General features: G+C 38.6%; 2 protein-coding genes across 5 annotated transcripts; both read left to right on the top strand.

Annotated features, from left to right (window-relative positions):
- The first annotated feature begins 1,541 nt into the window (after positions 1 to 1,541).
- PI4K2B (phosphatidylinositol 4-kinase type 2 beta) lies at positions 1,542 to 38,162 on the top strand. The gene is made up of 10 exons (XM_040237959.1): positions 1,542 to 2,004; positions 18,307 to 18,443; positions 20,155 to 20,355; positions 21,133 to 21,264; positions 23,435 to 23,588; positions 25,440 to 25,501; positions 29,571 to 29,670; positions 33,285 to 33,418; positions 33,981 to 34,040; positions 35,784 to 38,162. The coding sequence occupies exons 1-10, from the start codon at positions 1,695 to 1,697 to the stop codon at positions 35,955 to 35,957; spliced, it is 1,464 nt and encodes a 487-aa protein (XP_040093893.1). The 5' UTR covers positions 1,542 to 1,694; the 3' UTR covers positions 35,958 to 38,162.
- Positions 38,163 to 60,883: 22,721 nt separating this feature from the next.
- ZCCHC4 (zinc finger CCHC-type containing 4) lies at positions 60,884 to 120,154 on the top strand. Of its 4 annotated transcripts, XM_040237960.1 has the most exons (13): positions 60,884 to 61,046; positions 61,809 to 61,927; positions 62,639 to 62,721; positions 85,534 to 85,809; positions 86,208 to 86,288; positions 94,177 to 94,249; positions 99,593 to 99,743; positions 101,639 to 101,739; positions 110,219 to 110,340; positions 110,597 to 110,672; positions 113,452 to 113,503; positions 113,996 to 114,140; positions 119,447 to 120,154. In XM_040237960.1, exons 1-13 carry the CDS (start codon positions 60,920 to 60,922, stop codon positions 119,580 to 119,582), a joined length of 1,542 nt encoding a protein of 513 aa, XP_040093894.1. In that variant the 5' UTR covers positions 60,884 to 60,919; the 3' UTR covers positions 119,583 to 120,154. The 4 variants fall into 4 exon arrangements, with proteins under 4 accessions (XP_040093894.1, XP_040093895.1, XP_040093896.1 ...); XM_040237961.1 differs by lacking the exon at positions 86,208 to 86,288; XM_040237962.1 differs by lacking the exons at positions 85,534 to 85,809; positions 86,208 to 86,288.
- Positions 120,155 to 126,248: the final 6,094 nt, after the last annotated feature.

The following is a 126,248-nucleotide window of genomic DNA, read 5'->3' on the forward strand; positions in this document are numbered from 1 at the left end:
TTTTTTTGATTCCACATATAAATGATATATATTTCTCTTTCTCTGTCTGACTTACTCCACCTAGGATGATAAATTCTAGGTCCATCTGTGTTGCTGTAAATGACATTATTTCATTCTTTTTATGGCTGAGTAATTCTCCACTCTGTGTGTGTGTGTGGGTTTGTGTGTGTGTATCTTCTTTAACCATTTCATCTGTCAGTGGACATTTAGGTTGCTTTCATGTTTTGTCTATTGTAAATAGGGCTGCTATGAACATTGGGGTCCATGTATCTTTTTGAATTAGAGTGTTCTGTGGATACATGCCCAGGAGTGGGATTGCTAGATCATACGGAAACTCTATTTTTGGTTTCTTAAGGAATCTCTATATTGTTCTCCATAGTGGCTAGCAAAGAGTTTTAAACAGTTATTATACATTAGGCAGGAGGAGAAGGGGACAATAGAGGGAAAGATGGCTGGATGGCATCACCAACTCAATGGACATGAGTTTGAACAAGCTCTAGGAGTTGGTGATGGACAGGGAAGCCTGGTGTGCTGCAGTCCATGGGACTGCAAAGAGTCGGAGACGACTGAGCAACTGAACTGAACTGAACTGATACACCATACAAGGACATGAAAAAGTATATGGTCATAATAACGAGTTAGCAGAAAAACTCAGCAGAGATACAGAAACTCTAAAAAGAGAAGAGAGGAATGGAAAGTCTAGAACTGAAAAGTACAAATTTTGAAATAAAAAATTGACTGGGTGGGTCTAGCAGCTGATTAGAAATGGCTGAAGGATTGGCAAACTTAAAAACAGATTAAGAGAAATTATTCCAGCTGAAAAACAGAGATAGAAACTATTGGAAAAAATAGATAGAGCTATACTAATCTTTAAGACGATATTGAAGAGCTTAAGGTACCTGTAATAGGAATCACCGAAAGGGAAGAGAGTGGAGTAGAAATTTTTTTGAAAAAATAATGGCTGAGATTTCCCCAAATTTGGTAGACTTACAAATTTGGTAAACTTACAAATTAAGAAACCGAGCAAAACCCAAACAAGGTACATATATTTAAAAAGAAAAAGGAAGAAAATTACTAAAAAGTCAATGAACTAGAGAACAGGTAATCAATGGACCCATAGATGGCTTTTTGAAAAAACTAAAAATTTATATAAACTTCTAGCTAGATTAACCAGTGTTTAAAAAGAGAAAGTGCAAACTACGATATCAAGAATGTTTGGGGAGAATGACGAGGCCCTGGCTCTCCGGGACTTCTAAGTGGGGGAAACATGTTAGTCATACAAAGAAATAAATACACAGGTATACATTGTGGGAAACATGAGCGAATTCTGCAGGGGAGGGAGAGGCCGATTTGGGTTAGAGAAGGGCACCTCTGCAAAGGTAGATTAACATCCACCCCCGCGCTCCACAAGAAGTAACTTTAGACCCGCAGGGCGTCTTCCCCAGTTTCTGGAGACAGGTGGCGGCCGGGCCCCCGCACAACGCCCCCGCACTTCCGCGCAGGCGCGGGGGAGGCGCGAGGTGGGGCTCGGCGGGCGGGCGGGGCAACCGCCTGGCGGGCGCCGAGCTGGACAGTGCACTGGCTAGGTTTCTTCGGTCTGACCCAGAGGCTCCGGTTCCCCGCGATGCCGAGACCAGACCCGAACGCCTCGCCTCTCTGAGTCGGTTTCAGCGCGGAAGGCTCAGAGGGAGGCCATGGCGGAGGCCTCCGAGCCCGGGAGGCCAGAGTCCGCCGGCAGCGGGAGCCTGGAGGAGGACGAGAACGACGAGGAGCGGGAGCCGCTGCTGCCGCGGATCGCCTGGGCCCAGCGGCGGAAGGTCGCTCCGGGGGGCGCCGTGAGGCTGGAGACGGCTGCCGGGGAGGAAGGTGCGGCCTCCCCTAGCCAGGCCAGCGACCGGGAACTGCCGCTTCTGCCCCGGGATGCGTCTTTCTCCTCCTCCCCGGGCTTGGGGCGCCAGCGGAGCTCGCCCACCAATCTGGACCGGAACCGCCCCGTGGGTTCAGGTGCGACCCGGCTCTTCCCTACTCCCGCGCCGTGCCAGAGTGCCCCTCTCCGCTGCGCTCAGCATTCAAGCCCCTCCTCGGGTCGCTGCCCCCGGCTTCTTTCTCTGTCGCCCGCTAGCCCCTTCCTAGTAGGAAAAGCTGTTCGCCAGGCATCTCGTCCTGAGCACCGGCCGAGGGTTCAGCTGTCTCTCACACCTTGGTCACCTCGCCTTTTTCTCCCCCATCCCCGCTCCCCCGTCTCCACGCACCTTCTCCAGGGGCAGTATAGGCTGCTTCTCCTGACGCAGGAGGTTGTTATTAAACTCCGATCCTTGGGGGCCGCCCCTAAGAGTGATCCTAAACTTTTGGAATCAGACAGGAAATCTTAACACTGTAAAATGACCTAAGTTGTTTGCTCAAGTTTGGCTTTAAAGTTTTGGCTTAAGAACCCTGAACTACCAAGAAAGTTTGTGAATTTGCAAGGTGGATGACAGTCAAGAGATAGCAAGAATATCCGGTTGCCACTGGGACACGTTTCAAAAACTTCTAAAATATTGTTATTGTGACATTAGCCAGAGGGGGCAGAAGCATTTGAACTATGTACCTGCTTTCTCTCTTGCAAAGTTTTCTTTCTCGAGACTTTTTTATTTTTGTATAGAAAAAGGAAAAACCTTTTTCACTATTAAGCAGACAGCCTCAGATGAAAGAGAGGGTTATTGAAATGTTGAAAGGTAGTAAAATTTAGGCAGGAAGCTGCAGGCATGGGTGTTTGTTGCTAAATGGAACTTTTTGGCATAGATGGGTTGAATTAGGCTAATTTAAAAAATAGACTTGTAAAGGTCCTAGGTAGCACTGGGACAGGCTTGTTTTGTAAAATGATCCTGATAACACTTGCTCGGTGGTGGTAAGGATGGTTTAAATGAGGTAATGTTTGCATTCTGCCTGGAATATCGCTCTGTACATGACAGCTTAAAGAAAAGTTACAGAAAATGTCGTTTGCATTATGCTGCTGAAGTTTTTGTGGTGTAGTTAGATTTTACATATTCTGCTACTGGTACACTAATGGGGCTTCTTGCGCTTGATAGAGTAGGTTACTCTAGTTGTAACTATGGTCAAATGGTAGAGTAAATGAATCAAAGAGGCCCGAGGGAAGCAGAGTTTAATGAAGAAAGCTTTAACAAACTGGTCTGACTTACAGGTCAGCTGTTGCCGCTGCTGCTGCTAAGTCGCTTCAGTCGTGTCCGACTCTGCGACCCCATAGACGGCAGCCCACCAGGCTCCCCCGTCCCTGGGATTCTCCAGGCAAGAACACTGGAGTGGGTTGCCATTTCCTTCTCCAATGCATAAAAGTGAAAAGTGAAAGAGAAGTCGCTCAGTTGTGTCTGACTCTTAGTGACCCCATGGACTGCAGCCTATCAGGCTCCTCCATCCATGGGATTTTCCAGGCAAGAGTAGAGTGGGGTGCCATTGCCTTCTCCGACAGGTCAGCTAGCTACCATTATAATGTTAACTTTTGGATGCATCGACAGTACAACATTTAACAGATCAATCAAACATGGATTTGGAACCAGATCACAAATGGATCCACATTCACCCAGCTACATTGATTATAATGGTATATATTACCTAGAAACCTGTCTGTGAAGTCACTGAGGTTTGTGTGGCAAACTTGCCTTTTTCTACCCAAAGTTACCTGTGTAGCTAGATTTTAAAAGAACCTTGAAAATACATTTATTCTGTGAAGGTAAGATTTTGCAAACAAGTGATATTTAAGCTGCTGCTGCTGCTGCTAAGTCGCTTCAGTCGTGTCCAACTCTGTGAGACCCCATAGATGGCAGCCCATCAGGCTCCCCCGTCCCTGGGATTCTCCAGGCAAGAACACTGGAGTGGGTTGCCATTTCCTTCTCCAGTGCATGAAAGTAAATGGTGAAAGTGAAGTCGCTCAGTTGTGTCCGACTCTTAGCAACCCCACGGACTGCAGCCTACCAGGCTCCTCTGTCCGTGGAATTTTCCAGGCAAGAGTAGGGTGCCATTGCCTTCTGATATTAAAGCTAGAAAAAGTAAAAGTCAGGATAGAGTGTAATATTGGAATACAAATGGATTATTAAAGAGAATTTTAACTTTTTTAAATGGCAATAACATTTATATCTCAATTGATGGTTTTCTGAGATCTTCAAGGCTTCTTCTTACCATCTTCAAGCCTGGTGGCTCAGATGGTAAAGAGTCTGCCTGCAATGCAGGAGACCTGGTTTTGATCCCTGGGTCAGGAAGATCTTCTGGAAAAGGGAATGGCTATCCACTCCAGTATTCTTGCCTGGAGAATTCCATGGACAGAGGAGCCTGGCGGACTACATCCGTGGAGTTGCAAAGAGTTGGACATGACTGAGCAACTATCACTTTTTAAAAAAATATTTCATTAATTCTTACAATAGCACAGCAAGTTAGTTGGGTTAAGTCATCCTGGATATGAGCATGGGAAATGAATGAAAACTGTGATGACTAGTGGTTGATAGAAACTTCAGCTGTAAGCCAAAATCAAGGTCCAGAAAGTGGAAAAGCCAGACTGAACCTAGTTCTTTCATATCCTGCATTTTCCTATAGATCCCCAACTGTTATAAAATAATTGTTACCTTTATTTACTTATTACCAAGGTCTTATTTTTAATGGATTTTAAAATAGTTTTGAACTACAAAAGCTATTTTTAAAATTTCAAACCATTCTCCTAAAAAGTTTGATTAATTTAACTAGATAATTAAGTCATTTTTTGAATTCATTAACTTCCTTTGTCCTTTACCATCCAATTTCCATGAAGCCATGTCTCTAGTTCCAAGATATTCTTGTCTTTAGATTGATATTAGCATCATTTATCAAGCTTAACTATTTTGTGTATGTAAATGGGAGCTTTATGTACACCAGTAGAAGAATGGCCTAGCTCTGTTATCTTTACTTGAACAAGGAGTGTTGCAAAGTCTAGAACCAGTGTAAACATTGGGTTGTTGGATCAGTGTCAAAGTAGGAGAATTAGTGGTGTTGCTTTTGCTAGTTGTCATTTTAATCAATGAGTTAGAGAGTAGTAAAGATAATAATAGTTAATACCCACAAAACAATATGTGCAGGGCATAGTGCATGTGTTTCATATATATTAATTTATAACCAACCCTATGATAAGAGCACTTTTTTAAAAATTCTCATTTTAAAGAAGCACAGAGGTGAATTGAAGGGTCCAGTTAATATAAACCAAAAGCACTTATCAGTTTTTGTTGGAGAGCCTAGTGATTAGAGAATGGTGTTAGAATTTACAAGCTACCAAAGTAAAAGAAAGTGTGTGTTTATAAGCCATTTAATGATACATGGTGGCTTTATAAATGTTTGAACAAAATAAAGTCATTTAAAAGTAAGGAAGAATTATGAGAACGGGAAGTAAGGGTAATGAAATAAATAAGATGGAGGCCAGAACAAGACTACACAAAACTAACATCACACACTTGATGCAGGCAGTGCATGAATTTGGTTTTTAAGATTACTGACCTGGCAGCTTGAGAGAAACACAATCACTGTGCTCATCAAGTTAAAACAGACTAGTTATCTGAAACAAAACAAAACTGGCAAAGGATAAACTGTTAGGTATTCTCCTGGAGAAGAGACTATATGCTGAGTAATATCTTGGTAATAAAAGTGATGACTTTTATGAGTGTTTCATACAACTTCCCTGAAGTTCATTTCAGTGGAAGTAATTCTAGTGGGTGATGTTATCAGTATTGCTGGATCTAGATTCAAGATGCTGATAGTCTGGCTTAACTTAGAGGAAGGTATTAGAAGAACAGATAATCTCATGGGTCTTGACAATCTTCTAAAACTGAGCTTCTGAAAAGTAGTGAGCATCAGTGTGTTGGAGAGTTTTCCTCAAACCACTAATTAGAATGCACTTGTTGCAGAGATTCATCAATCAGTCAGCAAATGTTTCAGTGCCTTGGGCACCAGTGGAAATCCAGCCCTTAGGGAAACAGTGGTGACCAGATACCAAATGGATGTCCAGTCACCAGCCCTGTCCTCATGTAACCTTATAACTTAATGGAGGAAACAGTCAATTAAAACAGACAGTTCTAACAGGATATATGTGCATCATGGGGAAAGCTGACAGTTCCTTGGAGCCCTGCCTTGGATATAGGGGCCAGGGAAGACTTAGCAAAGGAAACAGCGTCTAGTTGGAGGCTTGAATAGCACTGGCACCCCCGAGGGTTCCAGTTTAGTTCGGATCATCAAACTTGTGAACCAGCTACTTTACATGTTAGAAGATATTCTGGCCAGTGGGTAAGATATATTCCCAGCCCTTAGGTGAGGAAGAGTTCATCTAGATTTACTTATTTAAAATGAGAACTTGTTAAGTTGCTATGCATACTTATATAAAAGTAATTATTAACAGGTTATACAATGGGTTCTCTTAATCCATTTTCATTTCTACTTTCCAGAGGATCAACTGTAGCCCTTAAGTGTGGTTAAGGATTTGTTGATAAATACTTCTCACATTATTGAGGGTCTGCCATGTGTCAGGCACAGGTTTAAGCATTTGGCATATGTCACAGAACAGAACAAAGATTTCTGCCCTCCTGGAACCAAGATCATTTTGTTAAAGCGTTACAAGTGGTCAGATGGAGCTGAAAGATGGATAAAAATTAGCCATAGGAAAGAAACTTGCCATGTACATCAGAACAGCATGGACAAAAGTTCAGAGGGTTGGCTGGACACCTTGTGAAAAGTGAGGAATTTGAATAGGACTGGAGCTTGACTGGAAGGAAGGCCATCGCTCCTTAGGTCAGTCCCAACGGGAGTATACAGAGGTAGAACTGACAGTCTCCTCAGAAAATCTGAATATTTTCTAGTACAGAGACAAAGTTTCACAGTTTATTCCTTAGAAGGAGTAAAAGTAATATTAACTGAACAAAATTTAAAGAATACAGCTATTTAAGCCCCTCAGCTATTAACAATCAAACCAATGACAATAAACCTTCAAACCAAATATCCATAGCACATATATCTTGAAGTGGTATAACTTAGAGTGTATTCTCCAAGTTAAACTCATGGCTAAATATACATTTAAGTAACTAAAATGAAAGTTGTAAGATGTAATTGTGAATTATGAATCAGAAAAATCTACTGAAAAATAATTACTTTGATTTTTAGAAGAGTTGATATGTATTCGTGTTGCTTTTTTTTCTTTTCTGGCAGTAATTAGACAGGACCAGTTGTCTTCCAAGTGCCTTTCTGGACTGTGATGGTATACCCAGACCATCTTCAAAGAACACCAGTTTTCATGTAGGGAGATAGTCTCATTTATCCAAAAGAATTGCTCAGTGAACAGACAAGCTAAATAGAAAGGGATTGAAAACCTGCTGGCTGACCATATAGGAATGGTTCAGGTTTGGGTTGAAGCTGAATTATTAAGTGTCCAGAGTATGATCCTGGGCTCCATGAGAGTAACAAAGGCAGGTTCTATGATGAACTCATAAAGCTTAACCCATAAAGCAATCTGAAACATGTAATAGTAATGTCAAAGTCTGCACATAGTTTCCAAAAGAACTGCTTTAGTAAAGGATGGGAGAGACCAAAAGTGGTCCAAGAGTTTAGCCAGTTCAACGTGAATTAGTATGACAGGACTCCTAAACAACGATTGTAATACTAGAGTACTTCTTATTTTGGTATAGTGTCAAGACTGAGAGCTGTCTCTGTTCTCCGCAATGGGTTGCTCGATTCTGGAGACCATATTTTTAAAAGGCACATTGGAAAACTGAAGCATGAAGCCAGAGGGCAACTCGGATGCTGAAAAACCTGAGAACACTTCCATGTGGAAGGAGGCAGAGAATAGAGGAATCTTAGGGGAGCATGAAATGGTCTGCAGCTATGTGAACGCCTCTCCCTGGGAAGAGAGGAGTAAGTAGACTTTTGTTTTGCTCCAGGTGGCAAGTCTAGGACATTGGGTGAAGCTACAAGGAGCCCTGTTTCTGAAAAAGAAAAGTTTTATATTTATTAAAAAAAAAAACACACAAAAAGTATCAACAACAACAAAAAAATGAGTATCTCTCTTTGGAAGTGTTTAAACATTGGTCCAGAGACCACCTGCTGGAGATGTATTATAGAAAATATACCAGTACTGGGAACAAAGTTGAGATAAATAACTTTCCGACTTATTTCTTGTTACCTAGAAGAAGTATCATTTGATTAATGTAGTAATTATTAGCATATTCTGCCATATAAGTAATACTTTATTCATTTAAGTGTTTATTAAGAGCCCACTAAATGCTGATCCTTCTTCCAGGTGCTAGGGCACACAGTGAATGAGAAAGACAAAGTTTCTCCCTTCATTCTTTTTTTAAATATAAATTTATTTTAATTGGGGGCTAATTACTTTATAATATTGTATTCGTTTTGCCATACATTGACTTGAATCCGCCACGGGTGTACATGTGTTCCCCATCCTGAACCCCCCTCCCACTTCCCTCCCCATACCATCCCTCTGGGTCATCCCAGTGCACCAGCCCTGAGCATCCTGTATCATGCATCGAATCTGGACTGGTGATTCGTTTCATATATGATAATTTACATGTTTCAATGCCATTCTCCCAAATCATCCCACCCTCTCCCTCTCCCACAGAGTCCAAAAGACTGTTCTATACAACTGTGTCTCTTTTGCTGTCTCGCATACAGGGTTATCATTACCATCTTTCTAAATTCCATGTATATGTGTTAGTATACTGTATTGGTGTTTTTCTTTCTGGCTTACTTCACTCTGTATAATAGGCTCCAGTTTCATCCACCTCATTAGAACTGATTCAAATGCATTCTTTTTAATGGCTGAGTAATACTCTATTATGTATATGTACCACAGCTTTCTTATCCATTCATCTGCTGATGGACATCTAGGTTGCTTCCATGTCCTGGCTATTATAAACAGTGCTGAGATGAACCTTGGGGTACGCGTGTCTCTTTCAATTCTGGTTTCCTCAGTGTGTATGCCCAGAAGTGGGCTTGCTGGGTCATATGGCAGTTCTGTTTCCAGATTTTTAAGGAATCTCCACACTGTTCTCCATAGTGGCTGTACTAGTTTGCATTCCCACCAACAGTGTAAGAGGGTTCCCTTTTCTCTACACCCTCTCCAGCATTTATTGCTTGTAGACTTTTGGATTGCAGCCATTCTGACTGGTGTGAAATGGTACCTCATTGTGGTTTTGATTTGCATTTCTCTGATAAGGAGTGATGTTGAGTATCTTCTCATGTGTTTGTTAGCCATCTGTATGTCTTCTTTGGAGAAATGTCTGTTTAGTTCTTTGGCCCATTTTTTGATTGGGTCATTTATTTTTCTGGACTTGAGCTGAAGGAGTTGCTTGTATATTTTTGAGATTAGTTGTTTGTCAGTTGCTTCATTTGCTACTATTTTCTCCCATTCTGAAGGCTGCCTTTTCACCTTGCTTATAGTTTCCTTTGTTGTGCAGAAACTTTTAATTTTAATTAGGTCCCATTTGTGTATTTTTGCTTTTATTTCCAATATTCTGGGAGGTGGGTCATAGAGGATCCTGCTGTGATTTATGTCAGAGAGTGTTTTGCCTATGTTCTTCTCTAGGAGTTTTATAGTTTCTGGCCTTACATTTAGATCTTTAATTCATTTTGAGTTTATTTTTGTGTATGGTGTTAGAAAGTGTTCTAGTTTCATTCTTTTACAAGTGGTTGACCGGTTTTCCCAGCACCACTTATTAAAGAGATTGTCTTTTCTCCATTGTATATTCTTGCCTCCTTTGTTGAAGATAAGGTGTCCATAGGTATGTGGATTTATCTCTAGGCTTTCTATTTTGTTCCATTGATCTATATTTCTGTCTTTGTGCCAGTACCATACTGTCTTGATGACTGTGGCTTTGTAGTAGAGCCTGAAGTCAGGCAGGTTGGTTCCTCCAGTTCCATTTTTCTTTCTTAAGATTGCTTTGGCTATTTGAGGTTTTTTGTATTTCCATACAAATTGTGAAATTATTTGTTCTAGCTCTGTGAAAAATACCATTGGTAGCTTGATAGGGATTGCATTGAATCTATAGATTGCTTTGGGTAGTATACTCGTTTTCACTATATTTATTCTTCTGATCCATGAACACAGTATATTTCTCCATTTATTAGTGTCCTCTTTGATTTCTTTCACCAGTGTTTTATAGTTTTCTATATATAGGTCTTTAGTTTCTTTGCTGCTACTGCTACTGCTGCTAAGTTGCTTCAGCCAACTCTCTGCAACCCCATAGACGGCAGCCCACCAGGCTTCGCCGTCCCTGGGATTCTCCAGGCAAGAACACTGGAGTGGGTTGCCATTTCCTTCTCCAGTGCATGAAAGTAAAAAAGTGAAAGTGAAGTCGCTCAGTCGTGTCTGACTCTTAGCGACCCCATGGACTGCAGCCTACCAGACTCCTCCATCCATGGATTTTTCAGGCAAGACTGCTAGAGTGGGGTGCCATTTACTAGACACCAATTCACTCCATAGATATTTACTGAGCACCTATTAGGAGCTGTCACTCTGCTGACTCTGTAGAGAGGGCTGCAAAGAAGACAGACACAGTCTCCCCACTCGTGCTTAGTTTCTTTAGGTAGATATATTCCTAAGTATTTTATTCTTTTCGTTGCAATGGTGAATGGAATTGTTTCCTTAATTTCTCTTTCTATTTTCTCATTGTTAGTGTATAGGAATGCAAGGGATTTCTGTGTGTTGATTTTATATCCTGCAACTTTACTATATTCACTGATTAGCTCTAGTAATTTTCGGGTGGAGTGTTTAGGGTTTTCTATGTGGAGGATCATGTCATCTGCAAACAGTGAGAGTTTTACTTCTTTTCCAATTTGGATTCCTTTTATTTCTTTTTCTGCTCTGATTGCTGTGGCCAAAACTTCCAAAACTATGTTGAATAGTAGTGGTGAAAGTGGGCACCCTTGTCTTGTTCCTGACTTTAGGGAAAATGCTTTCAATTTTTCACCATTGAAGATAATGTTTGCTGTGGGTTTGTCATATATAGCTTTAATTATGTTGAGGTATGTTCCTTCTATTCCTGCTTTCTGAAGGGTTTTTTTTTTTTATCATAAATGCATGTTGGATTTTGTCAAAAGCTTTCTCTGCATCTATTGAGCTAATCATATGGCTTTTATTTTTCAATTTGTTAATGTGATGAATTACATTGATTGATTTGAAAATATTGAAGAATCTTTTCATTCCTGGGATAAAGCCCACTTGGTGATGATGTATGATCTTTTTAATGTGTTGTTGGATTCTGATTGCTAGAATTTTGTTAAGGATTTTTGCACCTATGTTTATCAGTGATATTGCCCTGTAGTTTTCTTTTTTTGTGGCATCTTTGTCAGGTTTTGGTATCATAGAATGAGTTTGGAAGTTTACCTTCCTCTGCAATTTTCTGGAAGAGTTTGAGTAGGATAGGTGTTAGCTCTTCTCTAAATTTTTGGTAGAATTCAGCTGTGAAGCCGTCTGGACCTGGGCTTTTGTTTGCTGGAGGATTTCTGATTACAGTTTCAATTTCCATGCTTGTGATGGGTCTGTTAAGATTTTCTATTTCTTCCTGGTTCAGTTTTGGAAAGTTGTAGTTTTCTAAGAATTTGTCCATTTCTTCCAAGGGGTCCATTTTATTGGCATAAAATTGCTGATGGTAGTCTCTTATGATCCTTTGTATTTCTGTGTTGTCTGTTGTGATCTCTCCATTTTTATTTCTAATTTTATTGATTTAATTTTTCTCCCTTTGTTTCTTGATGAGTCTGGCTAATTGTTTGTCAATTTAATTTATCCTTTCAAAGAACCAGCTTTTGACTTTGTTGATTTTTGCTATGGTCTCTTGTTTCTTTTGCATTTATTTCTGCCCTAATTTTTAAGATTTCTTTCCTTTTACTAACCCTGGGGTTCTTCATTTCTTCCTTTTCTAGTTGCTTTAGATGTAGAGTTAGGTTATTTATTTGACTTTTTTCTTGTTTCTTGAGGTATGCCTGTATTGCTATGAACCTTCCCCATAACACTGCTTTTACAGTGTCCCACAGGTTTTCAGTTGTTGTGTTTTCATTTTCATTCGTTTCTATTGCATATTTTGCTTTCTTTTTTGATTTCTTACGTGATTTGTTGAGTATTCAGCAGTGTGTTGTTCAGCCTCCATATGTTGGAATTTTTAATAGTTTTTCTGCTGTAATTGAGATCTAATCTTACTGCATTGTGGTCAGAAACGATGCTTTGAATAATTTCAATTTTTTTGAATTTACCAAGGCTATATTTATGGCCCAGGATGTGATCTATCCTGGAGAAGTTTCCATGTGCACTTGAGAAAAAGGTTTTGGGGTGAAATGTCCTATAGATATCAATTAGGTCTAACTGGTCTATTGTATCATTTAAAGTTTGTGTTTCCTTGTTAATTTTCTGTTTAGTTGATCTGTCCATAGGTGTGAGTGGGGTATTAAAGTCTCCCACTATTATTGTGTTATTGTTAATTTCCCCTTTCATACTTGTTAGCATTTGCCTTACATATTGCAGTACTCCTATGTTGGGTGCATATATATTTATAATTGTTATATCTTCTTCTTGGATTGATCCTTTGATCATTATGTAGTGTCCTTCTTTGTCTCTTTTTACAGCCTTTGTTTTAAAGTCTATTTTATCTGATATGAGTATTGCTACTCCTGCTTTCTTTTGGTCTCTATTTGCATGGAATATCTTTTTCCAGCCCTTCACTTTCAATCTGTATGTGTTCCCTGTTTTGAGGTGGGTCTCTTGTAGACAACATATATAGGGGTCTTGTTTTTGTATCCATTCAGCCAGTCTTTGTCTTTTGGTTGGGGCATTCAACCTATTTCAGTTCAGTTCAGTTCAGTCGCTCAGTTGTGTCCGACTCTGCAACCCCATGAATTGCAGCACACCAGGCCTCCCTGTCCATCACCATCTCCCGGAGCTCACTCAAACTCACGTCCATCAAGTCGGTGATGCCATCCAGCCATCTCATCCCGTGTCGTCCCCTTCTCCTGCTCCTGCTCCCAATCCCTCCCAGCATCAGTCTTTTCCAATGAGTCAGCTCTTCGCATGAGGTGGCCAAAGTACTGGAGTTTCAGCTCTAGCATCATTCCTTCCAAAGAACACCCAGGGCTGATCTCCTTTAGAATGGACTGGTTGGATCTCCTTGTAGTCCAAGGGACTCTCAAGAGTCTTCTCCAACACCACAGTTCAAAAGCATCAATTCTCCGGCGCTCAGCTTTCTTCTCAGTCCAACTCTCACATCCATACATGACCGCTGGAAAAACCATAGCCTTGACTAGATGGACCTTTGTTGGCATTTAAGGTAATTATTGATACGTATGATCCCATTGCCATTTATTTTATTGTTTTGGGTTCAAGTTTATACACCCTTTTTGTGTTTCCTGTCTAGAGAAGATCCTTTAGCATTTGTTGGAGAGCTGGTTTGGTGGTGCCAAATTCTCTCAGCTTTTGCTTGTCTGTAAAGCTTTTGATTTTTCATTCATATTTGAATGAGATCCTTGCTGGGTACAGTAATCTGGGCTGTAGGTTATTTTCTTTCATCACTTTAAGTATGTCCTGCCATTCCCTCCTGCCCTGAAGAGTTTCTATTGAAAGATCAGTTGTGTCCGATCAGTTGTTATCCTTATGGGAATCCCCTTGTGTGTTATTTGTTGTTTTTCCCTTGCTGCTTTTAATATTTGTTCTTTGTGTTTGATCTTCATTGATTTGATTAATATGTGTCTTGGGGTGTTTTGCCTTGGGTTTATTCTGTTTGGGACTCTCTGGGTTTCTTGGACTTGGGTGATTATTTCCTTCCCCATTTTAGGGAAGTTTTCAACTGTTATCTCCTCAAGTATTTTCTCATGGTCTTTCTTTTTGTCTTCTTCTTCTGGGACTCCTATGATTCGAATGTTGGGGCGTTTAACACTGTCCCAGAGGTCTCTGAGATTGTTTGTCCTCATTTCTTTTAATTCTTTTTTCTTTTTTCCTCTCTGCTTCATTTATTTCCACCATTCTATCTTCCACCTTACTGATCTTATCTTCTGCCTCAGTATTCTACTGTTGTTGCCCTCCAGAGTGTTTTTGATCTCATGCCCTGATGGTTCAGAGGTTAAAACATCTGCCTGCAATGTGGGAGACCTGGGTTCGATCCCTGGGTCTGGAAGATCCCCTGGAGAAGGAAATGGCAACCCACTCCAGTATTCTTGCCTGGAGAATCCTATGGACGGAGGAGCCTGGAGGGCCACAGTCCAGGGGGTCGCAAAGAGTCGGACCCGACTGAGCGACTTCACTTTCACTTTCATTGCATTATTCATTATATAGCGACTGTTTTTTATTTCTTCTAGATCCTTGTTAAACCTTTCTTGCATCTTCTCAATCCTTGTCTCCAGGCTATTTGTCTGTAACTCCATTTTGTTTTCAAGATTTTGGATCATTTTCACTATCATTATTTGGAATTCTTTATCAGGTAGACTACCTATCTCTTCCTCTTTTGTTTGGTTTGGTGGACATTTATCCTGTTCCTTTACCTGTTGGGTATTTCTCTGCCTCTTCATCTTGTTTATATTGCTATGTTTGGGGTGGCCTTTCCATATTCTGGCAGTTTGTAGAGTTCTCTTTATTTTGGAGTTTCCTCGCTGTGGGTGGGCTTGGATGGGTGGCTTGTCAAGGTTTCCTGGTTAAGGAAGCTTGTGTTGGTGTTCTGGTGGGTGGAGCTGGATTTCTTCTCTCTGGAGTGCAGTGAAGTATCCAGTAATGAGTTATGAGATGTCAGTGGGTTTGGAGTGACTTTGGGCAGCCTGTATATCAAAGCTCAGGGCTATGTTCCTGTGTTGCTGAAGAATTTGTGTGGTATGTCTTGCTCTGGAACTTGTTGGTCCTTGGGTGGTGCTTGGTTTCAGTGTAGGTATGGAGGCGTTTGATGAGCTCCTGTCAATTAATGTTCCCTGGAGTCAGGAGTGCTCTGGTGTTCTCAGGATTTGGACTTAAGCCTCCTGCTTCTGGTTTTCAGTCTTATTTTTACAGTAGCCTCAAGACTTCTCCATCTCCTTTTGAAGACAATGGGCTGCTTCTTTGGGTGCCTGATGTCCTTTGCCGCATTCAGAAGTTGTTTTGTGAAATTTACTCAGCATTCAAATGTTCTTTTGATGAATTTGTGGGGGAGAAAGTGGTCTCCCCGTCCTATTCCTCCACCATCTTAGGACCACCTCCTCTCCCTTCATTCTTAAGAATTTTCATGGAGTAGATCTGAAAATAATATATCAATTTTATGAACATGACTAAATACTTGGATTATTTATTGTTTTAAGTAGTTTAAATATGCCCAAGGGCCCTTTTTGCAATATCTTTTTCAGTATAAGCTTTTTAAAATTAGTAAATAATAGTTGTATGTCTGAATTAAGGCAAGTTTTAAATTAAGGAAAGTTTATAGTTTGAATTTTCATAAGATTTACATGTAATAACATTTATATGGCTTTCAAAGAAAAATGTGAGTATTTAACTTGTCTACCATTTTAAATGATTAATTATTAATTCTGCAAATATATATTGAGTGCCTCTTATGTTCCAGGAACTATAAAAAGTTGGGTATGTAGCAGTGAAAGAAATACTTGTCTTCTTGGAGCTCACAAAATAGCTAAGTTATATGATAGGTTAGGTGATCAGTGCTAAGCCGAAAAATAAAGTGGAGGTTAGAGGATATTGTGTAGAGTCTTGGGGGCCAATATTAGAACATAGATTTTTTTCTTTTGAATGAGATGGAGAATCACTGGGCTGCCCCATGAGTGAAAGTGCTGGCTCCTCACCACTAGACCGCCTGGCAATTAACTGACTTAGGTTTTAGAAAGATTCTATAGCTTCCTTGTTGAGTATAGAGAGGAGACCCATTAAGAGACTCTTGTGACAATCTAGGCTAGAGATGATAGTGATTTGAATCACATGGAAGGAATGGAGATTGTAAGAAGTGGTTAGATTCTGGATGTTCATTTAAGGTGGAGTGACACAACCTGCTGATGGGTTGGATGTGGAGGATGGGAGTGAGGTCATGGATGATTCCACAGTTTTTCACAAGAGCACCTAGAAGATTTGGAATTGCCAGTAATACAGGGAATACTGAGAGTGAGGCAGTCAAGAGAAAATGAATTGAGTTTGAGGCAGTAAAGTTTGCGCTGTCTGCTAAACATACAAGTGGAGGACCTGGGTATAGTAAGTAGTCTGGGGTTCAGGGCAGAAGTCCAGGCTTGAGATATTAATCTGGAAGTCATCAATGCTAATGAAGAGGACCATGAACTGAACCTGGGCTTTCCAAAGTTAAGCTGCTAGGGTAATGAAAATGAGCCCACAAGAGACTGAAAAAGAGGAGCCGATAAAATCGAAGGACAGCCTGGAGAAATGGCATCTTGGCAGTCAAGTGAAGTGAACTCAAGTTTTATGTGTTTGTGGAAATGATCCAATAGCGAGGGAAATACTGATTCAGGAAAGAACTGCTGAAGACATGTCCTGGGGTAGGACTTCCCTGGTAGGGGTCAGATGGTAAAGAATCCACCTGCAATGTGGGAGACCTGGGTTCAATCCCTGGATCAGAAAGATCCCCTGAAGGAGGGCATGGCAACCCACTCCAGTATTCTTGCCTGGAGAATCCTCATGGACAGAGGAGCCTGGCAGGCTACAGTCCATGGGGTCACAAAGTTGGGCACAACTGAGCAACTAAGCACACAGTCAGAGAGATAGGTCTAGTATACAAAGTGGAAGAGTCAACCTTAGACTTTGAATCATTTCTGTATAGTAATAAGCAGAAGGCAGAGAATGTGAAGGGGTAAATATGATGCTGAGCGTGGATGATTGTTTTTCCTGCCTGCTTCTGTTTTCTTCTTGAGATAGGAAACTAGATCATCTGCTGAGATGAAACAGTTGTCGGGAATATGAGGAGAGGAGAGGGTATGAGATAGTTGTCCAGAAGAGTGGGAGAGTCTGTGTATCAGGGAAGTTGTCCTAGTTTAGGATGTTATGACAAAATACCCAAGCCTATGTGGCTTTTGAACAACAGACTTTATTGCTCAGTTCTGGAGGCTGGGAAGTCCAAAATCAGGGTGTCAGCATGATCAGGTTCTTGGCAAGGACTCACTTCTTGGCTTGCAGATGGCAGCCTTCTCCCTGGGTCCTCACATGGCCTAACTCTATCATGGGATCCCCACCCTCATGGCCTCATCTAAGCCTAATTACTTCCCCCCAAGTCTCCCTCCATATATGATTACATTGGGGAATAAGGCCCCAATGTATTTCAGAGGAACACAAGCATTCAGTCTTTAACAGGAATGTAGTATGCTCCCCTGACAACATGAAGAGTCCAGCTGAAGTTTGTGGGTTTTTTTTTAAAGGGGAGACACCAGGCATTTAAGGGAAGACAACAGGCATTGTGTTTGGCAAGTTCAGCTGTCCAGGCACAGGCATAGTCAGTAGACAGTTGGATTTAACCAGGATTGAGATCTTACAGGTAACTATGATGAGGAGTGGGAAGAAGAGAGTGATTTTAGTGATGATTAACCATAATTTATGCTAGCCAAGGAGGGACACAAAGCAGGTGAAGACCCTTGAACAGTATTTGGTAGATCAGTGCTTTAAAGGTCCTAGTGGGATGGAAGAATTTTTGGACTCAGGATGCCAGAGGCAGTGAACTAGGAAAATAGAAGATGACTGAAATGCTAAGTGTGATGCGGTTGCAGGTATTGGTGATCATATATCTGAGGAATGACTGCTAATGCAGGCGAGGCTGGATGAAGAACAAAATCACTGGGAGGGAGGAGTTCAAGTTAACACAAGGAATTTGTGTGATTTTTTTCAGCGTAGGAAATATTGTTTTCCTTGTGTCTTAACTTGATATTTAAAGTGGGGTTAAAAAAGAAAAAAAAAAAGACATTGAAATACTCCATGGAAAAAAAAGTGAAAGTGTTAGTAGCTCAGTCGTGTCCAGCTCTTTGTGACCCTATGGACTGTAGCCCTCCAGGCTCCTCTGTCCTGGCCAGAATACTGGAGTGGGTAGCCATTCTCTTCTTCAGGGGATCTTCCCATCCCAAGGATTGAACCCAGGTCTCCCACATTGCAGGTAGATTCTTTCCCATCTGAGCCACCAGGGAAGTCTACATTTTTCTGTGCCTAAATGTCTTAACACTAGTAACCTAATCTAGTATTACAGGTCCATGTTGTGAGCTCATATGTTGTCAGCTATTCTCATAGCTGGTCTTTCTTCTTTTTTGCATTCTGTAGTAATGTTTTTCTTAATGTAATAATTGTTGATTCTTCAGAGTTGAACACATTTTTGGATGATCCAGAATTTGCCGATGTTATATTGAAAGCAGAGCAAGCAATAGAATTTGAAGTTTATCCAGAAAGAATCTCTCAAGGTTCAAGTGGAAGTTACTTTGTGAAGGATCCTAAGAGGGTGAGAATTTCATAGACCTACTGTATATAACAGACCTTTTGGAAAACACTAATTTTAATGTGAAGTCATTGTGAGTTTTTGAAGATATTTTCCTAATAAATCTGGTTGCACCCTCTGTTCAGAAATAAAGGTCAGTTTATTTTTAACTAAAGCACTCTACTGTTTAAAACTAGAGCTGTTTGTATAATTTCTGTTTTATTATTTTAATACTTGGCTTCAAGTATTTATTGAATATTCAACATTCAGATGTGGATTTGTGGGGTTTATATTCACAAGTCTTTGTTGTTGTTTAGTTGCTAAGTTGTGTCTGACTCTTTGTGAGTCCATGGACTGCAGCACTCCAGGCTCATCTTTCCTCCACTATCTCCCAGAGTTTGCTCAATTCATGTCCATTGAGTCGAGTGCTATCTAACCATCTTGTCCTCTGCAGTAACTAAGCGGAGTTTTCTTTTACCCTTAGAATATTTTTTCCAGCATTATTATACCAGAGAAGGATCCTGGGCAGTTTGAAGTTTGAAGGCACTGGAATGTGACAAAATGAAACGAACCAAAGAATAATCCTAAGGCAGAAAAGAGAACCTGATATGGACTTTGTTTCACTCAGTTTAGAATTTTTCCACAAATCTGTATTATCATTTCTAAAAGCTTTCTGAATGATGCATAGCCAGCAGTTCTTTTTTCAGGAGGCAAAACAGATTATAATTCTACCCAAATATTTTTTTCAAAGACTGAAGTTATATTTTTCAAAACAGTGTTTTTGAGATTTATATATATATATATATGTAGGTAGTGTCAATGTCTCAATCTTTATTCCAAGCTTGATTTCTTGATTTGTTCTTGTTGACTTCTTTATTACTGACTCAGACTTTACTGCATTATAAAACAATTATATACTTATAATCAGATTTTTTATTTCTTATCTAAGGATAATTCAGCTTCTAAATTTAATATGAATATATTTTATCAGACCAATAATAAAGACAGTTCTAACAGGATATATATGCTTGATGGGGAACAACTTTTAGACATCCATAAGCAGTTTTTTTAAGAGGAGAGAATTTATTTAAAATTGGTTCATAAAAAAATTGAAAAAAGTAGGAGAATCTGGCAGCATAGATGTCACTATAGCCTATCATTTCCTTTGTATCTTAGAGATGGCCTTTTGTCATTGGATTTATTCATTTAACAAATGCTTGAATGCCTACTGTATGCCAGGTACTGTTCTGAGTACTGGTGATACAGCCCTCACAGAGAAAGTCCCTGCCCTTTTAGAATGCACATCTGCTGGGAAAGTAGATAATGAATAATAAGCATATAATTTGAATATTTAATAGATATTGAATAATAACACTGTTTGACCTAGGTCACCAATTTTCAAACATTTTAAAATCAGCAGAAATCTTTTTTAACTAGGATGTCCGTTATGTAAAATGGGTGAAACCAGAGGATGGGGTCTCAGAGCCCTCTCCTCTCACCTTCTCTAGGGTTTCTCAGACCACAGTTTGAAAACCACTAGCTCAAAAGATTATTGATTTTAGATTGTTGAATGAGAATGAGTGTAAAACTGTGACTGGAATTAAAACTCTTTAATTTTTAAGGGTTATGCCCAAATCTGTGGTGGGAAGAGTAGAAAAAGACCAGAATGCATTTTATGGATTATCATCTCCCTATGTTAAAAATCTAACAAAGTGTTTACTTTTTTCCTATATAGAAAATTATTGGTGTGTTTAAACCCAAATCAGAAGAGCCTTATGGTCACCTGAATCCGAAATGGACCAAATACGTTCACAAGGTCTGCTGCCCTTGCTGCTTTGGCAGGGGCTGCCTGCTTCCTAACCAGGGATACCTTTCTGAAGCTGGTGCCTGCCTTGTGGACGAAAAGCTTCATCTGGGCATTGTACCAAAAACAAGGGTAAAGGAGGCGTTCTTTCTATCGTGTCCTTCTAGTATACAGAATCTAAAGTCGCGGTTGATGATCCAGAGTCACAAATGACTAGTAAATTGATTCTAGTGTCAATCAGTTGGTTCAGTCACTCAGTTGTGTCTGACTCTTTGTGACTCCATGGACTCCAGCACGCCAGGCCTCCCTGTCCATCACTGACTTCTGGAGCTTGCTCAAACTCATGTCCATCGAGTCAATGATGCCATCCAACTATCTTATCCTCTGTTGTCGCCTTCTTCTACTGCCCTCAATCTTTCCCAGCATCAGAATCTTTTCCAATGAGTGTAGACACACAGAATATCCAAGGGAATATCTCTTTCTCATGTGAGCTGAGATGATGCTGACAAAAAGAAGAGAAAGAACCAGCATTTAGAAAGCAGAAAAAAAAAATCAGTGATCTAGAAATTCTGTTGAAGGTAGAGATAACATACTCCGAAGATTCCTGTCTTTTTCTTTTTGGCCTTTATACATTTTTACTTAAAGTTCTCTAAATCTTCCTTCCTAATTTTACATACTTCTTTCTTCCACTGGCCAATTTTAGGCTGCCTCTCTCAGAAAGAAATAACATGTGTGCCATTTAACTAACTTTGCAGTCTCTTAGCTTTTCTGTTTTAGATTCTCAGGGGCATTTAGTATAGCATTAAACTTCACTGACTTGCAGCATTAGTGTGAGTTCCATGGTGTATGTGAATAGACATACTATAATGCAAATTCTAATAGCTATTTCTCTAAACTGTACATTTCTAGGTGGTTTGGCTTGTCAGTGAGACGTTTAACTACAGTGCAATTGACCGTGCAAAATCTAGAGGCAAAAAGTATGCTTTAGAAAAAGTGCCAAAAGTAGGTAGAAAATTTCATCGGATAGGACTTCCTCCTAAGGTAAGTTACTGTGATGAGCTTTGGGTGGCGAAGGGGGGGCGGGGGGTGTGGCGTGGCAGAGGGTGGGCAATTCATCACATATTGGGCTTCCCAGATGGCACAGTGGTAAAGAATCTGCCTGCCAGTGCAGGAAGTGCAAGAGATACAGGTTCAGTCCCTGGGTTGGGAAGATCCCCTGGAGAAGGAAATGGCAGCCCACTCCAGTATTCTTGCCTGGATAATCCCATGGACAGAGGAGCCTGGCAGACTACAGTCCATGGGGTCACAAAGAGTCAGATACAATGAAGCACACACAAACTTCAACAGACTTCATCACATATTACCAGACGTCTATAGGCTTTGCTGTGGGCTGTGGATATATTAGTAAAAACGGTTTTCTCATCTTCAAGAGCTTGTAGTAACAAGCAGTCTCAACACAATATGATAAAGCTGTTTATGATGATTAAGTTCGGAGAGCTTAGATTGGGTATAGGAGGGATATTTAACCCAGTTTGGAGAGCTAGGGAATTTCCAAGCGGAGATTGCACCTAAGGCTTTATAAAGTTACAGCTGAAGGTATATGCTGAGAATTAGACCTAGACTGTACTCCAAGCCTCTTTACCAGTTAGCTCTGAGGCCTTGGGCGAGTCTCTTATTCTCCAAGCTCCAGTTTCTATAAATCAAGGATAACAGAAACTACTAGGGTTGTGAGAATAAAATGATAAAGTTTATGTCAGGTACTTGGTATAGTCCCTGGCACATAGTAAATGGTAGTAACCAGGTTTACTCACTACATATTAGATTTTGTTTTTTCCTTATCATAGGTTTTACATAAGCCTAAGGGATGATTAGCAACTAGCTCAGCAAGGGTAGTGAAGGTTAATGGGAAAAGCATTCTAAAAAAAAGCACTAGACTTTTTATTATTTTTTTAAATATATTTAACCTGCAATTTTTTGTCTTGTTGTTGCTATGCATTTATCTATATAAAAGAATTAGAGTAAGAACTACATAACTTGTCTTTAATATTACTCCAAGTAAGCAGGAAATTTTGAAAACATTGACCAGGCTTGTTACTCCTTGCATACGCTGAAATAATTTTCCTATTTATCACTACTAGGACCTCATTATGAGTGCTTTAGAGAAAACATTTAGGAAATCATTAAAATTTCATGCCAGCAACAAGTCACATAAAGTGTTGAGATGTTTATTTTTGGTATCGCCATCCAGCTTGTAGGATTTTAATTCCCCAACCAGGAATCGAACCCCCTAGTCCCTCAGCAGTGAAAGCATGTAGTCCTAACCACTGGACTGCCAGGGAATTCCTGAGATAGATTTTCTTTGTAGTGATTTGTTTGTATTTATGAAGCCAGCTTCCCTGATGGCTCAGACAGTAAAGAACCTGCCTGCAAGGTGGGAGGCCTGGGTTCAGTCCCTCAGTAGGGAAGATTCCCTGGAGGAAGAGATGACAACCCACTCCAGTATTCTTGCCTGGAGAATCCCATGGACAAAGGAGGCCAGCTAGGTTACCATTATCTATGTATTCTGTGCTGTTTAAATTTGTATTTTCTTCTTAAAAAAATTGTTAATGTTAACAGCTCGTAATTTTAGTGATAGGAAACCTTATCATATAGACATATCTTCAAGGAAAGGACTTTTTTAAAAACCACTGTAGAGGTTATGATTAATTCTTTAAAATTTATTACAGGATCTTTAAACTGCATAGTCAAATAATTCATTCATTTAAAAAAATAAAGTTATTTTCTGTTGTAAAAAAGAATCTTAATGTATTTTTCCAGTAAGATAAAATTACACTATTATTAAATAGCCAAGAGAGGTACAGGTTTTGTTCTTCATAATTGAATTCATTTTAATAAATATTTTTAGAAAATAGCATTCTCATTGAGAATATTACCTTGAGGACATGTGTGTATTTTCTTTTTCAGTTATCCTAAAATAGCTTCTATGCTCCTTAAAAGTCTAGGATTGATCATTTTTTGCTATGTATTCTTTATGTGATTATTTTAAATTAATGTGTGAAAATAGTTTTTTTGATATGTAAATTAGTGTTAATTTCAGTTTTTCTTAATTGTGTTTATATAAAGTATTTTATGACAGTACTGCTGAGAAATTTTAAAAGTAATTCCTTTGTTCTTGTATTTTCTTTTCTAACTATAATTCTTAAAATTATAGATTGGTTCCTTTCAGTTATTTGTTGAAGGTTACAAGGAGGCTGAATGTTGGCTTAGGAAATTTGAAGCTGACCCTTTGCCTGAGAATATTAGAAAACAGTTTCAGTCACAGTTTGAAAGATTAGTTGTTTTGGATTATATCATCAGAAATACAGGTATGGAAGTTCTCTCATTTGTTTACTCACATCTTCTTAACTTTCAAACTGTATTCCACTCTTGTTTATCCAAATGAAAGATGTAAAGTTTTGCTGCAGTAGTCTTAAGGCTACTTTTTGAAAAAGGCAAAGTCTTTTTATTTGCCTGCCTTGGAAAGCAGAGATGTAGTGCTGACTCTCCCAGGCAGAATTAACCTCATACTGGAGATTCTGACTCAGGGCGGGCTCCTGCCCCAGTGATAATGATGAGTACCTGTCCCTCAGGTAGAGTTTCTTGGCAGCAGTACAAAGCCTGCTGGAAACTGGAGATGTTATCTGCATAATATGAATAATTAAAACTTGATTGTGTAAGTTATTTTAGATGCTTATTTTGACATTAGATGACTGTTAGTACAGTCTGTAAATACAACAAACTCTTAATTTTTTCTGTGCTGGCAGGGAGCAGTGACATTGTTGATAACTTGAAGCAGTGATTCCCAAATGTGGTTCCCTGGTCTCTTTTAGGGTCAGTGTTATGTGGGCCCAAATGCATCTTCTGGGAACCCATCCCAGTCTACTGAACATGGGTCCAGCAGTTAGTGTTTTAACAGGTCCAGTGGGGCTTCCCTGGTAGCTCAGTCAGTGAAGAATCTGCCCACAGTGCAGGAGACCCGGGTTCAGTCCCAGGGTCAGGAAGATCCCCTGGAGAAGGAAATGGCAACCCACTCCAGTATTCTTGCCTGGGAGATCCTATGGACAGAGGAGCCTGGCAGGCTACAGTTCATAGGGTCACAAAGAGTTGGACATGGCTGAAGCGACTAAACTACCACCCACCAGGTAATTCTAATGTACTCTGAGGCTTGAAAACTCTAGTTCAGAATTTTTGCTCATTTATATTAGTTTCAGAGAAAAGATTATGTACCTTTTTAGATTTACCTTTTTAAATCATACAGTCTTAAATTAATGGTAAAATTAGTGTAGAGTCCAATGGAATATAGTACTCAGTCATAAAAAAGAATGAAATGTTGCCATTTGCAGCAATGTGGATGGACCTAGAAAATGTTATACTTAGAGAAGTAAATCAGACTGAGAAAGATGAAAATTATATGGTCAATTATATGTGGAATCTAAAAAAAGTAATACCAATGAATCTGCATACAAAACAGAAGCAGACTTGCAGACGTAGGAAACAAACTTATGATCACCCAAGGGGAGAAGGAAGGAAAGAGGGACAAATTAGGAGTATGGGATTAACAGGTACCAACTGCTATACATAAAATAAATAAGCAACAAGGAGATGGTATGGCACAGGAAATTATATTCAATATCTTATAATAACTATAATGGAAAATAGTCTGATACATTGTGTATTTACCTGAATCACTTTGCTGTACACCTGAAACTAACACAATGTTGTATTCAATAAATCAACTCTATTCCAGTTTTTTAAAAAATTTGTGTCTAGAGTACTCTTGTCTTGACATTAGGTAAGAGCCCATCCAAAAATTTGCTTGTTAATGGGGGTATAGTTTTTCTCCCTAAGGTGAAGAGAAATTATCCTTTCTAATAATGCTGATTTAAAAGTTCTTGACAGTAATTGTACCTACTTCACACAGTTTTTGTAAGAATTTGATGAGTTAATACATGTTAAGCACTTAACAATGTCTGGCACAGAGTAAACAATAAATGTTAACTAACATTTATGAGTATTTTTGGTTTGTATGTATTAAATTAAAGCCTTTAATGTGTTAATATGATACAGATAACAAACACAAGTCTCAAAATCGAAGAGGTGACTAGATTTTTCTGCTTGATATTAAGCTATGATATCTATAAAAAATGAAGTAATAGATTTTTCGTTTGTTTTGAAAGACAGGGGAAATGATAACTGGTTAATCAGATGTGAAAAGCAGACACATGAAGATGAAATTACGGTGAGGGAATTTTAATATATATGCATATATAAACACACTATCAGTGTCTATTAAAATTCCTTGAAGTTATTCTTCATCACATCCTCATTTCCTTCACCTTGATCCTTGATTTTTGTTTCCTTTTCCTGTTTTTATCATCTTTTTTCTTTCCTTCGCCTGCTTATATTGCATTTTTTATTTTATTTTTGAAATCTCTGGGCAATTTTATTTCGTATGTGGTATTAGTATAGAAGGATAATATCAGCTCAGTACTGATATTCTTTTTACTGGAAAAGGTCAGTATTCATTCCAGTCCCAAAGAAAGGCAATGCCAAAGAATGATCAAACTACCACCCAATTGCACTCATCTCACATGCTAGTAAAGTAATGCTCAAAATTCCCCAAGCCAGGCCTCAGCAGTATGTGAACCTTGAACTTCCAGATGTTCAAGCTGGATTTAGAAAAGGCAGAGGAACCAGAGACCAAATTGCCAACATCCACTGGATCATCAAAAAAGCAAGAGAGTTCCAGAAAAATATCTACTTCTGCTTTATTGACTATGCCAAAGCCTTTGACTGTGTGGATCACAGCAAACTGTGGAAAATTCTGAGAGAGATGAGAATACCAGACCACCTGACCTGCCTCCTGAGAAATCTATATGCAGGTTAGGAAGCAGCAGTTAGAACTGGACATGGAACAACAGACTGGTTCCAAATAGGAAAAGGAGGACGTCAAGGCTGTATATTGTCACCCTGCTTATTTAACTTCTATGCAGAGTACATCATGAGAAACACTGGGGTGGAAGAAGCACAAGCTGGAATCAAGATTGCTGGGAGAAATATCAATACCCTCAGATATGCAGATGACACCACCCTTATGGCAGAAAGTGAAGAAGAACTAAAGAGCCTCTTGATGAAAGTGAAAGAGGATAGTGAAAATGTTGGCTTAAAGCTCAACATTCAGAAAACAAAGATCATGGCATCCGGTCCCATCACTTCATGGCAAATAGATGGGGAAACAAGGGAAACAGTGACAGACTTTATTTTTGGGGGGCTCCAAAATCACTGCAGATGGTGACTGCAACCATGAAATTAAAAGATACTTGCTCCTTGGAAGAAAAGTTATGACCGACCTAAACAGCATATTAAAAAGCAGAGACATTACTTTGCCAACAAAGGTCCATCTAGTCAAAGCTTTTTTTTTTTTCCAGTAGTCATGTATGGATGTGAGAGTTGGAGTATAAAGAAAGCTGAGCACTGAAGAATTGATGCTTTTGAACTGTGGTGTTGGAGAAGACTCTTGAGAGTCCCTTGGACTGCAAGGAGATCCAACCAGTCCATCCTAAAGGAAATCAGTCCTGAATATTCATTGGAAGGACTGATGCTGAAGCTGAAACTCCAATCCTTTGGCCACCTGATGTGAAGAGCTGACTCATTTGAAAAGACCCTGATGCTAGGAAAGATTGAAGGTGGGAGGAGAAGGGGATGACCGAAGATGAGAAGGTTGGATGGCATCACCAACTCAACGGACATGAGTTTTAGTAAACTCCAGGAGTTGGTGATGGACAGGGAGGCCTGGCATGCTGCAGTCCATGGGATCCCAGAGAGTCGGACACAACTGAATGATTGAACTGAACTGAACTGATTCTCATCATTTAAAGCTGTTACATCACTTTAAAAAGTTTGTAGTTTTCATAGTTCATCAAAGAATTTTGAAATTACATAGTCAAAGTACTCAGCAATAAATATAGAACACACGTGATACACGCAATAATGTGGATGAATCTCAAAACCCTGCTGAGTGAAAGAAGCTAAACAAAAGGGAAGATACTGTCTGATTCCTTTTATATAAAAATCTAGAAAGTGCAAACTAATCCCTAGGGACAGAAAACAGACAATGCTTGCCTGGGGTGGGATAGAGGGAGGGAGGAGACTGCTAAAGGACACAGGGAAACATCTGGGTGGTTTCATATCTTTCAGTGCTTATTGACTTGTACACTTTCATGTGTAAAGTTTATTGTGTGTAAGTTATACCTCAATGAAGTTGTAAATAGAAAAAAATGATAGAAATAAAAACAAATGACACTTATAGCAGAAATGGGTTTAAAAATACACATAAAAATATACATGCTTATAATAGTTTCTAAATATATTTTATTGGTATATCTAAAGCAACTGGATTTTACTGAAAACCTTATTCTTTTGCTCTGAACTATTTTGTGCATTCTCATTGAGATAAGATATTTGATATAAACTAACAGAAATATCTCTGGCATGTATCACCTGTACCTTCACTCTAATACTTTTAATTTAAAAATTATCTTTTTCACCTTTTTAAAGTCTAGACCACTTAATAATGACAATGTCTATTTTTAGATAATAAGAAGTACTCTTCAACATGAAAACTGTCTTGCTGCTGAGGCTTGCATTTCCATTACAGGAGAATAGAGAAGTTAGAAATGGCCTACATTCTGTAATCAAGAGTATCTTGAGGTTCCTTCTATTGGACCTTATTACATTTAGCCATGGTTGTTGGAAAGTTTTATTTAGAAACATTTTGTATTTGAACTAATTATTTCTATAAGACCCTAGGAAAGACTTTATTTTAGTAAGGTAACTTCATCATTATCTTAAAAATATCAGTATTTTGCAAATACCATACATTTAAGCCCTGGTGGCTCAGTCAGTAAAGAATCAGCCTGCCAGTGTGGGAGACCCAGGTTTGATCCCTGGGTCAGGAAGATCCCCTAGAGAAGGAAATGGCAACCCCACTCCTGTATTCTTGCCTGGAGAATCCCATGGACAAAGGAACCGGGCAGGTTACAGTCCATTGGGGTCACAGAGTCAGACACGACTGAGAAACTCACACACACACACATCCATTTAAGCAACACATCTAACAGTAAATTATACAGAACTACATATTTTATTTATTTTTCTCCCCAACTTTATTGAGATATTATTGACATGCATGCAGTTTTAAGGTATGCAATATGATGATTTGATACAAGTGTGTATCGTGAAATGACTATCACAGTATGGTTAGCTAACACCTCCATCCCATCACATAATTAACATTTTTTGGTATACATGGTCATAATATTTATTTTCAAAAGATTTTTTAATTGGAGGACCATTGCTTTACAATGTTGTGTTGGTTTCTGCAATGCAACAACGCAAATCAATCATAATTATACGTATATCCTCTCCCTCTTGAGGCTCGCTGCCCTCCCCCGCATCTCACCCTTCCCTCTAGGTCATTACAGAGCACCAGGCTGGACTTCCTGTGTTATATAGCAACTTCCCTCTAGTTTTCTATTTTACGCATAATAGTGTATACATGTTAATGCTACTTTCTCAGTTCATCCCACCCTTTCCTTACCCAGCTGTGTCCGTAAGTCCTTTCTCTACATCTGCATCTCCCTTCCTTCACTGCAAATAGGTTCATCAGTACCATTTTTCTAGATTTCATATATATGCGTTAATATATAATATTTGTTTTTCTCTTTCTGACTTACCTCACTCTATACAAAACTACCATGTAACCCAGCCATCCCACTACTGGACATATACCCTGAGAAAAACCACAATTCTAAAAGACACATGTTCCCCAGGGTTCATTGCAACACTATGTGGCAATAGCCAGGACGTGGAAGCAACCTAGATGTCCATCAACAGGTGAATGGATAAAGAAGATGTGGTACAGATATATATATAATACAATGGAATATTACTTAGTATAAAAAGGAACGAATTTGAGTCGGTTGCAGTGAGGTGGATGAACCTAGAGCCTGTTATACAAAACTACACATTTTGAAGTCTTAATAATGTCAAATCTTCTTCCCCAAAGATGAAAAGAATGAAACTATTACTGTATAACTTTGTAATAGCAAATTAAAAAGTAGTGATTATGAAGTTTTACTGGTTCTTAAGACCCTGTTTTCCCTTAAATGGTAAATTGGTACTTTTGGGTAACTTTATTTTTATAGACTCTTCAGGTAAAATGTCTTTAAAGCTCAATAATTATTATACATTTTTTCTTTTGGAAATATGCATATAAATTGTTTTATCAACTATTTTCTCCCTTTTAGGATACAAAATGGACTGATGATAAAGAAACACTTATTAAAATAGCTGCAATTGATAATGGTCTAGCGTTTCCTTTTAAACATCCTGATGAGTGGAGAGCATGTGAGTATTTAGAAATTTTTATAGAATCTCTAGTGACCCCTTTTTCAGAATAGGATAGGAGTGAAATTTATGGATATCAAAATAGTAGAGGAAAAGCTGGGTATATTACAGTTATTCGGGCTCAGTTCTAGGCACTTGGGATGCAAAGATGTGTAATACACTCTGTGAGCCTTGCCATGTTTCGTTCTTATTTTTGGGTGACTATGTCTGATTTTGATTTCTTGGCTTGTGTTAGCCTTGTAAAATAAATTTGATAGCTTTCTAAATTTGAAATTTGTTAAGTCATTCTTTGCTAACTTGATCTATGGCCAATTTAAAGGACTATATTTGGGAAGAATGTGGTTGAGCACCAAGTCTGTCTTCTGATGAAAACTTGTTAGTTAGTCAAATCATATTCTTGACCCATTTTTTAACCACTTAATCTGCTAATTTTTGAGACAGAGTTCACCGTGATTACGATTTTGTCAATTTCTTCTTGTATTTCTACATACTTTTTGCTTTGTATTTCACACTCAAAGTCCTAGTGTTTTATCTTGCTGGGGTGACTTGTTATTTTTGTTAGTGTAAAATACATCCCTCTTTATCCCTCACAGTGTTTTTCGCATTTCTTATTTTGTCTGTTGTAACATTGCTATGCCTCGTTTCTTTTTACTAGTATTTACCTTTATTATTCTATACTTTTATTTTCAACTTCCATCATTTTGTTTTAAGTATATGACATATAAATAGCTCCTAGCTGAAGATTTTTTGCCCAATCTGAGATCCTTTTAATAGCTACACTTAACTCTGTCACAATAAACTCCTGATGTGTTTGAACTTTTCCTACCATTTTTTTTCCTATTTACCATGAATTTCAATTTTTTTCTTTTTTTCCTTTACTATCTTTGGTTGAACTGACTTGAGATGTCTTTGTTCTTTTTTTTTAAACCTCTAATGGTTTGGAATCTAGATACAAATTGTCTTTTAAAGGTGTCAAGTTTAAGATGCCTACAATACACCTGGAAAATTTTACCAAACACAAACACCAAAAAATAAGGATCTAGAACTTGAAAGAGTAATTGGTACTGAGGATGTAATTTTTAAACTGTTACTTTGGTAAACGGAAGCCGTGGCGGTGTTGCTATCACCTGGGAAAACCGCAGTGAACAAATGCCATCACTAGGGCAATGTGAGATACATAGCTACTCAATAAATGTTTCATGAATGTTCGGTGGGGCTTCTCTGGGAGCTCAGCTGGTGAAGAATCTGCCTGCAGTGCAGGAGACTCCGGTCCTATTCCTGGGTCAGGAAGATCGCCTAGAGAAGGGATAGGCTACCCACTCCAGTATTCTTGGGCTTCCCTGGCAGCTCAGTCAGTAAAGAATCTGCCTGCAATGCGGGAGATCTGGATTCAGTCCCTAGGTTGGAAAATTGGTATTGAAGATGTCATTTTTAAACTATCACCTCGGTAAGTGGAAGCCATGGTGGTGTTGCACCTGGGAAAATCATGGTGAACAAATGCCATCACTAGGGTAATGTGAGATACATAGGTACTCAATAGACATTTCATGAATGTTTAGTAAGTGAAGGAGAGAAAAGATGAAGTGTAGCGTCTGGCAATGGTGGTGTTGAAACTGGGAGAAAAAGCCAGCAAAAGAGAAATGGCTTAAAAGACAGGGTAAAGTTTGAGACAGTGGTAGCACCAAAACCCACATAGGGGAGCATTTCACAGAGGGAGACGATAGAGAGCAGTGCTGCTTGCTGCAAAGACACGTGAAGTAGCATGAGGACCGCACACGGACTTTTGGAAAGAGCCTTATGAGGTGACTGGGGGCCTTAGGGGAGAGTGTGAACCATGATAGAAGAAGCTGAGGGGCAGGGATTGGAGTTAGAGACAGGCAGAAAATCAAAGCTTTTCTTTTTTTTTTTTTTCCAAAGCTTTTCTTTTATATAATTGGTCAGGGGAAGGCTTTCTTTGGAATGGACTGTGTTTTCCATAGTATTCAAGAGATAGGTAAAGGAGAATTCAGAAGAAATGACTCTAAAGGCAAAGTTTTTTTCCTTGGGGCTTTCTGAGTGGTAAGAGCCAGAGATTCTCCTTGAATGAACAGTAATTCTATAGGTATCATACTGTCATAAACCTTACATTTTCTTGCAAGAATCTGAATATGCACCCTATATCTAGATTATCTTTCTAGCCCTGGCACTGTGTATCTTTAATGGTCTTCTTGGGCGAGAACTAGAGTTAGCCCAAAATCATGAATCTTTTCTCTCTCAAAGCAGCTTACCTAATGACCTGAAAGTGAAAGTTGCTCAGTTGTGTCCGACTCTTTCCCACCCTATGGACTATACAGTCCATGGAATTCTCCAGGCCAGAATACTAGAGTGGGTGTAGCCTTTCCCTCTTCCAAGGGATCTTCCCAACCCAAGGATCGAACCCAGGTCTCCCTCATTGCAGGCAGATTCTTTACCAGCTGAGCCACAAGGGAAGCCCAAGAATACTGGAGTGGGTAGCCTATGCCTTCTACAGCAGACCTTCCCAACCCAGGAATTGAGTCGGGGTCTCCTGCATTGCAGGAGGATTCTTTACCAACTGAGCTATCAGGGAAGCCCACCTATTGACCTACTAATGACTTAAAATTTTAGAACATTTTACCTATTGACCTGCTGCTGCTGCTGCTGCTGCTAAGTCGCTTCAGTCGTGTCCTACTCTGTGCGAACCCACAGACGGCAGCCCACCCAGGCTCCCCCGTCCCTGGGATTCTCCAGGCAAGAACACTGGAGGGGGTTGCCATTTCCTTCTCCAATGCATGAAAGTGAAAAGTGAAAGTGAAGTCGCTCAGTCCTGTCTGACTCTTCGTGACCCCATGGACTGCAGCCTACCAGGTTCTTCTATCCATGGGGTTTTCCAGGCAAGAGTACTGGAGTGGGGTGCCATCGCCTTCTCTGACCTATTGACATACTAATGATTTAAAATTTTAAGCACAGACACATACACACACACCAATGAGTCATCAATTCCTGACCATTTGTGGCTGAAACTGCAGGGAGATCTCAGCCATGATATCTGGGGCTGTGAACAAATTACAGGTACTGCTCAATTTCCAAACACAGCAGCCAGACATTCAGATATGATATAGAGCTGTTGGAGATATACTCATTATCAAAACTTACTATTTTCCTGTTTAACACTCAGAAACCTAACCAGCTCAGGTAAATACCTTACTGTGCTTTACCATCTGAAAGTGAAAGTGTTAGTTGCTCAGTCCTCTGCAGCTTTTTGCGACTGCATGGACTAGAGCCTGCCAGGCTCCTCTGTCCATGGAATTCTCCAGGCAAGAATACTGGAGTAGGTTGCCGTTCCCTTCTCCAGGGGATCTTCTCGACCCAGGGATCAAATCTGGGTCTCCCAAATAGCAGGTAGATTCTTTACCTTCTGAGCCACCAAGGAAGCCATCTGAATTAACCATCTAAACTTAGAAATTTAAATAACTTAGATGGCGAAGAGTAAATGTTCCGATAACTTCTCCTGTCTTTTTGTTAACCCAGGAATTATAGAGAAAAATACAGAATAAATGTGAGTCTAAATAAACTATTTCCCTTCACTGATAAGAATACTTTTTTTTTTTTTTTAGATCCATTTCACTGGGCTTGGCTTCCTCAAGCAAAAGTTCCTTTTTCTGAAGAAATAAAAAACTTGGTTCTGCCATATATTTCAGACATGAACTTTGTGCAAGATTTATGTGAAGATCTTTATGAACTTTTTAAGGTAAATAGATTTTTAGTTTTAACTATTTCAGAAAATGAAATAAATCTTAAAAGGGTTTTTCCTAATAGAGCTAATTTGCAGTTTACTGCTTCTGATAGCACTGCTTGCAATAGAACCTGGCATAACAGAAAGGAGTTAGCATTTTTCTTCATAGGAGCATAAATTTGTGAAGTTAAACTTTGAGTATTCTTTGAAGTGAGACTACATTGTAATTTGGGAAGTTGTTTTCTTCAAAAGTTGAACTTTTACAAAATTACTCTGTGAATTATAAGAAATGTTTGGTGATCTGTTATTATTTAATTCTCTTAAAAAGAGCCTAAAGGTGTTGGCTGGAAAGTAATTTTAAATCCTTTCTGGAACAAGTTGGAGTATAAGTATTTATTGTCATTCTAAGAGGTACACAAAAATGCTTCAAGTAAAAATAATCTTTTTGTGTAACTTTTTCTGTTAGGAATGCTTTGTAATGATCTCATGTACTAAGTTGAGTTCATTTGTTTTCAAGTGTTTTTTTTTCCAAAGAGCTTGATTTTTATAATAATGTTTCCTTTTCTGTTTGTGATAGATTGACAGAAATTTTGACAAAGCCACTTTTGAAAAGCAGATGTCTGTGATGAGGGGTCAGGTAGGTTACTTTTTTTAAGATCTTGTTCATTGAAAAGAGCTCTCTCTGAAATAGTAGTCAACTTTTTTCCTCCATTGTGATGCAGAGACAACTCTCATTACTGTCCTTTATTCTGAACCAAAATAGCTCAGATGATTAGAAATAAAGTTGATTTCATTACTCTTTTTTTTCCCCGTATTGTTTCCATATTAGATTTTTTTTTACTTTGTTGTGTATTATTTGGTTAATCAGTTTCCTGCTACTGCTAATTATTGTCCTCACTTTAATATCTGTTTTCTTGAGTGTTAGTATCTTTCTCCTTCTCAAATCCACTTGCTTGAATGTTTCAATACCAAGTTCTGTTCCCTGTGGATGATTTTCCTCAGAGAACATGTTTGGCTAGAGCAGTCAGTAAATAGTCGTGTCAGCAAGGACGAGCACTACTTGGGACATAAAAGTACTAGTTGTAGCTCAGTCCTCTCACTCTTTTTCACCTTCTTTAATTAGAAACACAGGGTATTAATTACATCTGCTAGTGTGGACCTGAAGGCTAGGCTAACCTTCAGGTGACTCTGCTTCTTCTACTCTACTACTAGTACTTAGATTCCAAAAGAAAGATTTGAAATAAAAATAAACTATAGTGTGAACATGGTCATTCAGTGACTTACTAATTAATTTTTTCTTTCTAAAAGCTGCATTTCATTTAAGATAGCTGCTACAGACCTGTGACCAAGAAGACAAGTCTAGTTTTTGCACTATTTATTATGTAACATTAACAAATGGATATAATTAAATAACTATTGTATTTATTCATTAATTGCTTATTGACAGAACCAGTGCCAGAAACTGTCCTAGTGATTGAGAGAAAGCAGTGAGTAAAACCAAGTTCCTCCTGTCCTGGAGCCCTTGCTCTGATGAGGCCCGGGGCTAGGGAAGAGAACGGATTATTAGCTTGCATACCCCTTGGTGTTCTGTTGTACTTACACAGGGCTTTGCTGGCGTCATAAGTTTTGAATAGTAAATGAAATGGTTGGAGAAGCAGGCTAGAGAGTCAGATTTTGGAGGGCCTTAGATTCCACATGGAAGGGATTGGAGTAGTTATTCATCATTTCTGCCATTTTTTTCAGATAATGTATAAAAATATATTTCAAGTAAATTAGTATTTCTGAGGTCCAGTGTTCCAAATAGGCACAGGTAGAATAGGAAATGAATGCTCTTTTTGAGATTGATCATGACCCTACTGCTATTTAATGTAAAATTCAAAAGTTTTAACTTAATAAACATTATTAGTCAAATTTTAAAAGAAATGTCTTCATACTAGGTCCTATTAATAATTCCAGTGAACATGCAATAAATTTATTGAGTGAGTGGGTAAGGCAAGTGTTTAGTAAAAACGAGACTATTTAGACCAGTATCTGTTTAGGACCAGTATCAATGGAGTATGTATGTGGAACCATTCACTTTATTCTATCTCTGATTCAGTTCTTCTGGATGTAGATGCATTCTGGAATATTTCAGAGTTGTCAATTGGCAAAAATTATTTAATTCTAATCTTGTGCATTTGTTTGTGTATATGGATGTGTAGGTACAAGCGTACATACCTCCACATATTTGTATTGATAGCAGGTACTCCTCATCACCGTCTCTGTTGGGCATAAATGGATGAAATAAAAGCTGTAGTTATGAATAGATAGTTAAAATAGTATCAGTGCACTGAGGCCTTTACCTTTTTTGAGCTGATGAAAACCTCTCTTCCTTCCGCAGATCTTAAACCTCACTCAGGCACTGAGAGACAGGAAGACTCCTGTCCAGCTGGTGCAGATGCCTTGTGTGGTTGTGGAGCGCAGTCAGGGTGGAGGGCAGGGTCGGATCGTCCAGCTCAGCAATTCATTCACCCAGACTGTCCACTGCAGGAAGCCATTTTTTTCCTCCTGGTAGCAGCTGTGAGAGAAACAACTGCTTGGCCTTGTGTGGTTAAAACATACTGTCACGTAAATCTGCTGGTAAGAGCTCCAGCTGCCAGAGCCTGAAATAATATAAGTTTCTAAAAGGCTATCTTTTGAATGTAATCAGAGTTTACAGTTTTTTGTCCAAATATTAAATTTCTATTTCAGGGAAGAAGTGATGTATCTCTTATATCATATTTTTGTAGAAAAATTGTATTTTATGTTGTTGATGTTAGCTTAAGGTAATTTCATAGTTTACACATTCTAAAATGACTATAATTACTCTTGAATTCCAAACAGAAAAATAAGGTGTTTGATGACTTTGAATACAGTAACTTTTTATATACTTTTTAAACATTGACAAGAATGGTCACGTTAATTCTTCTTACATTATAAAAGGCTTTTGAGGATAAAAGTGCTCTTATGAGCTATAATAGAGTAGTTAATAAAAAACAGGTAAGAGTAAAGCAATGTTGCCTTAATTTAAAAAGCTGCTATTTTAGAACTTGAATAAATACTCCTAACGTGACCATTATTAGGGACCAGAAAATTATATTTTGTTTAAGTAACTGATGACCATTTTTTTTCATACTTCAGAATATTTTTGTCAATTATTTTGTTTACAGTGAGGAAAAAAAATCTAATGATGTCTCCCACCTTTAAAAAAAAAATGGAAACACTCAATTGAGACTTGAGGGAAATAATATGAAATGAAGATGGATCCCCAGTATTCTGAAATTCCAAAATAGCGTTAAAAAATCCCTTCTGTTTCTTGCATGGGGTCAGTACTTAATCAATTAGTACTTTCGAGTACTGATCTGGTTCAATTTAGTACTTCAATTAGTATTAAACTTCACTGAAAAGTAAAACATAATTCAAACTGTATATTGGATGGCATTTTGAGGACCTAGGACATAACGTCTTAAAAATAATAGTTTTGTAGAGTACTTGAATTACTGATGTTATAATTACAGTCAACTTTAGAATATCAGCCCCCATTAAAGGGGAACATGACAGAGATAACCATAAAATCATTTTTATTTTAAACACCAATATTCTGACATGCTGGGAATTTGTAGTACTTTTAACTCACTGAGTAATTTAAATTGAGATGAGCTCCATATGAAGATTTGATCCCAGAGAAGCAAGCAGAAGCTTCTTTCTCTTCTTAGGCTCCAAACAAGTAACATCACCACTCAGACTAAACTGGGCAGTTTGTGGTCTTGGCCTTGTGTTTTTCAAGCTTTCTGTCCTGTAATCTTTTAAACTAAGTTATTTTTATGTAAAAAGTATTTCCTGAAGGTTGAATTAGAACAGAAGTCCTCCCTTCCTCTACATCTTTCTCTTGGTCTTTGTGGATGTGACGAGTAAGAATGCTGCTGTCCTGGTGATGTCCATTGGAAACCTGTGTTTTCTTACCTTCTCCAACCCTCCATGATCTTCATATTGAGATAATGAAAAACTGACTGGAAATTCAAAACTCAAGCTACTCTCTTCAGATAAACACCAGTAATTAAAATGTGCCTTTTGAAGGTGTTTTCTTAATGAAATAAGTTTTTATGATCTGGATACTGCTCTCATAAGACAGTTTTTTCAGTATTTTGATAATTGTTATATTAATTTTTATAACATAAACTTAGTAAGTTGCTACTGTTTTATATCCTAAAATTAAATAGTGTGAAAATATTTTTAAATGATCTGACCAGGTCAGAAAAATAAACCTGAAATATTTAAGATATGATTACAAGTCAGAATACATTGGTTGTATTTTGTAAATTTTCATGAACTTTGGTTTTTTTAAAAAATATCATTAATTTTTTCAATGAGTATATTTGTAGTGTTAAACCTGTAGACTAAAGATAATAAAAAGGATTGATTTCTAGATTTCTCCTGAAGTATGTATACTGAATATTTAGAATGTTTGTGAATATGTTTATGTTTATGAATGATGCCAAACCACCATTTTCTTACTTTATATGTTAGTTCAGTTTAATACGTTATCATTCCAAAAGACATGTAACTGGAATCTTTATAATTAGAGGCATTTTAATTTTTATTTAAATGTAAGCTGCCTTATTCTCCAAATTTGTCAGCGCACATGGAGACATGTTTTATTGTAGGCTTGAAAACGACTTGATTTACAAATGTTTTTTAAGTTTTGTACTAATGGAATTAAAACCTTATTAAAAACAGTGGTGACCAGTTCTTTGATTAGATTACATCTTAAATTGTTTTACGGATATACAAAGAGACGGGTACCGTTTTATAGTTCACTTTCTTTCCTGAAATTGCTTGGGCAGCTGTACAGAGTTGAGGAAGAGGTTCTCGGTGAGGTTTTGTTTCCAGTCCTTTCTTGTGGTTAGTTTGGAGTCATGTGACGGAGTCCGGCCAAGGATGTTACGTGACCTCCATATCTGGCAATAAAACTCACTGCATCACAACCAGTGGTCACCGTTGACCACTCTCCCGTCTTCTAATTTGGCTATAAACAAAGAATTTGCAAAGTGGAAGTACTCAGGGCATGTGAGTCACTGCTTCGAAACCTACCAGTAGAGCATGCCATCTGCCCTGGACTGTGACATGTGCAAGAAATAAGGGCTTGAGTCACCAAGATTTTGCATTTATTTGGTAAAACTTACCATAGTCTGTCCTATCCTAGGTGTTACAGTATAAATAGAAAAATATAAAACATTTAAAAATTAAAAACCAATTATAGAAGGCTAGATGGCAGCCACAGTGAGTATTTAATGTCAGATCCTCATAGAGCAACTGGGATAGCAAAAGAAAAGTCACAGTGACACCATCTTCACTAAATTTAGGTGGAAGAATATCCCTCTGGACCCAAGAAACTAATAGGATCAAATGGGAACAACAGCATTGGAGGAGTGAGCAGAGAGAAAGGGAGGGGGTCTTGTGATGGTCCTAAGAGCCAAAGATCCCAGAACCTGCCCACATGTCCTCAGCCCCAGAAGGAGGAGCCGCAGTCATCATGGCAGTATCAACTGTTGCATTCAAAACCACAATCAGAATTGGAAGAGGGCTGTCAGCATTCAAGTGGCAGCTGTAAAAGGAGCCTGCAGGGAGGTAATGAGGGTTCTCAGAAGTATCTGTTGAGGGCACAGAGGCCTATGCTGAGAGAAACTACTAGGAACAAAACAGACATCAATAAGGAAAGGACCCTGGGGATAAAGGAGAGAAAGGTCCTGATACATTTGGAACAGGGGACCAGATAAGACAATTCAGACGATACTAAGAAGGTACATAAAAAGCCATGTCATCTGGGAATATACCTAGTGCCACTGTACAGTTAAATATGGTTAAAATAGTATGTTTTATATTATGTGGCTTTTACCACAATAAAAAACAGCCAAAAAAAAACCCCACATCATCTGGAAATTCCCTGGTCCAGTGGCTAGGACTTGGTGCTTTCATTCCCAGGACCTGGGCTCAATCCCTAGGTGGAACTAAAATCCCACAAGCTGTGAAGCACTGTCAAAAAGATAAAAATAAAAATAATAATTTAAAAATAAGTTTTTTTTTAATGTTATCTAATGATTTGTAGTAACTGCAGAAGAGGGAAACCTAGAACCACAAAACCAGGAAATTCCAGGCCCACCTCACCACCTACACTGAAATCTTCTGAAAATAAAGGAGCAAAGTATGACAAAGTTCATCTCATTTTAAACATGACCACATGGTGAGGCATACTTTAAAAAGACAGGATAACACACCTACAGAAAATGAAGGTATCCTAGAAACATTTACAAAGCAGAGGAAAACAGTAATATTTGTTAAAATGCTGAAGGAATTCAAGAAATGATAGAAGCCAAGAAAGAACAATACAACATCAAAATCAGAAAAGCTCAGAAATTCATGGGAAAAAAAAGAGGTTGATTATCTACATTAAAAAAAAAATATTGGATGAGTAAGCAATAGGAAATAAAATGGCTGCAGACAGAGATCAGAAGAAACATTAGAGCTGAAACTGTGTAAGAAATACACGAGAAGGAACCCAAGAGCAAACAGACAACATATCCATAGAAACTCTGCAGCAAACATCATACTTAGCGCTGGAAAATCTGAAGTTTCCTGTATTTGTTACCTGTTGCTGCTGTAATAAATAGTCACAAACATTAGTGTCTTCGAACAACACAAACTTGCATATCTGACAGCTGTGCAGATGAGAAGGCTGATATAAGCATCAAAGGGCTGTTTCTTTCTGGGGGCACTAGGAAGGAATCTGTTTCCTTGTCCTTTCTTGTATCTATGAACCTCAGACATTCCTCGGCTTGTAGCCCTCTTCCTCCGTCTCCAAAGCCAGCAACAGTGGGTTGAATGCTTTTCTCATCACATCATTCTGACACTGACCCTTCTGCTTCCTTCTTGCATTTTTAAGGACCCTTGTTATTACACTGGGCCTACGCGGGTAATCTAATCTCCCTATTTTAAGGCTTGTTTACATGTAATCTCAATTCCATCTTCAACTTTAATTCCCCTTGGCCATGTAATATATTCACAAATTCTGGATGCTAGAATGTGGGCCTCTTTGGGGGTCAGAATTCTGACTTAAGTACTTTCTCTCTGAGATCAATAATGTGACAAGGATGTCTGCTTTCACAATTTGTGTTCAGTATCGTCCTGGAGAGCTTAGCCAGCACAGTAAAGGCAGGGAAGAATTAAAAGGAATGAGGATTGCAAAGAAAATTGTCATTATTTACAGTTGTCATAATTATGCACATAGAAATTTTAAAAAGAATCTACCAATAACTATATTAGAATTGATAAGTGAATTTTGCAACGTTTATATCCCAGCACCATCAATTAGAAAATCTTCAAAGATACCAGTAGCAGCAAAACATACTAGGTTCCTAGGGATAAGTTCAGCCAAAGACATATAAGCAAGCCCTCTACACCAGCTATTTTAAAGAAAAATTAGATTTAAATAAATGGAGAGCAATGCCATGATTATGTATAAATAATATTAAGATGTTGGTGCTCCCAAGTTTGTCTATACACAGTCAAAATGCCATCAGGATTTTTTTTTAATTTGACAAGCTAATTCTAAAAGGTGTATGGAAATGTTTTTGGCCAAACTATGAGACAAGAGTAAAAGGTGGAGGACTTATAGGCTACTTGGTCTCAGAACTTGCAAAGCTACAGCGATCAAGACAGTGATATTGGGATGAAGATAGACATGAAGGGCTTCCCAGGTGGTGCTAGAGGTAAAGAACCTGCCTGCCAATGCAGGAAACTTAAAGAGAGGCTCCAACCCTGGGTCAGGAAGATCCCCTGGAAGAGGGCATGGCAACCCACTCCAGTATTCTTGCCTGGAGAATCCCATGGACAGAGAAGCCTGGTGGGCTACAGTCCATGGAGTTGCAAAGAGCTGGACATGACTGAATCAACTTAGCTGGCACATGGATCAATGAAACTGAATAGGGAATCCAGAAAAAAATGTGTAAATATTAGTTACACATAGTAAACTAATTTTCAACAAAGATGCCAAGGCATTTCAATGAAAAGGGTAGTCTTCAAAAAATGGTGCGGCAATAACTAGACACATAAACACACACACTCACAGAACTTTCACTTTAACCCCATACAGAGACCTTAAGTACGAGAGCTAAAATTCACAGAAGAAAACAGGAGACAATCTTAACTAACTTTGTTTTCATAAAGATTTCTTAGAGCACAAATGGCACAAACCATTAGAGAAAAAATTGATAAATTGGTCTTGATTAAAGTTAAAACGCTTACTCCTTGGAAGGAAAGGTATGACCAACCTAGATAGCATATTCAAAAGCAGAGACATTACTTTGCCGACTAAGGTCTGTCTAGTCAAGGCTATGGTTTTTCCATTGGTCATGTATGGATGTGAGAGTTGGACTGTGAAGAAGGCTGAGCGCCAAAGAATTGATGCTTTTGAACTGTGGTGTTGGAGAAGACTCTTGAGAGTCCCTTGGACTGCAAGGAGATCCAACCAGTCCATTCTAGAGGAGATCAGCCCTGGGATTTCTTTCAAAGGAATGATGCTAAAGCTGAAACTCCAGTACTTTGGCCACCTCATATGAAGAGTTGACTCATTGGAAAAGAGTCTGATGCTGGGAGGGATTGGAGGCAGGAGGAGAAGGGGACGACAGAGGATGAGAAGGCTGGATGGCATCACTGACTTGATGAACGTAAGTCTGAGTGAACTCCGGGAATTGGTGATGGACAGGGAGGCCTGGCATGCTGCAATTCATGGGGTCACAAAGAGTCGGACACGACTGAACTGAACTGAACTGAAAGCTAAAACATCTTGCTCTTCAAAAGATACTTCAGAAATTAAAATTTCTAGTCACAAACAGGGAGAAAATATTTGACAACTATCTGATAAAGAATTCCAAAGTATATAAAGAGATTGCACAACTCAAGAATAAGATAACTTTAAGAGATGAACAAAAGATTTTACATAGACACTTCACAAAATAAGATGAATGGCCAGTAAATATATGAAAAGAAGCTTGACGTTATCACCAGGGAAATACAAATAAAACCCACAATGAATAAAGTTAAACTTACACCTATCATAACACCCAGTCATTCTTCTTTTACTAACCTAGGAGAAATGAAAGCAAACGGCTAGGTAGAACCTAAATTCACCAACAGGTGAAGGGATAAGCAAAAAATACATTTATAAAATAATATGTATAATATCATATATGAAATGAATCGCCAGTCCAGGTTCGATGCATGATACTGGATGCTTGGGACTGGTGTACTGAGACGACCCAGAGGGATGGTACAAGGAGGGAGGCGGGAGGCGGGGTTCAGGATGGGGAACACGTGTATACCTGTTGTGGATTCATGTTGATGTATGGCAAAACCAATACAATATTGTAAAGTAATTAACCTTCAGTTAAATAAATTTATATTTTTTTTAAAAAAGAAAAAGATAAACTGGTAAACCCAGCAACATGGATGAACTTCAAAACCATTATGCTAACTGAAAGAATTACTGCACTGTTGCACTCATTCCACATGCTAGCAAAATAATGCTCCAAATTCTCCAACTAGGCTTCAACAGTACGTGAAACAAGAACTTCCGGATGTTTAAGCTGGATTTAGAAAAGCCAGAGGAACCAGAGATCAAATTTTCAACATCTGCTGGATCATAGAAAAAGAGAATTCCAGGAAAAATCTACTTCTCTGCTTTGTTGACTATGCTAAAGCCTTTGACTACGTGGATCACAACAAACTGTAGGAGATTTTTTTTTTAATTTTTATTTTTACTTTATTTTACTTTACAATACTGTATTGATTTGACATGAATCCACCACAGGTGTACATGAGTTCCCAAACATGAACCCCTCTCCCACCTCCCATCCCATATCATCTCTCTGGATCATCCCGGTGCACCAGCCCCAAGCATCCTGTATCCTGCATCGAGCATAGACTGGCGATTCGTTGTAGGAGATTCTTAAAAAGAGATGGAAATACCAGACCACATCACCTGCCTTCTGAGAAATGTGTATGCAGGTCAAGAAGCAATTGTTAGAACCAGATATGGAACAATGGACTCATTCCATACTGGGAAAGTACGCCAAGGCTGTATACCGTCACCCTCCTTATTTAATTTATACACAGAGTACATCATGCAAAATGCTGCGCTGGATGAAGCACAAGCTGGAATCAAGATTACCAGGTAAAATATCAATAACCTTAGATACACAGATGACACCACTCTCATGACAGAAAGCGAAGATGAACTAAAGAGCCTCTTGATGAATTTGATAGAGGAGAGGAAAAAAGCTGGCTTAAAACTCAACACTGATAAAAACGAAGATCATGACATCTGGTCCCATCACTTCATGGCAAATAGATGGGGAAACAAGGGAAACAGCGAGACACTTTATTTTCTTGGGCTCCAAAATTACTGCAGATGGTGACTGTAGCCATGAAATTAAAAGACGCTTGCTCCTTGGAAAAAAAGCTATCAGTTCAGTTTAGTTGCTCAGTCATGTCCGACTCTTTGCGACCCCATGAATTGCAGCACACCAGGCCTCCCTGTCCATCACCAGCTCCTGGAGTTCACTCAGACTCATGTCCATTGAGTCAGTGATGCCATCCAGCCTTCTCATCCTCTGTCATCCCCTTCTCCTCCTGCCTCCAATCCCTCCCAGCATCAGAGTCTTTTCCAATGAGTCAACTCTTCACATGAGGTGGCCAAAGTACTGGAGTTTCAGCTTTAGCATCATTCCTTCCAAAGAAATCCCAGGGCTGATCTCCTTCAGAATGGACTGGTTGGATCTCCTTGCAGTCCAAGGGACTCAAGCGTCTTCTCCAACACCACAGTTTAAAAGCATCAATTCTTCGGCACTCAGCTTTATTCACAGTCCAACTCTCACATCCATACATGACCACTGGAAAAAACCATAGCCTTGACTAGACGGACCTTTATTGGCAAAGTAATGTCTCTGCTTTTGAATATGCTATCTAGGTTGGTCATAACTTTTCTTCCAAGGAGTAAGCAATGATCAACCTATATTTTGTATTAAAAAGCAGAGACATTGCTTTACCAGCAAAGGTCCATCTAATCAAAGCTGTGGTTTTTCCAGGGGTCATGAATGGATGTGAGTTGGACCATAAAGGAAACTGAGTGCCAAAGAATTGATGCTTTTGAACTGTGGTGTTGGAGAAGACTCTTGAGAGTCCCTTGGACTGCAAGGAGATCCAACCAGTTCATCCTAAAGGAAATCAGTCCTGAATATTCATTGGAAGGACTGATGCTGAAACTGAAACTCCAATCCTTTGGCCACCTGATGCAAAGAGCCAACTCATTAGAAAAGACTCTGATGCTGGGAAAGATTGAAGGCAGGAGGAGAAGGGGACGACAGGATGAGATGGTTGGATGGCATCACCAACTCGATGGACATGAGTTTGAGCAAGCTCTGGGAGATGGTTATGAACAGGGAAGCCTGGTGTGCTGCAGTCCATGAAGTCTCAAAGAATTGGATATGACTGAGCGACTGAACAACAAACCAAAATAATCTGCCAGGCACAAAGAGAACATACCATCTAGTTCCATTTATATAAAATTTTCTAAAATGAAAACTAGTTCTTTGCTAAATAAAAAAGTCCAGTGATTACTTGGGGACTGAGATGGATGCTGGGGTTGGGGTATGGGGTGGGAGGGTGGATGGTTTGCACAGGGTCCTGAGGAAATTTCAAGGGATGATGGAAATACTTTGTGTCTTGAGTGTGGTCCTGATTTCATAGGTGAGTACATTCATCAAAGATCATCAGATTGCACAGCTCATTGTAAGTAAAGTATTCTTCATGAAACAATAAACAGTGAATTACTACTGTAAACCTATCAGATTTGGGAGAAGTAAAAGCCTGTAGCTTGGTACAATCATTTTTGAGATCAACCTCTTGTAAAATTGAAGGTACAAGTTTGCTGGTAGTATATGCGTTCAAGGAAACATATACAAGATTGGTCAATGCTGTAGTGTTTATAATACTGAAAAATTGAGAACAACCTGACTATTAGTAGGAAAATGGATAAGTAAATTGTGGTATACCCATAAAATAGAAGACCACAGCACACTAAAAATAGTTAAATGATAGCCACATGTATCAAAATGTACACATAAACCTCAAAACAATGTTGAAGGAAAAAAATGTTAAGTTGCAAATGTATGTATACATTTATGTAAATATAAAGCAAATCGATGGTACTTTCTTATGCTTGCTTTTTGATATATGCATACACCTAAGATAATACATTAAAAAGTCAACAGGAAACATACAAATTGGCCTCCAATTTCAAAAGAGTTGTTACCTGAAGGCTACGAGGATATGGAAGCAGATCTAAAGGGTACCAATTTTAAGTATGAACATTTTATTTCTTTAAAAACAATCTGTTGTTTGCTCTATTTGCAAAGGAGATGCCTCTGGCTGGAATGTTTGTACAGAGTTCTAAGACAAGGGCCTAATTGTTTTGTAACATTATCTCAACTTTTTCCTTGTCAAATTGCAAAAGAAGATCAATAAACAGATTGCTTTCATATGAATGTAAAAAAATAAAAAATTTAAAAATTAAAAAAAATCTGAAACAAGTATGATGAGATGTCCACATCTGTTAAAATCTAAGCAGCAGGTTTTAGGTGAGCTTTTAAATATTCTGTTTTCCATATGTTTCAATTATTTCATTTTTTAAAATAAGTTTTTATTTGGGAACACATTAATGTGAGTGCTTTGTATGCCACCTTTCTTAATTTTATAGGGCTGACATGAAAAAAATACCACAGAATGACTTAAACAGTGGAAATAAATGTTCTCACAGTTCGGAAGGGCTGGGAGCCCAAGATCAAGGTGCCAGCCAGCTTGTTTCCTGGTGAGGGCTTTCTCCTGCCTTACATATCGCTGCCTTGCCAGTGTATCCTCACATGGCCTTTCTTCTTGCACTTATGTCCCTCGTGTCTCTTCTTATTTTAAGAACACTAGTTCTATTGAATTAAGGTCTAACTCATTTAATTTTTTGTTCTGTTTTTTAGTTTTTTAATTACTTTTTATTGAGTATAGTTGCTTTACAATGTTGTGTTAGTTTCTACTGTACAGCAAAGTGAACCAATTGCACATGTAGATACATCCCATCTTTTGGGGATTTCCTTCACGTTTAGGCCATCGGAGAGCACTGAGTAGAGTTCCTTGTACTATACTGTAGGTTCTCATTGTCTATTTTATACATCGTATCAATAGTGTTTATGTGTCAATCCCAATCTCCCAGTTCATCCTACATGCCCCCAATTTATTTAATCTTAATTACCTCTTGAAAAGTTGTACCTCCAAATCTAGTCACATGGATGCTAGAGCTTCAGCATATGAATTTGATGCAGGGCCACAATTCAGCTGATAGCACTACCCAAACCGAAAATTATTAGGCACCTCCATATGCGTTAGTCTCTTAGGAGGCGGCCATGATCAGCCTCTCCCTTGGCCACTGCTGCTGTTCCAGCCACCTGCTTACTCATAATCCTCAATGGAAGACAAATAATAGGAACACCCATCTGTAAATATTTTCTGAAGTGAAGATTGAGAAACTTTGCTCTTCATAACGTGTGGGACTTTTTTGACCTTTGGATTTGTAATAAGTATTTTGACAACTGAAGTAAATGTCTTGCTTACTGCTGGCCTCCTGGTTCTGTTCTACATAGTTGTGAACCAGACCAGCTCATTTCTCAAACATGGCAGATACACAAATTTGCTTTACTCTTTCTCATTTGCTAAAATTCCAATTTGTTCATGGACAACAGTTTGTATGATATGTCACACATGGATTTCAACAAACATGGATATTCACGTGTGCCGGATTCTCCAAGAGGCAGTAGGAAGAAAAATCAGTAGCAGTTTCAGCCCTTGGAATCACTCTTTAGGTACTTCTAGGACTCTGCAGGTGGCACAGCTGGTGAAGAATCCGCATGCCAGTGCAGGAGACTCAAGAGATACGGTCAGGAAGATTCACCGGAGAAAGAAATGGCAACCCACTCCAGTATTCTTACCAGGAAAACAAGGACAGAGGAGCCTGGCAGGCCACAGTCAATGGGATTGCAAAGAGTCAGATGTGACAGAGAACAGTGAGCTTGTCAGATCTGCTCAAAGGCAGAAAGAAAACCAGAAAATGGTGTTAGGTCTAAAAGTGTTTTCCAGGGAATAATGTCTTCATCTTTGATTGTGTGTGCACATTTCTATCTCTGCTTCCTAAATTGTGCATTCTATGCATACAAGGTGGGGAGAAATGAAATGCTTTGTAAACAAAATGCTTCACTGGATTTGATTTGAGCACTCAACATTTTTCTTATTTATAATAGAAGCATCTACTCAACGTCTAGATTTGTACTGTGGAGAGTGTGGATTTCATTCAATGGATATATTTAATCTGTTTTTTGGATGGAAGGGTATAGATAGTCTCCAAAGATGGCTGTCATCACTCCCCTTTTTGCAAGCATGTGCTTTTCCATCCATCAGGAAGTGGAGTCTACCCTCCACCATTTCTATCTGACCTGGCCTTGCAACTTGCTTTGATCATCAGAATGTAACAAAAGTATAGCAATGCCAGCTTTGGGCTTAACTTTAAAAAGCCTGGCAGTCTCCACTTACCCTTGGAAGTGAGCTGCCATGTAAAGAAGTTCAACTACCCAGAGTCCACCATGCTATGAAGAAGCCTAAGCTAATCATGTGGAAAGATCATGTTGAAAGAGAAGCAGATAAAGGTCATTCTACTTACCACAAGGTTGTTGCTACTAAGAAAATTAACAATGACAACAAAAATCCTATTTATTATATACACCATATTCAAATATCTTCAATTATTCACCAAGTATATATTTTATAGCTGGGTTTCTTTGAATTGAGATCCAATCAAATTTCATACATTTGTTTTTTGTATCTTTTCATCAAGAACAGTCCCTTAACTTTCCCCATGACGTTAACTTTTGGGATATCCCCCATTCTAGATTTGTCTCATTATTTCCTCTTAGTGTTCTACTTGATCCTCTATCCCCTGTATTTCCTCTAAACTGGAAGTGAGATCTGAAAGCTTAAATAGGTTCAGGTTAAACATTTTTGGCAATATTTCCCAAGTGATCCTGCATACTTCATAATGCATTTATATCAGGAATTAGATAAGAGATTTAATTTTTAAAATTAATTTTAATTGGAAGCTAATTACAATATTGTAGTGGTTTTTGCCACACATTGACACGAATCAGCCATGGGTGTACATATGTCCCCCATCCTGAACACCCCCCCCCACTCCCTCCCCATCCCATCCCTCTGGGTTGTCCCAGTGCACCACTTTGAGTGCCCTGTTTCATTCATTGAACTTGGACTGGTGGTCTATTTCACACATGGTCATATACATGTTTCAATGCTGTTATCTCAAATCATCCCACCCTAGCCTTTTCCAAGAGTCCAAAAGTCTGTTCTTTATATCTGTGTCTCTTTTGCTGTCTCTCATATAGGGTCGTTGTTACCCTTTTTCTAAATCCCATATATATGTGTTAATATACTGTATTGGTGTTTTTCTTCTTGACTTACTTCACTCTGTATAATAGGCTCCAATTTCATCCACCTCATTAGAACTGATTCAAATGTGTTCTTTTTAATAGCTGAGTAATATTCCTTTGTGTATATATATGTACTACAACTTTCTTATCCATTCATCTGCCGATGGACATCTATGTTGCTTCCATGTCCTAGCTATTGTAAACAGTGCTAAAATGAACATTGGGGTACACATGTCTCTTTCAATTCTGGTTTCCTCACTGTGTATGCCCAGCAGTGGGATTGCTGGGTTGTATGGCAGTTCTGTTTTCAGTTTTTAAAGGAATCTCCACACTGTTCTCCATAGTAGCTGTACTAGTTTGCATTCACACCAACAGTGTAAAAGGGTTCCCTTTCCTCCACACCCTCTCCAGCATTTATTGTTTGTAGACTTTTCGATAGCAGCCATTCTGACCACCACGAGATGGTACCTCATTGTGGTTTTGATTTGCATTTCTCTGATAATGAGTGATGTTGAGCATCTTTTCATGTGTTTGTCAGCCATCTATATGTCTTCTTTGGAGAAATGTCTGTTTAGTTCTTTGGCACATTTTTTGATTGGGTTGTTTATTTTTATGGTATTGAGCTGCATGAATGGCAGCCCACTCCAGTACTCTTACCTGGAAAATCCCATGGACAGAGAAGCCTGGTAGGCTGCAGTCCATGGGGTCGCTAGGAGTCAGACAAGACTGAGCAACTTCACTTTCACTTTCATGCATTGGAGAAGGAAATGGCAACCCACTCCAGTATTCTTGCCTGGAGAATCCCAGGGATGGGGGAGCCTGGTGGGCTGCCATCTATGGGGTCACACAGAATGGGATACGACTGAAGCAACTTAGCAGCAGAGGCAACAGAGCTGGAATGAGCTGCTTGTATATTTTTGAGATTAACTCTTTGTCAGTTGCTTTGATTGCTATTTTCTCCCACTCTGAAGACTGTCTTTTCACCTTGTTTATAGTTTCCTTTGTTGTGCAAATGCTTTTAAGTTTACTTAGGTCCCATTTATTTATTTTTGCTTTTATTTCCATTACTCTGGGAGGTGGGTCATAGAGGATCTTGCTGTGATTTACATCAAAGAGTGTTTTGCCTAGGTTTTCCTCTAGGATTTTTATAGTTTCTGGTCTTACATTTAGATCTTTAATCCATTTTGAGTTTATTTTTGTGTATGGTGTTAGAAAGTGTTCTAGTTTCATTATTTTACAGGTGGTTGACCAGTTTTCCCAGCACCACTTGTTAAAGAGATTGTCTTTTCTCCATTGTATATTTTTGCCTCCTTTGTCAAAGATAAGGTGTCCATAGATGCGTGGGTTTATCTCTGGGCTTTCTATTTTGTTCCATTGATCTATATTTCTGTCTTTGTGCCAGTACCATACTGTCTTGATGACTGTGGCTTTGTAGTATAGTCTGAAGTCAGGCAGGTTGATTCCTCCAGTTCCATTTTTCTTTCTCAAGATTGCTTTGGCTGTTCGAGGTTTTTTGTATTTCCACACAAATTGTGAAATTATTTGTTCTAGTTCTGTGAAAAATACTGTTGGTAACTTGATAGGGACTGCATTGAATATAGATTGCTTTGGGTAGTATACTCATTTTCACTATATTGATTCTTCCAATCCATGAACATGATATAATATTTCTCCAACTATTTTTATCAACAAATTCATCATGGTAGGGGAGAAAATCCCAAAAAAGCCAGAGAGCCATGCCAGCGAGAACTCTTTTCACAAATCAAAATATATTCTTGTCTATGGAGCGTGGCTAGATTTCCTTCCACTCCCATTTATTTGAAAACTTAATTCTTGTCCCATCTTTTTTTTTAATCAATGAATTTTACTTATTTAGCTCTCTTTTTTGATGATAATGATAATGATGTTGAGTTGGTGTCCATCAAACAAATGTTCTAATCTGTCATAATATCAAAAGAATATTTTCATGAATGGTAGTAATTAAGCATAAAATCTCAGGAACAAAATATATAACTTGGAACAAAGTTGTGTTTAACTTTTGATGCATTTATCCACTGCTGGGAGCTATTTTGCTTTTCTCAGTGCTTCTTATAGGAAGATCTCTAAATGTTAAGTGTGCCCATGGATTGAACTGTGAAAATATATAACACAAATACATGTTTCTAAGCAAAAGTGAAAGTGAATGTGAAGTTGCTCAGTCATGTCTGACTCTTTGCGACCCCGTGGACTGTAGCCTGCCAGTCTCCTCTGTCCATGGAATTCTCCAGGCAAGAATACTGCAGTGGGTTGCCATTTCCTTCTCCAGGGGATTTTCCCAACTCAGAGATTGAACCCGGGTCTCCTACATTGCAGGCAGATGCTTTATCCTCTGAGCCACCAGTGCATTATTAATCAGCATCATTTTGTATTCAGTAAGTTTTGACCTGCTTCAGCTGAAGCTGAAGCTCCAATATTTTGGTCACCTGATGCAAAGAGCTGGCTTATTAGAAAAGATCCTGATGCTGGGTAAGACTAAAGGCAGGAGGAGAATAGGACGACAGAGGATAAGATAGTTGGATGGCATCACCGACTTGATGGACTTGAGTTTGAGCAAGCTCTGGAAGATGATGAAGGACAGGGAAGCCTGGCCTGCTGCAGTCCATGCGGTCACAAAGAGTCAGACACAACTGAGCGACTGAACAACAAAACTGCTTCAGAATATATATAAAAAGTTTTTTGATGAAAAATAAATCCTTAGGCTTGAAGTTTTTATTCTAATACTAACTAACACAACAGATGTAAGTTTTGTCATTTTGAAATACTCTAAACTTATGTTTTAATATTGTTTATCTTCAATAATTAAAAGGCAGGCCACAGTTCTCTTTGGGCTGAGAGTCTGAGATTGAGAGAGACCTGTATTTAAGCCCTGGCTCCATCCTTCATTAGCTCAGTGCCCCTGGGCAGATTGAGCAATCTCTCAGAACAACTTTCTCTCCACATGTAAATTACAAGAGCTAATGCTAACTTCAGAGTTTGCAATGAGGATGAAACATAACATATAGGTATTTTGTGAAAAGTGCAGTACAAATTCTGTTATAGATTTGGTTTCTATCTGAGCAGCTGTCTGCGTGTATTAATGGCACTTTTGGATTTTAGGTTTTAGATGATAAAGCACACATCTGTGTTTATGGGTTTGGATTATTGCATACATTTCTGGATTGAATATCATGTTTCCTGGAGCATGGTGACAGATTGGGAATCGAAGGCTATTTTAAAGTTTTCTGTTGTGTGACACCTGGGGTTGATCTGGGGTCGAGAGGAAAAGGCACCTGAGGTCACTGGGTAATACTGAGAGCTTTATGCAAACCTGACTCCCTAGAAATTAAATGACATTTCAAAAGGTATTTGCTCAGAATCCTGACACTCCTTTCCAGCCAGTGAAATGCTAACCTGGCAGTCGGTGGCTGGTACTTCTGTAGGTCATCTTGTGGGGTTTTTTAAGACCCGAAAATTGAAAGCACATGATATAAAAAAGAAGCTCCTAATCTACTCTGTGTGCAAAAAGATGTGTTTATTTTTCCTTTGACTCCAGGAACCCTGGCTGCTCCTCAGCTCTGGATACACAACCCCCACCTGACCGTTAAGCCTTCTGAAACTACTGAAGCTTTCAGAAACAGTAGAAAAACCAGGTAGCTTTGCCTTCTGCAAGAGTCAGAAAGTTGTGTAAACATTTAGGGCTGATCCCCTGGCAGCTGGAACTGGTTTAACCAGATTCAGTGAGGCTTGCGCAGAAATGTCTGTCTGGGTGAAGAAGCCTGCCTTTAATCTCAGTGGGGCTTTGGGAACAATCCAGAAAGCTGCTCTACCCTTCGAGTGTTTGTTTTAAGTTGTGGCACTTATAGGTAATCAGGAACTGCCTTTCAACCAAGGCACTGGTTTAAACCAAGGTCGCCACCACCCTGGCACAGTGTTTAAGCAGTTTAACATTCAGCTACACTGGCTCTCTGCGCAGCAGGTGAGGAATTGCAAGTGCACACTTCCATCAATCTCTAGACTAAATACTGCTCATTTACTGGGACAACATCCACCCTATGTTTTGAGGGCAAATATTACTATTTATTATTTTAAAAGTTCAAAAGTCTGTGGTTCAAAGAGGGCAAGTTGTCATTGCTGGTGTGGAAATTTGATATATAGAGGAATGCAGTAGGAAAAAGTCTTTAACTAAGAGATGGAAAGGTAACAGAATACACCACTTTGGCTTAAGCATGATTTGGAGCTTAAGGCAATTGAGAATCAGCAGATATAAGAAAAGCTCACTGTCCTCTTATTTACCTAAAAGGGAGACATACTCTGTAAAGATGACTTGTAAAGATGCCCCCCTTCACTCCCTCGCTCCCCACCACCTCCCTTCTCTATCAAGAACAGAAATAAACCACTAGAGATAATTCTAGATCCTTGTTTACCATTAGTTTCACCATCTCCTTGCCTTCCGGAAATTTGCCATCCACAGGAGCTCAAAGTACTTCTCATATGTTATGTCTCTAAATATATACTGTTCTTTTGTCAAGAGATTGAATATAAGCCTAGGTTCTAACCACCTCTGTGAGAGACTCACTTCTAATGTTCCCATGTGTATGGCTGACAAAAAATGTTCACAAATGTCTGCTTGTTTTATCTTATTAACCTAGTTTTTTTTTTAAGTTTAATTTGTAGGGCCTCAGCCAGAGAACACAAGATGAGTAGAGAAAAAGAATTTTTTCTTTTTCTTTCCCTATAAGATGAACTAGATTCTAGTGGAGTTTCTATTCATAGTTTGGGGAGGTTGAGTTTCTCATGTATGTAATATGTATATAATATAAATATACACTATACGTGGGTATGTGTGTGTGTTTGTTCACTTATTTAACTGTGCTACCACTTATGAAATTTCTTACTCAGCCATGTACTATGTTGCATGTTTTTTGTGCTGTGTAAACATCTGTTTGCTCCTCCGAATCTACTCTCCGCCTTCCCTCCTCTGCTCTATGTTCTGGGAGGCTGACCTTCATGGACACCATCAGCAGGCATCTCCACATCTCATTTCTGTGTTTTTTTTTTGTTTGTTTGTTATCTTTCTTTCTTTCTTTTTGCCCATAGGAGATGAAAAGATGAAAGATCTGAGGGCCAAAAGAAGAAAGTGAGGTTGGATATTTATTCCCCCAGCTTCTTCCCTGTGGGCCTGTCATGGCTGAAGGCCATGCTGAAGGCCATCACTCTGCAGGGCTGTTTCTTCCACATAATTATTCTCTTTGGGTTTCCAGTAACTTCCTTGGCTCTGTAGATCTGGGGTGGAAATAACTTCCCGCTATTAACAGCCCTAAGGGAATACACTTTCCCTGGGTAGTTCACCTTAACTCTGCCGGCAACCTGGTAAACAGTCCCCTTACAAGACTTCCTTCAGTTACCCAGCGTGAATGTGCCATCTGTTTTCCTGCCACAATCCAAAAGTTGCAAATGTGCTTACATTTCATTCTTCCCACAATTCAGAAGCCACGTGTATTATTACATATAGTAAACCTGAGGAAGACTCAGAGATGCTGAGCAACTTGCCTGAAGTGGGTGGCATAATTAAGTTGTGAACGGTGGAGCAGGATTCGAAGGGGGCTCTGTGCGGTTCAGTGACCCACGCTCACCAGGCTGAGCTGTATGCATTGGATGACCTCTATGGTCCCAACCTTTTGCCTTTGTCCTCTTTTCATAAAAAATACTTTGCAGACCCCCTTGACTCCCCCAAAATGAAATTCATAGATGAGGCAATCTAACTAAACACCTAATTTTTAATAAAATAAAGTGTACAAAATATTTTAAAAGGACAGTTACTTACAATAGAGTATAGCTTGGCATGACCACACTGTTACATGATAATGTAGCTGTCAGGTGTACATGCTTACTTTATTTTTTTGTAAAATAATTTTATTTATTTATTTATTTTTGGTTGTGCTAGGTCTCCATTGCTGCTCAGGCTTTCTCCAGTTGCAGTTGAGTGGGGGCTATTCTGTAGTTATGGTGCTTAGGTTTTCCATTGTGGCGGCTTCTCTCGTTGCGGAGCACCAGCCACTAGTGCCATCTGGAGTGGTTAGAAACAGTACCACCAGACACTTGGTTGCCCCAGCGAAGAGTGCTTTTGTGGTAGACTGTGTCACTGCCTCCAGTTCTTCAGCCCTTTGTGACCTATTCCCTTTGCCTTGTAACTTATTAGTGTTTGACCACCTGACCTGCTTGAGCCAAAAGGATGAGGCAGAAGTGACAGTGCAGCTGGAAGCCTAGGCCAAGCTTGTCTGTTTCTTCTAGCTGTACTGCATTTCTGTCATTCTCATGAGAACAACGTTTCCAAGCTGGCCAGTTGGTTACAGTAGGAGGCTGAGGCACACACGGAGAAGAGCTGAGTCATGCTTGTCAAGGTGCATGTAGATCACCTAGACAATGACTTAGCTTAGTTAAGATTAGAGAGCTGAACCCCTCTGCTATAAGAAATCTCTGAGATGACGAAATGGACCTGTAACAGCTTCTTTTGCAGGCATTCCAGCAGAAGCTCCAAGTCATCTGCCCAAACCCAAGCCAGTCTTTATGGTTCTTTGTACTCTCAAACTACAATGGACTAAGAACTTCCCTGATAAAAGTGGTTAAGAATCTGCTTTCCAATGCAGGGGATGCAGGTTTGGTCCCTGGTTGGGGAACTAAGATCCCACATGCTATGGGGTGACTAAGCCCAGACGCTTCAACTAGAGAAGTCTGAGTGCTGCAACAAAGAACCTGAACACTGCTTCGAAGCCTTAGCATAGCCAAAAAACAAAAAACAAAACTACAATGGGCCCAAACTAAGGATGGTTGTTTTCCCAAAGGAAACCTGGAATTCTGTTAGAGAAGGTAGAGAAGACAGTGAACCACTACCAAATGCTTCACCCATGTTCTATGCAGGAGATTTGGGGACTGAGGGCTTTTATCATGGCTTCATCCATGTTCTCTGCAGGAAATTTGGGGACTGAGGGCTTTTATCCAGAAAGTCAAGGAGTAAGACTTCCTGATCTCCATAGGAAGATCACCACTTTGTCCTCTGTTCAGGATGGAGTACCAAAATTGAGTGTCTCTTAGCAGCATTAAAGATCATGCTCTGAGATGGAAATGTGACAAGGGTCTGTCTCAGAGTCCTGTTAAGACTTGAGCTTTTTTCTGCTCAAGCATTTTTGTGTACAAACTAAAAATATTATGAAACAATAAAATGAAACATTAAATTAAAGCTCATATGCATGGCCTCCCCAGCAAAGAACCAACATATGCTATTTAACATTTTGTTGTTCAGTTGCTCAGTCATGACCGACTCTTTGTGACCCCATGGGCTGCAGCATGCTAGGCTTCCCTGTCCTTCACCCCCTCCTGGAGCTTGCTCAAACTTATGTTCATTGAGTCTGTATGTCACTCAACCACCTCGTCCTCTGTCAGCCCCTTCTCCTCAGGGAGCAGGTTCAACCCCTGGCTGGGGAACTAAGATCCCATGTGCTGCGAATAAGACCTGGTGCAGACAAAGATGTCGTTTCCAAAGGAGAGTAGAAGCAAACGTGGAAGACATTTAAAGAGGCAGAGGCTGGTATTTGAGAACATATTTATTCAGTTCAATTCAGTTCAGTTGCTCAGTCATCTCCGACTCTTTGCAACCCCATGAATTGCAGCACGCCAGGCCTCCCTGTCCATCACCATCTCCTGGAGTTCACTCAAACTCACGTCCATCGAGTCAGAGATGCCATCCAGCCCTCTCATCCTCTGTCGTCCCCCTCTTCTCCTGCCCCCAATCCCTCCCAGCATCAGACTCTTTTCCAATGAGTCAACTCTTCATATGAGGTGGCCAAAGTACTGGAGTTTCAGCTTTAGCATCATTCTTTCCAAAGAAATCCCAGGGCTGATCTCCTTCAGAATGGACTGGTTGGATCTCCTTGCAGTCCAAGGGACTCTCAAGAGTCTTCTCCAACACCACAGTTCAAAAGCATCAATTCTTCGGTGATCAGCTTTCTTCACAGTCCAACTCTTGCATCCATACATGACCACTGGAAAAACCATAGCCTTGACTAGACAGACCTTTGTGGGCAAAGTAATGTCTCTGCTCTTCAATATGCTATCTAGGTTGGTCATAACTTTTCTTCCAAGGAGTAGGCGTCTTTTAATTTCATGGCTGCAATCCACATCTGCAGTGATTTTGGAGCCCCCCAAAATAAAGTCTGACACTGTTTCCACTGTTTCCATATCTATTTCCCATGAAGTGAAGGGACTGCATGCCTTGATCTTTGTATTCTGAATGTTGAGCTTTAAGCCAACTTTTTCACTTTCCTCTTTCAGTTTCATCAAGAGGCTCTTTAGTTCTTTGCTTTCTGCCATAAGGGTGGTGTCATCTGTATATCTGAGGGTATTGATATTTCTCCCGGCAATCTTGATTCCAGCTTGTGCTTCTTCCAGTCCAGCGTTTCTCATGGTGTACTCTGCATATAAGATAAATAAGCAGGGTGACAATATACAGACTTAATGTATGCCTTTTCCTATTTGGAACCAGTCTGTTGTTCCATGTCCAGTTCTATCTGTTGCTTCCTGACCTACAGATTTCTCAAGAGGCAGGTCAGGTGGTCTGGTATTCCCATCTCTTGAAGAACTTTCCACAGTTTGTTGTGATCCACACAGTCAAAGGCTTTGGCATAGTCAATAAAGGAGAAAGCAGGAATAGATGTATTTCTGGAGCTCTCTTGCTTTTCTGATGACCAAATGGATGTTGGCAATTTGATCTCTGGTTCCTCTACCTTCTCTAAAACCAGCTTGAACATCTGGAAGTTCATGGTTCATGTATTGTTGATGCCTGGCTTGGAAAATTTTGAGCATTACTTTACTAGTGTGTGAGACAAGTGCAATTGTGTGGTAGTTTGAGTATTCTTTGGCATTGCCTTTCTTTGGGACTGGAATGAAAACTGACCTTTTCCAATCCTGTGACCACTGCTGAGTTTTCCAAATTTGCTGGCATATTGAGTGCAGCACTTTCACAGCATCAACTTTCAGGATTTGAAATAGCTCAACTGGAATTCCATCACCTCCACTAGCTTTGTTCATAGTGATGCTTCCTAAGGCCCACTTGACTTCACATTCCAGGATGTCTGGCTCTAGGTGAGTGATCACACCGTCATGGTTATCTGGGTCATGAAGATCTTTTTTGTATAGTTCTTCTGTGTATTCTTGCCACCTCTTCTTAATATCTTCTTCTTCTGTTAGGTCCATACCATTTCTGCCCTTTATTGAGCCCATCTTTGGATGAAATGTTCCCTTGGTATCTTGAATTTTCTTGAACAGAGCTCTAGTCTTTCGCGTTTTTTTTTGTTTTCCTCTATTTCTTTGCAATGATCACTGAGGAAGGCTTTCTTTTCTTTCCTTGCTATTCTTTGGAACTCTGCATTCAAATGGGTATATCTTTCCTGTTCTCCTTTGCTTTTTGCTTCTCTTCTTTTCACAGCTGTTTGTAAGGCCTCCCAGATAGCCATTTTGCTTTTTTTGCATTTCTTTTTTTGGGGAGGATGGTCTTGCTCCCTGTCTCCTGTACAATGCCATGAACCTCCGTCCATAGTTCATCAGGCACTCTGTCTATCAGATCTAGTCCCTTAAATCTATTTCTCACTTTCCCTGTATAATCATAAGGGATTTGATTTAGGACATACCTGAATGGCTTAGTGGTTTTCCCTACTCTCTTCAACTTTAGTCTGAATTTGGCAATAAGGAGTTAATGATCTGAGTCACAGTCAGTTCCCTGTCTTGTTTTTGCTGACTGGATAGAGCTTCTCCATCTTTGGCTGCAAAGAATATAATCAGTCTTATTTCTGTGTTGACCATCTGGTGATGTCCATGTGTAGAGTCTTCTCTTGTGTTGTTGGAAGAGGGTGTTTGCTATGACAAGTGCGTTTTCTCGGCAAAACTCTATTAGCTTTTGCCATGCTTTATGCTGTACTCCAAGGCCAAATTTGCCTGTTACTCCAGGTGTTTCTTGACTTCCTACTTTTGCATTTCAGTCCTTTATAATGAAAAGGACATCTTTTTTGGGTGTTACTTCTAGAAGGTCTTGTAGGTGTTCATAGAACCATTCAACTTCAGCTTCTTCAGCATTACTGGTTGGGGCATAGACTTGGATTACTGTGATATTGAATGGTTTGCCTTGGAAATGAACAGAGATCATTCTGTCATTTTTGAGATTGCATCCAAGTACTGCATTTCGGACTCATTTGTTGACTGTGATGGCAACTCCATTTCTTCTAAGGGATTCTTGCCCACAGTAATAGATATAATGGTCATCTGAGTGAAATTCACCCATTCCAGCCCACTTTAGTTCACCGATTTCTAAAATATCAACGTTCATTCTTGCCATCTCCTGTTTGACCACTTCCAATTTGCCTTGATTCGTGGACCTAACCTTCCAGGTTCCTATGCAATATTGCTCTTTACAGCATTGGACCTTACTTCCATTACCAGTTACCTCCACAACTGGGTGTTGTTTTTGCTTTTCCTCTGTCTCTTCATTCTTTCTGGAGTTATTTCTCCACTCTTCTCCAGTAGCATATTGGGCACCTACTGACTTGAGGCGTTCATCTCTCAGTGTCCTATCTTTCTGCCTTTTCATACTGTTCATGGGGTTCTCAGGGCAAGAATACTGAAGTGGTTTGCCTTTCCCTTCTGCAGTGGACCACATTTTGTCAGAACTCTCTACCATGATCCGTCAATCTTGGTTAGCCCTACACAACAAGAATCATAGTTTCATTGAGTTAGACAAGGCTGCGGTGCATGTGATCAATTTGATTAGTTTTCTGTGATTGTGGTTTTCAGTCTGTCTGCCCTCTGATAGAGAAGGATAAGAGGCTTATGGAAGCTTCCTGATGGGATAGACTGACTGAGGGGGAAACTGGGTCTTATTCGGATGGGCGGGGCCATGCTCAGTAAATCTTCAATTCAATTTTCTGTTGATGGGTGGAGCTCTGTATATATATAGTATATATTACATACTATAGATATTGACTGTTTTATCTACAACCATTCATGTGTTTACTGCAGTTACATAATAAGTCTTGAAATTGGGTAAACTAATTTCTCCTACTTCATTATTTTTCAAAATTGTTTAAGCTATTGTAGTTTTCTCACCTATCCTTATGAATTTCCGAATAATATTGTCCAAATCTACAAACAACTGACAAAGATATGCTGTAAATATGGGTATAAGTGACATTTTTACTAAGTTGAGTCTTCAGCTATTTTTATCAGTCGTGGCTGGTGGTGGTGGTCATGTTGCCTTTTGGATTTCTAACCAGACCAAGTCTTTGCTGCACTGCTAAGAGTCATCTGTGGTATAACCTTCACAGAGTGTAAGGGCGAAAGTCGTTCAGTCCTGTCTGACTCTTTGCGACCTCATGGACTATACAGTCTGTGGAATTCTCAAGGCCAGGATACTGGAGTGGGTAGCCTTTCCCTTCTCTAGGGAATTTTTGCAATCTAGGGATAGAACCCAAGTCTCCCCCATTTCAGGCGATTCTTTACCAGCTGAGCCTCAAGGGAAGCCCAAGAGTCATGGCTATATTCTTATGTAAGGAGGGTACTCACGGATCCTAAGGTACTAAGGCTGAGGCAGAAAATAGGTGAGCTTACTGCACAGGGTCCAACAAGTTGCCCGTCAACCCATCCTGTCTCCCACTCACTCCCAGGAGAGGGACCTCTTAGCCTCCAGCTAGCAAGGGACAGGGTTTAGGGGCATGACCTCCGCTCCAGCGGCCGAAGTTCCTCCTAGCAGCGTGGGGGCGCTCTAAAGGGGCTGCAGGTCCAAGCGTCGCTCTTTCTCAGCCTCTTTGGTCCGGACTGAGGCTTTCGGGACGGCGGTGGGAAGATGGCGACCTCCAGGGACCAGCTTGGAACCTTGGAGGCAGAGGGGAGCTCGGGTCGCCAGGGATACTCGGGAGTCGAGGTGGTGCTTTCTTCTGATCCCGCCACCTCCGCTCCGCTGTGCCCTCACGGTGGGTCCGCGTCTGGGCTCAGCCTGGTTGTCGGGCGCCAAGGGGCGTGGTTAGCCTGAGCGCGCCTGGGGCATTTAGGGCTCCCAAATTTTTATCTGCCTCTCCCACTGAGTATGGTTCTAGAAGACACTCCTTCCTCGGGAAGTTGTGCTTCTCCACTTACTTAAGAAACCTTCAAAGAAGCCTTCCTGTTGTGATTTTGGCTCCATCGCGGTTACATCTTTTTTGAAGGGATGAGGCAGAGGCTAGGGACAAAGGATGTATGTTATTGAGTAATTCCCATTGCGAAGTACTTTGATATTTCATTTGTTGATTTGCTTTATTTTTAGTTAAAAAAACGTTAGGGAGGCGCGAAATCATGAATTCTTGCTTAGAAACCAGACCCAGTTTTTCTCTAACTCGCGGAGAGAGAGTGTGTCCAAATCTAAAAGCTAAGAGTTTCCCTGAAAAGGTAACTGAGCCGAGGTAACAAAGTGCTCAGTTGTTCGAACTCTGTTGTTGTGTCAGGACCTAGACGGTTCACCATGTGGACTGCAACTGTACTGACGCTAGCATTTTCTTTCTGGAGAGACTGGTTTTCAAAATATATTTCCTAAGTAGTCAGTGCCTGAATGTTGTGACTTTCGGTTAAAAAAAAGTTATCGAAGTATTGCATTTAATTATGACAACGTATGCATAAAACTAAAACATTTTATTTAAGGTCGGTGAAAACCATAAACTTGATATCGATGACTGACATGTTTTTTCTTATTATGGAACTAGGACCTACTCTTCTGTTTGTAAAGGTGATCCAAGGGAAAGAAGAAACACGGAGGTTTTATGCCTGTTCAGCTTGTAGAGATAGAAAAGATTGTAATTTTTTTCAATGGGAAGATGAAAAGGTATATCAGCTTTCTGGATATATTTATTTATTTATTTTTGATGTGTGTGACATTTTGTTGAGAATGTATGAGATAAACCTCTTAAGAGATGAAGATACCATATTTTTTGGTCCAGAGATTGGAGTTTATATTTACTTTGAACTTACTCTGACTACTGATGTCTTAAACTAGTGTCTCAAAGAATGAATTTCCTTTAAAACTTCCTGAGGTATTAATACTGAGTTTGCAAATATAGATTTCTTCCTGAAGAATTCCAGGAAATGTTTTAGAAAAACCCTTTTTGAGAAGCGTTTGCATCAAACATCTTTTCTTCAGCTACTGGATGGCTGACGAAGGCACTGTGAGATACATTTATGAGCTTGGTATCCTCTTGGCTTAGTGCCAATTCAAGTTTCTGAAAGTTTTGACTAGAAAACTTTCAGCTTTGTTAGGTTTATTGGGAAACAGTCTGTGTGCCACACTCTTTTGTAGACTTTTTAAGATCACCGTGTCTGAATTAATCTCTTAGTGATTCAATACGTTGTTTACTGTTTCAAACTGCTCTAGAGTTTCCCCAGCTTAATGTCTTTTGTTTTCCCCTGAAATGAATGCTTGTTTACAGCTTTGAGCTGCCTGAGTTTCTGGCTTCTTGGTGTTCGAATATGATACCACTTTTTCTAGGATGTTAGCCAGTTTGATGATTTACTAAGTGGATTTTGTACCATCTTTCAGTTGTCAGGAGCCAGACTTGCTGCCCGGGAAGCCCATAACCGAAGCTGTCAGCCTCCTTTATCCCGATCTCAGTGTGTGGAAAGGTACTGATGGGGTGTCACTTTTAATTTATTATCCCATTGTTGATTTTTTTCTCTGTGCCTTTTAAGTTTACTTTAAGTAATTAGTGTATTTTTGTTGTGGTAAAATGTATATTTAACATTTGCCAATTCAGTTCAGTTCAGTTCAGTCGCGTCCAACTCTTTGCGACCCCGTGAACCACAGCACGCCAGGCCTCCCTGTCTATTACCAACTCCCTGAGTACACCCAAACCCATGTCCATCGAGTTGGTGATGCCATCCAACCGTCTCATCCTCTGTCGTCCCCTTCTCCTGCCCTCAATCCCTCCCAGCATCAGGGTCTTTTCAGATGAGTCAGCTCTTTGCATGAGGTGGCCAAAGTATTGGAGTTTCAGCTTCAACATCAGTCCTTCCAATGAACACCCAGGACTGATCTCCTTTAGGATGGACTGGTTGGATCTCCTTGCAGTCCAAGGGACTCTCAAGAGTCCTCCAACACCACAGTTCAAAAGCATCAATTCTTTGGCACTCAGCCTTCTTCACAGTCCAACTCTCACATCCATACATGACCACTGGCAAGCCTTGACTAGATGGACCTTTGTTGGCAAAGTAATGTCTCTGCTTTTTAATATGTTGTTTAGGACTTCACTTTTCACTTTTATGCATTGGAGGAGGAAATGGCAACCCACTCCAGTGTTCTTGCCTGGAGAATCCCAGGGACGGGGGAGCCTGGTGGGCTGCCGTCCATGGGGTCACACAGAGTCGGACACGACTGAAGCGACTTAGCAGCAGCAGCAGATTGGTCATAACTTTCCTTCCAAGGAGTAAGCGTCTTTTAACTTCATGGTTTCAGTCACCATCTGCAGTGATTTTGGAGCCCAGAAAAATAAAGTCAGCCACTGTTTCCACTGTTTCCCCATCTATTTGCCATGAAGTGATGGGTTATCAGATGCCATGATCTTCGTTTTCTGAATGTTGAGCTGTAAGCCAACTTTTTCATTCTCCTCTTTCACTTTCATCAAGAGGCTCTTTAATTCTTCTTTACTTTCTGCCATAAGGGTGGTGTCATCTGCATATCTGAGGTTATTGATATTTCTTCCAGCAGTCTTGATTAGCTTGTGCTTCCTCTAGCCCAGTGTTTCTCAAGATGTACCCTGTATATAAGTTAAATAAGCAGGGTGACAGTGTACAGCCTTGACGTACTCCTTTTCCTATTTGGAACCAGTCTGTTGTTCCATGTCCAGTTCTAACTGTTGCTTCCTGACCTGCATATAGATTTCTCGAGGGGCAGGTCAGGTGGTCTGGTATTCCCATCTCTTTCAGAATTTTCCACAGTTTGTTGTGATCCACACAGTCAAAGGCTTTGGCGTAGTCAATAAAGGAGAAATAGATGTTTTTCTGGAACTCTCTTGCTTTTTCCATGATCCAGCAGATGTAGGCAATTTGATCTCTGGTTCCTCTGCCTTTTCTAAAACCAGCTTGAACATCTGGAAGTTCACAGTTCACGTATTGCTGAAGCCTGGCTTGGAGTATTTCAGGCATTACTTTACTAGCGTGTGAGATGAGTGCAATTGTGCAGTAGTTTGAGCATTCTTTGGCATTGCCTTTCTGATCACATGGACCACAGCCTTGTCTAGCTCAGTGAAACTGAGCCATGCCCTGTGGGGCCACCCAAGACGGGTGGGTCATGGTGGAGAGGTCTGACAGAATGTGGTCCACTGGAAAAGGGAATGGCAAACCACTTCAGTATTCTTGCCTCGAGAACCCCATGAACAGTGTGAAAAGGCAAAAAGATAGGATACTGAAAGAGGAACTCCCCAGGTCGGTAGGTGCCCAGTATGCTACTGGAGATCAGTGGAGAAATAACTCCAGAAAGAATGAAGGGATGGAGTCAAAGCAAAATCAACACCCGGTTGTGAATGGGACTGGTGATGGAAGCAAGGTCTGATGCTGTAAAGAGTAACATTGCATAGGAACCTGGAATGTTAGGTCCATGAATCAATGCAGATTGGAAGTGATCAAACAGGAGATGACAAAAGTGAACATCGACATTCTAGGAATCAGCGAACTAAAATGGACTGGAATGGGTGAATTTAACTCAGATGACCATTATATCTACTACTGTGGGCAGGAATCCTTTAGAAGAAATGGAGTAGCCATCATAGTCAACAAGAGTCTGAAATGCAGAACTTGGATGCAATCTCAAAAATGACAGAATAAAGTGGCGATAATTACATTAACAGTGTTGTGCAACCATCACCACTACATCACCCCCAAACAAATTCTGTCACTGTTAAGTAATAACTCTCCATTGCACCTTTCTCTAGTCTGCGATAACCTCTAATCTACTTTTTGTCTCTATGCATTTGACCATTCTAGGTACTTCAGATAACAGGAATCATCTGTATTTGTCCTGTTGTGTCTGGCTTATTTCACTTAGAGTAGTGTTTTCAAGGCTTATCCATGTTGTAGCATGTATCAAAACTTCATCCTTTTTATGGCTGAATGATATTCATTTGTATATGTGTACCACATCTTGTCTATCCATCAGTGGACACCCAGATGTTTCCACCTTTTGGCCATTGTATGTAATAGTCAACACATGTTGGTGTATAAATAGTTTGAGTCCCTGTTTTCATTTCTTTGTGTATATCCCTAGGAGTAGAATTACTGGATCATCATGGCATCCGGTCCCATCACTTCATGGGAAACAGATGGGGAAACAGGGGAAACAGTGTCAGACTTTATGTTTTTGGGCTCCAAAATCACTGCAGATGGTGACTGCAGCCATGAAATTAAAAGACTCTTACTCCTTGGAAGAAAAATTATGACCAACCTAGATAGCATATTCAAAAGCAGAGACATTACTTTGCCGACTAAGTCCGTCTAGTCAAGGCTATGGTTTTTCCTGTGGTCACATATGGATGTGAGAGTTGGACTGTGAAGAAGGCTGAGCACCGAAGAATTGATGCTTTTGAACTGTGGTGTTGGAGAAGACTCTTGAGAGTCCCTTGGACTGCAAGGAGATCCAGCCAGTCCATTCTGAAGGAGATCAGCCCTGGGTGTTCTTTGGAAGGAATGATGCTAAAGCTGAAACTCCAGTACCTTGGCCACCTCATGCGAAGAGCTGACTCATTGGAAAAGACCCTGATGCTGGGAGGAATTGGGGGCAGGAGGAGAAGGGGACAACTGAGGATGAGAAGGCTGGATGGCATCACTGACTCGATGGATGTGAGTCTGAGTGAACTCCGGGAGTTGGTGATGGACAGGGAGACCTGGCGTGCTGCGATTCATGGAGTTGCAAAGAGTTGGACATGACTGAGTGACTGAACTGAACTGATGATAATACTGTTTAGTTTTTTGAGAAATTGCCAGCCCGTTTTCTACAGTAGCTTCACTGTTTTATATCCCACCCCCTCCAGCAATGTAGGAGGGTTCCAATTGCTGCATGTCTTTATTAACATGTATTATTATTATTTTTTGCTACTAGCAGTTGTGTAGTGGTATGTCATTATGGTTTTGATTTTTGTTTCCTTCTGTATTAATGGTGTTGACCATCTTTTCAGATGCATTTTGGCCATTTATATATCTTCTTGGAGAAATGTCTATTCATGTCCTTTGTCTACTTTAACAAGGTCATTACTGTTTTTGTAGTTGAGCTGCAGGAGTTCTTTATATGTTCTAGGTGTGTGTGTGTGCATGCATACACTCAGTTGCATCTGATTCTTTGTGACCCCAAGGACTGTAGCTCGCCAGGCTCCTCTGTCCATGGGATTTTCGGGCAAGAATATTGGAGTGGGTTGCCATATATTACTCCAGGGGATCTTCGCAACCCAGGGATTGAACCTGAATCCCTTGTGTCTCTTGCTTTGGCAGGGGGATTCTTTACCACAAGAGTGTATCAAAGGGTCTCATCTTTCAATTTTTATTGTTGTTGTTGCGTGTGCTTTTGTTATCATAGCTAAGAATCATTGCCAAATCCAGGTTCATAATTTACTGTAATCTTCTTTATTGAAATAGTATTAATAAAAGAACTAAAAATTTTTTTTTAAACTATAACATCTGTCTTTAAAAATCTGCATTTTTAAAATGTTTTATTGGGTTAACTGGAATTGAGTCACAGGTTTAATTTGTTGGTAAACTTGTGAAGAAAACTCATCCCTTTCCTTTGTGGTAGGCATCGTGCTCTATGTGCTGGGGGAAGCTTCTCTCAAAGCCTCTAGGGGTTGTTGATGACAAACAGGTTTTCACTCTCGTGACAGCTCTTTCTGGTTACCTGGGCTGCTGTGTTGAGAAGGATTCTGAAGTCTTGTCTAGGTTAAGTGGAAAGGATAGTGGGATCTGTTAAAAATGTCTTCCTGAGCTTTTAAAGTCCTTTGATGGAGGTGACTTTTTTTAAGATAACTTGATTGCCCCTTAACTACAGTACTTAGTGATATCTACTTAATTTATGGGAATTAAATCAACAATGAAAAATGTTGAAAGGAGAGTTAATGAAAATTGGGTACCACTGAGCCAGGCATTATGTGAGGTGTTTTCGATGTGAAGTGAAGTGAAAGTCACTCAGTTGTGTCCAACTCTTTGTGACCCCAAGGACTGTAGCCCACCAGGCTCCTCTGTCCATGGGATTCTCCAGGTGAGAATACTGAAGTGGGTTGCTGTTTCCTGCTCCATGAGATACTATTTAATCCTGCCAAGGTGGTTTAGATGAAAATTGCGGCTTGGAGAAGTTAAGTTAACCTCATCAACTTCATACTACTAGAATGACTGAGCAGTGACTCAAACTTATGCCTCTCTGATTCTAAAGTGGTATTTTTAAGCATATAGTTCAGTTCAGTTCAGTAGCTCAGTCATGTCTGACTCTTTGCGACCCGATGAATCACAGCACACCAGGCTTCCCTGTCCATCACCAACTCCCGGAGTTTACCCAAACTCATGTCCATCGAGTCAGTGATGCCATCCAGCCATCTCATCCTCGGTCGTCCCCTTCTCCTCCTGCCCCCAATCCCTCCCAGCATCACAGTCTTTTCCAATGAGTCAGCTCTTCCCATGAGGTGGCCAAAGTATTGGAAGCTTCAGCTTTTGCATCAGTCCTTCCAGTGAACACCTAGGACTGATCTCCTTAGGATGGACTGGTTGGATCTCCTTGCAGTCCAAGGGACTCTCAAGAGTCTTCTCCAACACCACAGTTCAAAAGCATCAGTTCTTCGGCACTCAAAGCAGATAGTAATTAATATATGATGTATAGTAATTTAATTTAAGGAGATTTAAGGATATAAAAGTTATATAGAGATACATTATTATGAGGTTATCATAATGAGATAGAATAAATGCAGAAAGTAGAAAGTAGGAAAGCATCATCATGGTTTTTCCCTTTGAAGCCATCACTTTGGTCATTTTCTAGTACTTTCCCCCTGGCCTTTTTCCTGTACAAAGGGGTTGTGGTCATAATGTGTACTTAGTTTTGTACTCTACCATATCACTTTTAGCTAATAAGCATGTATTTCATGTTATTGCATAAAAATACTGGTGATTCAGTTAAACTCCATAAGAAAATTTAGATGATCTTCTTTCCTTACATTATAAAATTTTAGCCTGGAGCCAAACCACTGTGCAAATCTTTGTACTGCCAGAGTATGGTTTTTGATACTGAAGAATTTTTGAAATACATATTTCATGATAATTAGAAATAAAAACACTGGCTAGAATATGAAAATATTAAAATTTTTTCAAAAGGTTATTTCCTGAGGGCTGTAATTTCATCTGTTCTAGTGCTGATTATTGAGAGGTTGTCTTAAATCATCTGTGATCTAAAACATCAGATTTTGTTCCCCAGGCCTCTGTCCATTTATCTATCCTTCCATCCATCCAGTCATTTATTCATTCTTTGTTGAGGACTCAAAAAAAACTTAAAATGCTAGTAATAATGGAGTTGAGATATATTTAAAAATAATCCAGTGCAAAGAAGATGTACTGTGTTGCCAGTATTCTTAGAAAAAACTGGGTACTGTGGAAGGTCAGAAGCTTTACAGATTACTTGTGCCTTCACTAACTGATTCAGTTTAAGGATATGGTATTTTATAGATTTTGGAGGATTGGTAAAAGTTTACACTTTCTGAAGTGTAGTGTCATTGATTTTACTGCATCACTTTATAGCTGATGCTCTTATTTATGCTTTCTTATTTGCTTGCTTCAGAGTGAAAAGTTTGAAATTAATCATTCTTCAAAATTAAGTGTTGCCTTTCTCAAACCAAAGCTTATTAAATTACCTGTTCTATGCTATTAATTGCTTATTCTTTTAGTGTGTCTTCAGTTTGAGACTAGCAAATTATTCTTGTGTGTAATGGACCTAAGGATGACATACTATTACTTGAGATTATAATTGTTTTCTAATTTAATTTTATACAACTCATTTGTGTTATCTTATTAAGTAACTATATTGAAAGTGTTAAAATGCATTTAAACATTATACCTATTTTATAAAGCAAACTTTTTATCTGTTACTGTGACATAGCATTAGCTTTTCATTGATTTAGTTTTGAAATTGTTAGAAAAGAACAATTGTAGTTATTGAGATAAATAGACTTTTGTTACTTGATTTTTATTATGGAACTGGCAGTGCTGCACAGACTTCTAAGTTCTACAATATAGGATTTGATAATCATTTTCCTAATTTTACTCTTTGAACCATGCTTTATATTCATATGTGTTCAGCTGACTGGTTTACATTTTGTGCCTGAAACTTGACTTTCCTTACAGTTTTTAGCTGCCTGTTATGTATGCTATTATGTAGTATGTTGGCATCTTTATCATGATCCCGGAAGTCTTAGGGAAGATTTATTTTAATGCTAAAATCAGCATTAATTTATGTGCATCCAGATACTTTTGTTTAGTTGATAATTCATTTGGTTACATGTTTTTCAGAGCTCATTTAAACTCAGATTTTCAAGGTCTGCTATTAGGGAAATGCCATAAACATAATTTGTCTACTCTTGGAAAGACAAATGGAACATCAAATGGAGATCAATAAAAGTGACATTCAGAATGCTAGCCTGCAGTTTGTGAGTCATGCTGAGCCATGCAGCAGAATGAATTTCTTTTTGCCCCCGGGTGTGTGTAGTAAGTACAAATGAGGAGGGAGCGCTGAGTAATCCTTCGCTCTGGAGTCTCATGTTCTTCCTACCAAGCTTAAAAAAACTCTTGTGTCTGAATGTTACATAAAGCCATGTCGTTGAATGATGATGTAATTTTGGATAGAAATATGCCTGAGATCTCAGTTGATCTTATCAAGAGAAGGTTTCTAAACTAGCAATAAAAACTTTCTGAAGGATAGCTTTGACCAGACACAAAATATGTAAGTGGAAGTTCATTTAACATTGTTCTTTTTCTTTTCTTAAAAATAATTAAACTTGGTGGCTTAAGATAGTTCCATGTAGTTAGTGAATTGCCACACTAGCCCCTGGCTTTGAACTTTCATCTCTTCCTGGGGATTTGTACTTTGTCCTGCCTTCAGTTGGCTTCAATGGGTGTGTGATAGGCAGTCCCTTTGCCTGTTTTTAAGTAGCAGAAGGTGACATAGCTTATCTCTTTGGGGAGCTTCCTTTCTTCTTTTTCTTGTAAAGCCTTTGATTGTTTTTGTCATTCATTCAATGATGAGTGTTTACTTCTCTGATATCCAAAGTGTGCTTCAGTTTCCAGGGCTTCTTCAGGCGGTGCTAGCAGTAAAGAACCCGCCTGCCAGTGCAGGAGCTGTAAGAGATGTGGGTTTGACCCCTGGGTTGAGAAGATCTCCTGGAGGAGGGCACGGCAACCCACTCTAGAATTAATGCCTGGAGAATCCCACGGACAGAGCAGCCTAGCGGGCTACAGTCCATAGGGTCGCAAAGAGTCAGACACGACTGAAGCAACGTACGTGCTTCCGCTCTGTTCTGGTTTGGTCCTTTGTGTTTCGGGACTGAGTCATAGGATGATGGCAGTGGCGCTCCACCTACAGTCTGGCTGATGGCAGTTTTAAATCATGTCTCAATATCCTCGATGCTAAAATATGAAAATGTATGCATCTTCTGCTAAGTCGCTTCAGTAAATGTGATGAAATAGGTTGATTGGATTTTGCTTTTGTGATCCAGTCTTTCTTCTAATGGGTGGGTTTATTTAGCCCGTTTTAATGGTAGGTATGATAGATATGCTTGGTCCTGGTTTTGTTGTATGATATTTATTGCTTCTTTTTATTCTCTTTTACTCTATGGTCTATGTTTGCTTTTATTTTTTTAATGTGCGTTTCTTCTGTATTATTATTTTTCATGGTTGCCTTTGTGGTTTTTTAAACCAGATTTAATTTTTTTTTATATTGCCTTCCTTCATCTAAAAATGAGAAATGGTGACTTTATATATTTCTTCTTCTTCTGTCTTTCCTTCTCTATAGTTACCATCTGATTTCAGTTGATTATTTCTTTTTAGGGTTAACCTCATACCTTTGATTATTGCTTATAGCACTTTTACTTGATTTTTCAGTTTTAAATTATATCTTTGGGCCTATGGCTCTAAAACATGAGAAAATCAGTATACTTCTACTAACTCCCACTTTCTCTTCCCCTTCCTCTGCTGGTTTTATTTGGATTTTTATTGTTTCCATTTTATACTCTGATACTCATATTTTTTTCTCATTTTAGTCTGTGGTCAAATGGATTTAGTGCTGACTGACAGTCTACTGTTGTTGCATTTGGCTGAAATTTATCCTCCAGCAGTTTTAATTCTTTCATAAAAAACCTTTTATTAATTGAAAAATAATTTACATCAAAATATCCATGTGGCTATTGTGTGATTCCATTTATATTAAAACATGTATTAATCATAATAACTTCTTTTCTATACAGCTTTTGTTTTCCAACTACCTAGTAACAGTTTGGGGTTTATTTGTTTTGTAATGACTATCTGTTTAATTATTTATGTGCTTCAGAAATGATTCAATTGCAAACTTTCTGCCTGTTGTCTGAACTCTCTCAAAACATTCAGATGTAGCATAATCTCTCAGCTTCACCTTCTTAAAGAAATCTGTCCTCAAACTTTCTGAACTGCTCCTGACTGGAAAAGTTGCCCTTTCTCCTTGACATCCAGCTGTCCAGCAGTTTCTGCATGAAGTACCCAGATTACATAACCGTATAACCCATATTCTTCCAAGTCCAAAAATATTTAATGCCTTTATTCTTTGTTGTGTTTTTTTTTACAATTAGAAATTTAATCTCTATTTTTTTCTTTTATACATATATATATTTTAATTAAAGTATACTTGATTTACAATGTGTTAATTTCTGGTGTACAGTAAAGTGATTTGGTTTTATATGTTGTTAATCAGTTGCTAAGTTGTGTCCAACTCTTTGTGACCCCATGGACTAAAGCACGCCCAACTCCTCTGTCCTGCACTATCTCTTGGAGTTTGCTCAGATTCATGTCCATTGAATTGGTAATGTCATCCAACCATCTCATCCTCTACTGCCCTCTTCTCCTTCTGCCCTCAGTCTTTCCCAGCATCAGGGTTTTTTTCAGTGAGTTTTGGCTCTTCACATCAGGTTGCCACAGAATTGGAGCTTCAGCTTCAGCATCAGTCCTTTCAATGAATATTTAGGGGTAATTTCCTTTAGGATTGACTGATTTGATCTCCTTGCGGTCCAAGGACTCTCAAGAGTCTTCTGCAGAACTGCAGTTCAAAAGCATCTATTCTTCAGTGCTCAGCCTTCTTTATGGTCCAACTCTCACATCCATACATGACTACTGGAGAAACAAACCGTAACTTTGGCTGTATAGACCTTTGTCAGCAAAGTAATGTCTCTGCTTTTTAATACACTGTTTAGGTTGGTCATAGCTTTCCTTCCAAGGAACAAGCATCTTTTAATTTCATGGCTGCAGTCACTGTCTGCAGTGATTTTGGAGCCTAAGAAAATAAACTATCACTGTTTTCATTTTTTCCCCATCTGTTTGCCATGAAGTGATGAGACCAGCTGCCGTGATCTTCATTTTTCGAATGTTGAGTTTTAAGCCAGCTTTTTCACTCTCCTCTTTTACCCTCATTAAGAGGCTCTTTAGTTCCTCTTCACTTCCTGCCATTAGAGTTTTTATATATATATATTAGTTTTTCAGATTTGTCTCCATTATAGTTTATTACAAGATACTGAATAGAGTTTGCTATGCTATACAGTAGAGCCTTGTTGCTTCTTTTTTATGTATAGCAGTGTACATTTACTAATCCAAAACTCCTAATTTATCTCTCCCTACCCTCCTTTCCCCTGAGGTAACCATAAGTTTTTTACTATGTCTGTGTCACTCCTTTGTTCTTGAATGGCATTGTATTTAAATATAAAATTATTCGGGTGTGTATTTTCCTTGGGATTTTGCAGGATTGCTTCATGTCCTCCAGAGCAGTGCTTCTTAATGATCTGTGTTAAAGGGTCAGTGTTTCGTTTGTTTGCTTGATTTATATTTTTATTCACAGTTCACAGGGATTGGATACTTCTATAATATAATAAAAATATAATTAGAAAATAAGATGAAAAAGAAGACATACAAAATGCAAGCCCACATTTTTTATTATTAGACTGAACAGACATAAAGTACTCTGCCTAAATGGTATCAAACACTTAACTCTTAATGTCTGTCTTTGTCTGGTCAGGAACTAGAAGCACATGTTGGCCAACTCCAGTGCCTGGCCTCTTTGCAGAGCACTGTTCTAGAGTTAAGTAAGTACTGTAGATGTCTGGGGCTAGTTTGATTTGTTATCACCCAGCAGTTGACTTGATCTTTTATCTTTGTGCTTTGAAATCTTGTATTTCTGTAAATATTTTTATGCTGATACTTCATTGATAGGATTCTAGGTTGGGAATATATTTTCTTCAGAGTTTGGAAGGTAGTGTTCCAGCTTCTTTTGTCTTCCTTATGGCTGTTGAGAAGTTCAGGTTCAACAAGTTCATTCCTGATCTCTTTTGTGGGACCTGTGACTTTTTTGATCCCTCCATCAATTTTTTAGAATCTTTATTCTTAGAGATGTGATATGTCATGAGGGTGTATCTTGATGTGAGTCTGTTTTATTTTATTTTGCTGGGTGTTAGGTAAATCCTTGCAAACTGGAAACTCGTTTTCTTGAAGTCTGAGAAATTTCCCTAATTGTGTCCCCAATGTCAAAGAATGAAAAACTGAGTCCTACATGATTTTACGCCTGAGTAAAACCTAGTTCTTGCTTAATGATCTTCTGGAGTTGTCTTTGTTATTTGTTTTTTTTTCAGTTTGACTCTTGCCTTTCCTTTAAAGTGCTTTTTAACACCTCTGACTTAGGAAAATGTCAAGCATACACAAGAGAAGAGAGAGCAGTGTAAAGAGCCTCCTTTATTCTTTGCAGTATAAAAAGTCTGCTCTCACACCCAGCTTCATCAGTCATCAATATGAGGCTAATTTTGTTCCACCTGTACCCTCTACCCTCACCTTCAACCTGGACATTATATAGTTCTCCCCAGAAGTACTTCTCTATGTATAACAAGAGATAAGGCCTTTAAAAACATGATCACAATACTATTAAAATACTTAAAACGTAAACAGTTTCTTAATGTTATGTATCATGTGCAGTTAGTAATCAACATTTCTGTTTACCTCATAAATATCATTTTATAATTGGTCTGTTCATATCAGGATCCAGACAACCTTCACATACTGTAATTGGTTGATATTTTTCATTCATTGAAGAATGAGAGTCATTTGTCTGGTAGACTTTCCATATCTGAATTTGATTGATTGAATCCTGTAATGTCATCGAACTTTTATTCCATCCCCTGTATTTCTTGGAGATTAGTGTGTCACCAAAATCAAGTTCAGTTTTGGTAGCAGACTCTTCTGTAAGTGGTGGGGTGTATTTCCTTTAACATCTCATCAAAAGGCAGATAATATATCATAGTTTTCTTCATTTCTTGTGCATGTAGCTTACTGAGTTTGATCTTTGGATATAATTTTAGAAAATTTTAATCATTATTTTTTTTTAAGCTTTCTCCCCACTCTCCCTTCTTGGAGGTTCATTTTCACATATTTGGGACCTTTGATGTTTCATTTTAGATAGTGTCTAGAGCTATGTCTTCGAGTACCCCAATTTTTTTTTTTCTATAGTGTCTGAACTGCTGTTAGTCCTGAGTCCTATCTAACATGTTTTTCATTTCAGACAATTAAAAAATCTTCATAGGTTTGATTTTGGTCTTTTTCTGTTTTCCATGTCTTTACTTTGGCTGTTGCTTTTGTCTGCCTTCTTGAACACATGGAATATAGTTATAATAAAATGGCTTTACTGTCTCTGTCTGCTGATTGCATTGTCTCTGTCATTTCTGAGCTGGTTTGAATTGATTTTTTTTCTCCCTCATCATGGGTCACGTTTTCTTATTTCTTTGCATTCCTGATGCTGGCAATGTGGTTTTTACCTCCTATATGGATATTTTGTATTCCTTTACCTATTTTTGAACTTGGCTCCAAGGTACAGTTAAATTACTTGTCTACTGTTTGATATTCTTGAGCTTGTTTGGCCAACAGTAGTCTGTGGGCCACATCTGGTCATGCCTCTTCGTTCCTGTTTGGTTTGTGGTTGGTTTTGTGCTCTGGCGATAGAATAGTAGTGATAGAGAATGGATGGCCATGCTCACAGTATTTGCTGTCTGATTGTTTGTAGTCCTTTGCTTTTGAAGGCGGATCTTTAAGTCTTTTGGAGGATCAGAGCAGCCTTTGGGATATGGCTGATTTCTCCCCACTCCTGGGGCCATATGTGCTGAGCACTGTACCTAATGCTTGTGGATTTAGAGGTTTTTCACTCAGTGCCCTGGGTGATTGTTCCACCTGCTCCTTTGCATTGGTCCATGCCCTCTCAGAGGGGAGTGTTTTCACGCTCCTGCTGATCAGCATGCAGCGTAGACTTGAGGGGACTCCCATCAGGCCTCATAGTGCTCTCTCAGTGCCCGCGCTCGGCCCTCTGTACCCTCTGCGTACTGTTCAGTGCTCTGTCCTGTGGGTCCAGCCCGTGACCACCATGAATCTCAACTCTACCTTATTAACTGGTCATCGTGCTGCGTCTGGAGCCTTGGTCCTGTGCAGCCAGCCCTCCACGGGCACGAAGCTGGACACCGTACCACTCGCTCATCTCTTCCCATCTCTCAGCATTCACTGTTTGGGCTGCCAGTTGTCCATTATCTTAACACTGTGGTTTCATACGTTTTATCCATTTTTTGAGGGCCAGGATGGTAAATCCTATCTCTGTCGCTCTGTCCTAGCTGGCTGTGGAAGTCTTCAACAACGAACAGTTACTAATGAAGGGTAATAGTAGTGAATTCAGTGTGTCTGTTGTTGAGGAGGGTACTGGTTCCTTCTGCTTGCATCTCATGTCTCCGGGGCCCTTTTCCCTACTGACATTCTTACTTTGAATTACTATTAAAGTTGCTTCTAATATCGTGCTCCTTTTTCTTTCCTGTAGTAGATGGAGCTATCAAAAGAACAGTTTATCATAGAAATAGGAGCATTAAAATTACCAGCATGATAAGCTTATTTCTTGCTGTAGCCATTCAAAATATCTGACACTGCCTTGAGTGCTTTGAAGTGAAACTGTGCTTAGGTACAAAAAAGTTTTAAAACCCACTTTGGTTCTGTGCCAAGTTCATAGTTTTTGCAGTGTAGTTCAGAGTTTAGTTCAACTGAAATCATATGACTCTTTTCAGACTCTAAGAATCCTTTGATGTGCTTAGATTTAGATATTTCTGACCTTCTGTGAGCCATGATGGCTCAGACAATAAAGAATCTGCCTACAGTGAAGGAGACCCAGGTTTGATCCCTGAGTCAAGAAGATCCCCTGGAAAAGGGAATGGCTACCCACTCCAGTATTCTTGCCTGGAGAATCCCATGGACAGAGGAGCCCTGGCAGACCCCAGTTCATGGTGTTGCTAAGAGTCGGACATGACCCAGCAATTAACAGACACACACATGAGCCATGATAATCTTACTTATTTTTCTTTTGTTTTCCTACTCTGATTTCTTAGTTGGTTTTTTAAAAATCAGCAGTTTTAAAAACGTACTCTGATTGTCTTCTGTCTTTAATCATCAGGAATAAAAGGAAAAAAAAAAAAACAAAATGATGACTTTGAAATCAAATATAAAGATGACTTGAAAGGGATCGAATAGGATATCTGGTATCCTATTTTTTAAGGTCTTTGATTATTGTTTTGCTATTTTTAGTTTTTTTTTTTTAGTTTCTATGGCCAGTTTTTTTTTTTTTTTTTACTTTATTTTTTATTGAAGGATAATTGCTTTACAGAATTTTGTTGTTTTCTATCGGACCTCAACATGAATCAGCCATAGGTATACATATATCCCCTCCCATTTGAGCCTCTCTCCCCTCTCCCTCCCCATCCCACCCCTCTAGATTGATACAGAGCCCTGTTTGAGTTTCCTGAGCCATGCAACAAATTCCCGTTGGCTATCTCTTTTATGTATGGTAATGTAAGTTTCCATGTTACTCTTTCCATGCATCTCACCCTCTCCCCATGTTCATAAGTCTATTCTCTATGTCTGTTTCTCCATTGTTGCCCTGTAAATAAGTTCTTCAGTACTATTCTTCTAGATTCTGTATATATGTGTTAGAATGCGATGTTTTATCTTTCTCTTTCTGACTCACTTCACTCTGTATAATAGGTTCTAGGTTCATCCACCTCATCAGAACTGACTCAAATGTGCTCCTTTTCATGGCTGAGTAATATTCCATTGTGTATATGTACCACAACTTCTTTATCCATTCATCTGTCAGTGGACATCTAGGATGCTTCCATGTTCTAGCTATTGTAAATAGTGGTGCAATGAACAATGGGATACTTGTGTTTTTTTCAGTTTTGGTTTCCTCAGGGTATATGCCTAGGAGTGGGATTGCTGGGTCATATTGTGATTTTATTCCTAGTTTTTTAAGGAATCTCCTTACTGTCTTACATAGTGGTTGTGTCAATTTATATTCCCACCGACAGTGCAAGAGCATTCCCTTTTCTCCACACCCTCTCCAGCTTTTATTGTTTATAGACTTTTTGATGATAGCCATTCTGACTGGTATGAGGTGATATCTCATTGTGGTTTTGATTTGCATTTCTGTAATAATGAGTGATGTTGAGCATCTTTTCATGTGTGTGTTAACCATCTGTATGTCTTCTTTGGAGAAATGTCTGTTTAGGTCTATTTCCCACTTTTTGATTGGGTTGTTTGTTTTTCTGTTGTTTTGAGTTATATGAGTTGCTTGTATATTTTAGAAATTAACCCTTTGTCAGTTGTTTCATTTGCTATTATTTTCTCCCATTCTGAGGGTTGTCTTTTTCCCTTGCTTATAGTTTCCTTTGCTGTGCAAAAGCTTTTAAGTTTAACCAGGTCCCACTTGTTTACTTCTGGTTTTATTTCCATTACTCTAAGAGGTGCGTCACAGAGGAACTTGCTTTGATTTGTGTCATCAAGTGTTCTGCCTGTGTTTTCCTCTAAGAATTTCTGGTCTTACATTTAGGTCTTTAATCCATTTTGAGTTTATCTTTGTGTATGGTGTTAGGAAGTGTTCTAATTTCATTCTTCTACATGTGGCTGTCCAGTTTTCCCAGAATCATTTATTGAAGAGGCTGCCTCTGCCCCATTGTGTATTCTTGCCTCCTTTGTCAAAAATAAGGTACCCATAGGTGCATGGGTTTATTTCTGGGCTTTCTATTTTTATCCATTGGTCTGTATTTCTGTTTTTGTGCCAGTACCATACTGTCTTGATGATTGTAGCTTTGTAATATAATCTGAAGTCAGAAAGATTGATTCTTCCAGCTCCATTCTTCTTTCTCAGGACTGCTTTGGCTATTTGGAGTCTTTTGTGTTTCCATATGAATTATGAAATTTTTTGTTCTAGTTCTCTGAAAAATGCCATTGGTAATTTGATAGGGATTGCATTGAATCTGTAGATTGTGTTTGGTAGTATAGTCATTTTGTAATATTAATTCTTCCTACCCAGGAACATGGAATATCTCTCCATCTGTTTATGTCATCTTTGATTTCTTTCATGAGTGTCTTATAATTTTCTGTATACAGTTCTTTTGTCTCCTTAGATAAATTTATTCCTAGATATTTAATTCCTTTTGTTGCAGTGGTGAATGGGATTGATTCCTTAATCTCTTTTTCTGATTTTTCATTGTTAGTATATAGAAATGCAAGTGATTTCTGTGTATTGATTTTTGTATCCTGTAACTTGGCTAAATTCACTGTAATTTTCTTATACTATCATTAGGGTTTTCTATGTACAGTAGCATGTCATCTGCAAACAATGAGAGCTTTGCTTCATCTTTTCCAATCTGGATTCCTTTTTTCCCTCTTCTCTGATTCCTGTAGCTAGGATTTCCAAAGGTATGTTTAATTGTGGTGAAAGTGGACACCCTTGTCTTGTTCCTGATCTTAGGGGGAATGCTTTCAGTTTTTTACCATTGAGAATAATGTTTGCTGTAGGCTTATCATATATGGCCTTTACTATGTTGAGGTAGGTTCCCCCGTGTGCATTTTTTGAAGAGTTTTAATCATAAATGGGTGCTGAATTTTGTCAAAGGCTTTTTCTGCATCTATTGACTGAGCATATGGTTTTTATCTTTCAATTTGTTAATATGGTGTATCACATTGATTGATTTGCATATATTGAAGAATCCTTGCATCCCTGGTATAAACCCAACTTGATCATGGTGTGTCAGCTTTTTGATGTGTTGCTGAATTCGGTTTGCTAAAATTTTGTTAAGGATTTTTGTATCTGTGTTTATCGGTGATATTGGCCTGTAGTTTTCATTTTTTGTGTTGTCTCTGTCTGGTTTTGGTATCAGGGTGATGGTGGCCTTACAGAATGAGTTTGGAAGTGTTCTTTCCACTGCACTGTTTTGAAAGAGTTTTAGAAGGATAGGCATTAGTTCTTCTCAAAATGTTTGATAGAGTTCTCCTGTGAAGCCATCTGGTCCTGGACTTTTGTTTTTTTGGGAGATTTTTGATCACAGCTTCAATTTCAGTGCTTGTAATTGGGTTGTTCATAATTTCTATTTTTTCCTGGTTTAGTTTTGGAAGATTGAACTTTTCTAAGAATCTGTCCATTTCTTCCAGGTTATCCATTTTATTGCCCTATAGTTGTTAATAATAGTCTCATAATCCTTTGTATTTCTGCATTGTCTGTTGTAACCTCTCCTTCTTTATTTTTAATATTGTTGATTTGATTCTTCTCTCTTTTTTTCTTGATGAGTCTATCTAAAGGCTTGTCAGTTTTGTTTATCTTATCAAAGAACCAGCTTTTAGTTTTATTAATCTTTACTATTGTTTCTTTCATTTCTTTTTATTTCTGCTCATATCTTTATGATTTCTTTCCTTCTACTAATTTTGGTGTTTTTTTTTTTTTTTGGTTCGTCTTTTTCTGGTCATTTTAGGTGTAAAGTTAGGTTGTCTATTTGATGTTTTTCTTGTTTCTTGAGTAGGATTGTATTGCTGTAAACGTCCCCCTTAGAACTGCTTTTGCTGCATCCCATAGGTTTTGAGTTGTCGTGTTTTCATTGTCATTTGTTTCTAGAAATTTTTTGATTTCCATTTTGATTTCTACAGTAACCTATTGGTTATTTAGAAACATATTGTTTTATCTCCATGTGTTTGTGTTTCTTACAGTTTTTTTCTTGTAATTGATATCTAGACTCATGGCGTTGTGGTCAGAGAAGATCCTTGATACGATTTCAAATTTCTTAAATTACTGAGGTTTGATTTGTGACTTAAGATGTGGTCTTTCCTGGAGAATGTTACATGTGCACTTGAGAAGAAGGTGTATTCTTCTGTATTTGGATGGAATGTCCTAAAAATAACAATGAGATCCATCTCATCTAATGTATCATTTAAGACTTGTGTTTCCTTATTAATTTTCTGTTTTGATGATCTGTCCATTGGTGTGAGTGGGGTGTTAAAGTTTCCTACTATTTTTTGTGTTACTGTCAGTTTCTCCTTTTATGTCTGTTAGTGTTTGTCTTATGTATTGAAGTGCTCCTATTTTGGGTGCATAGATATTTACAATTTTTATGTCTTTCTCTTGGATTGATCCCTTGATCATTATGTACTGTCCTTCCTTATCTCTTGTAATCATCTTTATAGTAACATCTATTTTGTCTGATACGAGAATTGCTACTCCAACTTTCTTTTGCTTCCCATTTGCATGGAATATATTTTCCCATCCTCTCACTTTCAGTCTCTATGTCTGAAGTGGATTTCTTGTAGATAGCATATCTTGTTGATATGGATCTTGTTTTGTATCCATTCAGTTGGTCTGTGTCTTTTGGTTGGAGCATTTAATCCATTTACATTTAAAGTAATTATTGATATATATGTTCCTATTGCCATTTTCTTAATTGTTTTGGGTTGATTTTGTAGATCTTTTTTCTCTCTTGTATTTCCTGACTATATAAGTCCCTTTAACATTTGTTGTAAAGCTGGTTTTGTGGTCCTGATTCTCTTAACTTTAGCTTGTCTGAAAAGCTTTTTATTTCTCCATCAGTTTTGAATGAGATCCTTGTTGGGTACAGTAATCTTGGTTGTAGATTTTTTTCATTTCAGTACTTTAAATATATCCTGTCATTCCCTTCTGGCCTGCAGAGTTTCTGCTGAAATATCAGCTGTTAAGGATATGGGGTTTCCCTTGTATGTTACTTGTTGTTGTTCTTTGATGCTTTTAATGTTCTTTCTTTGAACTGTGGACAGAGGTTCATGACATTGTACAGGAGACAATGGATCAAGACCATACCCAAGAAAAAGAAATGTAAAAAAGCAAAATTCCTGTCTGAGGAGGCCTTACAAATAGCTGTGAAAAGAAGAGAAGCCAAAAGCAAAGAAAAGGAAGGATATACCCATTTGAATGCAGAGTTCCACAGAATAGCAAGGAGAGATAAGAAAGCCTTCCTCAGCGATCAATGCAAAGAAATAGAGGAAAACAATAGAATGGGAAAGACTAGAGATCTTTTCAAGAAAATTAGAGATACCAAGGGAGCATTTCATGCAAAGATGGGCTCAATAAGGGACAAAAATGGTTTGGACCTAACAGAAGCAGAAGATATTAAGAAGAGGTGGCAGGAATACATAGAAGAACGGTACAAAAAAGATCTTCAGGACCCAGTTAATCATGATGGTGTGATCACTTACCTAGAAGCAGACATCCTGGAATATGAAGTCAAGTGGGCCTTAGATAGCATCACTATAAACAAAGGTAGTGGAGGAGATGGATTTCCAGTTGAGCTATTTCAAATCCTGAAAGATGATGCTGTGAAAGTGCTGCACTCAATATTCCAGCAAATTTGGAAAACTCAGCAATGGCTACAGGACTGGAAAAGGTCAGTTTTCATTCCACTCCCAAAGAAAGGCAATACCAAAGAATGCTCAAACTACAGCACAGTTGCATTCATCTCACAAGCTAGTAAAGTAATGCTCAAAATTCTCCAAGTCAGCCTTCAAAATACGTGAACCATGAACTTCCAGATGTTCAAGCTGGTTTTAGAAAAGGCAGAGGAACCAGACATCAAATTGCCAACATCCGCTGGATCATGGAAAAAGGAAGAGAGTTCCAGAAAAACATCAATTTCTGCTTTATTGACTATGCCAAAGCCTTTGACTGTGTGGATCGCAATAAACTGTAGAAAATTCTGAAAGAGATGGGAATACCAGACCACCTGACCTGCCTCTTGAGAAATCTGTATACAGGTCAGGAAGCAACAGTTAGAACTGAACATGGAAGAACAGACTGGTTCCAAATAGGGAAAAGAGTATGTCAAGGCTGTATATTGTGACCCTGCTTTTTTAACTTATATGCAGAGTGCATCATGAGAAACGCTGGGCTGGAAGAAGCACAAGTTAGAATCAAGATTGCTGGGAGAAATATTAAGAACCTCATATACACAGATAACACCACCCTTATGGCAGAAAGTGAAGAAGAACTAAAGAGCCTCTTCATGAAAATGAAAAGGAGAGCGAAAAAGTTGGCTTAAAGCTCAACATTCAGAAAACTAAGATCATGGCATCCAGTCCCATCACTTCAGGGCAAATAGATGGGGAAACAGTGACTGACTTTATTTTGGGGGGCTCCAAAATCACTGTAGATGGTGATTGCAGCCATGAAAGTAAAAGACGCTTACTCCTTGGAAGGAAAGTTATGACCAACCTAGACAGCATGTTAAAAGGCAGAGACATTACTTTGCCAACAAAGGTCCATCTAGTCAAGGCTATGGTTTTTCCAGTAGTCATGTATGGATGTGAGAGTTGGACTGTAAAGAAAGCTGAGCGCTGAAGAATTGATGCTTTTGAACTGTGGTGTTGGAGAAGACTCTTGAGAGTCCCTTGGACTGCAAGGAGATACAACCAGTCCATTCTAAAGGAGATCAGTCCTGGGTGTTCATTGGAAGGACCGATGTTGAAGCTGAAACTCCAATACTTTGGCCACCTGATGCTAGGAGCTGACTCATTGGAAAAGACCCTGATGCTGGGAAAGATTGAGGGCAGGAGGAGAAGGAGATGACAGAGGATGAGATGGTTGGATGGCATCACCGACTCAATGGACATGGGTTTGGGTAGGCTGCAGGAGTTGGTGATGGACAGGGAGGCCTGGCGTGTTTTAGTTCATGGGGTCACAAAGAGTCAAACACGACTGAGTGATTGAACTGAACTGAACTGAACTTTGTGTTTAGTCTTTGTTAGTTTGATTCATATGTGTCTTGGCGTATTTGTCCTTGGATTTATCCTTTATGGAACTCTTTGTGCCTCTTGGACTTGATTATTTCCTTTTCCATGTTGGGAAAGTTTTCAGCTATAATCTCCTTAAAATTTTCTCATACCCTTTCTTTTTCTCTGCTTTTGGGACCCTTATAATTTGAATGTTTGTTCATCTGATATTGTCCCAGAGGTTCTTGACACTCTCCTCAATTCTTTTCATTCTTTTTACTTTATTCTGCTCTTCAGAAGTTGTTTCCACTGTTTTCTCTTCCAGCTCACTGATTTGTTCTTCTGTTTCAGATATTCTGCTATTGATTACTTCTAGAGTATTTTTAATTTCAGTAATTGTGTTGTTTGTCTCTGTATGTTTATTCTTTAATTCTTCTAGGTCTTTGTTAATTGATTCTTGTATTTTCTCCACTTTGTTTTCAAGATTTTTGATCATCTTTACTATCATTATTCTGAATTCTTTTTCAGGTAGTTTGCCTCTTTCCTGTTCATTTATTTGGACTTATGTGTTTCTAGTTTGTTCCTTCATTTGTGTGGTATTTCTCTGCCTTTTCATTTTTATTATTTTTTTAACTTACTGTGTTTGAGGTCTCCTTTTCCCAGGTTTCAAGGTTGAATTCTTTTTTCCTTTTGGTTTCTGCCCTCCTAAGTTTGATCCAGTGGTTTGTGTAAGCTTTGAATAGGGTGAGGTTTGTGCTGAGTTTTTGTTTGTTTGTTTGTTTGTTTGTTTTTCCTCTGATTGGCAAGGCTGAGTGAGGTGGTAATCCTGTCTGCTGATGATTGGGTTTGTATTTTTGTTTTGTTTGTTGTTTAGATGAGGCCTCCTGCACAGGGTGATACTGGTAGTTGGATTTTGCCAGGTCTTGTATTCAAGTGGTTTCTTTTGTGTGAGTTCTCACTATTTGATAGTTCTCTGGTAGTCTAGGGTCTTGGAGTCAGTGCTCCCACTCCAAAGGCTCAGGGCTTGATCTCATGAAACAGACTGTTGTCCAGCATAAAATGCCTGTGGTACTGCACACAGTTCCTGTTCTCCGGGTTCCAGTAACTCATTTTCAGAAGATTGCTGGCACAGCATCAAAACCAAATTGCTCTGCTCAACTTTGAGTGCTCAAGAGATGAAGGATTCCTCTGAGTCCTCCAAAATGCTGGCTTGATGAGTTACTGGTTCCTGTGACTCCAGCTCCAAAACCCTGTGGAGCAGCAGAAAAGCCCCCCAAAAGGGCACTTCTGCACACGACCTGTGGAACCCCAGAGACGAGCAGGACAGAATGTTTTGTTGTTTTGCACGTGAGCTTCTCAGAACTGCCTCCATCAGTATTGCTAAGAATAGAGGAACTTTGTGGGAACATTTTTTCTTTTAAGAGGTAATTTTTCTTGCTAAGTATGCCATAAGAAATTGAAGAATGATCTTAATTTCTCATTTTAAAATGACTGTCTTACTGAGCCAGACTGGTTAACACTTCCAAGTTGGAATACATGGATTTGTCAATAAATTTAAAGGCGATAGTAGTCTCCATTACTACTAAGTTGTTTGAGTAATATATTATATTCACATTTTAAATGAATATTGATCTTCATCCAGTGGCTAAATTGGAGCATCTCAATTCTTACAAAATCGCTGATCCTTTTCTACTTTTAGGTATGCAGCCAGACATAAATTCTAGCCAACATTCCACAGTTTTTTGTACCTTTACTTCCTCATACAGCACTCTTTGGGCTTCCCAGGTGGTGCTAGTGGTTAAAGAACCAGTCTGCTAATGCAGGAGACATAAGAGACACAGGTTTGATCCCTGGGTCGGGAAGATTCCCTGGAGGAGGGCATGGCAAACCAATCCAGTATTCTTGCCTGGAGAATCCCATGGACAGAGGAGTCTGGTGGGCTACAGTCCATAGGGCTGCAAAGAGTTGGACACGACTGAAGTGACTTAGCATGCATGCTTGCACGCACAGCACTGTTTAAGGAGTAATACTTTTTGCATATTAGAAGTGGCAAAAACCAAATGCCTTTAAGGTAACCAACTTAGACTGTGTTGCTTTGTGTTTTGTCGCATCTTGAAGGTACTTGAAGTTTATCAAGTTGCCCTTGTCTCAGAGAAAGTTTTGTCAGAGCTGTCAGCAGTTGCTGTTGCCGGATGATGAGGAGAAGCATCATGAACATCAGGTAGTGGATGATGTTTCTATCACCCAGTTAAAAAGGCCCAGTAAACTCCTTTATCCACTGGAAAACAAGAAGACAAATGCCCAGTATTTGTTTGCTGACCGGAGCTGTCTGTTCTTGGTAGACCTACTCTCAAACCTTGGATTCAGAAGAGTACTGTGTGTTGGGACCCCAAGGTATGTGATAACAGTATTTTAAAGGCTTCTCCCATCACCAGCTTTCTAAACTGTAAGGAAATATAGTGAGTAGTTATTTACTGTATAGAGGGTACAACATGCAACCTCAAGTATACAATGTAGTCCTTCTCTGAAGGAGTTTGTAATTTTTATTCCATTCAAGCGAAATCTTTACAGATTTCTGATGTATGATAGAAGATTGTGGTTTGAATCTTCAGTTATTTACTATTAATTCTAGAGTTTTCTGTTTTAGATGAGATCCAGCATTTAAAAATACTTTGAAATTCAGTGTTTCATTGAAATGTTAGAAATATCAGGAGACCATTGATGGGGTTTTTTGTTTGTTACATGTGACATTAGTCATTTCTTACTAAATTTGCTTTCACTGATTGCTTTAGGTTACATGAGCTGATCAGGTTGAAAGAATCAGGTGGCAAGAAGTCTAACATTAGAAGCCTTTTATTGGATATTGATTTTCGGTAGGTTTACGAAGTATAATATTTATTCTCCTTCATTGTGTTCTGTTTCTTTTTAATGTTTTCCTTTTACTAATCCTGTTATAACCCTTTACTTAATATAGAAGTAGTAATTGTTTATAAGGTATTTCTTCAGTTAGATAGACTCAGCATGTAAAAGTGAAAGTCACTCAGTTGTGGCCAACTCTTTGCGACCCCATGGACTGTACAGTCTGTGGAATTCTCCAGGCCAGAATACTGGAGTGGGTAGCCTTTCCCTTCTCTAGGGGTTCTTCTCAACCCAGGGATTGACCCCAGTTTCCTGCATTGCAGGCGGATTCTTTACCAGCTGACAGGGAGGCAGTAGGCTTTTTGCTAGTATGCTTCCTAATTTTTTTCTGTGAAGGTATCTAGTTGTCTTTGGCTTATAATTTAGACATACATTTCTGTTGAGTGAAATTTCTTCTTATATACTTACTTTTCAAGGGTAATTCTGAATTTCCTCTGGGATTTTGTTTTATTGTAATGTCTTAAATGGGATAAGATGTGTATTTTAATGTTTTTAATGAAGGGTGTGCATACTATCTTTCACTGGATGAAGCCTGAAGTGAAGGGAGTGCTAACTAGGAAACAGGTCCTGAGGCAGAGGCTAATTAGTAAGCAAACAGATAAGCTTTGTGGGAGAGAATCAGAATTAAACAGCACCTGATATGTTGGAACAAACAGATGAGACAGTGGACCATGTTTTGAGTCTTCCCTCTGGTTGTAATTGAGAAGATACAAATTTTTTATTTACAGCACAGGACGGCAGATGTGTCCATCCACAGACTCTAATTCTGTAAACTTGAAGTACTCTTCCTATCTTCTGTAATTGTTTGAATTCTAGGAGTTCATGGTAAGTCTATGAGACACCATGTCCTTAGTATATTTTTCTTGTTCTTGAGTGTATTGAAGGAATCAGTCTTTGAGTTGTTGTTTTTTTTTTAATCTGATAGGACCTATTTAGCCAATATTCCAGTAGTTGTTGTGTTCTCTCCAGTATTACTCAGATTCTCTGTGAAATTACATATGCTTTTTCTCCCTAAAAACAAGGCAGACAGAATTTTAAAAGTATAGAAGTCACAATAAAAAGTACAGCTTTCATCATTTATTTTTCTTTAGATTTCCAAGTTAGCTTTGGGTTACCTACTGTAAGCATGTGGGTGTCTCAGAAATAACCCACATTTTCTGCAACTCTCATTCCTTATTAACAAGACGAGCACACTCTTTACAAATACCTATTTAATGTTAGTAATCTTCAGGAAAAAGAAATTCCATGAGTGACAGACGTCTTCTTAAAGATAAACTCAATTTCTTTTTTTAAACTGAGATATAACTCATTTAAAACAGACCATTTTTAACTGTGTATTTCAGCAGTTTTTAGTATATTCACTGTTTTACATCTGCAATCTATCACCCATAATTCCAGGACATTTTAAATCACACTAAAGAGAGACTCCTTACTTCTCCTGATATGCTCCTTACTCCTCCTGATAAGCGTCAATCTTTCTTTCATCCAGATTTGTCTCTTCAGGATATTTTATATAAATGGAATCATACAATATATGCCCTTTGTGTCTGACCTTTTTCACTTAGCATAATGTTGTCAAGATTCCTCCATGTCATAGCATCTAAGTGTACTTCCTTTTATGACTGTGTACTATTCCATTGAGTGAATATATCAATTTCTTTTTTAACTACCTTGTTTATTTCCTAAAGTATTATTAAATGATTATAAAGGTATTATTTTAAAGGTAGAAATTTAACTTTTAAGTTCTCATAATAACATGAAATATTAACTATAACTGATATTTAGTAAATGCTTGTCACATGTCAAACCCTATTCTAAATTCTTTGGTCCCCACAATAGCCCTCTAGGATAGATGCTATTAACATTCTCCTTTCCTCAGAATAGAAAACCTGAGGTGCTAAGAAATTAAATAACTTGACCAAAGTCACAGTCACAATTGTCCTATGGTAATTCTGTTTAACTTCTTGAAGGACTCCCAAACTGTTTTCCAAGGTGACTGCACAGTTTTTCTTTCCCAACAGCCATATATGAGAGTTCCAATTTCTTCGCATGTGCATGAACACTTGTTACTGTCTGTCTTTTTGAAATAGTGTCTCATTGTGGTAATGATGTTGAGCATCTTTTCATGAACTTATGGCCAGTTGTTTATCGTTTTGGAGAAATGTCTATTCAGTCATTTGCTCAATTTTTAAAATTGATTATTTGTCTTATTGTTGAATTGAAAGAGTACTTAATGTATTCTGGGTATTAGACTCCTATCAGATATATAATTCATAAATATTTTTTTCTCATTCTGTGAGTTGTCTTTTCACTTTTATGTAGTCAAAGTTATTCTCTTTTCTTTGGTTGCTTATGTTTTAGGTGTCACACCAAGAAACTATTACCTAGTCTAAAAGCATGAATATTTACATTTGTTTTCTTCTAAGAGTTTTTAATTTTTAGTTCTTACATTTAGTTAATTTTGAGTTAATTTTTTTAGTATGATGTGAGGTAGGGGTCCAGTCTCATTCTTTACATGTGGATATCCAGTTGCCTTGGCACCGTTGTTTAAATGATTATTCTTTTCCCACGGAATGCTCTTGGAACCTTATTGAAAACCACGTGATGATATATCTGTGGATTTATCTGTAGACCTTAAATTTTGTTCCATTTATTTGTGTCTATCCTTAGGCCAGGCCCATGCAATCTCAATTGTTGTTTTGTAGTGATTTTTGAAATTGGGAAGTGTGTATCTTTCAACTTAATTCTTTTTTGAGATTATTTTGGCTATTGTGGGTTTATTGCATTTCTGTATGAATTTTAGAATTACCTAATCAGTTTTCATAAAAAGCTAGCTGAGCTTTTTGTAGGAGTCACATTGAATTTGTAGATCAATTTGAGGGGTTGTTGTTTAGTTACTAAGTTGTATCCAACTCTTTTGTGACCCCACGCACTATAGTCCACTGGGTTTCTCTGTCCATGGGATTTCCCAGGCAAAAACACTGGAGTGGGTTGCTGTGTCTTTCCCCAGGGGATCTTCTTGACCCAGAGGTCAAATCCACGTCTTTCCATCTTAAGTGTTCTGTTTCATGAATATGAGCTATCTTTCCATTTATTTAGCTCTTCTTTAATTTCTTTAAACTATATTTTATAGCTTTCAGTGTGCAAGACTTGCACTTCTTCTGTTTAATTTTTTCCTAAACACTTCATTCTTTCTGTTGTTTTTAAATTAAATTTTTAAAAAATTTTATTTTGTGTTGTTCATTGCTCATGCCCTGATTTACTTGCTTTTTTTTTAAGTTGCAATAAAATATACATAGTATAACATTTACTATGTTAGCAGGTTTTTTAAGTATACCATTCAGTAGTGTGAAGTAAGTGAAGTATATTCACATCAGTGTGCACTGTTCTCCAAAACTCTTTTTTGCATCTTATCTGATTTACTAGTATTATTTTTTTAAGTTAATCACTGTCACATTAATTTTTTAAAATTGCTTAAAAAGAAATTCTAAGTCTTATTACTGGTTTACTTTTAACTTGAAAGATTTATATTGTGCTTTGACTCTTTTGCCTTAAATGCCATACCTTGCAGTCTCACCTTTCTTGAGCCTATAGTTAAATCCCCTGGTCTAAGTAGGGAGTAGGTGATGTAGATAAAGGTTGTTTTATAACCTATGGAACACACAGATGCTTTTTTTCTTTCTGTGTCGGCAAACCTCTGTGTGTGTTGCAAACAAAAGCTGAAGGTATTGAACTGTGGTCTCCTGGCTTAGCTTCTTTGATAGCTACTCTATTTTTGAGTCAGTTCCGTAAAAGGTCAACATTGAGTGCTAAGAGAGAGCTGGTTTAATTGAAATATGTTACTAGTCAGAATGAACTCTGCCTGTTGCCTGTATTTACATTATGATGGAGTGTGGGGTTGGTTCACATTTTTCAGAGACCACAATTAAATCAGGGAAACATTCCTGTGTAGTATAGTGTGGCAGTAGATAGTTCCTTTGGCACTTTGAATTTGGCTTGTTGTTGCCCTACAGAAGGTCTTTGCAGAGCTGCAGAGAACCACCTCAACTCTAGGGATCTGTGTATACGTGCTGTAAATGTTCTTTCCTTTCCGTCCCTCCCTCCTTCCATTTATTTTTGCCTGCACTGGGTCTCTGGGTATGGGCTTTCTCTAGTTGCAGCAAATGGGCATCTTATTGCAGTGGCTTTTCTTGTTGCAGAGCACAGGCTCTAGAGTGCAGGCTGAGATGTTGTGGCTTGCAGTCTTAGTTGCCTTGTAGCATGTCAAATCTTCCTGGACCATGGATAGAATCCATGTCCCCTGCATTGGCAGGTGAATTCTCAACCACTGGACCACCAGGGAAGTCCTAAATGCCCTTTTCTGAACATCTAAGATATGAACTTCATAAAGAGATGGAAATACCAGATCACCTTCCGTGTCTCTTGAGAAATTTCTATGCAGGTCAAGAAGCAACTGTTAGAACCGGACATAGAACAGTGGACTGGTTCAAAATTGGGAAAGACGTATGTCAAGGCTGTATACTGTCACCTTGGTTATGTAACTTATATGCAGAATACATCATGTGAAATGCCAGACTGGATGAATCACAAGCTAGAATCAAGATTGCCAGGAGAAATATCAACAACCTTAGATGTGCAGTTGATACCACTCTATAATGGCAGAAAGCGAAGAGGAACTAAAGAGCCCCTTGATGAAGGTGAAAGTGGAGAATGAAAAAGCTGGCTTAAAACTCAGCATTCACAAAAAGAAGATCATGAAATATAGTCCCATCACTTCACAGCAAATAGATGGGGTGGGGGGGCGGGGGGAGTGAAAACAGTGACAGATTTTATTTTCTTGGCCTCCAAAATCACTACAAACAGTGACTACATGAAATTAAAGATACTTTCTCCTTGGAAAAAAAGCTATGACAAATCTAGACAGTGTTTTAAAAAGCAGAGACATCAGTTTGCTGAAAAAGGTACATATAATCAAAGCTATGGTTTTTCCAATAGTCATGTATGTATGAAAGTTGGACCATAAAAAAGGCTGAGTGCCACAGAACTGATTCTTTTGAATTGTGGTGCTGGAGAAGACTCTTGAGAGTCCCTTCTTGGACAGCAGGGAGATCAAACCAGTCAATCCTGAATATTCATTGGAAGGACTGATGCTGATGCTGAAGCTGAAGTTTCAGTACTTTGGCCACCAGATGCAAAGAGCTGTCTCACTGGAAAAGACTGTGATGCTGGGAAAGATTGAAGGCAGGAGAAGAAAGGGGTGACAGTGGATGAAATGGTTGGATGGACAGGAGTTTGAGCAAGTCCAGGAGGTGGTGAAGGACAGCGAAGCCTGGCATGCTGCAGTCCGTGGAGTCGCAAAGAATCAGATGTGACTTAGCAAGTGAGCAACAAGAAAAAGATATGAAGTTAACATTTGCTAAGATGGATTTCTCTATGTTCCAATTTTAGCCTGAAAGATGTGAAATTCTGTTTGGCAAACTACATCCAAATAAAGTTATATCAAAAAGCTGAATTTCTTAGGTTCATTTCGTGAACTAATTTTATTCAGCTCTTGATTACATTTCCTGTGTGTAGAACATGTTTCATACTTGGTAACTGGCTCTCATTTAAAGAGAATGAATGGCCAAATTAAATGGATGTCCTTTTGAGCAGTTTTCAAGTGTATGCATTTCTGATTGGTTTTGTTTGCCTTATTCAATGGAGAGAATAATTCTTTGTGGCCAATTTCATTTTAAGAGGGTAATGTTGAGTGATTTTTCGTAATTTAAAATATGAATAATTACGCTCCCTTATTTGTGTTTGATGGAAGCTTAGAGCTGAAACCTTGGCTTTTTTCTCTCTCTGGCTCTGCCCACTGCTACTGAGAACATTTTGGACAAGTGTGCTGTGCTGAATTTTATGTAAATAACATTTTCTTTCTTAATTAAAAAAAAATACCTATTGCGTTGTGAAGCAGTGAAAAAAGTAGAGGGCGGTAGAAATAAATACATTTAAAAAGGGATTGTATTTTTCGCTTGCTCACACGAAGCAGTGCAAGGGAGAACACCTCAATGATGGTTGATCTACAGCTGTACTAGTCTTAATATATATGTAAATTAAATAATTGATATGGATATATTATCAGCTATTTGGGATTTGGTTAAAGAGGAAGACATTTGTTAAATAATGGTAATTGACATTGTCACACAGTTTTTGGAGTGTTCCTTAGGTTACAGTGTATCGTTTAAATATTTTCTGTTATTTAAGCCTTCTGTTTATTTCTTCAGTTTAAATTTATGTCAGCAGATGTACTAACAGTAATGATATTAAGGGATATTGTATTAAGAATGGTGAACAGATGTTCTTCTGTCTCCACAGAATAAGAGGAAATGGGTTTAGATTACAGGAGGAGAAATTTTGGTTGGACATAAACCTAATTCCTTAGTATTAGAGACATTGAGACATAAATCTTTATAGCTGGTATTTATTAAAATAATGATACCTGAAGTCTCAGTATATGCTTTATAGTTGGCATTGTATTAAGCACTTTACATAATTATCTTATGTATTCTTACCTAGTCCTATGGGGTAGAAATCATTTTCCCATTTTGCAGATGAAGAAACTGGGGCTCAGATAGGTAAAATAACTTACTAAAGTTATACAGCTGGTAACTGAGAGACTTAAGAGTTTGAAACCATGCCCCCTGACTCTCGAGCTGTACTCTTAGTCACGGTGTAATAGAAAGAGGATAAACTAGGCTTTTCCATTGTATTAAATACTCAACATGGTTGGTGATCGTGCAGATGGTATTAAATAACTGTGAGTAGACGTAGAAGCAAAGAAGTGCCTCTATCATGATTTGGTTAAAGAAGTTGTATAAGTCAGTATGTGTCCATGATTTTTTTCAGTCTTTTCCCTAGCTTATGTGTTTTGTAGAAGGATGGTGTGGTCCTGTGTGAACTGTTTTTGACAAAACTATGGAAGTTCAGAATCCTATTGAAAGAGGTTTCTATATTTCACAAAGAAAACCCTCAGAAGTCAGCAAGAAAGACATTAAGACCCATAGACATAAATAAGGAAAACAGAGATAGTCAGTACAAATAAAATTAAGGAAGAAAGAAGTTTCAGTTTTGTCAGAAATCAAGTAAATGCAAGTTTAAGCCATAAATGTGGTATAAATCAAAATTTGCCTAGTAAATTAGTAGAAATTATAATGTGTTAATACCCAAAGCTGGTGTTCCCATTCATTAGTGATTGCATTTTAAAGTAGTATGTTAGAAGAATAAAATGATTCAATCAGTAAATAAATATCCTCTTTCCTGGCACTAATTTAGTAAATATGAAATGCACATAAATTCTTTTTCTTGTGTATTAAGAAGCATATTTTATTAAGCTAATTTGCAATAGACAAAAAAAAAACTCTGTATTAAATACCTTTTTTGTTAGCCACAGAAGAAAATAACAGCTATTGAGCAGAAATGTTGATTCAGTATTTTCCTTAACGTTATTAGGTATGAGAGACATTTTAACTGCCGAACCAACTCAAGCTTAAAACGCATAATAATCTATCAGGAACAGAATTATTTATTTATAATCTTCTGGTCCATAGGCATATGTGTTTTTTTGTATATGAGTTTTCTCACTGACTTATTAAAACTTGGGACCATAATCTAAGTTTGTTATTCATCCACTATTGTTAGCTTCTTGAGGTTTGGGGAAAGTATTCTTTATTTCAGAAACCTGAAGGATGATGAAATTGATTTTATTTAAGGTGTGATTTCATAATTTTAAAATTTAGTTTACATTTATTTACTTTATAGCTGTGACCAGACAAGTAACTACAGTAATAAATTATTTTACAGGTATTCACAGTTTTATATGGAAGATAGTTTTTGCCATTATAATATGTTTAACCATCACTTCTTTGATGGAAAGGTAAGAGTTATGACCATTATCTCTTTCTTCTTTTCTTGTATTTCCTTCATTATTTTTCTACAGTCCGTCAAGAGCAAATGGTGGCTGTTCTTCCATTTATTGATATTTACTTTTGTTTGTTCACTGAGTGTTATTGAGCATCTAGGGGTGATCATGTTATTCACCTTTCATTCTTTTCACTGCTTCTTGGGTAAAGACCTACTTTCTCAGCAAGACCCATGTAGCTTTGTGTGATTTGACCCTGCCGCCCTCCAGCCTGTCTTCTTTCCGTTCCTGCTTTGCTGTTTGTATTCAGGGCATATGACATTCGTCTCAGGCTGGCCTTTCCATCACAGGGGCTTTTGCCATGCTGTTCCCTCCTTCTTTCACTCCCTCTTTGCCCTGTTAATTTCACCTCATCCTTCAGAACCCTGTTCCAAGTTCCTTTCTCCAGCTTCCCCTACCCTCAGACAAGGTCAGGTTCTCCTTTGTAGATTTACAATACTGTAATTAAATAATTCTGTGGTTAGTTGTTTGATGTCTTCCTCTCTGATAAATTTCATGTCCTAGTTAAGGGGATTTATGGTTTTATTAAGCTAATCCTTAAAAAATAGACAGTGTCAAGAGTTAACCCCAGTCTATGAACTCTAGGTGATAATGATGTGTCAGTTTAGATTCATCTCTTTTAACAGATGTCCCACTCTGGTGGGGGATATTGGTAATGGGGGAGGGGTAGGAGCAGGGGGTATGTAGGATATCTTTGAACCTTTCTCTCAGTTTCACTGTAAACTTAAAACTGCTCTTAAAAATTAGCCTTAAAAAAAGGAGAGTGGCTTAAAAAAAAAAAAACACCTTTCAGTATGATGTTAATAATGTCCTTGTGAATAAACAACATAGCAAGAACTGATATTTCTACTCTTGTTTTGAACTCTTTGTTAATCCCATTACAAAATAAAATCTGTAACCAACCAAGTAATCATACCTGACAGAAGGCTGGCCTAAAATATTTGAAATTATCAAGACTACCTGAAGCATATCCACACATGTGCTGGGCTGTGCTGTGCTTAGTTGCTCAGTCGTGCCCAACTCTTTGTGACCCCATGGCTTGTAGCCCTCCAGGCTCCTCAGTCCATGGGGATTCTCCAGGCAAGAATACTGGAGTGGGTGTCATGCCCTTCTGCAGAGGATCTTCCCAATCCAGGGATCAAACCCAGGTCTCCCACATTGTAGGCTGATTCTTTACTGTCTGAGCCACCAGGGAAGCCCAAGAATACTGGCTGGAGTGGGTATCCTATCCCTTCTCTGAGGGATCTTCCCAACCCAGGATTGAACTGGACGTCTCCTGCATTGTGTATTCTTTACCAGCTGAGCTATAAGAGTAGCCCATGTCCGTACATATATGCATATATATATATATTTTTTTTTAATGGTGAACTATGCTTAAGTATATATTGTGCTTTAAGATATTAACTGACAGACTGAAAATCAAGGAGACCAAAAGACCTGTGCATTTAGGAAATGAAAGTAGATTGTAAATTGTTGGTTGGGATTGAAAAGTGAGTCTCCTGATTTAGTAGGTATAGCCAATGAAGTACTCCTTCCATCAGAATCAATTTAGCATTGGGATACACATTCTTCAGCAGTGACAGCTATGAAAACCAAGTATTGAAGTAAATAGCAGTTACAATTAGATGTATTTCACTGTTTCCTGAAGGGCTTATGTGGTTGATAATCACTAGAATTTGAGGACTGATTAGATGAGCTTTAAGGAAAACAAGAAATTGAAAAATCACTTGACGGTAGATGAAGAGGGGCTTTTCACCTCAGACAGTGACAGTAGGAAAAGGAGAGGAATGCAGTGGATTCTGAAGACATTTTACTGATGGAAACCAGCAGTCTTGATGTAATTACTATGTGTACACATGTCAATTATACCTCATTTGAAAAAAAAAGATGACTTGGTGATACCTGTGCTTGGGAAGAGATCAAAGACCCCATGGGGCCATGACCTGGGTTCATCTTTCATTCTTCAGAACACAGAGTGGGGAAGTTAGTGAGTGACATTTGGAAATGTTGAGTTTTGGGGGCTGGCAGAACACTGACATGCAGGTGTCCAGGGTGGCCTCTTGGGATTGTGGGGCCTTGAGCTCAGGGATGCTGTCAGTGCTAGTGACGCAGATGAGGGAGCGACTGAGCTTCTGGTACTGCTTGATGCTTCAGTAGTGGGTCAGGTATTCATGTATTTGTTCTTAATACTAGACCATGACTTTGCTTTTTACTTTGAACCATAAAGACAAGTAAAATTACATTTAAATACCTAACAGTTGGCCAGCAGTTTTGTATATTTCAAGAAAATAACATAATTAGCATTTCTCTAGGAAATTCTATGTAAGTTTTATTGAGAGTTTATAGATATACCTTGCAAGTTTCTAGAATAACCATTGGAATAAGCTGTAAAGACTGAGCTCCATGTTTTCTTTCCTAGACGAAAACAGTCATCCAACTCAGGCTCTCCTTTCTCTGTGTTTTAGGAGCAGCCTCTAAATAGCACTGCAGCTGTAGAGAATGATCTGTAGAAAACTACTATTCAATTATTTTATTGTCTGCCCCTTTTCTACCTACTTGGAGTCAAGGTTTTCAGTAGGGATTACCATCTAATAATCGATGACTAAAGTATTTAAGTGTCTGCAAGGTGCCTATCTGTGAAGGCATATAAGCCTTTGAGGCACCAAATGGCTTTGAGGATCTAAGCCTCTGCCACTGCACAGAAGCTCTCCACAGTTGACTGGATTAAAAAGCAGAAGTTTCCTGTACAAGATTTTTTTCATAGCAAATAATATAGTCTCTCAAAAAATAAAAAATGTCATACACCTTAATGGTTAAGGTGGTTAAAGTGTGTACAGAGGGTGCCTATTTAAAATGCCAGCCACTGAGATAAGAGTTAAGTTATTGTCAGCTTTGGTGGCATATGCGAGTGTCTTATTTCCTGCCTTGTTTCCTAAGGTGATCAACCTTAGGACCCTCAGCCCCTCAGAACAGTACACCCCACCATTGATTCTTACCTGGAAAGATACTCTTTAATGTTTTTTAAAAATTTGGTTAAATGTTCAGGCTTTGTTTCCTTTTTTTTTTTTTTCCTACTTGTAACTCTTAGGGATTTGAAGGTTTTTCAGTAACATCATCTGCAATTTTAGTCCTTGATCGTGTAGGCAGGTTAAGGAAGTGCCAGGCAGCACCTGAAAAATGATTAACCTTCTTGACACCATCCTTTGCTGTAGTACTTCCAGGAGAAAGTTAATACTTTCTTAGAGAAAAGGGATTGGGGTATTGTGATTTTTCCTTTCTTCAATTGGGTCTTCTAAGTTGATTTAATAGTAGAACAATATATATTTTATTATAACGTACATATAGGTTTATTAAAGTTTAAATGCCATTAAACTTTAAAATCTTCTACTGTTTTGTATACTAAAAGTGTTGATTTTTGCTTTTATAGATGAATACTTGAAAGCTACTACAAAGTCAGTAGACTGGAGCTAGTATTATAGCTCTGTCTCTTGTTGATCTTTCCAAAAGCAAAAAAGGGATAAACAAACTGGACAGTTTTTAATGTTAACTTTGCAGTCACTAGTTCAGTTCAGTTCAGTTCAGTTGCTCAGTTGTGTCCAACTCTTTGCAACTCCATGGACTGCAGCATGCCAGGCCTCCCTGTCCATCACTGGAGTCTACTCAAATTCATGTCCATTGAGTCAGTGATGCCATCCAATCATCTCATCTTCTGTCATCCCCTTCTCCTCCTGCCTTCAGTCTTTCCCAGCATCAGGGTCCCTTCAAATGAGTCAGTTCTTCGCATCAGGTGGCCAAAGTATTGGAGCTGCAGCTTCAATATCAATCCTTCCAATGAATTCCTTTACAGTGGACTGGCTTGATCTCCTTGTTGTCCAAGGGACTCTCAAGAGTCTTCTCCAGCACCACAGTTCAAAATCATCAGTTCTTCGGCGCTCAGGTTTTCTTTATAGTCCAACTCTTATATCCATACATGACTACTGGAAAAACCATAGCCTTGACTAGATGGACCTTTGTTGGCAAAGTAATGTCTCTGCTTTTGAATATACTATCTAGGTTGGTCATAACTTTTCTTCCAAGGAGTAAATGTCTTTTAATTTCATGGCTGCAGTCACCATCTGCAGTGATTTTGGAGCCCCCCCAAAATAAAGTCTGTCGCTGTTTCCATTGTTTGCCCATCTGTTTGCCATGAAGTGATGGGACTGGATGCCATGATCTTAGTTTTCTGAATGTTGAGCTTTAAGTCAACTTTTTCACTCTTCTCTTTCACTTTCATCAAGAGGCTCTTTAGTTCCCCTTCACTTTCTACCATAATGGTGGTATCATCTGCATATCTGAGGTTGTTGATATTTGTCCCGGCAGTCTTGATTCCAGCTTGTGCTTCATCCAGCCCAGCATTTCTCATGATATACTCTGCATATAAGTTAAATAAGCAGGGCGACAATATATAGCCTTGCGTACTCCTTTCCTCATTGGAACCAGTCTGTTGTTCCATGTCCGGTTCTAACTGTTGCTTCCTGACCTGCATACAGATTTCTCAAGAGGCAGGTCAGGTGGTCTGGTATTCCCATCTCTTGAAGAATTTTCCACAGTTTGTTGTGATCCACACAGTCAAAGGCTTTGGCATAGTCAATAAAGCAGAAGTAGATGTTTTTGTGGAACTCTCTTGCTTTTTTGATGATCCAATGGATGTTGACAGTTACTAAAAACACTTTAGTTAGTTTCTTGGGAAAATATGTTAGTAACACAGTTTCATGGCCTGGATAAGCTTTGTTACTTGTGAACTTGTATTTATTTGCTTTTCATTGTTCAAATATGCCTGCCATTTACCTGGCATTCAAAAACACATGCATGTTTAACTGGTGATTTGTGGCTCATTAAATTGAAATTATGGTGGTGGACAAACCAGATAGGAAAAATATGTCTTATTCATCTTTGTGTCTCCAGTGTTTAGTACAATCCCTGCTTCTGTTTGTTGAATTGAATTTAGCATTTTAGATAGTCTTCATGGATAGTGAGTCTCTCTCTTTTTGGTTACTAAATTTAGTTTTTTAATTTAACTATTTGAAATGTGTAGTCCTTGAATTTGCAATTTTATAAACCCACTTATCAAGGAACCTGAAGATAAAATCTTATGGGGCCAAATGAGAGAGGCTTCAGGATGTCACTGAAGGACTCGGGGTGATAGGGTGGGTGAAGTTCAGGATGAAGAGAGAGACTGAGCCTAGTGCATTCTGCTCGAAGTAGGGCGAAGTTCGTGACTCTAGTCCTGATTTAGAAATGAATTTCTGTTTGTTCCAGGCTGCCCTTGAAGTGTGCAAGACATTTTTACAGGAAGATAAAGGTGAAGGAGTCATCATGGTGGCAGATCCTCCATTTGGTGGCTTGGTTGAACCTCTGGCTGTTACATTCAAGAAGTTAATTGCTATGTGGAAAGAAGGTCACAGCCAAGGTGTGTGATTTATTATTTACTGCAAAATAAACTTGTATATGCATCTACTTCCTGTCACATATTAGCAGACCTTAGTGAATCAGAGCACTGAAAAAATATACATGCCTTAAGTTCTCTGTTGAAAAATAGGCTTATTTGATGATGACTTTATCATGATACACTTTGTTTTATTCTAATTATGTGTTTGAAAATGGCTCATAAGTGAAATATTTGATTTTGGTGGGCATAAGGAGGCATTATCCATGAACATTTAACAGAATATCAGTGAACTGTTGTCATTTATTTGCTATTTACTAAATGGCCACTATGTTCCAGATACTGTTTAGGTACTGGAAATGGACTGGTAAATGGACACTTACCTCTGCCCTCATGGACCTTATATTTCATCTTCCAGAAGCCTTACCCAGAACTAGGACGGCACCTAGCCTCTGGGCCAAAGCTCTGAACTGTGCACAGATTTGTTTGGGAAGGCTGGCCATCAAGTAGCCCAGCAGTGACGCATGGACACCTGACTCTAGAATTGGGTTAATGACTAGGGGATATTCAGCTTAAAGTGGCTTAGGACTTCAAAGTATTTTATATAATTGCCTAATTAGTCAGTTTAATCATTTTTCAGTTTCTAGCCTGCAAATTGATAAATATAAGTGTCAGGAATTAAGTGATCAAGCTTCTCCATTAATTGTGCTATATAAATAGTGTGCTTTGGGGATAGGATGCAAATGAAATCTGAAAAGTGACTCATAGTGCTAAGTATCCTACTTATTTTTGGTTCTGAAGTCTACTTTTCAGAGTGGAAAAGTCACTGTTGTTGGGGAAGCAGTAAAGAACCCTGTGGGCTTGAATTCAGTTCTGCTGCTTATTAGCTGCAGTAAATTTGAACAAAGTGCTTAAATTTTGCAGCTTCGGTTTCCCCATCTATGATATGAGATTACTATATTAATATCTGACTCTAGGTATTGGTAAAGAGATAACATATAAAAAAGTTCCTAGCATTGTGCTCAGCCTGTATGAGGTGTTCTGTAAATAATAGCTATGTCCACTGTCTCTCATAAAAATTAATTTTGATGGAATTGTTCATAAGAATCTCCCATGATTCAGAAAAGATGTATCCACCCTGAAAACTGGCATAGTGAGTTATGGCAGAGCTAAGGATTCAGATCTAAGGCCTTCTGCCTTCTGGTCCAGGAATCCTTCCACTGTGTCACAACAACCTTTGTGCTTCATAGTGAAACTCATTTTTAATTTGTCACTTTTTAGGTAATATCTTTGCCTTTACCAAGACCACAGTGATATGCATATAAAGTTAACTTTTATATACATCCATGTGAAAGTGAAAGTGAAGTCACTCAGTCGTGTCCGACTCTTTGCGACCCCATGGACTGTAGCTACCATTTGAGGCCGACACATTACATACTCTCTAGAAGGGTACAAGCTCAGATATTAAGACATCATATACAGATAAAAAGGAAGATATTAAAGGAATTTATTTAGTCAAATTGAAGCCTAAAGAGAGAGTTGTGGGATTTGTACATTAAAGGGAGGCTCCTCAGTCCATGGGATTTTCCAGGCAAGAATACTGGAGTGGGTTTCCCTTTCCTTCTCCAGGGGATCTTCCCGACCCAGGGATCGAACCCAGGTCTCCCACGTTGTAGGCAAACGCTTAACTGTCTAAGCTAACCCCATGTAGCTGTGGTTAAATATACGAGAATGTTTCCATTGACTTTGGGGAAAAGTCAAGTTGTAAATGGTACTCTAGTAAATAGTCTCTCCTTTTGATTTAAATGTATTGAAGGATTACAGTTTCTCCCAATACCATATTTTTTTCAGTAACAACTCTCTTCTTTATGTTTTCTCTGATATCAGTTTTTTCTTTTCTGTTTTTTCTGATCCATTAGATAACAGTCAGAAAGAACTACCCATATTCTGGATTTTCCCCTATTTTTTTGAATCCCGAATTTGTCAGTTTTTCCCAAGCTTCTGCATGCTGGATTACCAGGTATAGTAAATATTCTGTTTTCTGGCATGGTTGGGAAGTGGATATTCTGCTTAAATAAATATTCTGGTAGGACTATCCATCAGTTTTAGTAAATGCAAACACTATAAGCTATATGAGACACTAAAACTCTATCATATGTAACTTAGTGCAGTGGTTCCTGGTGTGTGTAATCTCTAGAGTGCCTATTAAAAATAAAGATTCTTAGGTACCAAAATAAGCCTACTGAATCAAAATCAGAGGGTAAAGCTGTAAGAAAAAATATTTGACCAAGCTTCCCAGGTAATTCTGAACTCAGCCAGGTTTTACATTAAATGATCTAATGTTTCACATCACCAGGAGAGTGGGCAGCACCCCAGGATCATCATTATGAACATGGGATTTCTCCATTCAGAGGTGGTAGAGAAGTAAATCACTTTTTCTGTACACTTTACTTTGTTGCCCAGAGGATGCCAGGAGCTCCAAGGAGGGGTTTGCCCAAAGTCGTGTCGGAACAACTAGTGTGTCAGAGAAGCAAAGATGCTGAGGTGTGAGTGTGCTGATTCAGGGCACTGACCAGACCTTCTCCTTCACATCCCTGCCGTTCAGCTCGTCTGCTTTAGCGTCTGCTCTCCTGGATTCATTTCCTTAGGTTCTGAGTTTAACTCTGTTGTTGCCATCACAGTGTGTGGTCAGCAAGTGGGCACTGTTTCTTCTTCTGTAATGACATTTTTCTGTTTGAGTTTTCTGAGCAGTTGACTAGTCTCTGATCAAGGCTTTTCAGCCCCCAAATTGTAAAAGTCTTCACTAGTCGTTCCAAGCCAGCAGTTGATTCTTTTCTTTTATTAATTGAAGCATAGTTCATTTACCATACTGTGTTACTTTCAGGTGTACAGCATAGTGATTCAGTATTTTTGCAGATTATATTATATTATATGCTATTACAAGGTAACAGGTATAATTCCTGTAGCACTTGGCTCTAATCTTGGTACATCCTGAAGATGTATACTGTTATGAAAATTACTTAGAAATAATGTGAGAAACAGTGTTACTAAAAATGAGGGCACAGATCCTACCTGTAATTCTACTCCAAACAGCAAATATGTTGTTGAAGTAGAGTTGACCCTTGAATAACCAGAGGGTTAGGGGTGCAGTTGGAAATCAGTGTATAACTTATAATTAGCCCTCTGTATTTGAACTTTCTCCAGATCTGTGGTTCTGCATCTGTGGATTCAGCCAAATTTGTTTTGATAGTATTTACTATTGAAAAAGACCCATGAATAAGTAGACCCACACAGTTCAAACTTGTGTTGTTCAGGGGTCAACTGTATTCACTTCTAGTCTTCTCAGAAAATACTTTTACATATTTGTAATCATAGCAGATGAATATGAATTCTGCTTCCTTCATGGTGCCTTATATAAATGTATATTTTAAAATGTAGCTATATAATCTTATTCTTTATTATTTCATTAATGGACTGTATTGTTATCCTCTCTTTTTTCAGACTTAAGAAGTTGCTTCCACCTTTAAACATCTTTTATTCATAGAATTTTTTTATATTGTACATAACTCCCTTAAAATAAATTTCTAAAACTAAAATAGAATTACAAAAGTTACATTGTCAAGTTTAATGGACATTTTCATGGCTGTTGAACCACATTAACAGATTCCTTTCCAAAACTGTGTAGCACAAGTCATTTTAACCTTGATTTCTTGAGCTCTGCTTTAGGCAAAATCTGTTTCATAATTCTTCTCAAAGCTGGTTTACTTTCCTTTTTAGGGCATCCAGTTTTCTGTTGCTTGTCTGAAGGATGCTTCTACTGTAATATGGACACTTGCAATGCAGAGATAGTTGACATATCCTAGAGATGTTAACTGAGTAAGCCATTTCTGGCTTCAGGTACACCTGCTGCCTTTGACAGTGAATAATCACAGTACAATGTTTGGCACATAGTAGGTGCCCTATACAGATTGAGTGAGTTCAGTTCAGTTCAGTTCAGTTGCTCAGTTGTGTCCCTATGCTCTTTGCGACCCTATGAATTACAGCACGCCAGGCCTCCCTGTCCATCACCAACTCCCGGAGTTCACTCAGACTCACGTCCGTTGAGTCTGTGATGCCATCCAGCCATCTCATCCTCTGTCGTCCCCTTCTCCTCCTGCCTCCAATCCCTCCCAGCATCAGAGTCTTTTCCAATGAGTCAACTCTTCGCATGAGGTGGCCAAGGTACTGGAATTTCAGCTTTAGCATCATTCCTTCCAAAGAAATCCCAGGGCTGAGCTCCTTCAGAATGGACTGGTTGGATCTCCTTGCAGTCCAAGGGACTCTCAAGAGTCTTCTCCAACACCACAGTTCAAAAGCATCAATTCTTCGGCACTCAGCTTTCTTCACAGTCTAACTCTCACATCCATACATGACCACTGGAACAACCATAGCCTTGACTAGATGGACCTTAGTCAGCAAAGTAATGTTTCTGCTTTTGAATATGCTATCTAGGTTGGTAATAACTTTTCTTCCAAGTAGTAAGCATCTTTTAATTTCATAGCTGCAGTCACCATCTGCAGTGATTTTGGAGCCCAAAAACATAAAGTCTGACACTGTTTCCACTGTTTCCTCATCTATTTCCTGTGGAGTGATGGGACCGGATGCCATGATCTTCGTTTTCTGAATGTTGAGCTTTAAGCCAACTTTTTCACTCTCCACTTTCACTTTCATCAAGAGGCTTTTTAGTTCCTCTTCACTTTCTGCCATAAGGGTGGTGTCATCTGCATATCTGAGGTTACTGATATTTCTCCCGGCAGTCTTGATTCCAGCTTGTGTTTCTTCCAGTCCAGCGTTTCTCATGATGTACTCTGCATAGAAGTTAAATAAGCAGGGTGACAATATACAGCCTTGATGCACTTTTTCTGGAGTTGAAAAAGGAACTGAGTTTTAATCCTAGTTCTGACACCTAATAACTAGGCCTACACATTTTATCTAACTCTCTGAAACTTATCTTGTTACATGAGCATAGTAACAGTATATCTGCTTCATAAGGTTTTAAGAATTATTTGAGATAATATCTTAAAAAGCTTAGCCTTGTCCCTGACCCACAGCAAATGTAGAATAAAGGTCATTGCTATCAGCATTGTTGACACCATCTTGATATTGTCATCATTCTGATGGTCCCAGAGTCAGGGTAGAACTTTTCTTAAGTTCTCTTTTGAACAGTATCTGAGACATTAAAATTGTAAAACACATCATTCCTCAGAAGACTCATCCACATTTTGTTGTTTTTCAGTCACTAGGTCATATCTGACTTTTTGCAACCTCATGGATTGCAGCATGCCAGGCTTCCCTGTCCTTTGCTATCTCCTCGAGTTTGCTCAAACTTATTTCCATTTTTTCACTGTGGGCAAGAGTTTGAAATGGTGAGGAGGCAGAAGGCAGATCCAGGATAAGGCAGATGCGAGCAATTAATGTGGATTAACCAGTTACTGTTTGTTTAGACAGGCTGTGTTACTACAGAAGAACTTTTACAAATGTTGGCATTTTAGTTTTGAGAACTAGTTCCAAGGTCCAAGCTTACTGAAAGTAGTTATATAACTCAGTGCATTGGGGGAGAAGGTTCTAATTAGATCATGTATATCAATCAGGGTGAAAGCAGTGTTTTCAATTAAAGAGAAAGCCAACTTTTGAGAAGAATTAGAATAAAACTATAAAACGAAACAAACCTTCATTTTTTTGTGATTCCTACTAAAGATAAGAACTACTGCCCCATTACATGCTGACTGGGAGAAGATTTCGCCAGATCTCCTGGGGTGAATGTAAACCTTTTCTGTGTTTTGTTTTTGTTTTGAAACTTTCTCTAGACTTATTATTCTCCTTTCCAAACCTTTTGCATTCTTTCTTTTGTTTCTGTTGTTACTTTAGCTTCATTTTGTGGTAGTTTTTTCCCTTTTATATTAAACTGCCTTCATCAAATGAAAAATTTGCAAGTTTCCTTTCTTCCTTCACAGATCTTTTCCCATAGACCTTGATTAGGCTTTCTTTCTGACTTGGTCTGAGATGATTATATGCCCCCAAACCACAATACAGTAAAGAAAAAAAAAAAGACACAAAATCTCTTTTTTTCAGAAGTACTTTTTAGGTTAGAGGAAGGCAGAAATGCTGCAAATTTTCATAGAATATAAATCATGTAGAATCTTTAGCAATAAAGCACTTGATGAATACAGAATAAATAGTTATCTAAGACCTAGAAAGGAAGGATTTGGTAATGAAAAGAAATTCTGATTTAGAGTCAGAAGTTTGAGTCCTAGCACTGCCTTTTAGAAGCTATTTAATCTTGAGGGAAGTCACTTTATCTTTCCAGGTCTCTGTTTCCTTACCTGTAAAATAAAATAATCTAACCAGAAAAGTGATGGCAGATAAGTTTTACTTTTAGACGTAAGCCTGATGAATTGTCAGTGACTTCCTGGAGAATTTGTTGAGAATACTGGACTCAGTGGTAGAAAGTAGCGTGATTGATTTGTGATGTCTGCCACAGGGTCAGGGTCAGAGAGTGGTAGATTCAGGTCCTATATTTACCATATCTGAGCTGGATCATCTCACTTCCCTTCTACCTGGAACATGCAATGATCTCTTGTTTCTACTTAGTCTGGGACATTGTTAAAAGTAGAGATCTTTGCTTTTTTTTTTTTTTTAAAGCTATCATTTAAAAAAATCATCCCATTAGAAAACAGTTTTTTGAGGCTGATTTCATGTTAAGAAATGACACTTTGACAGGAATTTCTGAGAAATGATTGTAAATTATAAGGTGACAAGAAATTCTCAAAACTCAATATATAGTAAACATAAAACATTTAATGGATTTGAAGTGATGAATAACACACAAACACGTCTGTGTGTGTCTCTGTATATATCTATATGTATCTATACATATGGTATTTAAAATAAGAGGTAACATGGAGTAAGGTTTTTAACCTTTTAGAAGTTCTTTAATCTTGAGGGAAATCACTTTATCTTTCCACGTTTCTATTTCCTTACCTGTAAAATAAAATAATTGAACCAAAAAAGGGATGGCAGATAAGCTTTACTTTTAGACTTAAGCCTGATGAATATATTACATATTATATATGTAATATATATGTAAAAAAACCTTATTGCTATGGCAGAAGTTGAGTGATGGAGTTGAAGAGTTCATTTGGGATCTTTTGAATATAATGAAATTAAACAGAACATACTTTAGGGAGTTCTGAAAATACAAGTATGTACTGTTTTTTATTTAATCTTTATTTCCCAGCATAACACTTAAAGCATAATAGGTGCAGAGTAATTGTCGACTTGAATGTCTTGGTTTCCATAGAACTAGTTTCAGTCTTGTGTTGCAGAAGACATTTGCTTATAGATAAAATTAAAAGTTAGGAATTGCAGATATTTTGTACTTTCCCTCATTTCTATACAGTACTTCATCACATTAATCAGTTCCATGGGAGAAATTTTCTATTTGAAAATGCCTCTCATCATCATTGTGAGTGAAATGTCAGGGATAATGATGGGAAAATGGTGTATCAGCTCTACCACTAGTGATATGCAATTTGCAAAATTGTGTTTGCTTTACAGCACTTCCATAGGAGGTTTATTTGTGTGGATGAAGCTATGAAATATGGATGTATGTTAGAGGTACATTAATTTACCCTAGCAGCATGCATTTTACATACCATATGTTTATAGTTAATTAGCACAACAAACCCACATTTAAAAATAATAATAATCTCAATTAGGTTATGCAAAATCAAGTAATCAACCACCTTCCTGACACACACATTCTCTGACTCCTTGGGTAATCATAAAGAAATTGTTCTTTTTCCCCCTCTCTTCCATCTGCTATCTATTCTATTGCATGGAGTATTCCATTTACTAAAAGTCTTTCTAAGATACTCTTTTCCAGCAGTTGAAAATCTTCATAAGATTCTCTTGGAAAGAATTTTTTTTCTTATGACACTCATAAATGTTCAGAATATCTTTGTTGGATTTAATAAGGTGCCATATATTTACTGAGTACATTGAGGAAGTGCTTTAGGGAAAAATTATGAATTTAAACCATTTTAAAAGAAAACTACTTAAAGTACTGTTTTAAGGTGATTGAAGTAAAGTCTACTTTTGTATCTTAGCCTCTAATAGGTAACATATATTCATAGAATTTTAAAGTTGGAAACAAGCATAGCTTTAGCATAGGCTAACTTCCCAATGTAATAATCCTCTCCACTAAATTCATGACAAGCAGCCATCTAGCCTCACTTGAATGCTTTCAGTGAGCAAAGTCCTACAGCCTTACAAGGCAACTCAATTTGTTTAATAGCTCTAATCATTAGAAAATTTTCTCATATAGAGATAAAATATGCTCCCTATTAACTTCTAACCCTTGGTCCTACTTCTGTTTTCCAAAGCAGTGAAGGAGAAGTCTAATTTCTATTCCACAGAATACCCCTTCAGTTATCAAATAGCCATCAAATTCTCCCAGTCTTCTCTTTTCTGAATAAACACCCCCAGTCTGTAAAACTGTAAGTCCTATTTATCCCCATTACTTTCAGTAGAAATGAACTGGCTTTATTAATGTCTCAGAATGTAGCAACTGAATGCAGAGCTTTGAAAGTGATCTAACCTCGTCTCCTTTCCTTGTTAATGATACTGTAGTTGTTATAGTCCTGAGTAATCCAGCTGTAGGCCCACACCTACTCTTACATGGTTACTCTAGACTGTGGACTCACTATGCTGACCTGTGTATGCTCACCATGCAGAACACCCTAGGGGTTTTTTCCTCACTGGCTCTCATTTAGTTGGGTCTCCTCACCTTGTACTTTTCTTTCCCCCCACTGCTGAAGCTTGTTAATCAGTCTTCCTAGATTTGTTCCCCTGTACATCTAGCCAGCAGTGCTACAGTCATGGGAGAACCTAGGAATCTCCCGTTAAAGGCCTCTCTTTCCATTGTGCTCAGTGCCTCCAGTTCAGGCAGTTCAGTCGCTCAGTCATGTCTGACTCTGCGACCCCATGGACTGCAGCATGCCAGGCTTCCCTGTCCTTCACTATCTTCCAGAGCTTGCTCAAACTCATGTCCATCGAGTCGGTGATGCCATCCAACCATCTCATCCTCTGTCGTCCCCTTTTCCTTCTGCCTTCAATCTTTCCCAGCATCAGGGCATAAGGGTCTTTTCCAATGAGTCAGTTCTTCGCATCAGGTGGCCAAAGTTTTGGACACTTTGACAGGAATTTCTGAGATGCCTTATGCCTTGTATTTTTGCAATTCTCCCATTACATAGCTAGCTTGTGAGTTCTGTTGTAAATTCTTAAGTGTAATCTTATGTAGAATCTACACAATTTATTACTTGAAAGTTGGGATCTATCTTATAAAAATCACATAATACTCTTGTGGGTGATCTAAAGCAGTGTTTCTCAAACTTTAGTGTGCAAAGAGGGCTTGTTAAAAATACAGATTGCTGGGCCCCACCCCCAGAGTTTGTGTTTTTAGGTCCTAGGTGGGACAGGAAATTTCATTTCTAACATGATCCCAGGTCATGCTGATATTGCTGATCCAGACACCACAGTTTGAGAGTTAATGATCTGAAGAAAGATGGACTTAGTGGCTAGGTGGAATTCACGGCAGTTTTAAAACCAAACTGAGAATGTTTATGGGTGATAAGCTGGAGGAGGAGACGGGAGCCAGAAGCTGATAGGAATCATGCTTGTTGGTTTCAGTTTACTTTCCAGATAATCTGTAGAAAGGGAAAGTTGAGTTAGGGATATTAGGAGAGAGGTGAATGCTTGAAGTAGTCATTGTGGGGAGAACTGTAGTTGATTTCCCTCTGTGTCTCCATCCTTCTATCGCCAACATATGCCAGGTCCTGAATTCAGTGTTTTACATACACTGGCTCATTCAACTTTCACAGCAACTCTAAGGTAAGTGTTAGTAACCTTTTCCAGATGAAAATGATGCAGGCTTGCCTGAAGTCATATAACAAGTGAGCGGCAGAGCCACTGCCTGGCCTCGACCTGGCTCTGTCAGAAAGTGACGGTGGAGGGCCAAACCAAGGTGGCACTGAGCCTCAGGGAGCTGAAAACTGACATGCAGTGAATGTAAACAGTGAAACCCCTAACTGCCCTGGCACACATCATCAAAGGTGGAATTTTTTAACCCTCAAAGCTAAATTCTTAATTATGTAATAGTCCTTCTTGCAGAGTCTGTTGCATTGGATACAAGATTAGAGTTCTTCTCTTAATTCCAGGTAACATGAATTTGTCATAACAAATTGTACCTTTTTTATAATAAAATTTTACTCTCATGGACTCCTCTCTGAATCTGTTGACTAATAAGTAAACTCTTGCTTTTAAGAACTTCTTGTTAAATATTCTGATTTAATTTGTATCTTGGCATCAGTTTGTTCACTTATTGGTTAAAGAGTCTTAACAAATGTTGACTCAGTTGAGAAATTTTTCTTTTAATTTTTGTTTTTTTTTTTACTTTCTAGGTAGATTATGATAATCATGCACTTTATAAACATGGAAAGACGGGACGGAAACAGTCTCCTGTGCGTATTTTCACGAATATCCCACCTAACAAAATAATCCTTCCTATTGAAGAAGGGTACAGGTAAGATCATAGAGGGACCTTGAAATACATTGGTCACTGAAAATAAAGTTCCATATATCTAACACGAAAATGCCTTTCATATTGACTCATGTAGTACTTTTATTACTATTAAATATGGCCTAAAATGTTGTATTGGATTTAACTTGAATTATACCGAATTTTTGTAACATGCTTTGTGAACTTTTATCTACCTTGTGAATCTCAATAGGTATAAATATATGCAGCCCATTTCATCGAGTCTTTCTTTTCTCCTTAGATTTTGCCCACTGTGTCAACGATATGTTTCTTTAGAGAATCAACACTGTGAACACTGTAATTCTTGTACATCCAAGGTATAGTTTTCTTTAGAATGTGTTTTTACTCAAATATGTTAGTTTTATTTTAGTTCACTAGTTTCATTATATTTGCTTAATGTTATTTTTTTAATATTATAATTCATATTAATGTATTAATGCCAAAGAATGTTCAAACTGCTATACAGTTGTGCTCATTTCACATGCTAGCAAGGTTATGCTCAAAATCCTTCAAACTAGGCTTCAGCAATATGTGAACCAAGAACTTTCAAATGTGCAAGCTGGGTTGAGAAAAGCCAGAGGAACCAGAGATCAAATTGCCCATATTCATTGGGTCATGGAGAAAGCAAGGGAATTCCAGAGAAGCATCTGCATCTGCTTCTGCTTCATTGATTATGCTAAAGCCTTTGACTGTGTGGATCACAACAAACTGGGGGCAATTCTTAATGAGATGGGAGTACCAGACCACTTTACGTGTCTCCTAAGGAACCTGTATGCAGGTCAAGAAGCAACAGTTAGAACTTACTGTAGAACAATGGACCTGTTCAAAATTGGGAAAGAAGTACGTCAAGACTGTATATTGTCACACTGCTTATTTAACTCATATGCAGAGTACATGATGTGAAATGCTGAGCTGGATGACTCACAAGCTGGAATCAAGATTGCCAAGGGAAATATCAACAGCCTCAGATATGCACATGATACCACTCTAATGGCAGAAAGTGAAGAGAAACTAAAGAGCCTCTAAAGAGGAGAGTGAAAAAACTGGCTTGAAACTCAATATTTCAAAAATCTAAGATCATGGCATTCAGTCCCATCACTTCATGGCAGATAGATCGGGAAAAAATAGAAGCAGTGACAGATTTTATTTTCTTGGGCTCCAAAATCACTGCATATGGTGACTGCAGCCATGAAATTAAAAGACGCTTGCTCCTTGGAAGGAAAGCTATGATAAACCTAGATAGCATATTAAAAAGCAAAGACATCCCTTTGCTGACAAAGTCCATATAGTCAAAGCTATGGTTTTTTCAGCAGTCATGTACGGGTGTGAATGTTGAACCGTAAAGAAAGCTGAGCTTCAAAGACTGATGCTTTTGAATAGTAGTGTTGGAAAAGATTCTTGAGAGTCCCTTGACCAGCAAGGGGATCAAATCAGTCAATCCTAAGGAAATCAACCCTGAATATTCATTGAAAGGTCTGTTGCTGAAGTTCCAATACTTTGGCCACCTGATGCAAAGAGCTGACTCATTAGAAAAGACCCTGATGCTGGGAAAGATAGAAGGCAAAAGGAGAAGGAGGCAGCAGAGGATGACATGGTTGTATAGCATCACCAACTCAATGGACATGAATTTGAGCAAACTCCGGGAGATATTGGAGGACAGAGGAGCCTGCAGTCCATGGGATCGCAAAGCATTGGGCACAGCTTAGCAATTGAACAACAACAACAAGTTAGTGAATTATTGTTTATTAATTATATTTTAATACATTACCTTTTCTCTAATCATAAAGTACTGCAGGCTTTTAAAACTATTTAGTTGCCTTCATTATCATTAATAATTTTTAAGTTATTTTTATATGGTACTGTGTGACTGCTAAAATTATTAGTGTTTCAAATAAGGCACTAAATGAGGACTAAATTTTGTTGAGGGCAAAGTTGTTTCAAATAAAGCATTGAGTTATTAGATACCAATCACTGTTCTGATGAAACAGCAGTTAACAACAGGACTTTTTATGTGCCAGGCCCTGTCTTAAGTGCTGTACATGGGCTGAGTCATTTACTCCTCACACAGCACTAGTAGACAGGCTTTTCACAGGTGAGGAGGGACTGCAGAGGACACACCTCCTAGTGACATTTTTAGGAAGGCAGGATCACCCTTAGGATGCTCTGTTATTTTAACTAAATCCAGTCAAAAAGAACATGTGAAGTTTAGTTGGCTGATAAGCACATATTGTTCTCTAAAGGAAAGGCTATGTTTTTATAACTATTGGAAAGTAATTTTTTATAACTTCATAATTGTATTACTGGTTATACTGGTTTTTACTATGGTAACATAGATTATATATATTTCCAATTAGTTGAGAAAGTGTCTGTATTCTTCATTAAAAAAAAATTATGCCCAAATCATACAAATTACAAAATGAGAAAAAAAAAAAAAACAAATTTTAAATTTAGAGATGCACACATAAGTGGAAAAGATAAAAACAAGGAAGTGAGCATCAGAAAAGCTAGGATAGGTGTTTCTCAGTGGGGAGGAAGGAATGCTGGACTAGAAAGGGGCATTTGGGGAAGTGTCTAGGGGACTGATGGTATTCTGTCTCTTGACTTGTTGGGTTCTTCAGTGTTCACTTTATAATACTCACTAAACTGGATGTATGCATTTCATGTACTTTTTTAGGTATGTTTTATTTCATAGTTTTAAAATTACCCAGATAGTAACCTCCATCCTTCTAAATTACATTTTCTCAAATATGAACGTTATTAAGGATTATGTCAGATAGACTATAAAAACTATGAGTCATTAATTCTCTTGACATTTTCATTGAGTCCTTCTTCATGCAGTTTGGGTTGATTGATCTGGAGTGGACTTTCAAGATCATTTAAATAAATCCCCCAGTTTTAGTGTTAAGGAATCTGGGGCATTTGAGTTGAGTGGAGAAATGCATAAATTAAAATCAAAATATTTAATTGTAAAGCTCAGGAAAGTGAGAAATAAGGAATGAATAATTTACACAGCTTTTAATAAGCCATTTTAATTTTTAATTATCGGACTTGATTCTTAATGACAAATTAATCATAATTTAAAAATTGTTTTTGTAGGATGGCAGGAAATGGAACCATTGCTTTCTCTGCAAAAAGTGTGTAAAGCCTTGTAAGTATTTAGACTTAGTGTTTGAGATCCTATGAAAACATTGGGTTTTTCTTCATCTAAATAGAATTTTTATTTAACTGTATTTACAAAAGAAAAAAATTAATATAGAGACTTACATTAATTTACTTTCTTTTTAATTTTTACACTTATTAAAATGAACTTTCTCTTCTTCAGAGAGATGACTTTACCTTGTTTGGTTTGGCTTATTTTAGTAGCATTTTGTATTGTTCAGCCAGTCCCCATTGTATCAGTGGTTCATGACTCATTGCAGAAGGGCGGAATTTGTTGCCAGGTATCAGAAAGAAGTTAGCTGGTTTACGTGGATTTCCAACCTCTTAACCTTGGCCTCTTTAGCCAAACTATAATTAGCTAGGCAAAGCGATCACAATATTTGAAGTAAACACTATTCATACTTCCTCATCATAAAGGTTAATCTAATGAAAGAGTCTATTAAATGAACCTCTTCTAAAACCTAATTTTTTTATTTTACAGCCTGGATCCACTGTAGCATTTGCAATCGCTGTGCTCTTCCGGATCATTCTTGCAAGGGCCCTAAAGATGGCTGCTTTATTTGTGGTGAATTAGATCATAAACGGAGTACTTGTCCTAACATCTCTACGTCTAAGAATGTTAACAAGTTAGTTGAATTCCCTTATTTACTAGAAAAAATTTTTCTTGTGTACAGAACAATCCACAAAAGTGTGCAATAATTGGAGGATCCATAAGTGTGAAATTAATTGTTGCTTTCACTGTTAGACATTGTTTGCATAGATGGGGAGGAAGGGTATCAAGGTGAGTTTCAGAGAGCTTAAGATTTTACAGGCAAGACCAGTAAATAACCAAAATATAAGGTAGAAAATGACTAACTTTCCTCTATGTGTATGTGATATAGTTGTTATAATTCAGAGCAACATTATACCAATGACAGTAGTTGATTTAGAAATATTATTGATATTTCAAATGGGCTAACTTATGATTACATTTTTTTCTTTTTAAACTAAAGGGATGACACGTATTGATTGAGTCCTCTTGTTTTGCTTATGTGGAAACCAGATAGCTAAGTTTAATATTACATTAAAATTGAGATCAGGATAAAAATTTTGAGCAATCATATAACTTGTGATGAAAAAATCATCTTTTAGTATTAGAAGTGTTAGGTTGGTGCAAAAGTAATTGTGGTCTTGCATTGTTGAATTTTGCCATTTGATACTGGAATACATTCTTAAATAGATGTTACTTTATGCATCCTTTTAATGCACATTTCTTTTTTGCTAATTACTTATTACTTGTTTATTTTATATTTATTTTAGACTATAGAAATGATATTAGACAAAAAAACAAATTTGAGCAATTTTTTTATTCGAGGTCGAAATGGGTTGTAAAGCAGCAGAGACGACTCACAACATCAACAATGCATTTGACCCAGGAACTGCTACATACATACAGTGCAGTGGTGGTTCAAGAAGTTTTGTAAAGGAGACAAGAACCTTGAAGATGAGGAGCGTAATACAGCTGGTCATAGGAAGTTGACAACGACCAGTTGAGAGCCATCATTGAAGCTGATCCCCTTAACGGAGAAGTTGCTGAAGAACTCAACATTGACCATTCTCTGGTCACTTGTCATTTCAAACAAATTGGAAAGGTGAAAAATCTTGATAAATGGTTGCCTGATGAGCTGACCAAAAATAAAAAAGTAATTGTTTTGAAGTGTCATCTTCTCTTACTCTCGGAGAAGGCATTGGCGACCCACCCCAATACTGTTGCCTGGAAAATCCCGTGGATGGAGGAGCCTGGTGGGCTGCAGTCCATGGGGTCCCTAAGAGTTGGACACGACTGAGTGACTTCACTTTCATGTCTCACTTTCATGCATTGGAGAAGGAAATGGCAACCCACCCCAGTGTTCTTGCCTGGAGAATCCCAGGGACAGGGGAGCCTGGTGGGCTGCCGTCTGTGGGGTCGCACAGAGTTCGACAGAACTGACACAACTTAGCAGCTGCAGTTTCTCTTATTCTGTGCAACATTTCTTGATTGGATTGTAATGCATGATGAAAAGTGGATTTTATATGACAACTGTCAATGACCAGCTCAGTGGTTGGACCAAGAACAAACTCCAGCGCACTTCCCAAGGCCAAACTAATACCATGAAAGGTCATGGTCACTGTTTGGTGGTCTGCTGCCTGTCTGATCCACTACAGCTCTCTGAAGCCTGCTGAAACCATTACATCTGAGAAGTATGCTCAGCAAATTGATGAGATGCACCAAAAATTGCAACGCCTGCAGTCAGTATTGGTCAACGGAATGGGCCCAATTCTCCACAACATCGCCTGACCCCATGTCACACAGCTGCTTCAAAAGTTGAATAAATTGGACTACAGAGTTTTGCCTCTTCCACCATATTCACCTGACCTCTCGCTAACCAACTACCACATCTTCAAGCATCTCAACAGCTTTTTGCAGGGAAAATGCTTCCACAACCAGCAGGTGGCAGAAAACGCTTTCCAGGAGTTCGTCAAATCCTGAAGCACAGATTTTTACACTACAAGGATAAACAAACTTATTTTCTCACTGGCAAATATGTGTTGATTGTAATGGTTCCTGTTTTGATTAATAAAGACATGTTTGAGTCTAGCTATAATGATTTAAAATTCATGGTCCAAAACAATTACTTTTGTACCAACCTGAATACCTGATGCTTTACTAACTACTTATGATTGTATTCTTTTCCATCTGTTTTTATTTTTTCGGTCAGTAGAATTTTTTTTCCATTAAAGCCAGCCATTTGAATTCTGCCTACTATTTAAACTACCTTTTCCATTGAAAAGTGAAAATGAGAGTGTCAGTCACTTAGTCGTGTCTGACTCTTTGTGACCCCATGGACTGTAGCCTGCCACGCTCCTCTGTCCATAGAATTCTCCAGGCAAGAATACTGGAGTGGGTGGCCATTTCTTTCTCCAAGGGATCTTCCCAACCCAGGGGTCAAACCTGAGTCACTTGCATTACAAGCAGATTCTTTACCATCGGAGCCACCAGAGAAGCCCATATTGAATCTACTTTAAATAATTTATTCTCACTAAGTAATCAAGGGTAGAAGTGGTATTATAAAAATTAATTAAAGAGGTATATTGAATCTTAGAAAATAACTTTTCCTTATAATCCTTTAAGAATAGAATACAGTCTCATAAAGTAGGGGTGATCTAGGGGTGTTTTACTATTTACAGTATAATTCTAGTTGCAAACAGGAGTTAGTATCATGCTCAGCCTTTGATTGTGTGATTTTATGACACATGGAAACTGAATTTTCCTTTTGGTAATACATTGTAGGCTCTTCCTTGGTTCTTAAATAGCTCTGACTAGTCTATTTGTTAGTAATATATTGTTTTCATTGAGGAAAATCATGTAGTATCTTTCAGTACTAGATTTTATCAATTTTAAGACCAAATCTTTTAGGACATGGTATACCTGATAATTCTTGAATAGTATCACCTTCTCTTAGAGAAGACACCTAAACTGTTAATGGTTATTTTCAGGTATTGCTTTCAAAAAATTTTTACAATGAGTTGACAAGGCATGAACTTTTTATAATAGTAAAATATAATTTTTATGCTTTTTTTTTTAGCCTGTATGGCACCAAAGGTGTTTTCATCTTGTATGTTTTATAGTTGTCTTATGTTGCTGGTGGCTCAGAGGTTAAAGCGTCTGCCTCCAATGCGGGAGACCTGGGTTCAGTCCCTGGGTGGGGAAGATCCCCTGGAGAAGGAAATGGTAACCCACTCCAGATTCTTGCCTGGAGAATCCCATGGACAGAGAAGCCTGGTAGGCTACAGTCCGCGGGGTTGCAAAGAGTCGGACACGACTGAACGACTTCACTTCACTTCACTTCTATGTTACTTTAGTTTTCCTTAGTATTAATTGTCCTTTGGTTATGAACTAGAATGATGCTGGCTCCCTCTTGTGGTTAGAGCTTGTTTTATCAGTTACATAAATACCTGGAATTTAGAGGACAAATATCAATACCAGGTGAATTTAATTTTAAGGCAAAATAAAACAGCCAATTGATTTATACTCAGTTTATCACTGTTTAAAGACTGTACCTCTGGAACATTTTGTTCATTCATATTACAAATGAATATTTTCTTTCTGTTTTCGTTTACCATATCTTCTAGTGAAATCTAGTAGCTCAGAGGTTAAAGCTTCTGCCTGCAATGTGGGAGACCTGGGTTCGATCCCCGGGTCGGGAAGATCCACTGGAGAAGGAAATGGCAACCCACTCCAGTATTCTTGCCTGGAGAATCCCATGGGTGGAGGAGCCTGGTGGGCTATAGTCCACTGAGTCGCAAAGAGTCGGACATGACTGAACGACTTAAGTAACCTAACTAGTGAAATCTGGTTCATGTTTAGTTATCAGTGGATAAGCCAAAGAAAATTTGTTTGAATTTTGTATACAGGCATGCATAATAACATCATTGATTTTGCCATCAAGAGATTATACGTCATTACATTTGCTAAATCATCACTTACCAGGACATTTTCCTACTTTAAAATAAATGGCTAGAGAAAAAGGAGACTTATATAACATGCACAAAACAGAATGAAGATGACTGTTTTGTTTTACTTTGAACTTAAAAGATACCCTAGTGCAAAATCTAAACATGGAAAAATATTAAATTACCAAGCAAAATTCTGAATAGTAGTCATGTGGAGCTACTAATAATAGCTAATATTTATTTAGGAGTTACTATATGCTGAGCATTTTATATACCTGAATAATTTATAGTAGTGTATGTAGTATCAAGGTAAAATTAAGAGCATGGTTTCCTGAATCAAGCTGGTTCTGCCACTTCCTCATAGATGGTTTCGTAGCCTCAGTTTCTTTCCCTAAAAAAGAAAAGTGGGGAGAAGGAAAGGGAAGGGTGACGCCTGCCTCGTCTCAGTCTCCCAGTTCCTTGAAGTCAGTTGTGCCCATTCATGTTCATATTGCCAACACTTAACATGTATACTGAAGGAACCAAAGGAGACGCTGGGTTTGTCCACTAGGAGATTATATACTGTATATGAAGCTGCTTTCCCAGATTTTGGTCCTGGGAAGATCAAGAAGAAGCTTTCCGCTAGGACTTGTGGTGGTTTATAAGAAGGAGTCTAACAGTTGATATTGCTGGGCAGCCTTTGAAGTTTCCAGGTTTGCCAGTGCTGGCAGCCCCAGCCCACCCCTTTGTTCATGATATAATAAATGGCATGATTCTGCTAGCTTGGAGAAAGTGAATGAACAGACCAGTAATCTTTCTCAGCTATAGACTGCCTGTAACTTAGTTCAGAGAGCACCTGAAACAAAGGATCTGTTTTTGTTTTCTGGTATGATTTAATGTTTTTTAGAGATTGACTTTCAGCTTATTCATTTTGAAGCTAGTCTTCAAGAGCCCACTAAGTGTGGACATCCTGTATGGCACTTGTCAGGATTTTAGGATACTGAGGAAAGGAAAATTAAGACTGTAAGATGAGCTTCTGTAAGCCTTTTCAGAGCTGCAGCATTTTTCTACCATTGCTAACTGTCAATGTATCGGTCTTTTTCTGAAATATGTAATTCAGGGATTTGGAGATAGAAGTGCTGAGTTGAGCAGTACAGATGTACAAGGGGAAAAAAAAAAAAAAAAAACCCTCCCAACTCATTGGCTTGACTATTTACCTCTGTGGTGTATTTGTCCTGAATAGATTGTTCTAAATCTGTAGTAACCATCTTTCAAAGAAATTTCTTCTCTAAAACATTTTGCTTGGTCAGGACTCTATCTCCTTGTTACTGTGGTTAGGATTCTGAGGATTTATGCTTATAATACAGTAAATTCTTTCCCTTCTGTTTTCTTATTTGGTTAGCTAGTTAATTAAACTTCAACATAATTACATAATTCACTGTGCTCATTCTCCAAAATAATTTAGCACCTTGTTTTTCAGAGCTGTCAGAAAGCAGAAGCAAAGAAAAAGCAATAAGATGAAAATGGAGACCACTAAAGGACAATCCATGAATCATACATCTGTTACAAGGAAGAAGAAAAGGAGAGAAAGAATCCATCAATATCTTTGCTCTTAAATGTCCAGTGACTTGAGAATAAGAAAGATTTATAGTCCAACCTTTGATGCCATTTTCTGAAAGTGCCATGTTGGACTTAAATTCTGTTGCTTTCAAAGGTATGCACCTTTCTAAGCTTGAAAATAGGGAGGTGGTATTTTGCTGGTTTATAGACACCCCCCCTTTACACGCCCACCCCCCCGCCACACACACACACACTGCAGCCCCTCTGGAGACCTTCGCTGGCTAACTAGCTTTTGGTGCCTTTTTTCTCTCTTTACATCTCTTCCAGTCATGTTATTTTAGCCTCTTTTATCTGAAAAATGGGCACAGAGCATTCTTTTGCAGAAACAAAATAAGAATGAAAACCTGAGGTTTTGTTTACATTGAACATAGGAATATATTGTTAGATATGTTAAATTAAATATTAAAATATTGTACTATGGCTTAAATCTCACTTGTAAAGAGAAATACAATGTACAGTTGTTTTTTCCTAAAGACAATCTGAAGATGGAAAGAATTTTGACAAAGGCAATCTAAAACAGAATTATGATTATGGTTATATTAATATTAAATATTTATTTTTCAACTACTCTTTGTAGTTATCCTTTGATGGTATAGAATCACCTAAATGTTTGTTGATTATGACTTGCTCTGTCATCTTATTGTCTTTTAACTTATGCAGGATGTTTCTTTATAAAAGTTGTAGCAGAGGCAGTCTATTTTGGTGATTCACACTCCTCTTTCCTATTCTAACACTTCCTGGTTGTATGTCTTTGGCCAAGTGATTCACTCTCTAGAAGCCACTGTTTCTTATCATTATAACGGGGACAACACATCTCAGGTTTGTTTGTGGTTAAATTAAATGAGGCACCTGCACCTGGCTCTCAGTTCGCTTGTTAGCCTGGGGAAAGGTTAACAGGTGAAGATGGTAATTATCTGGTGGTCCAGGGCTGCAACGCTAAAGGGAGGAGTTTGAACAGAGAATCCTCTCCCCATTTCTCTGCTAGGTATCTGACATTATCTTCTTCAGACTTAGTAGTTTTGAATGGCTTGTATTTGCATAATAACTCTCCTCTCTTCCCCACATGATTATTTTAGAGCACGTTTGGAGGCATCTCTGCTTGGGCTTAGCTGGAGCCCTCTAAGTAAAAGTAGAAAACTGTACTTCATCTCTTATTTAAATTCCACCTGGTGTTTTAAGTTTGGATGGTTTGGTACCTGCTGTGGAATCCTCACACATGGCCCTGACAGTGTGGTCCTGATAGATCAGGTGACATCGAAAGAGGAGCCAAGCTCCTGGACATAACAAGCATCAAACAGTTCTTCTCTTGCCCCATTTTTGTGGGTTGCTGTAGTGATAGGAGGGGCAGGTTTTGAGGTGATTGGATGAGATGTGAACCTTGTAGAGTCATTGTAAGAGTCTCTCTGATTCAGGCACAGGTGTGGACATTGCCTGACTTTCATGGTGTCCATGATACTGTGGTTAAAATCTATTGAAATCTGCCCAGGAACTCAGACACCTGAGGGACCGTGACTGCTGAAGAATTGGGTCCTGATGGCCACTGGTTATCATCACCACGTTTTCTTAGTTTTAAGATACCATCAATTGTAAAGTGTGCTATTGATGGAATCATCTTTTCAGGGGGAAAACACCCTTATCTTATTAATTGTATATATTAAGTTTTAGATAGGTCTTTTTTCAGAAATGTGAAAAAAAGCCCATATTAGTAATTGAGCAAATAGGATGTTACTTATAATCAGGAATTCTGTACTTGAAAACTTCGTTGCCTTCTCAGAGAGTTAAAAATAGGAAGTTTGATGGTTCTGTTCTTGTGTTCAGTTAATGGTAATTTTAAGGACTTAATCTCTTTCTTTTCTCAGAGGATAAACTAATAGAATGTGAAAATGTCTCTGGGAGGTATAAAGTGTGATGGGAGATGAGGTCATTTGTTCTAATTAGGAATCTGCATAGCTGAACATTAAGACACTTACTTAAAACAGCAGTAAAAGAAAATCCCTGAAATTTGACAGACAAATGTTTTTAAGCTTTTTATTTTTTATTTATTTATTTATTTTTAATTAATTTATTTATTTTTAATTTTTACTTTACAATTCTGTATTGGTTTGGCATAGATTGACATGAATCCACCACAGGTGTACATGCGTTCCCAAACATGAACCCCCCGCCCACCCCCCTCCCCACAACATCTCTCTGGGTCATCCCAAAAGGAAATTTTTTTTTCTGGCCATGCCTTGTGGCATGTGGAATCTTAGTTCTCCCACCAGGGATTGAACCTGTGCTCCCTGCAGTGAAAATGTGGAGTCTTAACTCCTGAACCACTAGGGAAGTCCCTGAAAAGGACATTTTTCTTAAATAATTGCAGCTAAATCTCATTCTGTTTCTTGCTTAATTACATAATGTAATGAAATATGATGTTACTTTGTTGTATTTTTGTACTTTGTTGCATTTTGTCACTTTGTAGGCCCTGAATGAGATTAGATTTTTTTCCCCTACATTAGTGTGATATTTGGACTAATTTATTTCTCTGGTATGCCTCAATCTTTTCATCCCATTCTCTTTTTTCTGTTTGGAATATTTCCCTCCACACAGCCATCTTTTAAAGTCTTACGGAGCCTTCAGGCCCTGGCCCCAATCCCACTCTCTCCTGGTAAGTTGCATATTTGAGACTGATCCCAGCTACGACCTTCCTCTCCAAGCCGCTTGCTACTCTGCACCATGCTTGAGTCACTTTTTATGTAGTATTCTGTGACTGTATTGACAGCGTCTGTTTCCCCGAAAGGTTTCAGTTTCTTAATATCAGTACCCCCTTCTTGCAGTCTCATGTCTGCTACGTGTTGTAGGTACTCTAGAAACTTGAAAGTATGGAATTTTCTACAGGTTTTCAGGTGGTAGGTATATTCATTTGCTAGGGCTGCTATAACAAATGTATTGGATGGCTTAAACAACAGTCATTAACTTTCTCATGGTTCTAGAGCCTGGAAGTTCAAGACTAAAGGTGTTGACAGGCTTGGTTCTTGAGGCCTCTCTCCTTGGCTTGCAGGTGGTTGCCTTCTCTCTGTCCTCACATGGTCTGTCTGCGGTGTCTCTGATCCACATTTCCTCCTGTAAGGATGGTCGGATTGCATTAGTGCCCACCTTAATGGCTTCATTTTACCTTTATCTCCTTTTTAAAGATGGTGTCTCTAAATCCAGCCCCTGTCTGAAGTACTGGGAGTTAGGTCTTCAGCATATAGATTTGGAGAGACACAGTTCAGTCCCTAACATTAGGCTTGCCTAAGATACGGAGACAAATTGCTCTTTTTCTTACAAGGATTGAAAAAAAAAAGAAAAAAACTGGAGGCTGAGATGGTGCAGAGTCTGCTTGCGATGCAGGAGACCTAGGTCTGATCCCTGGGTCAGGAAGATCCCCTGGAGAGAGGGGATGGCAACCCACTCCAGTATTCTTGCCTGGAGAATTCCATGGATGGAGGAGCCTGGCGGGCTGCAGTCTACAGGGTCACAAAGAGTTGGACATGACTTATCAACTAACACACAACACTTTATTACTAAAAAATGCTAACCATCATCTTATAACACAGGGATGCCACAAATCTTCAACTGTAAAGAGACAGTATCTGTGAAGTACAATAAAACATGGTGTGCCTTTGACTTAAACATAAAATCACAGCCTACAAAAGGTTGTGGTCTGATGCCACCTCCTTCATGATGTCCTCGTTGCTGTCTCCAGTGAAACAGTCATCTTTTGCCAGTGAAATAAAAACAGGTGTGTGTGTGTGTGTGTGTGTGTCTTCGACTTGTTTTCAGGCACTTAAATCATGCCCTGCATTAGAACGACTCTCTGTGCTTGTTTCCCTTCTGTAGCTTAGAAGCTGCTTGGGGCCAGGACTTCATGGTGTACCTTCCCTGGCTCCCAGAGCTGTGTCTTATACATGGTGATATCAGAGAAAGCCAGCTGCAGGACCCATGGCCGCCTTCCTTCTTCCACAAGCCTGGGAAGCTAACACGGTTAACTGGAAGTTAGCACCCAAGCTAACACTGTTCTTCACTCACCCAGTAGAAGCTCCTCATAAATCAGGGTTGGGTCAGGTGAATGGAAATGGTCATTCATGCCTCCAGACCCAACTGTGCTGCCTAATAGTAAGACGCTAATACTCTTAGAGCTGCCAAGAAAGAAGAGCTTTAAAAAAAATGCAAAGGAAAAAATCTAATTTGACTTATTTGATGTGGTTTTAATTGGAAATTAGGACATGGGTTAAATTACTTGAGGGTCAGCTAGAAGTCATTGATAAAGCGATGATAAGATCTCTACAATTTGATTTCAAGAGACTTAGTATAAATGTTAACTCTGTAAGATTGAAGGGGAGGGAAAGCATCAAAACTGAGCAAGCAGATCTCAGAGATTCAAGGGGTAAATTTTATCCCTTTAGCTGGACAGTCACAAGATTCTCACACTATTGCACGGCTTAGTACCCCTGCAGACTGTAACTATGACATCCTTTCGTCTTTAAGAAAATGGGCCAGTTTCTTCACTTGCAAATGTGGAGGTGAGGAGTGGGAGAAAACTAGAGCTAGTTGGCCTAAACATTCTACGTATTTAAAGAAGACAAAAGGAAATAAGAGTTGCTGCCTGTTAACTTTACACTTAATACATGAGCCACCTGAGTCAAAGAAAATGAAAAGTAACTGATTCTACTACCCAGAGATAACCACTGTCACAACTTACGTGTATTTTCTTCCAAAAATAAGATTCCTGTGTAAGTAGCTACAGACACTTTAAATTTTTTAAAAATGGAATTGTAAAAATAGTTTTGTAATCCTCTCATAAAGATGTGAACATCAGTTTATACACATAATGACAGTATTATTCTTCAGTATGGATATATTGTATTTAATCAGTCTCCTGTGGTTGGGCAGCTAAGTTGTTTCCATTTTTCACTATTGTAAACAATTTGATGAATGTACTTAATAACCAGATTTTTTCTTATTTCCAAATGGCCACATCTGAACTTCACACCTATGATATTTCCTATGTTGTTATACATATCTTGGGGGAAATTCATACTCTTCTGTGAAGGTTTCATAATAGGTAGGTAGTTACTCTCCTCTGTCTTGTAACACTGAGGGTATAGCTTTACTCACAGTCCTTTTCCTGTGTGGTATGAGGGACCATATTCAGGATGTTTCATGAAGGTGGGCATTCAGTTTTCATAAGATTGTAAAGCAGGTAGATAGTGCATTTAGCTAAATGCACGTTAGAGGATGGAGAAGGTTATCTTGAGACCCGAAAACCAGGCAGCCAGCTCCATATTATCAATGGATCAGTTTATTACCAGGTAACTCACAAGTTGGGGTCAGGCAGACAATGATCTGGAAGCATTTGCAACTGCAATCAGCACCGCCAAAGGACCACTGCAACAGTTTTATATTAGTTCACCTAGAGAAACAGGAAGTGCATTCTGAAGTCAAGATTTATGAATGGGTAATTAGTCTTGGGCTTCCCTAGTGGCTCAGACTATAAAGAATCCGCCTGCAATGCGCAATACCCGGGTTTGTTCCCTGGATTGGGAAGACCCCCTGGAGGCGGGCATGGAGATCCACTCAGTATTCTTGCCGGGAGAATCCCATGGACAGAGGAGCCTGGCAGGCCACAGTCCATAGGTTGTAGAGTCAGACGTGACTGAAGCGACTTTAGCACAACTAGTCTTGTGGGTGCCAGGAATACGTCAGGGAAGGTCTTCATCATTGTTTGGGGACTAACAGAGCATAAAGGCCACCTGGTCCTAATAATTATTAAACTATTAACTGCAAAGCTCTTGATGACAGAGAAGTGATTTACCACACAGTACAGTCCTGGGTAGGGCAGTGGAAGGACAGGTGAAACTGTACATGCTCAAGGTGGCATTGGTTGTGCTAACAACTATACAACACTCCAGAACATTAAATAATACCCCAAAGTGCATTTCATTAATAACAAAAGCAAGTCCGTTCTCACCTTGGAATACTGCCTCTGGACAAATATGGGGACCATGCTTAATAGTTGCAGAAAAAGCAAGGTAAAAGACCCATCTCTGAAAGGGAGCAGAGTAAACATCATGAGTTACAAACTGCCTGGCACAAAATAGTGCCTGAAATATTTGTGGCTGAATGAATTAGTCTACTTCTGTCACCTTTCCCAGGGGCTAGATCCAGATAGATGGCAGGAAGATAGGGCTTATTTAGAGTTGAGGATCTTCCCACATTTCTTGTTTGAGCAAGTCAAACGAAGTGAAAGGTAGATGGCTTTCTACCATAGACTTTAAGATGGAGAATCACAGGATGATAGTCACATACTTTTAACCAGGCCCATAACTTATGGGAACTTTTGAACAAGTTGACACATTTAGATGTGTAACAAGAGGCATCAGATGGACTCTGATTCACACATCCGGCCAGGCTGAGCCCATGTACCCTGTATAGTAGACGCTCCAGTAGCTATGAGACAAATCCTGACTGAGCCCACAGTCCTCATTTATTACAATGCGGCTACTAATATCAATAGTTATGAAGCTTAAATGGGATAAAGAATCAGGGTATTTGCCTATGTCGGAAATTTTAAAGCAGAGCTCTCCTACGTAGGCTGCAAAGTGGCAGCACTCTGAGTGTTCCATAAATCCTGGGTGCCA

This window comes from Oryx dammah, unplaced genomic scaffold (genome assembly GCF_014754425.2).
Source record: "Oryx dammah isolate SB20612 unplaced genomic scaffold, SCBI_Odam_1.1 HiC_scaffold_3, whole genome shotgun sequence".
NCBI classification, from domain to species: domain Eukaryota; kingdom Metazoa; phylum Chordata; class Mammalia; order Artiodactyla; family Bovidae; genus Oryx; species Oryx dammah.

What these genes read in the sequence shown, in the direction of transcription:
- ZCCHC4 (XM_040237960.1), top strand. Translation starts at nt 60,920, where the DNA reads ATGGCGACCTCCAGGGACCAGCTTGGAACCTTGGAGGCAGAGGGGAGC. An exon ending in TCTGCATGCTGGATTACCAG is followed by an intron (nt 101,740 to 110,218) that starts GTATAGTAAATA and finishes TTTACTTTCTAG; the next exon opens with GTAGATTATGATAATCATGC. An exon ending in GTAATTCTTGTACATCCAAG is followed by an intron (nt 110,673 to 113,451) that starts GTATAGTTTTCT and finishes TTGTTTTTGTAG; the next exon opens with GATGGCAGGAAATGGAACCA.
- PI4K2B (XM_040237959.1), top strand. Translation starts at nt 1,695, where the DNA reads ATGGCGGAGGCCTCCGAGCCCGGGAGGCCAGAGTCCGCCGGCAGCGGG. An exon ending in GAACCGCCCCGTGGGTTCAG is followed by an intron (nt 2,005 to 18,306) that starts GTGCGACCCGGC and finishes TTGATTCTTCAG; the next exon opens with AGTTGAACACATTTTTGGAT. An exon ending in TGTCTGTGATGAGGGGTCAG is followed by an intron (nt 34,041 to 35,783) that starts GTAGGTTACTTT and finishes TTCCTTCCGCAG; the next exon opens with ATCTTAAACCTCACTCAGGC.